Genomic DNA, 141,357 nt, shown 5'->3' on the forward strand with positions numbered 1-141,357 from the left:
TGGGGACGAGGCCATGGACGTGGAGGCTTCCAACGTTGATTCGCCCTCGTTGTAAACTATGTAGATCCTTCTTCCCATTTTTTTGTTAATTAATTCCTCGTCCATTTCGAACTAAGCGTGATCAGGGCCCGGCTTGCCTGGGTAGCGTGAGTGGAAATCAGTAACCAACTCTGAGGCATGTCCCAGCTCAGTAGCCAGTAACCAGGAAGTCTCGTCGTCTGTCCCTTCATAACCTAGCCAACATACCAGATAGAGTAGCTTACAGTTGCAGCGGCGCCAGTCGACCTTGGAGTCTAAAATCTCAGAGATCTCATACTCGGGTTCTCCATCGACCTCGATCGGCGGCGGCGGAGTTTGTATGCGGTTGGGAATGGTGTTTGGGGTAGACGATTCGAGCTGAGAGACATGGAAGACGGGGTGGACAGATTTCAGGGTATCAGGAAGTCGGAGGGTGCGGGAGTGTGTACCAGGTTGCGCGATGATCTCGAAGGGCCCAAGGTTCTTTTCCGAAAGCTTTTTCGAAGGTCGAGTAGAGCAGAAGTACTTAGCTTTGACATAAACTGAACTACCGACTTCAAATAGCGGGGCGGCCATTCGGCGAGCATCGGCGGGGCCTTGGTAACGTTCTTGAGCCTGACGCATTTCCTCACGAAGAAACTGATGCAGGGAATCAAGATCCACAGAGTATTCCTGGGCACGGGCAGAGGAGAGGTCTCGTTCGGGATGGACAGAGATGGTTGGGTGATAACCCTTGTTGGCAAAGAACGGCGAGACACCGGTAGTAGCACTCGGCGCGTTATTGTAGGCGAACTCGGTGAGAGGGAGCAACTCAGACCAGTTGTCCTGTTGATAGTTACAATAAACGCGTAAGTACTGCTCCAATGTCTGATTCATGCGTTCCGTCTGGCCATCGCCTTCGGGGTGATAGCCAGAGGTGAAATGGAGTCACATGTCAAGGGCCTTACCCAAAGAACGAAAGAAGTGAGAGACGAACTCGGACCCTCTATCGGAAGTGACGTGCGCCGGAACCCCATGTTTAGAGAAGACGTGAAGGAGGAACAACTTAGCTAGTTCGGGTGCCGTGATAGTATCGTGGGTTGGGATAAAGATGCATTGTTTAGAGAGACGATCCACGACTACTAGTATGGCGGTGAAACCAGCGGAAGACGGAAGTTGTTTGATGAAGTCCATGGAGATAGAGTTCCACGGGCGTTCGGGGATGGGGAGTTGCTTTAGCAGACCGTAGGGCTTGTGGCGCGGAGCCTTGGCACGGGCGCAGGCGGTACAGGAAGAGACGTAATCTTTGACAAACGAGCGAATACCTGGCCAAGTGTACTCTCGACGGATTAGGTCGAGGGTGCGGCTTTGCCCAAAGTGTCCGGACAGGGGGTGATCATGCTTATACCTCAGAATCCGCAGGCGGAGATTGTTAGCGTCTGGCACATAGATACGGTTGTCTAACCTAAGCAAACCATTATTGTCTAGTGACCAGCGTGAATCTGCGGGAATCGGGGAAGTGAGGTGTTGGGCGACGGCGGGGTCGGCGGGAAGGGCGGCGATGATGTCCTGATGGATGGCCTCGACGTCGACCAGTGTGCCTGCGTGGAGAACAGGGGTGGCAAGGCAAGTGGCTCGAAGGGACGACGTGAGCTGTTCCTGGGTGAAGACCGGGCGGAAGTTTTGCGGGTTGACACGGGCGTAGTCCCTATCCCCCTCTTTGGGATAGACGTCCCAGCGTCTAGTCAACGCATCAGGCTTGGCACCGAGTCTACCAGGACGAAAACAGACAATCATGTTGAATTGGGAAAGGAACTCAGACCAGCGGGCTTGCCGGCGAGTGAGGAGTTTCGTGGTGGAGAAGTATTCCAGGTTTTTGTGATCCATGACGACGTCAATGGGGTTGGCGGAACCTTCAAGATAGTGACGCCAGGAACGGAAGGCTTCATAAATGGCTAGGAGCTCCTTGTCGTGTGTGTCGTAGTTGAGTTCCGGCGCCGTCAACATCCGTGAGCAGAAAGCGACAGGACGTATCTCTTCATCAGTACAACGAATAGAAATAATACCTGATATCGCATAGTCCGAAGCGTCCATTTCAATGATTAGCAGGGCATCGGGGACCCAATGTGTCAAGATAGGAGCGGAGGTGAAAGCGTCCTTGAGGCGTTGGAAGGCGGAGCGACAGTCGTCAGAGAATACCCAGGGTACTCCCTTACGAGTGAGGCGGGTGAGAGGAATCACAATGTCGGAATACTCGTGAATGAAGCGGCGATAGAAGTTAGCGAATCCCAGAAAGGATTGGATATCCTTTACTTTACGCGGCTCAGGCCAATCCTGGATGGCCTTAATCTTCTCTGAGGACATGGACAATCCATTTGGCAAGAGAATGTACCTGAGGTACTCCGTCGTGTCAGTATGGAACTCACACTTCTGCGGATTGGCAAACAAGCCGTGAATGCGGAGCCTACGCAGGACCTCGCGAACATGTTCCTCATGTGAGGCCATGTCAGCGGAGTAGATAAGAATGTCGTCAAGGTAGACTACCACACACACATCGAGAAGATCAGCGAAGACGGAATTCACGAACCGCTGAAACGCCACAGGGGCGTTTGACAGACCAAAGGGCATTACAAGCCACTCATAGGAGCCGTAGCGCGTGCGGAATGAGGTCTTCCACTCGTCCCCAGCGGCGATGCGTACCAGGTGGTAGGCATGCCGGAGATCGAGCTTCGTGTAGACTTGGGCACGGCTTGGGGCGTCTAGGAGGTCAGAAATTTGTGGAAGTGGATAGCGGTCTTTCTTCGTGATCTTGTTGAGGCCTCTAAAGTCGACACAAAGACGGAGGGAACCATCCTTCTTGCGGACAAAGAGCACGGGGGCGGCGTGGGCGGAGGATGATGGGCGGATGAATCCCAACGCCAAGTGCTCATCGAGGAAGGTGCGTAGGGCCTCAAGTTCAGAAGGAGAGAGAGAGTACAAAGTACCCAGTGGTGGATGCGTACCTTCCTCTAGCTCGATCTTTAGGTCGAACTCACAGTGCGGTGCAAGCGTGTTGGCTTTCTTCTTGCTGAAGACGTCCGCAAACTCGTGGTACGCCGTTGGTACGGCTGAGAGGTCGATAGGCTCGGAAGGGATAGATGGATTAGTAGCTGCAGCACGCAGCTCACTGAATAGAACAGAAGTGCTCACGGCAAACGCTACCGAGCCTTCAAGTCGACAGGCCTTGGTGAAAACCTCGGCGCTGACAAGCTCGATAGGCGGCGCATGGCTAGCGGATGGTCGCGGTGTGTCTACAGACGGAATGCTTACTGACGGATCGGGATCCAGAGGTTCAGCAGAAGCGCTTATAGGTTCTAGGTGGGATTGTGTCGGCGCTTGGAAGGTTATACTACTCGATACCCAGTCAATCGACGGATTGTTGCGGGTGAGCCAGTTATGCCCAAGTACCAGAACACACGTGCCATCTAGCGGAGTGACGTAGAAAGTCGACAGGATGAGGTTGATGGCCTGCGTAATGAGGTTATTAGTAGTGCCATCAAACAGGCGGAGTTGAAGCGGGTCAACAGAGTAGGTTTTGAGACGGTTCTGATTAACAAAACTACTATCTACGAAACAATCGGATGAGCTGGAGTCCACTAAGGCAGGATAAATCCCTCCAGGTAGAGTGGCGGCGACATAGGCGGATTCCGATGACGAAGAAGAAGAAGAAACAGTGGAAGGAGGAAATATTTTTGAGCCAGGGACATTCCCCCTTGAATCAGGAAACAAATGAGAACCAGGGGCATACCCCTTTGAAGGCGAAACAAGTGGAGAGCCAGGGGCATTCCCCTTTGAAGATGGAAGTCGACCATAATCAGACACAAAAGGAATAGGAACGGAGAGAGAGTTAGAGGAAAGAGCGGACGCGTTAAGGCGAACCACTCGAAGCGCACTTTCGCGATTGTTACGACCATTCGAGAGTGCTGGACTCGAAAGATCGGCGACTAGTTTTTTGCCTCGTCAGAGGCGTCGAGTTCGGTGTTGGGCACCTCGGCGATCACCTGACGGGCCTTAGTCGCATTGGAAGACGATTTTCAACAGTCCCTTGCCATGTGGCCAGGTTTGCCACAGAAAAGGCAGAGTTTGTTGTCGACTCGGCATTGACGCTCTTCAGGAGTGAGCTTACCATCTTTACCGAGTTTTGTCGAAAGGTCGGAGGTGAAGGAAGTAGGCTTAGCGCCAGACGGCTTGTCCTTAGGCGCCTTACTACCAGAGGCGGAAGCGGAGGAAGGAAGAGACAACGAGGTCGAAGAGTTCTTGTTGCTGTCAGATTTGGTGGGCTTAGAGGATGACGGAACGGAGGGAGAGGCGGCGTTGTTGCGGGAAGGTCGTATGCTGTCTTGGCGGCGTTCCCAGTAACGGGTGTCAAGTTCCTGCGCAAGATCACGAAGATCCCACAACAAATCAGGCCTACCAGATCGATAGATCTCATCTTTAAGGCGATCAGGCATCCCATCATAAAAAAGAGATTGAAGCGCTGAAGGAGCGGAGCTGGATCACCTTATGTAACCAGTTTCCTACGTCCAATAACGATATTAGAGTTTGTGCTGATTTGCGTACTGACCGTGTTTTGGTTGCCAAATATATGATTGTTCACTGTCTAAACAACAATAAACACCCCCCAACGATCTCACCTGACGTATAGATCGTCTACGGATAAAATTCTATATTGACTTTACTATGATTTCTAGTCAATATTACACCTAGATATACCACTTTTCAGTAGGACGTGATTTTCCTGACAATTTACTGAAGGAAAACTACTAATAAAATAATTCCACAATAAAAGTTACTCAATACAGGAGTGACCAAACTGCTCTTTCTATCGCTTAGAGTGCATGCTAGTTATCTAGCAGGTTCAGGATCGCTCACTTTTCTCCTGTGGTGTGATAACCAAAAATTGCTGAGAGATTATTCAATTAAGAAGTCCCTCCACCAAATTCTCACTAATTCTCACTATGACACTTTTGTTCAGCTGTGTCTAACTGACCCTAACTCACGCTTAGAGTGACGTGTTAGTTTTATATTAGCTAACAACTAATATTTGCTTTTATCTTTTGGAGCAAATAAACCAACCACTGGTGAGGAGAATTAAACTTTTATTTCTACCTGAGGTTTGAGAGGGGGCAGAAGCGGCGGCCTTTTATGCTTTTCAGAGGCCTCTCTACTCCCACGCCTCGCACTAGTTACATGTGCTACATTTGTATTATAGATAGTTCTAGAATGATATAGGGGCTTGGGCTGTGTAAGCTTAATAATGGACTTAGGACATGACTCAGCAATAAGTAATTCATTTCTTTGTCTTTTAAGCCGATCTTAGCGGGATCTTGTAGCGCTGAAGCTATGCTCTACACCGCCCTAATTACGAACGGTTATCTTTAGAAATGACTTGGCTATAAAGGAACTTTCTAGACTGTTCTCTAATTGACCCCTTTTTGTGAAGCCGCATCATTACTAATGTTCTAGAGCCTTCCCAATTAATTAACTGATCCGCGGACTTCTGAATCACTTTATGCTTATGATCCGAGATCCAGATCATCAATCATTCCTTTGTTCCGTTTTATTTGAGCTTAAAATCAAAAAGTTTTGATGAATCATGGGAAAATATACAAGATCCGGTTTTTTAGCATTTTCTCCTCTTCTGATGCGATCAAAAACTGTCCGCCCGCGCCGGGGAATACTCTATCATATGGTATTCGGTCCGCCAGACTTCCGGGCGCCAATATATTTCCCTTGAGTCACATTACTTTTTGTAAGAATTAGCAAATAAATATATATGAATTATAAGGTGTTTCGCCGTTTGAGCGATATCTCCGTCAGTTTTGAAGCTTTTAGAATGAAACAAAACCGTGGATAAAGTTAAGAAACAGTCCTTTCAGATGGTAAAAAGATTACAGTCAAAGGTTCACTGGTTCCCGAGATATTCACATTTCTTTCCCAATGTTCCTTCTTATTCTGCCGTCTATGTGCTATTTTCTTGTTGTAGGGATATATTCTTTGAATATTACACCTATGCCAAGTTCTAGGCATGATTGTAGTAGATTAAATCTCATACTACATGGGTGTAGATATTTTATAATGATCTTCTAATGTCTGTCCAGTCTCATAAAGATCATGAGATCTGTTAAACGTCTGAACTTGTCACCTGTTTGTTGACTATTCTGATAGATCATTGTTTTATTCTTTGAATATTATTTCTCCTACAGCGCGCCTTCACCGTATCCGCGTAACTGTGAAGCGTAACGGTTGAACTCAACGATGTATTTACTAATCCTTTGGTTGTCCTTCATGACCAAGTTTTTCAATTGATGCTCCGCGTCGCGGGCGGGATTGTGTGAACCGAAGTTTTTGCGGAGTTCCTCAATGAAGCGTTCCCAGTCGTCTTCCCAGGGAGGTGCTCGACCACCAGGCGCGCGTAAGAGATCAGGTTCGAACCAGTTGAGTGCAGAGCCCGTTAGGAACGACTGAGCATAGATAACCTTCTTACGGTCGGAGCTAAACGCCTGAGGACGATCCCGGAAATTTAGTTGACACTGAACTAGGAACGTACGGAGCTTTCTTTGGTCCAACCCATCAAACTGGTCAGGCTCGCGCACCTTCGTGCGATAATTGTCAATCGAGGCAGGTGGTGGAGGTGGCGGAGGTGGCGGCTGACGAGGGACGTTGGATTGGGCGAGAGCCGCAATGGCTCGAGTTAACTGAATCAGGATGCTTGCCTCGTCTTGCACGTTAGCAGGATCATCAGGGTCAGGGTTGTTACCAACAGGACCATCAGGGGGCGGAACAACTGGGTCAACTGGTGGTGGAGGCCTTGACGAAGATGGCAGAGGACGAGGTGCGGAAGGGTCGGGAACTGTGGTGGCGTCGACATCGCCTTCCACTTCAGCCTCAGATCGGGACCTTGTAAAAATAGGCGTCGACGATCGTTGGCCTCCGCGGTCAGCTATGAAGCTAGCGAAGGGTGTGTCGATGTCGAGGTCGTAGTCGTCAGGAATCCCAAGACCAGATTGGTGCTGTTGTGTGGAGGTGGATGGCTCGCGGGTCTGCGAACGAGTCACATAGTGTCTAGAAGCCATTTGAACACGCAGTGAGTTCGAAAATACTGTCAGAAACTATGTTTGAGGGGATCACGGGAAGCGGGGTGGAGTACGGCGGCATAAGTGGTCACTTAGCTAATGAGCTACTCCGTTGCAAGGCGTCGAGGGGGTTGGGACTTCGGCTTCAACGACTTTGCCAGAGCGTTGCGCCACGCGTTCTAGGCTGTCCCGTATTTCACGTTAGTGGGAAAGACCTTGCGGCGACGTTGACTTAAGCGGGGATGAAGTTGAGGGGCGAACTTAAGATGAAAGTACTTAGGGGGGGAATTCTAGTCGATATTCGAACTGAGGTACATCGACAGTAAACTACAAGTGTCATATCCATTCCCGGCCATCGACTTCCGGGCTCTCCGACCCCTCCGTTCTAACTCCGCTCCCCCCTCACCGACCTCGGAGCCCCCGTATTCCGCAAACCTCCCGGTGCCCCTCGATGACCACCACCCCTTCATTTCAATTTATTACCTATGCCTCCCTAAGTACGGAGCCCCGAAGACTTCCGGACAGCTCCGACGTCCGCTAGCGCACTCCCGCCTCCGCTGGGCAATACACTCGCCTGCCCTGCAGAGTCCACCCTCGGGCTTATCCCTCCTTTCCGTTTCTGGGTTAACGCCTGCCTTTCCGCTAACCCCGCGAACCGACTCGTCGGTAATATTCAGTCGGTCAATGTCTTAACCCCGTTAGCTCCGCTCCGTCCGGCTCCGCCAATTGCGGAACCATCTCCGCTGTAACCATATATATACACTACTTGTACATAGGTTACGCCCCAGCAGATAAATCAACTAGAGTTACCCCCACTAGGTTCTAAGTGCCAGTCAGTAAGTTAGGGCACGGACGTGTCACTAGGCACAGCGCTCCTGGCAGAAGTCGCTGAGGCCAAAGCCCTCCGTTACGGAGACATTCCTTCGTCTTAAAATCTGGTCTCTGACAACAAGTATAAATAGGAAAGGAGAACAGAGAAGGGACCGGTCGGTCCGGCGCGGGACGGGAACGAGATGATAAGTACGACAGAACTAAAGAGCGATGAGGACCAGGGTAATGGAACAGAAGAGATGAATGGAACAGAGAACAGCGAAGTTGGGAGGCAGAATGGATAGGCCGACAATCTAGGCACGCGGATCAGAATGTCAATATACGTATAAATCAAATATCAATAAAGGAATAATCAATTGTCAATAAGGAATGTCAATAAGGAGCGGATCAACGGCGACCATAACAACTGCTAGTTAGTTAAGCGAGTGAATAGAATAAAACGATACCGGCCGAATGGTTGAGGAACCCAAGTGGTGGCGGGAAAACGAAGGAGGCGCTGCTATGGGGCCGTAGAACGGGAACCACTATCGGCGCCGCTAAGTGATGGGCAATGGCGAGATTAACGGGCGCGAGTAACGGCGTAAGAATGGGGGTGCAGAAAGTGGTAGAGGGGCGGGGACTTTGCGGGGCCATGACACATAGCCACTTAGAGTCCAATACCTTCTCGACCTCATACTCTTCCTCTCTGTCTACAAGTTCCGGACCTGGGCAGGGGTCAGTGGGTCGTTCTGGGATATCATCTGAGCAGTGTGGTCTGACGTTCATTACGGATACAACCAGGTGGATTCCCTTCTGCCATGCGGTAAGTTGGAGTTTGACAGCAGCAGGGGAAACAACTTTGATGATCTTGAAGGGGCCGAGCCATTTGTGGTCCAACTTTTTGGTCAGGTGGTCAGTCATGTAATTTTGCGTGCTGAGCCAGACTCGGTTGCCTTCTTGGTACTTTGGGGCTGTTTTGCAGTCTCAGTCGTAGTAACGGGCCATCTCATCCGCTGCATGTTCCAGTGCAGCCTTCACCTCCTCTTGCATTTTCATCATCCTTGATGAGAACGCATCAGCAGCTTCCACCTCGGATGTGCATGTGGGCTCTGTCCCCATCCTGGGGTGTTGGCTGGTGTCGAGTTCAAAAGGAGTTTGGTGGGTGGATGAGTGGATGTGGTTGTTGTAGGAGAATTCCACCAGTGGGAGCCAGTCCGCCCAGTTGTCCTGTCGATGGTTGACGAACACCTGGAGATAAGCTTCGATCTCTTGGTTGACCTGCTCAGTCTGTCTGTCCATCTGGGGGTGGTAGGGTGTTGAAGGGGTCAGTTTGATGCCTAGAAGGTCCACAAGCTCCTTTGAGAAGCGAGAGACAAAGGCGCTCCCTCTGTTGCTGAGGATCTCCTCTGGGAGCCCATGGTGCCTCCAGATGTGCTCTAGAAAGAGCTGTGCAATACCCTCCGAGTCTATGGTCATCATGGTGGGGACCACATGGATACGCTTGGACAGGCGGTCTACTACCACCAGGATATACAATCCCAACCTCTGCTCTGGGCTCCCAGAACTCCGAAACTGACTCCGGAGCCCTACTTCTCTTCCATCACCTTCTCCTTGCCGACTCCCAAGAGGTCTTCCCACCTCCAGCTCCAACACCACCTTTGGTCCAACTCCAGACCACTCCAGGTCCAACCTCAACCTCAACACCTTCCAGACAAGTATGCAACTATGCTCCTGACTCTGGACCTCCACTCTGGAATCCTGTTCGCATCTCCATCTCAGAACTCTGGTCTTAGCTCCAACCTCGGACTTTGACCCCACCTCCACTTATACCCATTGTATTGGTTAGTCAATTCCATTTATTTACCTTTGCCAATATTCCGGAGTTTAACTTCCAAGTTTGGACTTGTCAGGGCTCGGTCCTCGATCAGGGACAGCCCAACCTCAGGCCTGGGTGTGTGCAGTGTTCCAGGTGGTTGGGCGCTAGACCCTGTCCTCAGCTCCTCAAACTCACTGAAGGGACTAAGCGGGGATTGAGTTGTCATGTATTACAGAGGGTAACTACAACTTGCCAAAGTGGGGATTGAGTTGAGAAGAAGGGTAAGTTTCCCTATTCCCTGCTTGGCTACTATAAAAGGAAAGTGTACTGTACAGTTCATAACGTGACTCCGGGTAGAAGCCAAGCATGTTCCCGCAATTCAGAAAAGGTGTCACATGGGTTAAGGCGAGTTGCTCACCTTGACCCACATGATTTTTCCTGCAGGCTCACATGTGGGCTGAAGTCATGAGAGATATGTAGGGATGGGGAGGTCTGGGAAGGTGGTTCTGGGGTGTGGTTGGGTGCCCTGACAGTGGGGTCAGGGGCCAATCCCTGACAGGACTTTCCAGACTTACTTCAGACCTTTGCAACTATTGCATTGTCCCATTCAATTCTCCCTGATTCCTATTTGGGCTGCTGCTTCCTTTCTATTCAGTCAGCTAGCCATTCCCCACTCCCATCCTCCTTCCTTCCTCCTTGGGCCTTGGCCCTTCACTCCTCCTTTGGGAAACACCATTGAGTCAAACCCTTGACCCTTGGTGTTGTTCCTCCTTCCAGCTCCCTTTGTCTCCTTTCAGAGTACCCGTCACGACCCGGCGTTCCCCGGGGCCAGACGACCTCCTCCCTAACCCTCTCCCACGCCCGAACACTCCCCGCACACTCCGCTCGCCGCCCGTCGCCGTCTAACCACTTCCCGCCACCTCTCCACAACCCCTCTCTTGATTGTCGTTGAACGACCTAGCGGCGCAGAGCGCCGCGACCTGTTGTCCCATGTTTTCGCCGCACCTTGTTACCTCGCGGCGAAGGTCACGCTTGACCTTCGTTGTCTTGAACACGTGCTCTTTGTTTGTTTTCCTCCTTCTTTTCTCCGCCCGCAATCTCCGCGAGATCTGGCGACTTATTTCCTATTCAGTTTCCTAGCGCTTATATACAGCTTGTAACTAGTGCTTGTACTGTAGTTCGAAATCAACTAGAATTACCCCTAGAGCTTACCTCTGTCCCCGCGAGACCTCTGACCTTCTAAGTATCGGGACCGCGTCGAGAACGAGGCGCAACGCTCCTCCTAGAGTCGTTGAAGCCGAAATCCCGGCTCACTCGCCTAAGTAGCCTCGGCCTCGAGATCGGTGGGGTTTATTCCTCGCTAAAGCTCGGTCGGGTGTAGGACGCCTTTACCACTAGCGGGCAACGCTCGGTCGCCTACGGCTACCCTCGGCGAACCTTCGCACGGTTCTGACAGTACCCTTGCTCCTTTTATCCCAGACCCCTCCTTATATACAATGTACATAGTAACTTGTAACCTGTAGGGAATGGATGTGTCATATCCGTGCATACCCGACCCCGACCCGACTTCCGGACCTCCCCCCTCTTCACCTCCGGAGTCATAACCTACCGCTGCCGTTCCGATACTCACCTTCGGTCTTGGCAACACACCCCTCCTCTTACCTCTCCGACCCTTCTCCGTCCGTTCCGATACTCACCTTCGGACCTGACTACTCTTCCTTACCTGTCCCCTCTCTCCTTCTTCCGTCACTCCTCCGCCACCCTTCCGCCAAGTTACGACCGTCCACCGCTGCTCCGTACTTCACACTCGGACACCGTTCGTACCTTACTCCGAGCCTCCGTCATAGTCCATACCTCGGACTTTGACTCCACCTCGGTCTTAGTCCATTGCATTGGAGACCTCATACTACGTAAACACCATTGCCAATATTCCTCGGACTTCCAACCCCGCCTCCGTAAGCTCCGCAACCCCCGAGCTTCGCGGACCGCCTCTGGCACTCTCGCCGTTTGTAATGTATTTCTCGCAATTCCCCCTCATCCCTATTTGGACTACTGCTTCTTTCTATTCTAGCCAGTTAGTCATCACCCCCACTTCCCCTCATCCTCCTGCCCCTCTGGGCCTCGCCCACTCTACCTCCTTTCGGACGTATCACAGGTCTTGCCCTATGACCTTCGGTACCGCTCCGCTCCCTCTACCCTTTGTTCCCGTTCGGACATCTTCGTTCCGATTCGGTCACCCTTTGTTCTCCTTGTGCTTTTGCCCCTTCCTTATATATATCGGCGCTTGTACATACTCGTACTGAAACCAGAGTATGTACAAGCGCCGATATATATAAGGAAGGGGCAAAAGCACAAGGAGAACAAAGGGTGACCGAATCGGAACGAAGATGTCCGAACGGGAACAAAGGGTAGAGGGAGCGGAGCGGTACCGAAGGTCATAGGGCAAGACCTGTGATACGTCCGAAAGGAGGTAGAGTGGGCGAGGCCCAGAGGGGCAGGAGGATGAGGGGAAGTGGGGGTGATGACTAACTGGCTAGAATAGAAAGAAGCAGTAGTCCAAATAGGGATGAGGGGGAATTGCGAGAAATACATTACAAACGGCGAGAGTGCCAGAGGCGGTCCGCGAAGCTCGGGGGTTGCGGAGCTTACGGAGGCGGGGTTGGAAGTCCGAGGAATATTGGCAATGGTGTTTACGTAGTATGAGGTCTCCAATGCAATGGACTAAGACCGAGGTGGAGTCAAAGTCCGAGGTATGGACTATGACGGAGGCTCGGAGTAAGGTACGAACGGTGTCCGAGTGTGAAGTACGGAGCAGCGGTGGACGGTCGTAACTTGGCGGAAGGGTGGCGGAGGAGTGACGGAAGAAGGAGAGAGGGGACAGGTAAGGAAGAGTAGTCAGGTCCGAAGGTGAGTATCGGAACGGACGGAGAAGGGTCGGAGAGGTAAGAGGAGGGGTGTGTTGCCAAGACCGAAGGTGAGTATCGGAACGGCAGCGGTAGGTTATGACTCCGGAGGTGAAGAGGGGGGAGGTCCGGAAGTCGGGTCGGGGTCGGGTATGCACGGATATGACAGGATGTGTGGTAATGCGTGCTGTGCACACTTTCTTTATTCATTGTTTATTACTCTTTATTTCTCGATGTAAACAATGTATATAAATTGTGGGGAAGGGTGAAACAGGTTTTCACTCTTCTCCTCCCCTGTTGAAATAAAGAGCCTAAATTCTGACAGCTTGAGGATAGCAGGAGTCACAACTAAGGTTGGAACCTCAACCGACTGTCAGGGCACACCCACCTGACCCAGCTCCACCCAGGCCCACCCGGGCCCACCTCACCCACTCCCCCATTACCCATCCTTCTCCCTCCTCCTTCTCCCTCCTCCTTCTTCCCCTTCTCTTTCTTCCCTCTTCTCTCTTTCCTCTTTCTCCTTTGTTTCATTCTCCCTCTCTGTTTATTCTTTCTATTTACACAGACCACTTTCCTTTGTATCATTGTACTGTTAACCCATCCAGCTCAGACACCCCAGACAACTTCCCACTATGCCTAGCACACACACCTGCAGCGGACACCCTCGGGATCCCCTGTTGGAATTTGCACGTGGTCTTTTAGGGAAACCTAAAAGTTGGACATACTGGGAATCAAACTCCAGTCTTCTGGATCGCGAACTCAGTGTGCACAGCCATTACACCATATGCCCTGATAGGCTGAGGTGGTTATTTCAACATCCCCCACAGGGACACCCGGATGGCTGCGGCTCTCTGAGGGTGACATGGCACCCATCATGTGACCCAAACTGCATGTACATAAATGCACCTGAAGTGGGAACTGAAGAAGTAACCTTCTTCTCACTTTTCCACTTCAGTCAAGTGGCCAAGGACTACAGTCCCAGATCAGGCCCATCAGCATGCACACCCGCTATGCTCCCCAAGAGGGTCCCTCTGCTGGGCGTTACATCCAGGCCCCCTCCACCCCGGACACATCCCTGACACCGACCCTGCATAACCTCAGTCCGAAATTGACTTGATTACCCCTAAGAGACTTCCCCTCTGCTAGATCTGAAATTAGGGACCCCCAGGACAACCAGCAATGGCACAGCACTCCACATGAGTCACTGAGGCCAAGGTCCTTCCATGTTACGGGGATGGGGGAAATTCCCCATTCCTCGATCCGTTCTTATAGTGGGAAGGTGAGAGTCATGTCTAGTTTGTACCATAACTGGAAGTGTAATCGATGAGTGGTCCCAGTCTGACCTGGGAGTGGGCGATCGAATTCCCATCGATCGCGATGGGTGATGTAGTGAGCTATTAAGGGATTGATGATTGATAGTCGGAGATATCAGGACAGAAGGGTCAGCCACGGATACTTGGCGCTCCTCAATGGAGCATACCGTGTGCGAGGTCGCGACTGGTGAGATGGGTGAGAGCCTTGCGTAGTTGCCATCGGGTACTTGGCGTTCGCAGTGCGAACGTACCGGTAGCGGGTTGATATCGTAGGCGTGCAATGAGGACTGACTATTAAGGCCTTCGGTGACTTGGCGTTCCCAAAGGGAACGTACCGTTGGCGGGGACATGTGATGACTGGCAAAGGAAGAAACAGACGGTGGATGGGCGGCTACTTGGCGTTCGCGTAGCGAACGTGCCGGCATCGAGGGTAAGTGGGCCTCATAGTGTTCACGATCACCCTGATCGTGATGGGACGTCGTATGTTGAGTACTGGGGGAGAGCGGAGTGATGAAGACCCATAGGGTACAGGTTCAATAGGACGATACACACGTCGAGAGTCTTCGACTCTTGACTTCGAGTTCTCGCGGTGAGGGCCGTTAGAGGACTCGATATAACCCGACTTATAAGACATAGTGAGAGTTGTACAGTCACACAGGTTCAGTTGAGTCACAGGGAGGGTTGTTACAGAAGATGGTACACGAGACAGTTGTAGAGCAGTTGTTAGTTAGCGGGAACCGCCTTCGGCGGTTTCCATACATGACGCGTGACTATCTACAAATGGTAAGGTCGCGGGAAATCCCGCGAAACACAAACAACCTCGGCCAGCACCAAAACCCCAATGGGGAAAGCTTTGCACGAGGGGGGGGAAAGGGGTAGAACGGGTAAGGAGGATAGGGTAGCGGGATAGAGGACGGAAAGGAGAAAGAGGGGAGGAGCGATAGAGAGGGGAAGTCTTTGACCATGCGACGGATATGGTCGTTGGAGACTCCGTATCCATAACATTCCATGCTAAGTCTCTGATTCCATTCCGGAGTTGTCCAAATCCGCCATATCTAACAATACACACCTTTGTATCACTTACAGTTCTGGTGTGCTGAGCAACCCCTGAGACCTCACAATACCCTTGCTCAATCCTGCAAAACTAACATGTTTTTCTCCATCACTGCTCAAGCTACTTTCTTTTGAATGGGTCTCCTCTGAATTGCTTCCTCACTTGTCACATAAAAGATCTAATTTCATGCATATTAGTGCAAACTCACTGCTCTCTCTCCTTATTGATGATCACACTGCAGAATCTGGCATTCACTGTCAGGCCAGGACTCACATGAAGGGTGGACAAGGCAATTCACAATAACAAATCACAAATAGAAAGCAAGCATCTCTCGGTGAGGCACTCTGCACCCCTAATACAGGAAGTGATTGTGTTGTCCTGCTTGGACCTCACATGGATCTTCGACACCCAACCTCAACAAGTAGCCGCATATGCTTACTCCAGTGATGGACCATTTACTAATAGAACCAGTTTCGGAGACAGCATAGGTGTGTATGGCAGGTGCCTGGCCAGTCAACCCTGCTGGGGAGATGAAACAGCTTGCTTACCAGTGTTCCACAATGCTGTCCAAATCCGTACTGAACCATCATCGCCCCCGGTGGCAAGCATAATGCGGTGCTCATTTGCATTGTTCCAGGCTACACTCGCTGGAGTTGTCCCCTGTTCACGAACATGTAGAGAGTGAAGCAACTTGGTTGTCCGGCGATCCCAGAAATGGACCTTCCCACCTAGAGGGAAAATGCTTGTCATCCTTTTGATCCATTTATGTTTGTCCAGTGCCCTCACTCATATCTGTCGAGAGTACGACCATATTCTCAACATCATGTCCAGCAAATTGACCAAGATAACCTGACCGTCCAAATCGAACTTTGGACGGGAGGTTGTAGGTGTGGAGGAGATCAAGATGAACGATGCCACCGATATTTCCGAGGCGGAAGAGTTGTGGAGATGTCTGTACCAAGCATGTGTTGAGTTGCCAGTTGATCTCATCACTTTTAACTCACTTTGTCTTCAAAACTGATCAACACTAGTGGCCCAGATACTTTAATATGGCGAACGTCGTGAAGCATTGGAATGTGTCTAGTGGAGGATCAGCAGGTGTTACCAGCATCCATAAAGAAATTGAATTACATCTCAATTTCTTCCGATTGCAGATTGAGCACTGAACGAGATCAGCCTCCAGGTGTCTTGGCAGGTGCTAGGAATGCCTTTACCAATAATGCGCTTCTCCAAATGATGTGAATCTGAGGGCTTTAGTTTCTGATCATCAGGCATTTGGCTCAGAGTTGCAACCCCCAAGAGTCTTGACTGATGGATCAGACCAAATCATAGCCGTTGATTTGATATCTACCTTAATTCATCCATCGTGACAGCAACGTCGTGAAGGACCAAAGGCCCCAAGCATGTTTCATAGGTACGTTGCACTTCGCCTTTGACAGACTGGGTGCAGTGCTCAGTCTGAGGTCCAATGTCCGGTCGTGAACCACCCACCAGTACCGTGAACTTTGTCTGTTCCACTACAATGAATTTGTCAGAGCCTCCCACCCAAGCCACAGAATGTATAAACCGAGGCCAGTGGATGGTCCGCTGCCAAACACCAGTCTGCTCGCGTCATTCACTAGTACATTCGCAATGTATGGATAGATACGGACCTCGCGTAACCAGGCTTTCACCCCAAACGGTGACTTCACGATGAGATACTGGCCATCTGGAGACCATAAGACTTGTCCAGGGGACCCTCCCGCATATTCCAACTTCTGGTGGACGGTGAAAATGGAGTCAACTCTCCAGATGATAGCGGTTTGGTCCCATGCGCAAGTAGCCACTAGTAACAACCGAAACTGAGCCAGAACGAGGAAGAGCCAGAGATTCACATACGGTATTCGCCATTAGGGCTGAACTGGATGTCTCGGACCAGGGCAGTGTGCATCCTCAGGTTCCCCGTGACTCGCAGAGATTTCAAAGCAGGAATTACAGCTCCCAAGTTGGATGGACTAGTTTCTGCGGGGGGAAGATTTATAACATCCACCGAGTGGTCACTCGAATCAGAGAGAGAGCCTCTGCCACGAAAGGGGTCCTGCCTTGGTGCTGGCGAGACGGGCAATGGGGTGCGTGGCGAGGAGACAGGACCCCCTTCCTCAGACGTCCTGGGGTGAATCCCAAATCCACGTAGTGTGTCATGGAACTTTTCGAATACCGGTTTGAGGAGAGGGAACAAACCAGGTTCATCAGAAGATCGTTCATATTGAAGCGATGTCGTAGGCAGGGAATGACGTTCTGTCTTGTCATCGGATCGATGAGCTCTCAAGCTCGATGATGCACGACTGGGAGTCCTCTCAACGGCATCTTTCTCGACATCCCGTTGGTGGGCATCAGCTATCGGAGAGTGCACCTCTGTTATAATGATCTCGTTCTGTCGGCTGTCTCTTGGCAAATTATGGCGTCGGAACAGGGTGATCAAAAGTCCCCATAAGAAAACAAGCGCCTTCCGGAATGGTTGTAGACAGTGATGCATGCTCGAGAGAAGGAAGCCTAAGAATGGTTGGCACATAGCTGCCAGATTGCCTTTTGTAAAAGTATCCTTCATTAAATCGTCGAGCCACTGAAGAAAACGACACATCACCACATTACTCAACCGTTAAAAAATGGGGATCGAACCTTTCTGCCGTTAGTCTTACCATATGCATAGCGCTCCCCCAAAAACCAGAAGCCGACCGTGAGAAGAGCAAAAGACGAGACTGATGTGCAAATAGTGATTACGACGGGGATAAACGGAGATATGTGGAAGTTGGAGAAGGTAAAACATATGAGCCCAGCCGAGAACGCAATGACGGACGCAATGAGGAAGCTCAGAGGCGTATGGGTTATCCAGATGGAGACCCACCAAGGGAGGCGTGCACGAGGCGAGCGGTAGACGGCAGAGCTATTTCAGCAGGATGAAGAGTGTAACCGATGAACCAGCCCCCAGAGTACTTCAAACAGCAATTTGCTCACCGCCAATGATAAGCAAGCTGGCTATTCATCGCACTCGCGAGGGAAAATACGAGTGAGATGATCCATAACAAGTTGACCGCTTCCTGAGTCCTTGTCTGAAAATTCTGACTAGAGAAGAAGCGGCATAAGACGAGTGATTTCCCAGAAAAGTAACCAGGTATCAGTACTAGCTAAACTGAATTGTTGTAGCAGTCACACTCGAAAACAAGGTGGCGACCGTGGACAAATTATGAAGGGCTGCAGTTGTGTGATGCTGGGTAAATTTGATAGTCGGGATACCTGCTCAGCCCATTGAGTTGCATCGTTGCAGCTGGGTCAGGGGACTTACCGAACTCGATGAAAACGGTAATGGCCGCCGAGACGCTGTCCAGATGCTCCCCAATTTCTGCTGAGATATCGTTAAGGTATAATCGAACAAACGGAGCGTGGTACTGCTCTGTGAGAAGCAAGGAAGTGAGTGGTCGGATAGAACGCCTCTTGATGACAGCTAACTTTCATATACTTTGAGGCAAGATCCCCAATACCTCAAATCTCTTTGGAAGAGCTTGACGGAAGTGTTGACAGCTTGGTCGGTGAACTTGGGAATCTCGTTCAAGCACGAGAGAAATATGTCTAAATTGTCTGCTAATAAACCCAACTGGGCGTGAGCTGTTTCCTGATCATCGGACAACACACTGAACCGGCGTTGTCCTCGTCCATACGCCCGAGATCGTCTATCCTCTGCAGCGTGAGCTTGGTCCTGATCGATATCCCCAAATAACTTATAGGCATTCTTCCGAAAGAGGCGCGACAAATGAGTTAGTAGGTCACGAAAATCGTCCGCTGCTAGTTGGAGCGCGGCTGAAGAACCGATCGCACCGAGGGCGTTGGTGAAGTTTTGAAGTTTTTTATCCAGTTTCGTCATTCTTCTATGGAACCCTGGGAGTGAGGACTTGTCAGAATCACGATTCTCGAACACGCTTACAATTCCAGAGTTTCCAATACCGCCAGTCCCTCCTTTCTCATCCATTCGTCATTGTCTAATAATCGAAACACCATATGAGAACGGAATTTTGGCCATTGGAGATTTGAGCCTACATCCTGCGCCTTGCTCATCAAGGTCTTCCTGACGAACTTCCGGGGACTCTTCAATCCCTTCTTCAAGTTGCAGACTCAATTGCCTTTTGTGCATGACTACAATGGGATTGGGGCGCCGCCTAGGTGTGGTAGGTTGAGAGTGAGAGTTTCTTGTTGGTGTCGAAATGCGGGCAGTAGTCGAAACACCAGGCCTGAGCCGATGTTCAGAAGGGGATGTAGGAGACACAGGACCAGTGTGAACGATGGTATCGCTCGTTTCTGCATGAACGCAGCGCGATGATCAGCCAACGCATTTCCTGGCTTCACGGCTTTGGACTCACGGTCAATGCTTGCGTCCATGTTGGTTTGTGAAGTCGACATCGCAAGCAAATTGAGGGGTTGTGAAGGTAACTGCAAAGCGAGTCATTGCTTTTGTAGCCATTCGCCTATCTTGGGAAAGCATGCTGAGTTCCTGTGTCATCTGGACAGACACGTGTTTAGCCACGAACCAAGACTATATAATTCTTATTGAAGTTATTCGGCTTCGACAACATAGAGTAAGTACTTTGAAAAACCACGCTGTCAGAGGAAGCGGGGGAAGAAGCAAGCGCCCTTTTCCAGACACCGCCGTAAAGCGTATATAATTGATCGAGGCCTGGCATCGTAGAGTAGCTCTACATATTGCTGCGAAGTCATAGAGACTGGAGCCCTGCCTTTGAGAGCATGCAACATATTGTTCTCACATAGTTCATTTGGTATTCGAGATACCGGGCAGAACCAGAAGGCAGAGATTCATTCATAGTGCCAATTTCATAAACTCTGTCGAGCCCCCCAGGCATTGACGGCGGTGCTGCTGCTCCGACATACCTCTGACTTGTGGAGGCCGCACGGCAGGTTCTTGCAGTCCTTTCCTTTGGGTGAGGAGCGCGCGAGGCTGGACTAAATTTGATTCTCCAAATTTTATATTGCAATTCAGTACAAATCTCGGCTGTCAACGCAATGTCTTCAATCTCTGTGCTTGTTCAAAAGGATTATCTGCGGTGCTTTAAAAAGTGTAAACGCAGGGGTGGTGGACTGGCAAATCACTTGCGTCGGAGCGGTTCCTGTCAGCAAAAAAATACAGCGTGCCACTCGACAGCCTGAGGCTCAGCATGGTCAAGAACTCACCACCCTCGGTCTGACGGTAGCAACGGCAGGGCAGATAAGACATTGAGCAAACTCACTTTGGTGAAATGGATGAGTCTGACCCCCTGGACTCGGAGCCGACGCAACAGATGTTGGGTTGCCCTCAGCGAGAAACCCCGTACTAATTTAATCATGGGCATAGACCCTGGAAAAACCTTCCCAGATGAGGTCGAGATGCCAGACAAGCTGGCCAAAGATGCAGATGAAGGGCAGCCGCACGCGCCCTTTTTGAGTAGGCAGGAATGGGAAGTTTGTCATTGGCTCAGCATAGGAGGCCTGTCGCAAGATGCCATAGATAACTTTCTAAAACTGCAATGGGTACGTGAATCTGCGGATTGATTTAGACCAAAAAGTCGTTACCTTATATAATCAGGTTAACGAACATCCTCAGCAATGTACAAGTGCATGGAAGACATGGGTCCTTTTCCTTTTAAGTCAGAAGTAACCGGCCCCACAAAGCCCGCGAGGAAGTCAAGGAGAAGGAGATATACGTCGGCCACACCAAGACAGCCACGCGGAGAGATCTGAAGCGGGACCCCCCGGTCTTCGAATACATCCGTACCAAGTTCTACTTGCTTGCGATCACGGAGAATTTGTTTACATATAGAGTGCCGACTGTAAAGCAGTCGTTCAGAAGCTAGCTAATGATACATTCCGAAATTGCGTCATTTGAAATACCAGAGTCCGTGAATTATCTCCTTATATATTCCATGAATAAGTAGACGAATAAATTCGGCCAGCTCCGCTACAGGTGGAAACTCCATACGCAACAATCTAATACAGGAGACCACCAGCCTGCACCAAATCTAATCCATCAAAATTGGGAAGCCGAATATACAAGCTGGCTGCATCGTGAGTAGCGTGGGCATGATTGCGCGCGCATCAGCGATTCTGTCCAGCGAGCGCGTACATACTTAGGCAGGATCCCAACCTCTACTACTTAAAGCACAGCGCTCACATTGATTGAAAGCATGCGCAAAAAGTGCACATTGACGCAATTTGAGCGTGAGCATCCTAGACATGGGCAGCCTTCTTGAAGCCAACAATCAAGAGTGAGGTTGCTACGTAATCAATACAGTTGTCCATTCATTTTTTAGATTGAGCACCCTTCTACATATGTCGTGAATCGAAATCCGCCTCTGTCTCTGTTCATCTGCCATGACAGCAACGTCATGAAGGACCAAAGGCCTCGAGCCTCCATATTGAAAATTCAGCCTGGGTATTGGGAGAACATTCGGGTATCAAGCACCACCATAAGTATTCGCGACCGCTCTTCCTCCCAAGCTTACGCAGTTTTGGCCCCCCCAGACGCTTCGTTGGCCCGAAATTCAGCTGTCCAAACCGTCAAAGTACCTCCATGGCCACCAGTAGCAAACATAAGTCTGTCCGTGTTAACGTGACTCCAAGCTATCTTCGTCCGAGCCGCTCCTGGATCATGAATCTTAATGGAGTGCAGCAGGGTAGCGGATTTGCGGTCCCAGAAGTAAAGCAGGCCACCTATCCCATAAATGTTAGCATTCGATCGTTCAAAGTTTTCGGGAGTAAGCACCTTTATCAGCGCATAACACGACCATGTCCCCCAGCCCGGGATAATTGAAATGACAGAATTCGCCTGAACGAACAAATCTCACTGAATGAAGCGAGCTCGCAGTTGGCAAGCTGTAGGTATGCAATAGATCGAGTCTCGTTTGATGTTCGGTAATCTTCAGCCGGAAAAGCTGTGGTGATGCCTGTGCTCGGATCCACATTTGAACAACGATATGTTAAGAACAACCCGTCAAGCACATCGCACCTTGTCCTCGTAGCTGACTAACACGAGCGAGCCCTCGCTCGACAGCGTGATGTAACGGGCGTCATGAAGAACGGGTATTTGTCTGCAAGAATTTGCTTGAGAATTTCTCACCGCCGAACTTATCTCACGCTCACACTTCTGCATCCCCTGTTTCTAGATTATGCACTGAGAGAAACATTGTTACTTGAGTGTGATGGGAATGATCAGCGCTAACGTACCAAGAATTCGCTTTTCTAAATGCCCAGGGTTTGATGGTTTTAATCCGTCCGGCGATTGAGTCACTGACGCAACCGCTAGAAGCCTGGAGGACGATGATAATTCGGGAGCGTCAGGAGGTAGAATGCGCTACTCGCCTTTGCCCATCAGAAGTGACCGCCACGTCGTGTAGAAGCAGAGGATCAAGGCTCCATTCGGACTGCGGACTGTGCTGACAACCGCAATCGTGAACATGCTATATGCAATGTCAATCGCAGTAACAATCGAATTTAAGACCTTCACTTAACAATTGTACGCCAACTTGTCCGATTTGCTAAAATGAACGCACAGGATGTTGGCAACCAGCAGACTGCCCGGTAATCTCCCAGTTCCTTGCAAGTAGTGACCTCTCGCCAGCCCTCGCCCTGGGATATAGCACACAGTTGATAAAAGTTATGCAGGCTTGCTGATCACTTACATCCGCCATCCTGACTTCGACACCGTCTTGAGAAAATAAAAGAAGATATTTGCCGTCAGGGGACCACGTTACTTGGCTAACCATATCGCTGAAATGCGGGATTTTGCGATGGACGGATAACTTGTGGTCAACTTTCCAAATAATAATGGGATCTCCCCATGCACATGTCGCAACTGCGTAAAAATCACTCTTGTTGAATTCATGGCAGAACTAGGCCTCCATGACTCACGATAGTCCCCCTTGGGGCTAAATCTTAAATCTCTTATGAATCCCGTATGTTCTCGTGCTATCTGGGTGACGGACATCCCTTTGAGAGATGATGTAATGGCCATCAGTTGGGCGGAATCTCCACTCGGCACGTTAGCGGAGTGTGCTTCTGTAGTTGCATGTGGGATCTGGCCTATAACAAATTGGCCTGCCGGAGACGGTGAACCAGGAGGGGAGCCTACTGATGTCCCCAATGAACCAGACCTGGATGCATCTCCTATGGACACCAAGCGATGCGTGAAATCGAATGCCGTTGCAGCGATCTTCTCCATGCCTGATCTTAGTGGGCTTGGCTGGTGAGGGCTGGTTCCCCCAAGAGAGGGGGGGTCATCAGGCGACGGTGGAGTGTGAGGGTCTCCATTCAACGAGGAAGTGACAACCCCGTTAGAATGCAAAGGCAGGCTGCCTTCAGTTTCCCTCACACCGCGGCTTGCGCTTCTAGCACTCAAGGTAGAAATTACAGTTTCCGGTCTGGGAACGCCCATGGATTGAGTAACTCGTGAGATCTGCCGCTTGGCACAGTCAAGGGTGGGCCGCAATAGTACACCCAAGTTTCGGAAATATGTGGTAGCTGCTCGATACCCGGAATAACCCTTAACGTTTTCCACTGCGACCGGCACTACCTGAATGAGCCACTGCAGAAGGGGATTAGAGCCCCGCGATCCGCCCACAATATTTAGCCTTACCTTTTTCCCGTTGGTTCGTTTAAATGTACACCGCTCTCCAAAGAACCACAATCCAACTGAAAGAAGGGCAAACGAGGAGATAGACGTGCAAACTGTGATGACGATGGGAATCACTGGGTAATGGTGGAAATTCGAGAACGTGAAACAGACCAATCCAGCGGAGAAAGCAAGAACAGAAGCAACGAGGAACATGAGAGGCGAGTGCACGATCCATACGGAGATCAACAGTGGTAGGCATGCATGCGGGGACCGGTAAATTGCAGAGCTAAATCATCCATCCATTCACCGAGGCTGCACTCAAACAAGCTAGTAATCACTTACTGCCAGTGATATGCCAGCTGGCTATTGATGGCACTAGCTAGAGAGAAGACCAGAGACATAATCCATAACAAATTCACAGCATTTTGCGCCTTGGTGCCGAAGCTCTGATACGAGAATTGAATTGCTGTGGCATCAACCGCAGCGAACAGGGCCGCCACAGTGGAAAGATTTTGAAGGGTTTTAGTTGTTTGTGTTTGACTGAATTTTATAGTGGGTATCCCTGAAAACGGTTTGTTACACATCAGTTAAATTCTTGTTCTCGAAAGTGGATCACTTCACCAATGTCAACGAATACCTGGAGGGAATGCGACATGCTTTCGCAGTGCTCGCCTATCTCGGTAGCGAGATCATTGAGATATTGCCTTATATATGATCGTTTAAACTGGTCTATTCAATGTTGTTGAGTGAATCGCTGGGAACGGACATCAAACCTAACCTACCACCAGCCCGATGGTCCTTCAAACATGAGCTCCAGTACATCAGGTCATCGTGAAAAAGCGCCGTGGAAGCATTGACAGCTTGGTCAGTGAACTCCGGGATTTGATCCAGACATCGGACAAATGTAGTTAGGTTATGGGCCAACGAAGCCATTTGCTCCGGGATCGTAGCTGGAGAGTCCGCCTGAACCAAGGCGGAGCGTATAGTGCGTGTATAGTAGCGAGAAGCGAAACGCCTAAATTTTGGTATACTAGCCAGTTCCTTCTCTCCGCCCTCGAAGAGATGAGCCGCGTTAGAACGAAAAGATTGAAGGAGCCTCTGGAGACAATCGCGTAGTTCATCTGCCGAGGATGATATGGCGACGGACGAACCGAGTTGACCAACAGCATTTGTGAATGATTGTAGATTTGCGTCAAGCGTGTTCATTTTCCTGATGAATGGTACGTCAATTCGATAATGATCACCACCAATTGAATATCATATGAGAATATTCACCTTACGAACACCTTGAATGCAGCAGAACCCTCTCGCTGAAGGCTGTGATCTTTGTCTTGATGAAGGCAGCATCATTCGAATGAACATGAACGAAAACAAGAGTTAACTCACAGCCAGCTCCATGTTCAGAAGAGGTCCTAGCTGTAGCTTCTTCAACTTCTCTCACCTCCTGCGATGGCCGTTCATATATCCCAGGAAGGGCAGGGGGACGCCGCTTAGGTGCGGAATTTTGATGTCGTGTATCAGCTGAATGGTGACGCGCTCCTCTAAGTGTGTTGGCCGGAGAATTCGATTGCGACGCTACGAGACTCTCTTGGGACAGAGTCATACTTTGACCTTTAAAACATGAGGCTTAATATCAATGCGACTTCAAACGAGCCATCACTGACGATCAGAATGTGGTTCCATCCTGAGGGGGACGACTGATTGACAGATCACTGTTTACTTAATGATAATCGGGTTGGAGACTTTTGGGGGTACACGAGCAGGGCAGAAGACATACGTATTTAAATCCTCACACATAGCGCGCTGTCTATGAGGGAGAGATGGGACATCAATAAGCGAGGGTGCCTCGGCACCCCATGCAATGGCACGTCCATATCTAAATTGCGCTCCTCAGCTGATTCTGGCGCACAGATGTGGAAAGGAGGCATGACGAGAGACATCGCCCGAAGAAGCAGTATCTGTTCTAAGCAGTCGCGCTCAGGAAGAGTACGTAAACACGTTCCAGCCTCTATCGGGGGATCATTCTATTCCAATGGAGACTCCTGGGAGCCTGATCATCCAGGCGTTGCTTCAGGAATCGAGAGGTCGTAATCAAGCCCAACCCCGACCTCCCAGGCAATCAAACAATAGCGGACCTGAAGCTTCGGAATCGAATGAATAGCGCCCATGCATCTGAAATCGGGAGTACTTATTTACCACGTGCACGGCTACTTTCTTGCGCGCGCATCACCGCGCTGAAAATGCTATTCGCAGTGGATTATATGTTGAATTGTCCGAAGTGGAGTGTTACGGGCGCATTGACCTGGCCCCTTCGTTGCACGCGTTAATCTGCGTCTTTGCTCATGGGGATGAATCCTCTTGGAATCCTCCAGTTGTATGGTAGTTGTGTACCTACATATGTACAGTGGAGAGTGGGGATTCTCCGAAGAATTTTGAAATGAAGCGGGGAATTGCCACAGCCCAATTCCACGATTCTACTGCCCCCAGCGAGCACCCCACATCAAAGATCAGCCTACGTTCCTCCTACACATTTGCTATGTTTTTTTTTTCTTATGCCTTTTCCAGCCCCGAGAGCCAGTACATGGCAATTATTGAATAAGTATTCGATCTATGATCGTGTGATTCTATCCGAGTATTGTTTGATCACCTAACCACCGCACTCTTCATGTATATAGCTGACACTAGTTGGGGATGTTCCCTCCCCCCTGTCTCGATCATAACTAACTACATAGGTTATCGGAGTAACATTAGCGCTCACGCCCACATACCCTGACACTTTGGTATGCATACTTTCTTTGAAATGCTTTATGGTTTCCCAGTGGGACGACAAGCTTCCATTGCCAAAGCTCATTGATGAATTTGACTTCGACAGAGTGCCATGCAGAGATTCTAGACTGAAACACAACAACACCGGTAATGGCATTTCTTTCAAAAGCAAATACCGGAGAATACCTCCAGTTGATGTGTTTCCGAATGCAATTCTTTGCTGCCGTCCTCGAGTGCTCATATGTGAAAAGTATCTTTAACATTGTTGACAATATAGAGATAGACATGTCTGAGGATCTGGAAGAATTCCCTTCTTTTCCATGAGCTTGTGCTAATGACAAAGACCTACATGCATGGGATCGATTGGTTCATGACATGACCACATGCATCTTGAAGCGGGTTGATTTCTACCCGATGCAGGCAAGGTCGTCATCTAGGTCCTGTTGCGTACGATTGAGTAGATACCTTGCCAAACCTTCATACTTTATAAATGCAATACACCAAGCGTCGTCTCCGACCCTCTGCTCCGTGGCATAATGACTAGGAGAGATCAGTGCTGCTGGGCCTCCCCATCTATTCAACTGGCAACTCACCAAGATACATACACCTCCTACTAACTCCATGTGTTCATGTAGAACTTGTTCACATTGTTTTCCTCTACCCATTCATACATCTCTTGTGGATTGGGCGACGATGCTACCAAGATTCACCATTTCCTTCCGCTGCGGAGACCTCGAGATTAAGTCAAAGATGGAAGGAATTGTCCGGAATCACGTAAATGCCAGAGTCGAGAAAGGCCAAACGCATCGAACGCGACTTGGAAACCACGGTGGGCTTTCATTGTGCGAGCGGATTCACGAGAGAGTACATCAGATAGATGGCAGTCTTGCCTTTGAGGAGCGTGATTAGTCGCACTTGCGCCACAAGGATCCGGCGCGAACCCACGAACCTATCCCAAATGGTCCAAAAAGCAAAATTGGTCGGGGGAAACCGTCCCCAGCGACGGCTGATTGTCTCTGTTTCTCCACGAATATATGGAGTCCAGAGTATCCGTCCCGCACATGAAACCTCACCCCCCATGTACGTTTCGGCACGTTTGGGATCTTCGTTAGGTTGTAAAACAATGCCTCAGTGGGGTAGCATTCGTGACGTCCACTGTCTCAGATTCTTGGAATCCGACTTCGACATGCATCAAGGTCGGGTACGTGGGTTGAAGAGCGAGTAATGAGCCTCATTTCCGCAGAGATGGTTGGGGCCGCAGAGTGGTGGTTTTCAGACAGGAAAGACTGTTGGTGGGAGCACGGAACAAAGAGAAGTTCAATAAGGAGCCAGAAGCATGCCTGATTGAGAAGGACTACAGCAAAGAATTCGAGTGATTACCCTGGTATGCCAGTAGCCAAGCCGAACTAACGAAGCGACACAACTGACTGCGCTGTACTTTGGCTACCACATGAACCTGACTCCTACCCGAGGCTTTTCCAAAAACGTCGTTTACTTCTTCATCAGGATCCCTCATAGTGATGCTAACAGTCGCTCTATCACTGTAAGCGTTGAGCTTACATAAGCGACCCCGAACCGTATATAAAAGCTGAGACCTTTGTAGGTAGTAAGAGTAGAGATCTGTATTTACACCCCTATGTGTAAAATCGAATTCGACCCTTGGTTGAGCGACTTTCTGATTGCCTTAAGATTTCGTGAGTCTCCCAACCACCTGAACTCAATCGCCGGCCTCTGCCGACGTTAAGATCCACTCACGAGTCACAATCACTAAGCCTTCCATTGCCCATTTTCGTCAAATTATCGGGCTTCTTTGGACGAGCACAGCATTATGCGGACAAAAGGTTACCTTGTACGAGACAAGCCCGGTGGTATCATAATGGTCGCGCAGCAGGTTGTGCTGCGCATCAAGGAGTTCCCCCGACAATTTCAACACCTTTGAGATCTATAGAGAAAGGTCCTAAGGGGACGTTGTCGGGACAGATGACGAAGTATGTTATGTAGTGATTGCGGTTGGATGCGACGACGTTTCGGAGATCGCGACATGCATATGGTTGATCGGGAGGCAATATATTTAGAGCGCAACGTGGCCGAGCTCAGTCAATCAAACAGACAAGCGGACCTATCTAACAGCCTGCATACGAAACTTGAATAGCGCACTGGGGTAACTTGCCAAGCGCAACAACTAGTTTTTTGCGCGCGCATCAGTGCGCTGAAAATGTTATGTTGTTGGGCTTAGCCTCTGATATGATGCATACTTGTATCTACTTATATACTTATAGAAAAAAAGAGGAAATTGAATTGGTGTATTATTGGCTTTCAACGGGCGCCGATGTGGATCAACGCGTGCAACGAGGGAATCGGAGAAATCCTCTAGTATGGGGTAGTGATGCACAACAATGCATATAGGTACTTCGGAGCGGAGGGGGACGTTTTCGGGTTTCTCCGTCCAAATCTCGAAAGAAAAAAAAAACAGGATGTCCGCGCGGGGGAGCCCTTGCAAGCCGGATAGGATCGCAATGGTAGTAATAACGGTTGATGAACATCCAAGTCATGCATACATCACGCCATGGGGATGCCCAATAGGCCATCCAAGTCACTTGTACCCCCACACAGAAGATTGCGAATTCGTCGGGATCCGAGAAGATTAGACGGTAATCGTCGAGCCGCCATGAAAACAGATACTTCCCGCCTCCACGGAGATGGGGTGAGTGTTCGAAGTTAACGGTGAACGGGCAAAGAAGGGGACTCGAACACTCGTCCGCAACACACCAGTCCAGCTGTACCCAAAAGCCATCATTGATCAATGATGATTTCTCTTGTGAGTTTGTTTAAACGCGTCCAAATCGGTCGAAAGCTCCGCGAGAACTGCGGACCGTTTGATAAATGAAAATCCCGTTATCTCTGACGATGAGTAGTCCTCCTCTCCCTCCTCCTTCGAAGTGGATGGTTTAGCAGCATTACTGTACGCCGCCAAAGCACCAATGACGATGGCTGCATCACTTGGTGGTTGGATTATCATTATTGTCAATTTTATACCCGTGCGTTTTTTTTTTCACCATCATCAAGGGTTTGTAGGCGTGAGTATATATAAAAAAAAAGTTGCAACGTTGGCAGGAAGAAAGTTGGAAAAGAGCTGTCTGGGGACGCACTCTTTATGAACACGGACAAATGCCTGTATTTGATCGCATCCATACAAATACTCTGGACGTCCGAGGAAAAGGATGTCCACGGGGGTCATCGCACGAGATGTTCCGTAGACTTGGGCGAGTAGACGAACGAAGGCGTCTCGTAACGAGCGTTCATCGGGAACGATGTCGTGTTTGGTGTATACCCGCATTCGTATGTAGACATAGCCATACATAAGTATTCTCCTTTTGCGCGCGCGCAGCGGTGAGAGGGCTCCCTTGCGCAAAAATGTTAAAATGAAAAACGTTCCTCGAACAAACTGCGGGAATATAATTGGTTGGTGGTTGTGGCGATGCAGCAAATACATTTGGACCAAAAGTTCAACTCGTGTTGCCAAAACACACCCCCAAAGAGAAAAACAAAAACAGGGGCGGCTTCACGAAAATCGCCAACTGTGCTCTCCGCTCCGAGAAAGTTTGGGGGGGAATTTTCACGTAAAGAAGGTTGCTTTTCTCAAATAACATCCATCATCCCTGCCAATCCATCCATCCAGGGAAATAACGTGCTTTAACTGATGACTGATCGTTTGCACTTGGAAACTTTCAAGGTCCGTGAAACCATGCACGCGAACTTCTGATATGTAACTCACAAAGAAGAAGTCAGGTTCTTGTGCTTCTGCCAACCAAGTAATTTATCCGGGCGGTTTTGATATGATCTAAACCCTGGAACAGGTCTCTTTTCTCACTCCTCTCTTTCTTTCTTTCTTTTCTTTTCTTTTTGATCGGTGTCGTCCGCTCTATGCAAAACCCCATACACGTTACGTACGTACTCTGCGCGGAAGGCCAGGGGGAAAGCTCCGTTCTGACATTTTCTGACGCTTTTGACATTCCGATTCAGGTTCCTGAGAACAAGTCCCACGCTGATATCCGCAATCAGTTACTTGTATAATTACTTGATTTCTCTCACAGGAGGAGGTTAAGTAAGTATCTGTTTGTTGTTCAAAATCCCGTGGGGATGGCTCCGTGAAATCAATTCGCCGAACTCGGCTGATTCCATAATGGGTCTTACCTGTTTACAGTATACTCACGCGCCTACTTTCTTCTCTCTCTACTCTCTTCCCTTCTCCCCTTGACCCGTTATACATATATACCCATGACCATGACTTTTCGTGATTCCCTCCCTCTTCCCCTACCCTCTCTCCCCGCCCCAGCCTTCCGAAAATGCAACATTGCCGCTTCCATACCGCTCCTCCTCCACTGCGTCAAACGATCAAGACGTCCCCATCATGACTTTACCCTCCGAGTTACTGGCCGAGATCGCTAGCTATCTTCCATCCCGCCACTCCGTCGCTGGATACGTCGTCGACTCCACTGACCTAATAGCACTCTCCATGACCTCACGTTGGATACGTGTCGCTTGCGTTCCCATCTTATTTCGAGACGTACCCATCCTATCCGCAGGAGCATTATACGCATTACAATCCCTCCCTTCGCACTTGGTTGGGTACATCAAGTACGTATTCGACTTTAAGCAAACGCTCAGGCACCCGAAAACAATATTGTATTCTGACGAAACTCTCTTTCTTAAACAGGGAGTTGAATATCTTCCTCGACTCGCCATTTCTCGATGCTTTCAAAATTTGGTCCTCATCCCAATCGCAATACTGCACCTTCGGTTTCTCCCCATTCCTATCCCTTTCTCGCATTCTTTCCCGTACTCCCGAAATTCGAGCCCTCCGTATGCTCGTCGCCAAACCATCTGGATCAGATTCCGCATGGGCCCGGTGCCCACTTGGAAGAGCTCTAGGGATCTCGATGGATAGTGCTATGCAGTCTAGCCTCGCTCTTTCTTCTCAGACGGCATTCAAGCTCCGTTCCCTCAGAATCATTCAGTTGGATGGTTTCCAGGGTATAACGCCACTACTACAACTAGCACCCAATCTACAAGTGCTTCATTTACGCCTTACAGCTGGATTTGCCCATTCAGTCAACGATGAACTTGTCAATGCGGCTCGTTTGGTACCAGGGTTACGAGAACTGGTGTACACACCTGATTCATTGCGTACATCTTTCCCTTCAGCATTCAACGGAGCCGGGGGTGGTCACCCGGAGATGGGGATGGAGATGGATGAAACGAATATGAAATTTAATGCATCGTCGAGCGTAGGAATGTTAAAAGCGCTCGGAGAGACCCTACCGCATCTCAGAATCCTAGATTTACAAACACGATGGCACGGGAACGAGGTATTATTCTGCTCTAGCTCCGAGCCGATCGATCCCGAGGTGAGCAAACCAGCTGCATATGCAAAAAGCACTGCGTTGTTCATTTGAATTTTCAGGCTCTAATTGACGTGATCAAGTATCTTCCAAACCTTGAACATCTCTACCTACCTTCTTCCGTTCATCACCACAAAGATTACGCGATCCTTCGTACACCTTTCGTTCGGCCCACTTCACCCTCTCATACTCTAACGGCCATACAGGCCCGCGCAGAAGCTATCAATCGTGTTGGCCAGTCCGAAGCATATGTCATTCATCGAATCCAACAACAACAACAACAGCAGCAGTATACTACTGCTGCGCATGGAAGGATTCGGAGTATCGGATTTGTAAGGCATGCGTGTGCGGAGGATAGAATCGAGTATAGGGTCTCTTATGAACGTTTCTCAGTCTCAGAGCTCGGTGGTGGTGGGGATCCGACGATTCAGGTGAAGATTTCGGCGGCAGGGGAAGGTATTCATTGCGCACTTCCAACTCCAACTCCTCGAATATCGTCACTGTTGTCGCAGAGTATAGCGTCATTGTTTGCTATGCCTCCAGCACTTTGGACGACGACGACGACGCCGCCGCATTATTCGTCTGAATTTGCTTTGACGGGAATGGGCGATATGTGGGGAGGGAGACGGTCAGTTAATGGTGCGTTGGTGTCGTCACCTTCTTCCCTTGAAGATCCGATATGTGTAAGATGAGATCTGGGTGTGGGTTTAGGTTTAGGTTTAGGTTTAGGTGGGGGCCGATGAGTGTTGTATTCGGGTCTTGTTTTTCCTTTGATTTTTCTTTTTCTTTTTTTCCTTTTGGGATACCCTGGGCAATTTCGATTTCTCTTTCAGTTTTAGATGGGCACAATCGTATATATAACTTTGATTCTGTAACCACGACTTACGGCCCCCGCACACGGTAGCAATTGAAGATCCGATCGACTTGTATATTTGCTGATCAACCTTCCTCCCAGTAGGCTAAGTAACTGAGTTACCCACTGCGGAATGTGCGATGACGAACTTGACTTAAAGTAACCGAACTTCTAATTTTTAATGACGAGCCATATTATTCTTTTAGTCTGTGCATACCGTCCGGTTAACAAACCCAGTTGTCGAGCTAGCACGCACGCTCACGGTCATTATATACTGGACCGGCCGCCGGACATACGTCGTACTGCATGTACATGTACATAATATTTGGTGTACTATAATCGATCCGAACGCTCCGAAAAATTTTCACGATCATGATGTCGACGACGTCCCCTCCCCCGACGGTTGTATGAAAAGTGGCCGAAATGGATGAGAAACACCTTTCGGTCAATTTACGAGATTTTTTTTTTTCGCAAGGTGGAGGTTTGAGCGCTAAATTGAACAATATTGTTTTCGGATGTGAAATTCATGGAACCGGTACGTCATGGGAGCACCACCTCTCGAAGGCCGATGATGAACCGGCGTTGGAGGACCATACAGCACTAAGTGAGTAAATCGATAGGCAGGCGGGTGGTATACTTATACACAACTGGTGCACTTGAGCTTAGCGAAATATTGTACCACATGAGTCGACCACAACCGCAAAGAATGGACGCAAGGGTTGATCAGCTTGGCGATTTTACATGCCATCGACGGATACACGTGTATTGTAGACGCTTTTCGCAGGGAATCAGCAGCGAAAAGTTACCAGGTACGAAATGAAAAAAACCGTGGACGCGACGGCCCGAGAACCCAGTGAATTCATTCGAAAACATTCGAATTCGGCCGACAACCCGAAATGAAACGCGCCCTTCACTTGAGAGAGAGAGAAACTGAAAGCCAGGCATACATACGTTTCACGCATCGCGGTGCGGTAATTCGAAAATGAATGCTAAGAGTGTCACTTGGATCGACACCACAAGAAGGCTAATGATAATTACGATCCGTCCAGCAGTCACAAAAGGTCTACCAAATATCCGCCGTCCGTCCACTGGTACCGGGTCTCCTCCCCCTCCAGGGTCAGACGATCATCATCACCGGCACCATCCCCTCGTCCTCCGATGCTTCTATATTTATCGGAGAAGTCATGTCGAGAGTGCTTCCGCCGGACAACCGTTGTTAGAGCCAACAAGGCAGTAAGGATGCAATAAAGCAGACCAACTGGAAAGAACGCATTGGAATTCGATCAGGCGGTCAGAGTGGTAGCATCATAGCGGATCGGACACTTTTAACAAACAAACAAAACCTACTTCGGTAGAATCTTCGGTCGAAAAGTTTCAAAAAGACAATAGTATACCCAAGCGTGCCTAACGACGTTCTAGCGTATGCACCGTCAAAGGTCCTTTGTCTGGCGCGTAGCTCAACTAGGTGTGGGAGGGAGGGGGTTCCCTTGTCAGAGATAGGTGAAACTCGTTTGCGCGAAAGGGTTTTTTTTTTTACCTAGTTCTGCATTGTCGATCGGGTGATAAGACTCTCGACGATGTCCTCGGTATGTATGCCGTGATCCGCTTGGGACCGGTTTAGGCGATTCCATGGTGAGCGAGAAATTGCGGAACACGACCAGTCTAACGTGCTAGCGTCAAGGGTTGGAGAAAAACCAAAAAAGTGTGCGGAACATTGTGATCATGAGGCCATTCGGCCTGGGGCCTTATCGAGTGGCACAGCCACTTCCGAACTTTGAGAGACCAAAAAAAAACTCCCACGGACAAAAGTTGTCTGGGTGATGAACGTGCAGTTTGCATGTTACGGTGGTCTAAAGTCATGCCTTAGAGCATCCCCGAGTATGGTTAGGATAGGGAATATGTCCGTGAGATGTTTGCTTTCTCATTGTGACCTCACATTTATTCTTTGAGGAGGGTAGGGGTAGTAGAAGGTGGCATTCGACGTCAAAGGTACTTACCCTCCACAAGTGCTCGTAAATCTCAAAGCATCTGCTGAGTTAGGACAACTTCTACAGCCGGTCCGGGGTCTCCTTCTCGGCGTGTCTGCGGTTCGGACGACAGGAATGAAAGCATCTTCACCCAGTTCCTTCTCGCCCAATGTGACTGTTCGGAGTTTCAACTGGTGGGGATTGTGGGGAGCCAATACGAACCCATCATCTCCACCGATGGCCTCACATCCACCATCAACTGAGATGCCTACTACTACTATTACCCCATCGCACTCTTCCCCCGCTCCCGAAGGTGTTTCTGCTGTTGCCGAAGCAGCATCCTCTCCTTCCTCATCCTTAACGCCCGAGCCCATAATCCCGGCCACCACACAAGAAGCAGCATCAGCGGCATCTTCGAATCATGGAATGACTGAAACAATCATCCCTGCCGATCCTATCGCAACAGCTTCTCCTATTGATCAAGTCGTATTACCACCAGCTCTCTACACCGGCGACCACATTGGTGACCTAGCGAACCTTGGTCTCGTTCACTGGACTCCCGTAGGAGCAATTGAGGCATTATTAGAACAACTCCACGTTAACCTCGGACTTCCATGGTGGGCTGCTATCGTTACCCTTTCCATCCTAGGACGAGCCATCATAGCTCCCGTCCTCATTCGTTCACAAGTGAACAACGTTCGTCTCGCCAAAATCAAACCTGAATTAGAGATCATCATGAAGAAGCTTCAAGACGCAAAAGTTAAGGACGATAAACTTGCGATGCATAAACATTCTTTAGCGGCCAGGCAATTGTTTGCTGAAAATGATTGCAGTCCGTTTAGAAGTTTGGCTGCTCCGTTCGTACAGTTACCCATTGCACTTTCTTGCTTTCTGGCTATAAGAACGATGGGCGAACTTCCTCTTGAGAGTTTCAAGACTGGAGGTGCACTCTGGTTTACGAATTTAACGGTACCGGACCCGTTTTATATTTTACCTCTTGTCAGCACCGTTTCCATATATGGAATGATGGATGTGAGTTCATTGTCCTTCTTTCTCTCCATCTGAGTTCTTTATAATATTCGTGCGTGCAGGTTAATGCTCAGGATAGCGCCCAGACGGAGACGACTGGTCATATCACGAACTTGTTCAAGGCGTTGACCATCCTCTCATCCGGAATCATGGTGTTCTTCCCTTCGGTACGTTCCCTCCTAATATTATATTTTTACCCTCGCTTCATTTACCTCTTTTTCAATCATCATCATCACCATCGGATATTTTTTCTTTTACCATCACAGAGTATTCTACTCTTCATCGTCACCAATGGTGCCCTCATCGTCGGTCAATTCTTCATTTTTCGAATCCCATCAGTGAGAACTCGTTACGGTCTTCCTCCCGTCGGCCGCCGTGGCCTGATGGACCGCAAACCAACTCCATCCTTCATGGATAGCATTCATTTCATGAGGCGGAGATTTAGAGAGGAATTAGCGAAGCGAGAATTGGAGTACCAACGGCAGGTACAGTTGAAATCTCAACTGAGTGCTCAAAGCTTGAATTCGGCTCAGCCACGAGCTAAAAAGGTTGATCCTGTTCGGAAGTAGCAAAGATTTTATGTATATCTTTTTTTTCCCCCCCACAATCCTTACGACAGCTTATCACAAATGTTCATGAAAGAGATATATAAGGGGCTGGACGGACTCTTGTTCCCTGAGCCCGAGGATTCAGAAACGACCTTAGAGTGAGTGGTTGGACATGTTGAAATAACCACTCCAGCCTAACAAGGGTGTATGGTGTGGCTGTGCACAATTAAGTTCGCGATCCAGAGGGCTGGAGTTCAACTCCCAGTATGTCCAACTTTTAGGTTTCCCTAAAAGACCATGTGAACATGGTGGACAATACACTGAGTGAGGAATGTGTTTGGCCAACCAGGGGGCTCAGTTGTTCAGTCCGATAGCAGCTTGCATGCATCAGCAAAAGTCCGTTATGCTCCGGAGCATCAGGAGTGGCTGGAGCATGTGGGAGACAAAACAGCAGATTGGGCACTCCTGGAGCCAATAGTGTTCTCCTGGGAGGGGGTTCAGGAGTGGCTGGGAGTGGTGAGGAGTATGCAATGTGCCAGGAGCAGTGGGAGGAAAATTTTGGTCTCTAAAAAGTTGAAAAAAAAAATTTAGGGAAAAAAATCAAAAAAATTCAGGAACTATAGTGCCTTTAAAGTGCTTTCAGGACATATAATTATTTGCGAAATTGAGGAAGAAATGATGGAGAAAAATGGAAAATACTTTCGGAGACCCGAGAAGTAATGAGAACTGAATTGATGGGAAAGTCTGAAAATTGAATAGGAAAGTGAGGGGAAGCCTTGTAGCATTGTTATTTTCTGCTGTTGTGATTTTTCCTGATTGTTCTTGGTCTCACTCCCAGCTGCTCCTGGACCCTCCCAGGAGCTTTCAGGAGCTTCCAGGAGTATTGAGGAGTGTCACGGCCGTGCATTCCGGCCCATTCCCTGCCCATCCCAATGCCGCCTGAGCCTGTTACCACTATGCAAGCATGAGCACGAGCCCCGACCTCAGCCCTATCCTCCCTGAGGACTCCCTGCTCACTCCCCTGCTTGCCCCTAGGCTCCCCTGCACCTGGCCGACTCCCCCACAGCCACACCAACCTTCCCGCCCTGAGTCCACCTCCAGCACCGTGCCCAGCGTGACTCCTCTACCCCACCCACTTGGCCCCTACAGGGCCGCTATCATCCCCGTGCCTGACTCCGGTCCAACTCCGAGTCCGGTGCCACTACGATACCATCGCCGCTATCGCGGCCCTATGCTCCTTCCTTTATTTATCTGTTATTGTTTGTTTTGACCTTCGGTCATTGCCGGCCACTGTGCGGCCAACCCCGCTCTTTGTTCCTATTTGCTTCCGGACCCTTCGGCCTTCGGCCCGGGTCCGCTTCTATTCATTCTATCTTCATATATATATCCTGTATACTACATTATAGTACCTTAGCTCTAATATTGATTTGACCACGACCTCTAAGTCCTGACCCCAACAAGGCAACCCCAGTGAGTCTGAAATGAGGGCCAAGAGACAGCTAGGGGGCACAGCACTCCCTTTAGAGTTGCTGAGGCCAAATGCCCTACCCCCGGGCCTTGTTCGCGGCATCATGGCCATCGCGGCCTATAGCGGCCTGCAATGGCAACCCTCGGTGCCGACCCTGGACCAGTGTCTAACAAGGAGCGGCTGGGAATGAGACCAAGAAGAATCGGGAAAAATCACAACAGCAGAAAATAACAATGCTACAAGGCTTCCCCTCACTTTCCTATTCAATTTTCAGACTTTCCCATCAATTCAGTTCTCATTATTTCTTGGGTCCCCAAAAGTATTTTCCATTAGCTGCTCCTGGACCCTCCCAGGAGCTTCCAGGAGTATCCAGGAGTATCCAGGAGCAGCTGGGAGTGAGACCAAGAACAATCAGGAAAAATTAGAACAGCAGAAAATAACAATGCTACAAGGCTTCCCCTCACTTTCCCATTCAATTTTCAGACTTTCCCATCAATTCAGTTCTCATTATTTCTTGGGTCTCCGAAAGTATTTTCCATTTTTCTCCATCATTTCTTCCTCAATTTCGCAAATAATTATATATCCTGAAAGCACTTCAAAGGCACTACAGTTCCTATTTTTTTTTTGATTTTTTCCCTAATTATTTTTTCAACTTTTTAGAAGTCCCTATTTTTCAAATTTTCCTCATTTCCCTCTATATTCCCCCCTCATTCTCCCCCTCATTTCCCCCCTCATTTCCCCCCTCATTCTCCCCCATTTCCCCCTCCTCCATATTCTGCAAGTCCAAAAGTGATTAAGTTGCCAGATTAATCATATATCAGGCCATAAATTTTGACTGTGTATTGGTGAGTCTCAGTGTCCTTGATGTATAGTATAGTGTTTGATCTAAATGTTAAGTAGTGTCTTGTTGTGTTAGTCTTGTGGTAGGAGGTATTCATGGGGAGTCTTCCCTCTTTTTTTCATTTTTCAAATGCTCCAGGAGCTCCCAGAAGCTTCTCACCCCTATACATTTTGAAGCATTAAATTGTATTTACTGGATATGTTTGTGCACAAAGCAATGCTCCATGCCCTCCTGGGAGTGCCCTGGAGTACCTGACCAACTCTGGAGGAAATGAGCTGTTCCTGGACCGGCCAATCTCCTCCTGATTCTCCCAGTGCTCCCCATACTCCGGAGCACTCAGGAGCATAACAATTTTTTGCTGATGTGTGGTTTCAAAACCAGCTGGCTTCAGTATAGCCACATCAGCAAACTCGGAGCGTTCTCCTGGAGCTAAGGGAGCACAGGGAGGCATGAGAGTTCAGGAGGTCCTTGCCCCCTCTCGGAGCGGCAGGAGCAAGAGCTCCCCTAGCTCTGAGAGCCCTGGTCTCTCACGGCTCCTGTGAGATCTCGGTATAGTGCTCCCCAGGCTCCCATTCTCTTGTGGTAACTGGGTATAGCGCTCAACCCACTCCCATTCCGTCCCAGTTTCTGTCCATTTCCGAGTTGTTATACAAGCAAATCCAATTATATATTGCGAACTTTCAAAACATGTTCTACTAGTCAGAATCGCTCCATCTGCCAATGTTCCCACATGGCTTATCCGCAGCAGCAATAATGATACCATTTTTCTCCTCATACAGGTGCTCTTTGTCCAACACATGCCTATTGGAATAATTTTCATGAGTTCTCCAATATTGTCATATCCATCCCTGGCCATCGACTCCCGGTCCCTCCGATCCCTCCAGTCTAACTCTGCTCCTTCCTCACTAACCTCGGAGCTCCCGTATTCCGTAATCCTCTCGGTACCCCTCGATGGTCACCACCCCCTCTTTTCAATTTATTACCTATGCCTCCCTAAGTACGGAGCCCTGAAGACTTCCGGACAGCTCCGACGTCCGCTAGCGCACTCCCGCCTCCACTGGGCAATACACTTGCCTGCCCTGCAGAGCCCACCTGTCATATCTGTGCATACCCGACCCCGACCCGACTTCCGGACCTCCACCCTCTTCACCTCCGGAGTCATAACCTACCGCTGCCGTTCCGATACTCACCCTCGGTCCTGGCAACACACCTCCTCCTTACCTCCCCGACCCTATCTCCGTCCGCTCCGATACTCATCTCGGACCGAACACTGCCCCTCTCGCCACCCTCCTACTACTCCGCTCCCCCTTCACAACACCTCCACCCTCCCGTCATCCTCCTACGCTTCCCCCGTCTGCTCCGATACTCACCTTCGGACCTGACTACTCTTCTTTCCACCACTCCTTCCCCCTTACCTTTCCCCTCTCTCCTCCCTCTGCTACTCCTCCGCCACCCTTCTGCCAAGTTACGACCTTCCACCGCTGTTCCGTACTTCGCACTCGGACACCGCTCGTACCTTACTCCGAGCCTCCGTCATAGTCCCTACCTCGGACTTTGACTCCACCTTGGTCTTAGTCCATTGCATTGGTGACCTCATACTACGTAAACACCATTGCCAATATCCCTCGGACTTTCAACCCCGCCTCCGTAACCTCCGTAAGCTCCGCAACCCCCGAGCTTCACGGATCACCTTCGGCCCTCTCGCTGCTTGTAATGTATTTCTCGCGTTTTCCCCTCATCCCTATTTGGACTACTGCTTCTTTCTATTCTAGCCAGTTAGTCATCATCCCCACTTCCCCTCATCCTCCTGCCCCTCTGGGCCTTGCCCTCCCTACCTCCTTTCGGATGTATCACAGGTCCTGCCTTATGACCTTTGGTACCTCTCCGCTTCTTCTACCCTTTGTTCCCGTTCGGATGTCTTCGTTCCGATTCGGTTACCCTTTGTTCTCCTTGTGCTTTTGCCCCTTCCATTATATATATCGGCGCTTGTACATACTCGTTTTGGTTTAGTCCAAAATCGACCTGAAATGCCCCCAAGAGACTTCCTGCTCACCTACTGTGAAATTAAGGACCAAATGGACAAACAGCAATGGCACAGCGCTCCGCTTGAGTCGCTGAGGCCAAGGTCCCTCCATGCTAAGTCTCCGATTCCACTCCGGAGTCGTCCGTTTCTGCCCGGTTCTAACAGCACCTTCGGGCCTATCCCTCCTTTCCGTTTCTGGGTTATCGCCTGCCTTCCTGCTAACCCCACAACCCGACTCGTCGGTAATATTCAGTCGGCTAATGTTTAACCCCGTTAGCTCCGCTCCGTTCAGCTCCGCCAATTGCGGACCCGTCTCCGCTGTAACCATATATATATCCAACTTGTACATAGGTTACACTCCAGTAATAAAATCAACTAGAGTTACCCCCCTTCGGTTCTGATTGCCAGTCAGTAAGTTAGGGCACGGACGTGTCACTAGGCACAGCGCTCTTGGCATAAGTCGCTGAGGCCAAAGCCCTCCGCTATGGAGACTCTCCCTCGTCTCGAATCCGGTCTCTGACAGTATTTTATTACTCCCTGACTAGTACATGTCTTGTATGGCACCAAAAGTCCTTTGCACTCGTTCCCAACTACGCACATTAGTTCCCAACTCCGCTTCACCTTCCCCGGAACCCTTTCAGCCTGGCCCTAGTCGATTGGCGAGAAACCCAGTTGAGTTTCGAAGCTTTTCTAACCTTGAAACCCCCCTCCCATCGACTCCGATCATGTGCCCCATCAGGAATCGATCACCAGTTGCAGACTCCGACTTCGGAGACACCACGGAACAACCCATAGATCCCGTCCACTTCTTTGGACTCGGTTCCGAGGTCCCTGACTTCGTCGATCCTCCCCCTGCTGATCCTCCCATCCCCACTGTCCCAACCACCGACGATGCCGAACCCACCTCCAACGTGGCTATTGCACAATTGGCCCAAGCCATTGCCAGTCTGGCTCGTCACACCGGACGACGACGACGACGACGACGATCTTCTGCTCTCCGGACCAAGGTCCGCGAACCCGAACAGTTCGACGGAAAGGATCCCCGAGAACTCCGAGTATTCTTGGTCCGATGCGAGCTCAATTTCCAGGACCGTCCCCTCGCTTTTGCTAGCGACTGTGCTAAAGTCATATTCGTGCAGTCCTACCTCAAGGGAATGGCCCTCGATTGGTTTGAGCCGGACCTGTTATTCGACCAGAATTCCACGCTTCGTCCGCGATGGATGAACGACTATCAAGAGTTCGTTAATGAACTTCAAACTAACTTTGGCCCTCACGATCCTGTGGGCGACACCGAGGTTCAACTGATGACTCTGGACATGAAGGACGGGCACCACATCAATAAATACGTCGTCGAGTTCAATCGACACGCCTCTCAACTTCATGGTTACGGAGAAGCCATGCTTCATCGTTTCTTCTACAACAGATTGCCGGAACGTATCAAGGACGATATTGCCAGAGTAGGTAAACCCTCTACTCTCTCTGAACTTCGCACCCTGTCCCAAACTCTCGATGTGCGCTATTGGGAGCGTAAATCGGAAGTTACACGTCACGTGAAACCCTCTTCCTCTAACGTTTTTGACAAGTCCACCGCTGCTTCTCATTCCGACCCTGTCCCTTCCTCCTCCTCTTTCAACTCCGCTTCCGGTAGTAGGCCTCCGAAGGACAATAAGAAGTCCGAGGCCAGCTCCGTTAAACCGGACCTCTCATCTAAACTCGGAGACAACGGCAAGCTCATGCCACAAGAGTGTAAGCGTTGTCTCGACGAGAAACTTTGTATGTTCTGCAGTCAGTCTGGCCACATGGTCAAGGACTGTCCCAAGTCTTCTTCTCACGCGTCTAAGGCCCGTTCGGCCCAGACTGAGGAGCAAGGATCCGCTTCCGCAGAAGCAAAAAATTAGTCCACACCCCCGTGGACTCCACACGGACCGGGGGTTGCGATCCTTCCTTCCGTGCGCTCAAAGAAGTGCGTTTAAATGTGTCTTCCATTTCCGACTTATCCTCCCTCCACATTCCCGTTTCCTTTTCTCTTTCAAATGGTCTATTTTCTCCCCTCAATGTTGACCCTTCGGTTAATGTTCTACCCGTTGTAGATAGTGTTGCTGATGTACCACTCTCTCTTCCGCCCCCTCCGACTACTTCCGTAGATCGATCTACCTCTCTCCGCTTCTCTTCTTCCTCTCCTTCTGTTTCTCCTCCGTCCAATATTAGGACACAAAATAAACTTTTCCGCTCCTATGAGAACGTACCCGCACTCGTAGATTCTGGGTCTTCGGACTGCTTCATCGATGACACATTCGTAAAAAAGCTGGCCTTGAAGACATACCAGATTAAACCCCTACAACTACGCCTATTCGATGGTAGCACCAACTCAATCATAACCCGTGCCGTTGATATTCCCCTCCGCTTCGCTTCCGGAAACATCACCCCCACGACTTTCTTTGTCACATTGCTGGATGGATCATGTTCCCTAGTCCTAGGACACAACTGGCTTACCCGCTACAATCCGTTGATTGACTGGGTCTCAAGCAGTATTACGTTCCGAACTTCCGAACCTACCAAGACAGTTACTCCGAGCTCTCCCCCGTCGTCTCCAGCACCACCGCCGTCGTCCGACATCCAACCATCTGATGTTTCGCCAGCACCTCAGTCACAGGCTGTTACTCCTCCGTTACCATCTATCGAGTTCGTCAGCCATTCCGCATTTGCGAAGGCTTGCTGACTTGAAGGATCGGTATCCTTCAGCCTAACCATCCCTTCCGAGGAAAGCTGCTTGAGGGCTGCCTCATCCCACACCGATTCCGTCGACCTCTCGGCCGTTCCGAAGGAGTATCACGAGTTCGCAGATGTGTTCAGTAAGAGCAAAGCCTCGACGCTGGCACCGCACCGTGAGCACGACCTAAAGATCGACCTTGAGGGAGGCACCTCCCCACCCTTGGGTACCATGTACTCTCTCTCTACTTCGGAACTCGAGGCCCTCCGGGCATTCTTAGATGAACACCTGGCCTCCGGGTTCATTTGCCCCGCTACTTCCGCTCACGCGGCACCGGTCCTCTTCATCCGCAAGAAGGACGGATCCCTCCATCTTTGCGTCGACTTCCGAGGGCTGAACAAGATCACCAAAAAGGATCGCTACCCACTTCCCCGCATCTCTGACCTCCTTGACGCACCTAGCCATGCCACGGTCTACACCAGACTCGACCTCCGGCATGCTTACCACCTGGTTCGCATTGCAGCAGGCGACGAATGGAAGACCTCTTTCCGCACGCGCTATGGTTCCTATGAGTGGCTTGTCATGCCATTCGGTCTCACGAACGCACCTGCGACTTTCCAGCGATTCGTCAACACGATCTTTGCCGACCTCTTGGACATTTCTGTGGTAGTCTACCTAGATGACATCCTTACCTACTCGGAAGACATGGCTTCGCATCAGGAGCATGTCTGAGAAGTTCTTAGGAGACTCCGCAAACACGGCCTATACGCCAATCTGAAGAAATGCGAGTTTCATACAGACACTACGGAATATCTCGGTTACTGCCTCTCTCCTTCCGGACTCACCATGTCCATCGAGAAGGTCAAAGCCGTCCAAGATTGGCCCGAGCCCTGTAAAGTCAAGGATGTCCAATCCTTCCTTGGCTTCGCTAACTTCTATCGGCGTTTCATTCACCAATACTCCGACATTGTGGTCCCCTTGATGCGCCTCACGCGTAAAGGAGCCCCCTGGCTATTCTCTGACGATTGTTGCTCTGCTTTCAACACCTTGAAAGAAGCCTTCACTTCTGCTCCTATCCTCACACATTGGCTACCCGATGCCCCCCTCATCGTAGAAACCGACGCCTCCGATTACGCGATCTCCAGAATCCTTTCCATTCACTGTGATGACGGAGAGATTCACCCCGTCGCTTTCCGCTCTAGAACACTCTCGGCGCCGGAGCTCAATTACGACACCCATGACAAGGAACTGCTCGCCATTCATGATGCGTTCCGATCATGGCGTCATTACCTCGAAGGTTCGGGAACCCCAATCAATGTTGTCACCGACCACAAAAACCTCGAGTATTTCTCCACCACCAAACTCTTGACCTGGCGGCAAGCCCGCTGGTCAGAGTTCCTCTCCCAATTCCACATGACAGTCCGATTCCGTCCCGGAAGACTCGGAGTTAAACCAGATGCGTTGACTAGACGCTGGGATGTCTATCCCAAAGAAGGGGATATGGACTACGCTCGCGTCAATCTGCAGAACTTCCGACTGGTCTTCACTTCGGAGCAGCTCACTGCATCCTTACGAGCTATGTTCCTAGCTGCCACAGTAATCTGAGCAGCCATACTCGTTGACACAGAGGCTCTTCATCGAGACATCCTAACCTCCCTCTCCTCCGACACCACAATCTCTTCTCATCTCGCTTCCCCCAACCCCCCCAATTCCCGCTGGTCCATTGATGCCGAAGGCCTCTTAAGGCTGGACAATCGCATTTACGTTCCGGACTCTAACGACCTCCATCTCCACGTTTTGCGAGACAAACACGACCACCAACTTTCCGGACACTTCAGGCAAAACCGGACTCTGGATCTAGTACGTCGTGAGTATACCTGGCTGGGCATCCGTAACTTCGTCAAGAGTTACGTATCCTCCTGCACTTCTTGTGCCTGTGCCAAGGTCCCCCGTCATAAGCCTTACGGCTTACTCAAACAACTCCCCATCCCCGAACGTCCTTGGAACTCCATCTCCATGGATTTCATCGAACAGCTACCCTCCTCTTCCGGATTCACTTCCATCTTGGTCATCATGGACCGCCTGTCCAAACAGTGCATTTTCATCCCTACCCACGATACCATCACCTCTCTGAAACTGGCCAAGCTCTTCCTCCTCCATGTGTTCTCCAAGCACGGAGTTCCATCCCACGTCACCTCCGACAGGGGTCCGGAGTTTGTCTCTCATTTTTTCCGTTCACTTGGTAAGGCCCTCGACATCCACCTCCACTTCACCTCCGGTTATCACCTGGAAGGAGACGGTCAGACCGAACGGATGAACCAGACGCTCGAGCAGTACCTGCGCATCTACAGTAACTACCAGCAGGACAATTGGTCCGAACTCCTGCCTCTCGCAGAGTTCGCATACAACAACGCTCCGAATGCCACCACGGGCGTCTCCCCATTCTTCGCCAACAAAGGCTACCATCTGAACATCACCGTCCACCCGGAGCGAGACCTGACATCAGTACGCGCCCAAGAGTACTCCGTCGATCTCGACTCCCTCCACCACTTCCTTCGCGAGGAAATGCATCTCGCTCAGATCCGCTATCAGGGCCCGGCAGACTCCCGTTGGAGCCCTGCCCCAGCTTTCGAAGTAGGAACCTCGGTCTATGTAAAGGCCAAGTACTTCCGCTCCACCCGACCTTCCAAAAAGCTCTCCAAGAAAAACCTCGGCCCATTCGAGATCATCGCCCGCGTTGGAACTCACTCCCTCACTCTCCGCCTGCCGGAAAACATGCGAGCCATTCACCCGGTATTCCACGTCTCGCAGATTGAACCCTCCGTCCCGAACACCATTCCGAACCGCCACCAGCCACCTCCGCCTCCCATAGAAATCGAAGGCGAGATCGAGTTCGAGATCGAGGAGATACTCGACTCCAAGATCGACCGACGTAGACGCAACAAGTTGCTCTACCTGGTCAAGTGGCTAGGCTATGAAGGGACCGATGAGGAGACACAATGGCTCCTTGCTGGCGAACTCGATCATGCCTCCGACCTCATCGAAGCGTTCCACTCTCGGTACCCAGCGAAGCCTGGACCCGAAGCTCCTTAGGAACCCCGACTCCTCTCCCATTTCTCCTTTCCCCTCCACTCCTCACTTCCGTTTTTTCATTTTCATTTCCTCATTTGCTTTTCTTTCTGTAAGTGCAGCTCCCCTCATCTTACTAATTCTGGGCCTTCAAGGGTTCAGGCCTAAGAAGGGGATACTGTCATATCCATCCCCGGCCATTGACTCCCGGTCCCTCCGATCCCTCCGGTCTAACTCCGCTCCTTCCTCACTAACCTCGGAGCTCCTGTATTCCGTAATCCTCTCGGTACCCCTCGATGGTCACCACCCCCTCTTTTCAATTTATTACCTACGCCTCCCTAAGTACGGAGCCCCGAAGACTTCCGGACAGCTCCAACGTCCGCTAGCGCACTCCCGCCTCCGCTGGGCAATACACTCGCCTGCCCTGCAGAGCCCACCTTTGGGCCTATCCTCCTTTCCGTTTCTGGGTTATCGCCTGCCTTCCTGCTAACCCTGCAACCCAACTCGTCGGTAATATTCAGTTGGCTAATGTTTAACCCCGTTAGCTCCGCTCCGTTCAGCTCCGCCAATTGCGGACCCATCTCCGCTGTAACCATATATATATCCAACTTGTACATAGGTTACACTCCAGTAATAAAACCAACTAGAGTTACCCCCCTTCGGTTCTGATTGCCAGTCAGTAAGTTAGGGCACGGATGTGTCACTAGGCACAGCGCTCTTGGCATAAGTCGCTGAGGCCAAAGCCCTCCGCTATGGAGACTCTCCCTCGTCTCGAATCCGGTCTCTGACAAATATAGCAAATAAGTCCTAACTCATGCCATCTTCCAAAACAGCTCGGTACAGATACGTGCCCACCTCTTTGACTTCTTAACCGAGAACTCCTCAATGTCAATCAAGTGGTTCTCGTGAATGAAGCTGAACTGTGAAGCCGAAAACTCGGTTTTATCATTGGCAATAGTCTCAAGTGCACAATGAATCTAGTAGGTGATCATTAGAGTGCACGGCATGTTGGGTTGCAAACAACTTACTGCTGAGAGGGCAAGAGCAATCAGCTCATGGTGGTCATTGAAGTTCTTGAATTCATCCAGATATGATTCACCTAAGGTCCGCGAGATGTACTGAAATTTGAATTGGAAGAAAACTGTGATGACATCGGAAATCACAGGGTTTTCATACGGTCCCTCCTTCTAGACACAGGGACAATGTCAGTATCCAAATGATGACAGAGCACGTAATATCATACTGAAGCATGGTTGTGCCAAACATACTTGAACCCATCCATAAGTTGTGTTGCCATCTCAACCTGCTCTGTCCCATCTAAGCTAGCAAAATGGTAGTGGCACTTGACAGCCTGGATTGCTCGGGTCCGGAATCTGTTGCGGAAGTTGGACACAATCCTAACCAGCTATGGGGGTGATGATACAATCTCACTCAATCGAGAAATGTGAATATTACACACCGTTGTTATCATAAGCAGTTTCACTGTAAATTGGTTGTTGTCAGGGACAGCTCCGAAAGCGTGAAGTCCCGGCACAAGGGATCCGATGGGACAGATGTCAGCTGTGCATAGCGGCAATCCCATCACAGGGGAGCGTCCCCAACCACTTAGTCTGAAGTGGGAAGTTGAGAAGAAGGCTGCTTCTTCTGTTCCCACCCCAGGTGCTATTATATCCATGCAGTCAGGGTCATGTGGGGGGAGCCATGTCATCTCCGCACACAGCCAGACCTCTCTGGGTGCCTCCACGGGAGATCCCAAAGGTGTGCTGCTCTGTAGGTGGGAATGCGTGTGGTGGGTGCGGCGATCAGGGGAGCGGCATTAGGTGTGTAATGATACATAGAGAAAAGGGAAGTTGACCATGGAATAGAAATAGAGACAAAGAAGAAAAAGGGAGAGGAGGAACGAGTAGTGGTAGCGGGGGGAGCGGAGTAGGGCAGGGCGGCGCAGGGTGCGGTGCTGGGTCAGGCGGGGTGTGCCCTGACAGTTGTGTGGTAATCCAAGCCTTTGAGCAGTTGCCACCAGAGCATCATGGGCAAAACGAGTGTGGATGGATGTGTCTTCATATCGTATCCCATTGGGCTTGTGCATACCTAGGGACCAAGGGTTCCCTGCAATGAGCCAGGAATTCAATGCGGGACTGAGTGATGACAGAAAAGGTTTCATCATCTCCCTGGTGCCAAAACTCCAGTGTGGCATCTTTTGATGTTGGCTCACCCTCTGCCTGCTGCTTCCTCTTCCTGACAGGCAGCTTTGGCCCAAGATTGGCAACGCCATGCACTACCACAGATTCCACATGGGATGGAATGGGGGAACTGGGGTGTTCATCAGAAGCCAGATTGGAATCCTGGTTTGTTGCTGGGTTGCAGCTGAGTGGGTCATGGCTGAGTGGACTGGAAGAGAAGTTATATGAAGCCCAGGAGTACAATAAATTATAGGTAATATTGTGATAACAATAAGTACTCACCTGTCATGGGATGTTTCGACTTGAGTCTGAGTTGTAGACTAGAACACACCCCCTTGACGACCCTGCATTTTGCTCAAGTTGTTTCCATGATCCTGCCATTGCTGCCCCTTGAGTGTGTGCGAGGGACAAAGGCACACCTGCTAATGGGGAAATAAGACCCTGTGACAGTACACAATGGGAGTGTGGCAGATTGGTACATACCTTCATCATCAGATCCATCATGGCCACTGGCGTCAGATGCCGGTTCGGTGTGGCAGCAGGGGAGTCGGTCTAGCATTGGGGAACCACGGGCAAGTGGGGGGTGAGTGGGGAGTCCTCAAGGAGGATTGTTATGGAAATGGGAATTTCCCATTTTAGACTCTTATGGGCTCTGTGCACTGCCATATCACATGATTTGTAAAATAATTAAGTTTAACGAATCAACAATTACCAAAAAACCCGCTGTGCTAACATCTGTTAAACCTCATGTTACAACATCTGTGAAACTACCTGTAAAGCCTAATGAATCACCCCACCTCCACTTTCCACTTTCCTGCGCCAAGAACGGACGAAAATGGGCGCCCCCGGCCCCATTTTTGTAACAAGGATAGGGATGAGGGTTGGGGCTTGTGCTCACGCTCGCACAGCGGGAACGGGCTTGGGCAGCATCAGGATGGGCAGGGAACAGGCCAGAATGCACAGCCATGACAGTCTGAGAGCCATGCTGGCCTGGCTTGAGCATGGCTTTGAGACTTTGTGGCACGACGGCGACCAGCAGTGGGGGTAACTAACAGGAGGATCAGTAAGGGTTGGGATTGAGGGAGGCAGCCACTGACGATGTCTTGAGTGATTTCCACCTGGCTGTAATGTTTCCTTCTGCACTCTTGCAAGATGACGTTTTTTTGACTTTGCCACATCCGCTTCATGGGTGGCAATTGCAAGAGTGGGGTGTCGACGTCGCTTGCCAGCAGCAGCAGCAGCAACTGTGGTGTTACTGAATTGGAATGGGGGGTCGCTGTTGGAACCGTTGTCAAGGGAAGCTGTTTGTAGATGTCTCTGTCGCTGAGCCTGGTTGGCCCTTGGTGGCATTGCCAATACCAGGTGCTAGTAGAAAGGAGTCAGGACAAAGTAAAGGGGAGGAACTGATGTAAAAAAAAAAGCTTATATACATGTGATGAAAAAAAAGTTCCGCCACATGCTGAAAAAAAATTAAAATTTGGGCCACATACCACCTCTGCTCCCAGGACCCATTCCAATGCACTCAGCTAAGCGCCACTGCGGCAAGGCATCTTCCAGCCTGAAACCAGTCACTGACTCTATCAAGTATTCTTGTGACTACTGCATCGAAAGGCAGACATTCGCCACAAACCATGCACTGCAAAGTCACATATCAGCTTTGGCAGGATGTCTTCAAAGGAAATTGGCTGGAATGGCCCACTATGCTGGCTCCAATCAAGCAATGAACTCGACAGCTGAACACGACGATACAGTGCTCAGCATCTATGAACCTATGGACCATCAATTATACAAAGTCTCAGATGTTGGACCAACACTGGTATATGATCCTTCAAGTTGTATGCTTGATGATTCGGAAGATGAAGCCGGAATCACTGCCTCCAATGCTTCAAGTTCTCCAAGCCTAAATGATATTGGGGATGACTCAGATAAGGGTGAGGATGGAGTGCCTGTCGACTCACCAAACCCCGGCTTCCATCGGCTAAGTGGCATGCAGAGTGCAGTGAATTCTTTTGTTGTATTTAGACAGGAAAGCCAAACAAGGGTTAAGCCTGCAACGGTGTCAGGGCAACCACACCTGACCATACAACCCCAGAACCACCTTCCCTGACCCCCCCCCACTTCCCTCATCCTCCCATCTTTACACACCTCTCCCAACTACAGCCCACACGCGAACCTGTGGGAAAAATCACGTGGGTCAAGGCGAGCAACTCGCCTTAACCCATGTGACACCTTTTCCGCATCGTGGGAACATGCTCAGCTTCTACCCATAGTCACGTTACGAACTGTACAGTACATTTCCCTTTTATAGCAGCCAAGCAGGGAATAGGGAAACTTACCCTTCTTCTCAACTCAATCCCCGCTTAGGCAAGTTGTAGCTACCTTCCATAATACATGACAACTCAATCCCTGCTTAGTGAGTTTGAGGAGCTTGGGATAGGATCCAGCACCTGGCTGCCTGGGACACCGCAAGTGTCCAGCTCTGAGGTAGGGTTGCCCCCGGACAGAGGCCGGGCCCTGACAAATGGGGGCTCAAAAGGCAGCATCTCCATGGGGTTCAAGGTCCCAGTTTGGCAACTTGGGTGCAGCCTATTCCCCATGGAAGTCAAAGGAGGAGTGGGAGCTGGTGGAATGGTTGTGTAAGAGTGAGTTGTCCCAATTGGAAATAAACAAATTTCTACAACTCTATTATGTGAGCATGCCTATCACCTGAAAATATCATAGTAGCACTCAGAACTACTCACCAACTAGACACGCCACCTTGGTCTGTCCTTCTCTTCAGTGAAAGAGATGTACGCTGAAGGAGAGAACAAAGGAAGGTCAGTTGGGAGGTTCAAACGAGACCACCACCAAGCTGTTCCCTGGTTTTTTAGTTAGGATGGGGAAGTGTACTAGTAATATTTGTTGTAATTATAGTACCAATCCGAGTGTTTTGGCTAATTCTATTTTTATGGGTTAGTCTAAAAGTTTCTGGGAATTGACTTACAGATAAACCGAGCCCTGCAGAGCTGTTCCTTTATTGAAATTTCTTAATTTGTCTAGGTGTAATTCTGTGTAGCATTGTTCAATTTGGAATTTAATTTGAATTAAATTTTTTATTTGGTGAAGTTTTAAAGATTCTACTCAGTTAATGGATTTAGATTGTGTCTGGAGTGTCCCTTGAGTTTGTTTTATTTTTGTTTTATTTTATTGCTTGTTTTAACAGTAGCAAAATAACTGTTTTGTGTTTACACTTTGAAATCTGGAGTGTTAACCAGCTCTCCTGTTGAAATATCTACTTAATATTTCTCTCGTGAATTGCTGCCTTTTACTACAGTGGCAATCTTAACTGCATATCACTTTTTGACAACCAGAAATGCTTGAGAAAAATAATACTCTATTTTCTTACTTCTCTGAGGGGGGGTGAAAAGTCGCAGAAAGGGTCTCCCTTTTATACTCCTTGGGTCGCCTTCCTTTTTCATGCTCTACTGCATATTTACAGGATTTATTTACAGTGTATTTTCCTCAAACTGAATAAAAAATGAAAATTTCATGCTATAGTTCTACTGCGCTTTGCTGCAGTGAACTGCGGCTCTACTGTGGTCAGACTGCACCTAGAATCCTTATTGTCCTTCCTCGCCTAAGCTATTTTAATGGTTAATTAGAACTTGACTGCACTGCATTTGTTGCAGTTTCCTATTTCAAATTCCTCATATTTACCATTAAATTAGCTATGACTCGGTGATTCTGAATTCAAACTTCGCATTACTATGTGTATGGCTGCGCTGAGACCTTCAGGTGATTTATTCCATTTTTATTCAGTGACATTTAGTTAAAATGAGACTTGAAATGGTAAATGTTAGAACGGGCGGAAACGGACGACTCCGGAGTGGAATCAGAGACTTAGCGTGGAGGGACCTTGGCCTCAGCGACTCAAGCAGAGCGCTGTGCCATTGCTGTTTGTCCATTTGGTCCTTAATTTCACAGTAGGTGAGCAGGAAGTCTCTTGGGGCATTTCAGGTCGATTTCGGACTAAACCAAAACGAGTATGTACAAGCGCCGATATATATAATGGAAGGGGCAAAAGCACAAGGAGGACAAAGGGTAACCGAATCGGAACGAAGACGTCCGAACAGGAACAAAGGGTAGAAGAAGCGGAGAGGTACCAAAGGTCATAAGGCAGGACCTGTGATACATCCGAAAGGAGGTAGGGAGGGCGAGGCCCAGAGGGGCAGGAGGATGAGGGGAAGTGGGGATGATGACTAACTGGCTAGAATAGAAAGAAGCAGTAGTCCAAATAGGGATGAGGGGAAAACGCGAGAAATACATTACAAGCGGCGAGAGGGCCGAAGGTGATCCGTGAAGCTCGGGGGTTGCGGAGCTTACGGAGGTTACGGAGGCGGGGTTGAAAGTCCGAGGGATATTGGCAATGGTGTTTACGTAGTATGAGGTCACCAATGCAATGGACTAAGACCGAGGTGGAGTCAAAGTCCGAGGTAGGGACTATGACGGAGGCTCGGAGTAAGGTACGAGTGGTGTCCGAGTGCGAAGTACGGAACAACGGTGGAAGGTCGTAACTTGGCGGAAGGGTGGCGGAGGAGTAGCAGAGGGAGGAGAGAGGGGAAAGGTAAGGAAGAAGGAGTGGCGGAAAGAAGAGTAGTCAGGTCCGAAGGTGAGTATCGGAGCGGACGGAGATAGGGTCGGAGATGTAAGGAGGAGGTGTGTTGCCAGGACCGAGGGTGAGTATCGGAATGGCAGCGGTAGGTTATGACTCCGGAGGTGAAGAGGGTGGAGGTCTGGAAGTCGGGTCGGGGTCGGGGTCGGGTATGTACGGATATGACAGTAAATGAGTGAATCATTCAGGTTTAAGACCGAAAGAAAAAGTTGCTAGTAGTCAAGAATTACTCAAATGAATGTATTATAGCTCTCCACTTCATTAGAATATTGTTCCCTGAAATTCCTGCCATGGTCCGTCATAGTTTAGTGGTTTTCGTGGATTTCATTCATCTTCCCTGGTTCCCCTTTGTATTATCACATCCTAATCCTCCATATGTATTGTTCGTTGTCATAGTAGGTCGTCCTCGAAGATATCATATTTTTATGTATTTTATTTAGGGCTCTGGACCTCTTGAAGCTGTCTTCCCATGCGTTTTCAGGTTTCTAACTTCATGTCCTTGTATCTCATTCATTTCTGGATGGTTTCTCACGTTCTTGGTATCATAAATTTTCATTTATTCCCACCTTTCCAATGGTACTAAGGTTGTGTTCTATTTCCTGGTATTCGTCGAGTTAGCAAAAGTTCGCACACACATTCGGTAATCATGTGCGTCGTTCCCATAGTCGTTCGTATGCAGGCGCTGTTTCTGTTTAATTGTTCGGGATTTATGGTATGCGCGGGTGTTTATATCTTTAATATGGGCTTCTGTAATTTATTTCAGATTTTTCCCTCATGATCTAAGGTTGTTTTGCACTTTCTGTGCTTTGTTTTGACCGGGCTCTTCCTTATTTGGACAGAAATTGGTCTTCACGATCTGCCGAAGTGTGGATCTCGGTTCCGATGGCCGGTTCCCTTCGCATTGCCACCCTCATGTGTCATTAAACATGATGCGGATTTCTATATTCCCATCATGGGTATAACTTCACAACGGCTGGACCGTTTGGGCTGTAAATTTGCATAACTATAGTTCCCTATTTTTCATAATTTCCGTGTAAATTTCGTTGTATGTTTTAATTATGGATCCTACGTAAACATCGTCTTTTCCCTGAGCTCGGACTTTTGATGTCGCTATTCCCGTTATTGGATATCTCATTATTGCATGATCCTTTTATTATGAAAATTTGGGTGGATTAAGATTAGATCCCTTCCTTTCTAATGGGCTATCAAGCTCGTCTCGGTCGTTACTGGTTAGTCTTCATGCTTGCTTTTTAAACGTTGTCCTCGTTTTGCAGGAGTTTTAGTCATATCTCTGTCGTTTATGGGTAGTTTTCCCTGTAATTACTTTCATTGGGTCCGTTTGGGGGACATCTACATTTCCTATCATAATTACGACTTTGAATTTTGCATTAGTTCCTGAGGAATCCTTGTTCCGTGGTACTTCCATCCTTGGCTACATGTGCGGACATGGGAAAGTAGTTTCTGTGGGGATTGTTTTTATAGTCAAATCTTGGCCGATTGTCCTAATTCTTTGTTTAATATTTGCTATAAATTCCCCCGAGAATTCCGTCTTGTTGATGCTAAGCTTGAAGTATTTTTGCTAATTCTCTTTCTTTCAATTTATCACGTATAGTCATAATAATTCGTAAAAATTCGTAAAAATTCATTAAAATTCAGGTCCTTATATTTTCTCATATCTACTTGTCGTATGGGATTTTGTGATTTATTTGGCATATTTCCATAATGGGTTTCCATAGTGTGACCGTCTCCTACAACGCAGTCATTTGTGACTTGCTTCCCAAAGGACCCCCCTTCCAACATGCAACAATCACGTTGAAAGATGCTCCTGATGAGCTTCATGAACTCTACTTCAGGGATATAGTCGCATGTGCAGCCCTCCTCTTCAGCAATCCAGACTACTGGGAGGAAATGGATTATGAACCAGAAGAACTATTTGTGACAAATGAGGATGGATCACCGTCAACAAATTGTGTGTATGCAGAGCTGAGTTCTGGTTGGATTTGGAATGAGGAACAGGTATGACGCTTACACAAAACTTAACTTTGTGACATACCATAATGAATCTAAATCACAGTGCAAACTAGAAGAAAAGGGGTTATGTCATATCCATCCCCAGCCATCGACTTCCACTCACTCTGATCCCTCCGGTCTACCTCCGCTCCTTCTTCACTAACCTCGGAGCTCCTGTATTCTGCAATCACCTCGGTACCCCTCGATGGTCACCACCCCCTCCTTTCAATTTATTACCTACGCCTCCCTAAGTATGGAGCCCTGAAGGCTTCTGGACAGCTCCGACGTCCGCTAGTGCACTCCCACCTCTGCTGGGCAATACACTCGCTTGCCCTGCAAAGCCCACCTTTGGGCCTATCCCTCCTTTCCGTTTCTGGGTTATCGCCTACCTGTTATGGAAATGGGAATTTCCCATTTTAGACTCTTATGGGTTCTGTATCACATGATCTGTATAGTAATTGAGTTTATCCAATCAATAATTAACCAAAAACCCGCTGTGCTAACATCTGTTACACCACATGTCAAACCATCTGTGAAACCACCTGTAAACCATTATGTCCAACCCCCTTCCCTATTCCTGCGCCAGAACGGACGAAAATGGGCGCTTCCGGCCCCATTTTTGTAACACTACCTTTCCGTTAACCCCATAACCCGACTTGTCGGTAATATTCAATCGGCTAATGTCTAATCCTGTTAGCTCCGCTCTGCTCGGCTCCACCATTTGTGGACCTGCCCTCGTTGTAACTATATATATACTCAACTTGTACATAGGTTACACCTCAGTAATAAAATCGACTAGAGTTTACCCCCTTCAGTTCTGGTTGCCAGTTTAGTAAGTTAGGGCATGGATGTGTTACTTGGCACAGTGCTCCTGGCATAAGTCACTGAGGCTGAAGCCCTCCACCATGGAGACACTCCCTCATCTCAACCTGGTCTCTGACAGGTTAGGTGACTCTGTCATATCCCGGAATCCTGACCCCGCGCACTCCCACCACACCACACCTTCCTAACAACTTCACCATCCCCTACACCATGCCTCCCCACTCCCCAGGTCACCTTCCTTCCTGACTGTCTCAGCTCCGGTCTGGTTGTGGCACACCGAACCTTGGCCACTCCCACCCCGGAACCTCGGTCCCGAGTCGGAACATTCAGAGACTCCGGATTTGCTCCGATATCCCGATGGACCTCTGACATCCCGTGACATACCCCTAAACCATTTCTCCACCCATTTCATTTATTGGAGTCACCCAACATCCTTTGGATATGCAACTCCGCTTTCAGAGCTACCTGCATCCTTTGGTGACCCCTCTCTCGTCATCTCTTATTAGTCACCTTCCATTCTTAGCACGACTATCTTCTTCTTACCATTCAGTCAGCTAACCCCCTCTTACCCATTTCTTGTTCCCATTCATTTTCCGGCCTCTTACTCCGGCCTCCTCGACCCAACACCTCGGTTCCCTGTTAAAGATATCGTTCAGGACCTTTCGGTGTTCTTCTATTATCATTCGGACTTTGACTAAGTCCTTCCCATTCCTCCTTATAAATACCTGTAGATTAGAACCTGTAGTTTTCCTCAGTTCTAATCTTGACTAAAATGCTACCCAAAGTCCCTCTGAGTGAATCCTGTTCCCTTTCTACAAGATGCCTCAGACATAAGAAATACAAGGACTAACTGAGATGTAACGGAGGCACAGCGCTCCCTCCAAGTCGCTGAGGCCACGTCCTCCTTAGAGCCTCTTGTACCATCCAGCAGAACCAGGCTTCCTGGAGAAGCTTCGGTCCACTACCGGAGCTCTCGGACCCCCTCTGGTTGAGCCCCACCTGCATTCAGACTCACGCATTTTCCCCCCCTATGATTCAGGTTTTTGACAGACTTGACCATACTGGCAATTGTGCTTGGCTCTGACAAAACTCACCTGACAAACTTTTCTGGCAACAAAAAAATGCACCCAATTTATCTCTCTTTGGGGAACATCCATAAGTCGGTGCAAAATAAGCCCAGCAAACGGGCCTGGATCCAATTAGCAAACTTGCCAATCAGCAAGTTCTCATCACAGGAGTTTCATGGAAGTCACTTGGCTGACGAGGCCAAGGGAATGCCTGGTCTCCTGCAGAAAATACTTTACCATGAATGTCTCTGCATAATCCTTAAGCCACTCCACAACTTTGCAGGATCCAAGCAGCCAATTGTTCCAATCCCCTTGCTTGATGCACAGGGAATGGTACGAATGTGTGTCTTGACCCTCATGGCCTGGATCACTGACTTGGAGGAAGTCCTAGACCTCCTTGGGCTTTGACGAAATGAGTGCCCGAAGTGTGTTGCCAAGTACAAGGACCTCGGGGGCAGCTGGACATGCAAGATGCGAACAGGCGAGGATATTCTGAGGGCACAGCATGAACTTCGGAAGAAGTACCCCAAGGCAACAACTTGGCAATTTTCAGTAAAAGCGAGGGAGCTAGGATTACTTGGAGTGGAGAACTGTCAGAGTCTGGAATGCTGTCAGAGACTGGAATATTGTCAGAGTCGGACAAACTGTCAGAAGATGGATGGTAGACGGATTGGGTTTCTGTCTGAGTTGGGGTCGGAGGTGATGCAGAGGTCTGTTGGAGCGCACATGTGCGGAAATGCGGGTGGAAATATGCGGCACGTCCGGAAGTGCTGTTCAAGGTTAGCAGAGTGGGATCATGGCCTCAGCAACCCAGGTGGAGCGCTGTGCCCTGAGCTTGACATTTGGGGGAGATCCCGTATTTACGGATTGACACTCACAGCGGACTTCAAACAAGACTTGCGGGCGGAGCGGACCTGTAGTAGGAGCATGGACTCCGCAAGCACAGACTCAGAGGGGGGGAAGCCCCCTTTGCAGAAGGAGAGACTCAGACCAGACAGGGGGGGTACTCTAGTTGATTCAGACTGAGGTCCCCGAAAGTATTTACAAGGTATAAGTAGGTAAGAGAAATCAAAAGAGGGACCGGTCGGTCCGGTGCGGAAATAAGCGGAAATGAGCGGGGACTTGTCAAACTAAACCAAGGACAAGAACCTGGGAAATGGGAGGCAAGGAATGAATAAGGTCAAAGCGGATCAAGTACCAATATTGACAGATTAAATGAATGAATAGGAAAGTGCAATAGCACATGGATCAAATGCCAATATTGGGGTGAACATAATAGGCACTCGGCAGGGAATGAATGTTATGTTGCCGAGTGACAAAAATGGCCAGAGGACAAAAGTGGAGGTCAGCGTGCGGTGCCGATACAAGTCCGCAAATAAGCGGGGTCGGTGCAGTGCCGACACAAGTCCGCAAACAGAGGTTGATCTGCCAGCACTGTCACACAAGGACAGCATGAAGGCCAACAGAGGTACAGAGGGGAGTGGGAGTGTTGACCTGACCAGAGGTGTCAAGGGCAACCAGAAGTGGCCAGAGGGTGCAGAGATGGGCAGAGGGTGCGGAGTGGGCAGAGGGTGCGGAATGCACGGAAGCGGGGCATGGCTGTGACCACATAGCGGGAAGCGATGAGTGTGGTTCAGATGGAGACAAGGCAGGCATGACTGAATGCCGGGAGCGCCAAGGGCTCAGGAACTGGAGGTAAGGTCGGAATACCGGCAGGGTCTAGGTTCTGATTATTGGCCAAGTCTCACACAGTAAGGCAGGGGGCCAGACATGGGGTTGGGGGCTGGTTAGGATGGGTTTTGGGTCAGCGGAATCGCCTATTGGCATTGATTCGCTGCTGACGGAGCCCCAGGATTTGTGGTCACGACAAGAACCTATGGTGGGAAGGGCTTTCCATAGACATTTGCCGGGTTCTGTGTCTCGATTTACTCCATGGGCTGCACAAATATATCAGTGACCACATGAAGACATGGATCAAGAATACAATCGGAGAGGATGCACTTGATGCCCGATTCATCACCCAGCCTTACTGAAAGGGCCAATGCACATTCCATAATGGAATATCAAAGATATCACAATGGTCTGGCTGTGAAAACCGTGACCTCCAGTGCCATCTGGCTGTTGTGGTTGCAGGTGCTTATCAGAAAGGGACAGTGAATGAAAGCTCACATATGATGCAGGCAACACACTCTCTGCTTGACTTATACAAAGCGCAGTTGCTGGCACACTCAGATGTCAGTTTGCAATCGATGATCGATGATTTGACACTTTACTATTCAAGTGTTAGAGTTTTCATTGACAACAGTGCATGCTGTAATGGAAGGGCACACCAATTCACCATTTCCGAATCCCCAAGCACCACAACCTCCATCATTTTGCCGATGACATACGTGATCATGGAACTATGGACAATGGTTCATCAGAGATAATTGAGGTGTTGCATATTCCCACTTGCAAAGTCACTTACCATGTGACAAATTGGAGAGCATACACCACCCAGATTCTTGATCAGCTTCAACGTGTTGATTCCCTCTCCATTTACTCATCAATTCTGGAAGCTAAAGGGATTAATCAGTCTCAGATTGATCAAGCTACTAAAGGGCTCTCACCTCCATGTGTGGATGCCAATGTGGGACTGATCACTGTCTCAAAACATCCACAATCTGTTGGGATGGCGGTTAATGCAGCATCATCCAAGTTCTCCACCCCAGACCTTGCATCAGCGATGCTATGTATGATTGTGACATGGGCCTCAGATATGGTCCAAATCGATACTATTATGCCAGTACCATGCCACTCCCACCACAAATTAGTTCAATTGATATCTGGCATGCCTTTAAACTTCAGCGCTGCAAGAGGGCTAGTGGCTCTCTATGCCGACTAAGCTCGTGGGGCCAAACTCTCCAAAACTCCTACTTCTTGACTAGACTTCGCTACGCTCTCGATCCTTAACTCCGTGGTGAGTTCTCCGGGATTTCCGCAAGGTCCGGGCTCAACAAATCCACTACCCACTCGTTGCAGGCTAGATTGTTGCCCTTATTCCTACTGTTGGAATTCCACACACTCACACCCTCTCTAGCGCATCCTAGCACCTTAGAGAATTTTTGGGGGAGGGGAGAACTTCTTTTCAAAAATCCGGTATGTACAGGATTATAAGAAATAATTATTTTTAGAAATAATAGATGGTGAATATTGGTACCATATGGCACCTGGGTACCTTATTAGGCGAAATAATAAAAAAGGGTAACAGTAACAATAAAAGAATATCAATCAATAACTGAAATGATGGCAAAATATGAAAATATAAGAAAATAAGCGATATCTCAACGGATTTATGGAATTATGAGCCGAAATTGGAAATGTAGCCGGAGGTAACTCTCACACAGCCGATAAACATTTTTACCAATTTATTAGACGCCGTGGGAACGAGTGAGGCTGGAATTCTGGGTTGCCGCTTGAGATTCCCACGCCCGCACATACTCGTGACCTTCCGTGCCTAACCTGTCCAATGCAGAACTCCATCAAATCTCGACCGATTGGGGCGTTCTTGGTATCGTCAGAATCGTACGAATTAGGACTATTTTTAGGTACCAAATTCCGTACCGAGTTGTCGCATGAATGGAAGTGGTTTTATAGTTGTGAAAACAGGTATCCGAGCCGGCTGTTTGTCCATTTGGTCCTTGATTTCAGTAGCAGTGAGCAGGAAGTCTCTAGGGGGCATTTCTGGTCGATTTTAGACTGAAGGTCCAAAACGAGTATGTACAAGTGCCTGTATATAGTGGAGAGGTGAAAGCACAAGGAAATTAAAGGGGTCCGAATTGGAACAAAGGTGTCTGAACGGAGACAAAGGGATGATGGAAGCAGAGCGGTACCAAAGGTCATGGGTTAGACTCTGTGGTACAACTGAAAGGAGGTAGGGAGGGCAGAGCCCAGAGGGGCAGGAGGATGAGGTGAAGTGGGGTTGGTGACTAACTGGCTAAAATGGAAGGAAGCAGTAGTCCAAATAGGGATGAGGGGAAAGTGCAAAAGATACATTACAAGCAGTGAAAGTGCTGGGTATGGTCCGTGGAGCTCAGAGGTTGTGGAGCTTATGGAGGTTGTGGAGGTGGGGTTGGAAGTCCAAGAAATGTTGGCAATGGTGTTTATGTAGAATGAGGTCACCAATGCAATGGACTTAAGCCAAGGTGGAGTCAAAGTCCGAGGTTGGGGACATGATGGGATCTCAGAGTGGAGGTATGAGCAGTGTCCAACTACAGGGTATGGGACTGTGTGTCAGGGCCTGGCCTGGGACCCGGAAGTGGATGGCACCCATAAAAGGAAAGACTGTACAGTTCCCCAGTTGAGCGGTGTGACTATAGGGAGGATCCGGGTGGCAGTACTCAGAAGGCATGGGAACATTCTGGGTGAGCAGCTTGCCCAGAACTGTGGCAGTGTCTGGAGGTCTTCTCACACTTCCCTGCTCACACAAGTGTACAGGGCAGTGAAACAACAACTGGTAGAGAAGGGGAGGTGGTGGTGTGGGGTCAGGGCTTGGGTGCTGGGCCCTGACACTGTGGCAGAAGGTCGTTTTGGCAGAGGTTGCAGAAGAGGGTCGGAGGGAGGAGAGTGATGAGAGGAGTGGAGAGGAGTGGAGTGGAGAGGAGTGGAGTGGAGAGAGGAACGGGGTCACATCCAAAGGTGGGTATCAGAGCAGATGGAGGTAAGGTAGGACTCCAGAGGCGGTTGAGAGGAGGGTCTGGAGGTCGGTTCGGGATTGGGTATGTATGGATATGACATCCTCCCTCTATATATACCTGTAGATTGGAACCCATGTACCCCCATTCTAATCTCAACTAAAACTTACCCCTCCCCTATGAGTGATTTGTGACCCTGTCCTACAAGATACCTCAGACATCTGAAATTAAGGACTAACTAAGATGTAATGGAGGCACAGCACTCCCTCCGAGTTGCTGAGTGTTATAGAAATGGATCTAGAATCTTATGGTCTGTGACTATAGGCAATCAGACTTTGGGATTCCATCACCTTATTTTGCTGTCAAACCCCATGCCAAGCTTTCCCACTGGGTTTTGGTGCTGGCTGGGGGATTTGTTGAGTTTCAAGGGATTTCCCTTGACCATTGTAATATTTATATTAGATAGTTATGAGTCATATGACATGTAAGGCAGTTGCCGGAATTGTTCCTTCCTTATCAAAAATACATAACCCCAAAACCTTGTACCACGATTGTAACTGCCACCATTGTGCCACCACTGTGAACCTTCCCTGTAACATCTGACTTGACCCATATTGATGTCTACATCAATCTTCTTACAATCTGTGAGAAAACCTCAACAGCCCGGTGAGTGCTCAGACACTGGACCTCACTCTTCCTGCTCCCACCCTCCCACTGGGTGGTTGAGCTCCTGTTCCTACCCTTCCTGTAGTACCCTACTGGGTCCTACAACCCTTCCTCCCTTCTTGGGAGGGAGAAGTGACTCAGGCAGCCCCAGGATGCCTGGCCACGTACCTGCAGGCCCATATTCCCACAGTCACTCACTACCATGCACTGGTCAACCAACCTGCCTGTCCCAACAAATCCCGCTACCAGTATGCTCCCCTGAGCACCAAGTAACCGATAGTCAACCACTGGGCTACTGTCAGGGCACATACCCTGACTTAGCCCGGACCCGGACCCATGTCCGGACCCACTCCACTTCCCGCACACACTTCCCACACCGCATGCTCCGGTCCCCGGATCCTACCTTCATGTGACTTCCGGGTATCCCCGGAGGTTTTCCTCATATTGTGGCCACTGTGGGAAAGTGAGAAGTAACCTTCAATCTTCTCACTTTCTTACCCACAGCAGGCAAGTTGTACTTACCTGCCTTTCCTTTTATACACTTTCTTACCCACAGCAGTTGTCAGAGACCAGATTCGAGACGAAGGAATGTCTCCGTAACGGAGGGCTTTGGCCTCAGCAACTTCTGCCAAGAGCGCTGTGCCTAGTGACATGTCCGTGCCCTAACTTACTGACTGGCAATTAGAACCTAGGGGGGTAACTCTAGTTGATTTTTCTACTGGGCGTAACCTATGTACAAGTGGGATATATATATGGTTACAGCGGAGACGGTTCCGCAATTGGCGGAGCCGAACGGAGCGGAGCTAACGGGGTTTAACATTAGCCGACTGAATATTACCGACGAGTCGGTTCGTGGGGTTAGCGGAAAGGCAGGCAATAACCCAGAAACGGAAAGGAGGGATAGGCCCGAAGGTGGGCTCTGCAGGGCAGGCGAGTGTATTGCCCAGCGGAGGCAGGGGTGCGCTAGCGGACGTCGGAGCTGTCCGGAAGTCTTCGGGGCTCCGTACTTAGGGAGGCGTAGGTAATAAATTGAAATGAGGGGGTGGTGACCATCGAGGGGTGCCGAGAGGATTGCGGAATACGGGGGCTCCGAGGTTAGTGAGGGAGGAGCGGAGTTGGAACGGAGGGATCGGAGGGACCGGAAGTCGATGGCCGGGGATGGATATGACAGCAGTCCTGCCCTGAGATGGGCTGTGTTTACAGGGTGGACTGTGGACTGTAGAGAGGGGTCATGGGGTCCCAGGGTCCGTCCCCTGACAGCTACTCCCTCAAGGAGTGCCAACTACCCACGCTACCGGTACGCTCACATGAGCGCCAAGTCACTGCTAGCTGACTGTTAGGTGGCTCCCTCAAGGAGCCCCCACTATACTCACTGCTGGTACACTCCTTGGAGTGCCAAGTTACCGTTAGTACACCTGGCCTTAGATCTCCTCCTGCTCTCCCTTCAACAGCTATGCAGCCACCTCCATCCATGAGCAGAACAGCTCAGGTTGGGTTCCCTGGAACCCATTCCTGTAACACTGCAGCTGCATCCTTCTTAGAGCCTCTTGTATCAGCCTGCAGACCCGGGCTTCCTGGAGAAGCTCCAGTTCACTACTGGAGCTCTCAGAACCCCTCTAGTTGAGCCCGTCTGCACTCAGACTCATTTCTTTGGGTTTTGACACAAAGTATGCTGGCTATTTCCATCTACTCTGCTTACCTAAGCCCCAGTGGCCTGGATGATCTCTGGTATTGTTCTGGAACATTCTATGTGATTCTATCTGTCAGAGACCAGGTTCGAGATGAAGGAAAGTCTCCATGGCAGAGGGCTTCAGCCTCAGCGACTTATGCCAAGAGCGCTGTGCCTAGTAACACGTTGTAACGGGTCTATCACCACTAGACTCGAGACAGAAGAGAGGGGAGGGTTGGAGTGGTCGCTTGCACAGGTTTTGTTAACTGGGTGTGGATTCCGCTACTCCTCACTGTCTAGCTAACTATACAGCTGGTCACGGTATCACGGAAGAATCCGGAAATGACAAATAAGGAAAGAACAATAAGAAAGAGAAACATTGGGCTCTAGTGACTAGAAATGGAATCAGAAAAATCAGGAAAAATAAGAAATATGCAGGAGAGAACATTGGCTAAGGGCAGTAGAATCGCGGGATTTGGCTTGTTTATGGTACACCAGCAAATCCCCGTTACAACGTCCGTGCCCTAACTTACTAACTGACAACCAGAACTGAAGGGGGGTAACTCTAGTCATTACTGAAGTGTAACCTATGTACAAGTTGGATATATATATGGTTACAGCGAAGACAGGTCCGCACATGGCAGAGCCAAACGGAGCGGAGCTAACAGGGTTAAACATTAGCCAACTGAATATTACCGACGAGTTGGGTTGCAGGGTTAACGGAAAGGCGGGCGATAACCCAGAAACGGAAAGGAGGGATAGGCCCGAAGGTGGGCTCTGCAGGGCAGGCAAGTGTATTGCCCAGCGGAGGCGGGGGTGCGCTAGCGGACGTCGGAGCTGTCCAGAAGTCTTTGGGGCTCCGTACTTAGGGAGGCGTAGGTAATAAATTGAAAGGAGGGGGTGGTGACCATCGAGGGGTACCGAGAGGATTGCGGAATATGGGAGCTCCGAGGTTAGTAAAGAAGGAGCGGAGGTAGACCAGAGGGGTTGGGGGGCCGGAAGTCGATGGCCAGGAATGGATATGACACTATCAGCAATCTGTTTGATTTCCTTATTGCCAGACTCTATATGTATATAGCTGACTCTAAGATGGGGACATTACTTTCCCCCAGCTTTAATCACAACTAGGTTATCAGAGCAACTTAGATGATGTAGGTGGGCACAGCTGGTACCACCCAAACAAGCCAAATATCATGGTTTCCCCATCCCAGCACATCCCCACTTCACAAAACACATTGCACACGTCCTCATATACCCTTCCTACCCTTCCATGATTTTTTCCTATTTTTCCAGACATATTCCCAGTCACCGCAGACCAAATTCCCATGCCCACTATTATAAAAACTCCAATGCACTGGTGAGACTCTATACTTTAAACAGTTCCAGGGCATGTAGTGTGTGTGCCATCACAATCATTGTGAAAGTGTGTCGACTGAGTCCTGTGGTATAACCTGGCACTTAGGTTACGTGTCAAACAATTAGGCATTAAGAAAACACAGTGAAAGTGCTAATGGATGCCAAATGAGCACTGAGATCGATGTCAGGGATGTCAATCCCACTTCTGGACATGAGTGCGAAATGGGAGCCAATGAGAGGACTGCATCAGAACCGACCCAACTTGGGGTTAAAACCTTAAGAGTGAGGTCTAATCAGGAGCCTTGTTAGATATGGTGGATTCGGACAACTCCGGAATGGAATCGGAGACTTAGCATGGAAGGACCTTGGCCTCAGCGACTCATGTGGAGTGCTGTGCCATTGCTGGTTGTCCTGGGGTCCCTAACTTCAGATCCAGCAGAGGGGAAGTCTCTTAGGGGGGAATCAAGTCGATTTCAGACTGAGGTTACAAGTTACTAGGTACATTGTATATAAGGAGGGGTCCGGAATCAAAAGGAGCAAGGGTGCTCTGAAAGGAGACAAAGGGAGCTGGAAGGAGGAACAACACCGAGGGTCAAGGGTTTGACTCAATGGTGTTTCCCAAAGGAGGAGTGAAGGGCCAAGGCCCAAGGAGGAAGGAGGGAGGATGGGAGTGGGAATGGCTAGCTGACTGAATAGAAAGGAAGCAGCAGCCCAAATAGGAATGAGGGAGTATAGCGGAATTGAATGGGACAATGCAATAGTTGCAAGGTCCGAAATAAGTCCGGGAAGTCCGAACTCAGAAGTTAAACTCCGGAATATTGGCAAAGGTAATTAAATGGAATGAGCTAACCAATACACAATGTGTTAGAGACCGGAAGCGAGACGAAGGAGTTGTCTCCATGGTGGAGGGCTTCGGCCTCAGCGACTCAGTGTCACAACCCAACATATCCATCACTTCCGTCAACGCATCCTAGTGCCACTTGGCCCGTCCCGCCTGCTATCATCATCATCCGTCCACCCATCACCCTCATCCGCACTTCCTCCCCCATGCGCTGTAGGAGAAATAATATTCAAAGAATAAAACAATGATCTATCAGAATAGTCAACGAACAGGTGACAAGTTCAGACGTTTAACAGATCTCATGATCTTTATGAGACTGGACAGACATTAGAAGATCATTATAAAATATCTACACCCATGTAGTATGAGATTTAATCTACTACAATCATGCCTAGAACTTGACATAGGTGTAATATTCAAAGAATATATCCCTACAACAGGAAAATAGCACATAGACGGCAGAATAAGAAGGAACATTGGGAAAGAAATGTAAATATCTCGGGAACCAGTAAACTTTTGACTGTAATCTTTTTACCATCTGGAAGGACTGTTTCTTAACTTTATCCACGGTTTTGTTTCATTCTAAAAGCTTCAAAACTGACGGAGATATCGCTCAAACGGCGAAACACCTTATAATTCATATATATTTATTTGCTAATTCTTACAAAAGGTAATGTGACTCAAGGGAAATATATTGGCGCCCGGGAGTCTGGCGGACCGAATACCATATGATAGAGTATTCCCCGGCGCGGGCGGACAGTTTTTGATCGCATCAGAAGAGGAGAAAATGCTAAAAAACCGGATCTTGTATATTTTCCCATGATTCATCAAAACTTTTTGATTTTAAGCCCAAATAAATCGGAACAAAGGAATGATTGATGATCTGGATCTCGGATCATAAGCATGAAGTGATTCAGAAGTCCGCGGATCAGTTAATTAATTGGGAAGGCTCTAGAACATTAGTAATGATGTGGCTTCACAAAAAGGGGTCAATTAGAGAACAGTCTAGAAAGTTCCTTTATAGCCGAGTCATTTCTAAAGATAACCGTTCGTAATTAAGGCGGTGTAGAGCATAGCTTCAGCGCTACAAGATCCCGCTGAGATCGGCCCAAAAGACAAAGAAATGAATTACTTATTGCTGAGTCATGTCCTAAGTCCATTATTAAGCTTACACAGCCCAACCCCCTATATCATTCTAGAACTATCTATAATACAAATGTAGCACATGTAACTAGTGCGAGGCGTGGGAGTAGAGAGGCCTCTGAAAAGCATAAAAGGCCACCGCTTCTGCCCCCTCTCAAACCTGAGGTAGAAATAAAAGTTTAATTCTCCTCACCAGTGGTTGGTTCGTTTGCTCCAAAAGATAAAAGCAAATATTAGTTGTTAGCTAATATAAAACTAACACGTCACTCTAAGCGTGAGTTAGGGTCAGTTAGACACAGCTGAACAAAAGTGTCATAGTGAGAATTAGTGAGAATTTGGTGGAGGGACTTCTTAATTGAATAATCTCTCAGCAATACTTGGTTATCACACCACAGGAGAAAAGTGAGCGATCCTGAACCTGCTAGATAACTAGCACGCACTCTAAGCGATAGAAAGAGCAGTTTGGTCACTCCTGTATTGAGTAACATTTATTGCGGAATTATTTTATTAGCAGTTTTCCTTCAGTAAATTATCAGGAAAATCACATCCTACTGAAAAGTGGTAAATATAGGTGTAATATTGACTAGAAATCATAGTAAAGTCAATATAGAATTTTATCCGTAGACGATCTATACATCAGGTGAGATCGTTGGGGGTGTTTATTGTTGTTTAGACAGTGAACAATCATATATTTGGCAACCAAAACACGGTCAGTACGCAAATCAGCACAAACTCTAATATCGTTATTGGACGTAGGAAACTGGTTACATAAGGTGATCCAGCTCCGCTCCTTCAGCGCATACCTTCCAACCTAGGTTGCCTGCTTCATTGTTGTCCGCTTGCCAGCCAGACGGCTTGCTAGATGGCCAGATGGCCTTTTCTCTTTTGTCCACTTGTGGACTATTGTTCCTCCTTTGTCACTCATTGTTCTTGCTTGCCTTTTGTTGACCAAGTTTTCCGATATTAACTATTTGTCTCTTTCTTCATTCATTAATATTGTGCTTGATCCGCCACTCCTTCCGGGCCAGTCCTATTTAGTTACTTGTGTTTATAATGCATGTAGGTTACACCAGATGTACCTCAGTTCGTATATCGACTTGGATTCCCTCTCCAGACTCTTCTCCTCATCGTAAGGTTTCTGTCTGAAATTGGGACACCAACGTAAGAACGAAGTGCAGCGCTCCACCTGAGTCGCTGAAGCTAAAGTCCTGCCCCTCTGACCTTATGAGCCCGGATGACCTCGCGTGCCTTGCAGGTCACCCAGATACGCGTCTGACACGTTCCTGACAGTATATACAAACTCAAATCACTCTTACATTCTTTCCTTGCTCTATCATTGTTTCACTGAACTATGTCTAGAGTTTATCAGACCCATTCACAGATGCGCACTGAACCTGGTTCTTCTAGGTTTCCAGGTCTCGGTACACTTGAAGAACTTCTGTGCAGACATGATCTAGACCCTTCTGAACGTCCACCATTCCAAAGCTTTATGGCCGACCATGATGACCCTACCTCCTCCACTCCTGCACCCTCCTGTCGATTTTGTCGTTCCATATTCCAAGACCATGACGAGGCAGCTGCTGTTGAGAGAGATGTCGATCCGGACAGCCAAGCTGATGACTATGACCCCGAAGCTTCTCGTAACCCTACTACACGTCCTGATCCCACTAATCCTCTGGACCCACCAGACGCCCCACCCAACTGTGGTAACGGTGGTGGTGACGGTGATGGTGGTGGTTATTAGAACGTGCGGATTCGGACGACTCCAGAATGGAATCGGAGACTTAGCATGGAAGGACCTTGGCCTCAGCGACTCAGGCGGAGCGCTGTGCCATTGCTGGTTGTCCTAGGGGTCCCTAATTTCAGATCTAGCAGAGGGAAAGTCTCTTGGGGGAATTCAAGTCGATTTCGGACTGAGGTTACAAGTTACTAGGTACATTGTATATAAGGAGGGGTCCGGAATCAAAAGGAACAAGGGTAGGACAAAAGGAGACAAAGGGAGATGGAAAGAGGAACAACACCGAGGGTCAAGTGTTTGACTCAATGGTGTTTCCCAAGGGAGGAATGAAGGGCCAAGGCCCAAGAAGGAAGGAAGGAGGATGGGAGTCGGGAATGGCTAGCTGACTGAATAGAAAGGAAGCAGCAGCCCAAATAGGAATGAGGGAGAATAGCGGAATTGAAATGGACAATGCAATAGTTGCAAGGTCCGGAGTAAGTCCGGAAAGTCCGAACTCGGAGGTTAAACTCCGGAATATTGGCAAAGGTAATTAAATTACCCGGATACAGTGAGGTTGCCTTGAGGCACCATTTCTACAATGGATTGCCGGATAGGATCAAGGATGAGATCACTCGTCATGGTAAGCCACGCTTGTTGCATGACATGCGCTCTCTTGCCCAAGATATCGATGGATGATACTGGGAGCACAAGGGCGAGTTGTCACACCGTCCGAGAGATCGAGCTACCTCACCCGACTCCTCCAAGCAGAATGCGAAATCAGGCAAGAACCCGAAGTACTCTAAGTCCTCCAACCCTCCTGACTCCACGTCCGACCCCTCCACCTCCGCTGATTGCTCTACCAAGGACCCTAAAAAGTCTAAGGGAAAGCAACCCGACTCTGATCTGTCCTCGAAGCTTGACAAGAGTGGCAAGCTCACCAAAAAAGAATGCCAGCGTCGCTTCAAGAACAACCTCTGCCTCTTCTGTGGGCGCTCTGGGCATGTGGCCAAAGAGTGTCCTAAGTCCTCCTCCTGTGCAGCCAAAGCTAGGGCAGCCCAGGCTGAGGATGTCGCGGATTCTGTGGTGGATTTGGATGAGGAAAAAAACTAGATAGTGACCCCCCGGGCCCTGTATGACCAGTTGGTCACGCTGACCCTCCTTGTAGGTCTAGAGTCCTGCACTTGAACGCGTCCGGACTATCCGCTCTTCATTCTCTTTCTGTTCTGATCTCTTTTTCTCCTTGTTCTGATGATGGTCGATTTCCAACTTCAAGGGACTGTGCTCCCGGCTCTGATCTGCTTTCTGCTTCAAGGGAGAATGCTCCAGGCTCTGCTCTGTTTCCTTCTTCCGGGGGGTCTGAACCCCGTAAAAATATGTGTTTTCCTTCTTCACTTCCTTCTGGACACATTTCCGCTCTTATTGACTCAGGATCTTCTGACACCTTTGTAGATACATCCTTCGTCAATAAACACTACATCTCCATGTACCCTGTCGCACCTCTGCAACTCCATTTGTTTGACGGTACCATGAACTCCATGATTACTCAAGCTGTCAATCTGCCCATCCGATTCACCACTGGTGAGGTTACTCCGACGACATGCTATGTCACATCGTTGGATGGCTCTTGCGCTATCGTCCTAGGACATGACTGGCTCACCCGACACAATCCATTGATTGACTGGGTCTCGAGCAGTATAACTTTCCAGATGTCTGAGCAATCTAGTCCAACCACCCTGAGCTCTCCTCCCATAGTTGTGGACCCAGTCCCAACGCAAGGGAATCCGACCTCCGACCCACAGTGTGCATCCGTCTGTCAGGCAATTACCATCGAGATCGTCAGTCCGGCTGTGTTCGCCTGGACCGCCCAACTCGATGGGTCCATCACTTTCTGCCTGGAAAATCTGTCCACTATAGCAGAGTTGCACTCGACTTCTATTCCATCTGATCCTGTCGACCTCTCAACTGTTCCTAAGGCTTATCATGAGTTTGTGGATGTCTTCAGTAAGAGTAAAGCCAATACTTGTCAGGGACAGCTCCGAAAGCGGCGAGGTCCCGGTGCGAGGGACTCGATGGGACAGGTGTTGGCTATGCGTAGCGACGGTCCCATTGCAGGGTGAGCATCCCCGACCACTTAGTCTGAAGTGGGAAGTTGATTATCATTAAAAAGGGGGAAGCTACAGTACTTACCTGAAGTGGGAAGTTGAGAAGAAGGCTGCTTCTTCTGTTCCCACCCCAGGTGCTATTATATACATGCGGTCAGGGTCACGTGGGAGGAGCCACGTCATCCCCGCACACAGCCGCACTCCCCTGGGTATCTCCGTGGGAGATCCCGGAGGTGTGCTGCTCTGTGAGCGGGAATGCGTGTGGTGGGCAGGGCGATCGGGGGAGTGGGGTTAGGTGTGTTAGTAATACATAGAGAAGGGGAGGTCGACCATAGAAGGAAATAGAAAGAAAGAAGGAAAAGGGGAAAGAAGAGACAAAGGGTGATAGCGGGGAAGCGGAGTAGGGCGGCGCGGCGCAGGGTCAGGTGGGGTGTGCCCTGACAATATTCTCGTGCCACACCATTGTCAGGGAGCGACCCGGGGTCGAGAGCGCCTGGATGTGTCACCCGGCATTGAGGACCCGATAGGGTGTAGCACAGGCGTGTGTACTAACGGACCCGGCACAAAAGGGCATCCCTGGCCACTTAGGCTAAAGTGGGAAGTGTGAGAAGAAGGTTACTTCTCAGTTCCCACTTAGGCTGTGTTTATGTACATGTGGTTGAAGGTCACGTGGGGAGTGCCATGTCATCTACATGCACAGCCATATCTGCCCAGGTATCTCTGTAAGAGATCTCAGCAGTGTCCGGTGTGCCTGGGTCCGGGCGTGTTGTGCAGCCTGGTTAATGGTACATCGAGCAAGGAAGTTGTCTGTGTAGTAGAAAAGGAAAGAAGGAGGAAGAAAGGAAAGGAAGAAGGAGAGAGGAGGGAGGAGAGAAGGGAGGACGGAGGACGGGGGCACCGAGTGGGAACAGGTGGGGTCGGACCAGGTGGAGTGGGGTCAGGCGGGTGTGCCCTGACAACTGTGAATATGACCTGAAGATTGAGTTGGAGGAAGGCTCCCATCCTCCCCTTGGCACCCTATATTCCCTGTCCCAGTCTGAGCTTGAGGCTCTCTGTACATTCCTTGACGAGCACCTGGCATCCAGTTTCATCCGTCCTTCGTCTTCAACCCACACCATGCCAGTGCTCTTCGTCCACAAGAAAGACGGTTCTCTACGTCTTTGTGTGGACTTCAGGGGCCTCAACAAGATCACAAAGAAAGATAGGTATCCGCTGCCGCATATCTCTGATCTCCTAGACGTTCCTAGCCGTGCAAAGATCTACACCAAGCTCGACCTCTGCCATGCATACCATTTGGTGTGGATAGCAGTGGGCGATGAGTGGAAGACTTCGTTCCACATGCGCTACAGATCCTACGAGTGGCTCGTCATGCCATTCGGTCTGACCAACGCACCCGCAGCCTTTCAGTGCTTTGTCAATACCATCTTTGCTGATCTTCTTGACACTCATGTGGTAGTCTACTTGGATGACATCCTGGTCTATTTGGAAGATGAGACTCAGCATGAGGATCACATCTGGGAGGTCCTGAGTAGGCTACACAAGCATGGGTTATTTGCCAATCTGCAGAAGTGCGAATTCTCACCTGCACTACGGAGTATTTGGGCTACATCCTTTCGCTGACTGGTTTGTCCATGTCACCCAAAAGGATTCAATCCATTCAGGATTGGCCTGAGCCCCATAAGGTCAAGGACATCCAGTCCTTTTTGGGATTTGCAAACTTCTATCGCTGTTTCATCCATGATTATTCCAGTATAGTTCTTCTGCTGACCAGACTCACCCATAAAAACGTGGCTTGGTCTTTCTCTGATGAGTGTCATTCCGCCTTCCTTCGTCTCAAAGAAGCCTTCACGTCTGCCCCCATCCTTACTCACTGGGTACCCGATCGTCTGCTAATAGTTGAAACTGATGCATCCGACTATGCAATCTCAGGTATTCTCTCCATCCGTTATGAAGATGACAAGATTTGCCCGGTTGCTTTTCGCTCGAGAACACTGACAGCGCCCGAACTCAACTATGACACCCATGATAAGGAGCTCCTGGCTATCTTTGAAGCTTTCCGCTCTTGGAGACACTATCTTGAAGGCTCTGGCACTCCAATTGACATTGTCACGGATCATAAGAACTTAAAATATTTCACCACTACCAAACTCTTGACCCGCAGGCAGGCGTGCTGGTCAGGGTTTCTCTCGCAGTTTAACATGGTTGTCCATTTCCGTCCGGGAAGACTTGGCGCGAAACCTGATGCATTGACTAGACGCTGGGATGTCTACCCCAAAGAAAGGGATAGGGACTACGCCCACGTCAATCCGCAGAATTTTTGCCCTGTCTTCACCACAGAACAGCTCTCAGCCTCCCTACGAGCCACTTGTCCAGCCACTCCAGTCCTCCGGGCTGGCTCTATGGTTGGCGTCGAAGCTATCCACAAGGACATCATTACCACCCTGCCATCCGACTCCTCTGTTGCTGAATATCTCTCTGGTCCTATCCCTGCAGAATCTCGTTGGTCCCTAGATGCAGATGGCCTATTAAGGCTTGACAAGCGTATCTATGTACTGGACACAAATGATCTTTGTCTCAGGATCTTGAGATACAAGCATGACCATCCACTCTCCGGACACTTTGGTCAGAACCGCACATTGGATCTGGTCTGTTGAGAGTATACTTGGCCAGGTATCCATTCATTCGTCAAGGACTATGTCTCGTCCTGTACTGCCTGCGCCCGTGCCAAGGTTCCTCGTCACAAGCCCTATGGTTTGCTGAAACAACTCCCTGTCCCTGGTCACCGGTGGAACTCGATATCCATGGACTTCATTGAACAGCTTCCTCCATCCTCTGGCTTCACGGCCATCTTGGTAGTCGTTGATCGTCTTTCAAAGCAATGCGTCTTTATTCCTACGCACGATACCATTGATGCGCCTGGTCTCGCCAAGCTGTTCCTCCTCCATGTATTCTCGAAACATGGCGTGCCATCCCACATCACTTCGGAACGTGGATCCGAGTTTGTATCCCATTTCTTCCGCTCCCTAGGTAAGGCTCTTGACATCTGCCTTCACTTCACCACCCAGAAGGGGATGGTCAGACTGAGCAGATGAACCAGACGTTAGAACAGTATCTTCAGGTGTATTGCAACTACCAGCAGGATAATTGGGCTGAGTTATTGCCCCTGGCTGAGTTCGCGTACAACAATGCCCCCAATGCTACTACTGGCATCTCCCCATTCTTTGCCAACAAGGGATACCATCCAACCCTCTCCGTCCATCTGGAACAAGATTTGACTTCAGTACGTGCCCAAGAGTACTCGGTTGACCTTGATTCCTTACATCAGTTCCTACGTGAGGAAATGTCCTCAGCACAACAGCGTTATCAGGGCCCTGCGGACGCTAGATGTTCACCCACACCCGACTTTGAGGTTGGTACTATGGTCTTTGTTAAGGCTAAGTATTTTAGATCCACCCGACCCTTGAAGAAACTCTCAGAGAAGAATCTTGGGCCCTTTGAGATCATCGCTGCACCAGGAACCCACTCCCGCACCATCCACCTTCCTGAGACTATGAGAGCCGTGCACCCAGTCTTTCATGTGTCTCAACTCAAACCAGCCATCCCCAACACCATTCCCAACCGCGTACAACCTCTGCCTCCACCTGTTGAGATCGATGGTGAACCTGAGTATGAGATTGCTGAAATACTAGATTCAAAGTTGGATCGTAGGCGTCGTAACTGTAAGTTACTGTACCTGGTACGTTGGCTCAGGTATGATGGGACAGACGAGGAGACTTCTTGGTTGCTGGCCACAAAGCTTGGCCATGCCTCTGACTTGGTTTCTGACTTCCATGCACTGTATCCTGACAAGCCGGGTCCTCACTTTTCTTAGAGTGCTCGCACATCAACTGGCCATGTTGATTAGGGTATGGCACATTGGAGGTATATACAAAAAATGAAAAAAGAAAGATTTCAGGGCGACGCGCCCACACCACGGGGAGTATACGTGGGCAGGTCACTGTCAGGGACAGCTCCGAAAGCGGCGAGGTCCCGGCGCGAGGGACTTGATGGGACAAGTGTCGGCTATGCGTAGCGGCGGTCCCGTCGCGGGGTGAGCGTCCCCGACCACTTAGGCTGAAGTGGGAAGTTGAGAAGAAGGCTGCTTCTTCTGTTCCCACCCCAGGTGCTATTATATACATGTGGTCAGGGTCACGTGGGAGGAGCCACGTCATCCCCGCACACAGCCGCACTCCCCTGGGTATCTCCGTGGGAGATCCCGGAGGTGTGCCGCTCTGTGAGCGGGAATGCGCGCGGCGGGCACGGCGATCGGGGGAGCGGGGTTAGGTGTGTTAGTGATACATAGAGAAAGGGAAGTCGACCATAGAAGGAAATAGAAAGAAAGAAGGAAGGGGGAGAGAGGAGACAAAGGGTGACAGCGGGGAAGCGGAGTAGGGCGGTACGGCGCGGGGTGCGGCGTAGGGTCAGGCGGGTGTGCCCTGACAGTCACCTGCTCTCCCACCGTCCGATTTCTCCTTCTTCCTCGACCTCTCCTCCTGCGTAATCTTGGTGACCTCACTGGGCAACTGCTTCACAGCGTCGGTCAGCTCCCTGAGGGCATTGACGATTGCCTCACCCCACTTCCCCATGTCACCCTCATCCTCGTCCCAATCATCCTCCTCATCCTCCATATCCTCTCCCTCATCCTCAGATGCTTGTACTGGCACCTTGGGTGAGATCACCCATGGTTTCTTCTGCTGCGAGGGCATCGCAGTCCCCACCCGAATCGTAACCAGGTTGCATTTGGCCATGGTGCACGTGCAGTTCGTGCACACCTGGTACCTGCCCTGCTTGCAGACCAGCTGGGACTTGATGCAACGACCACAGGGGGGTTCCCTTGTGGCCTGTGGAGGGTCAACTGAGGCCTTGCGCTAAAAAACAAAAACAAAAAAAATACTTGTGTTAGCCTCAGAGATCGCATGGCAGTAAGTGTTTAAAGTTGCTGGCTACTCACCTTGCCTTTGGACGACCCAGCCGCCCGCGCCTGCTGGCGCATCGCCTCTGCCTCCCGCTCCCTGGCCTCCTCTTCCTCATGCCTTTTCTTTTCTTCAGCCACCTGCCTAGCTGCCTCGGCCGCTTTCTTGATCGCCTTGCACCTCACCCGCTCATTCAGCTTTGCCTGCATCATGGCAGGCTCGTCGTCCGTCACCTCCTGGATGTCCTCCTCCTCCCAGGACACGATGTTGTGTAGTTCGAGAGTTTTGGACATGAAGGTGGGGTATTGAGTAAGTCTGCTGGGTAATGACTGGACTTGATCAAAGGATGTTTTGTTTTCACACGCAGATTCAAAATTCGGAATTGGCCAAATGATTCCCACGTGCACCAATTGGGCCTCCAGGGGCATCGGCCCTAAGAAGGGGATACTGTCACAACCTGCATCAGCAAACCTGGTACGGACCTCTCAGAGCTCTCAGAGCTCTGTGAGCAAATTGAGTCTTTTGCTGTGCACCCTCTACACATAGAGTCAAGAAAATATCTGGTTTTGTTCTCATAAGGATGCAGAAGTGCAAAGATAATATGGATATCCATTTTTGGAAATGCATGTAAAATAGCCATCATCATCACTCAAAAAGCTTTATGAGCTCTATGAGCTCTATGAGCTCTAAGAGCTCAGTGGGCTCATAGAGCTCATAGAGCTTTGTGTTTTTTTTTACTAATGAATGGTCTTCATGTCTCCATGGAATCTGCTGAGTTATCTTGGCACAAGTAGTACAATGGTAATATGGATATATGTTTCTGTAAATGTGTGGAAAATAGCGATCCTCATCACTCCAAAGGCTCCAAAGGCTCTATGAGCTCTATGATCTCAGCAGGCTCATAGACGTCATAGACCTTTTGTGTTTACTGATGTATCCATGGAATATGCTGAGATACAGCACCTTGTTTATTGCTATTTGCAAAATTTGAGGAAAACTCCAAAATTCAAAACTTTTCACTTTATCTTTCATCTCATTTCTTGCTCAAAACTCATCCAATTTTGATGATTCTATCTATGTGCATTGGAAAGCACTTAAGTGTGGCAATGTAATCATGCATGTTATGTAGGGTATAATCAGTTTTGAAAAGTGTCCCAATGTAAGGAAGGGATCCCAGTTACATTATTCCTTTATTATTTCTTGTTGTACCTCCTGTATTTACTTATGTATTGCCCGGAGTTGAGTGAAGGGTCTTCACTCTTCTCCTCATCACGTCGAAATACTAAGTTCTATACACCCTAGCTTTCAACTGTCTTGAGAACTGAAGAGGCACCAAGGTCGGCACCTACACCAGCCTTACACCCAAAAAGAGTAAATTTAAAATACAGCCCAATAAAGCAAACAGAAAGTTGATGTATCCTTCAGATATCATCCATACATCCATACCAAGCCTTTTGAATTGTCAAAATTGGGTGAGTTTTGGGTGAGAAAGGAGATGAAATATATAGTGTAAATTTTTGGATTTTGGAGTTTGCCTTGAAATTTTCAGAGAGCAAAAATTTTATGATAGAAAGGTGATTTCAATTTTTTTTAATTATTTCTAAATGTCCTGAAATTTCTGTTATAGAGGTGGACTAGATTCTTATGGTCCGTGACTGCAAGTAGGTAGGTTGTCTCTGCCCTCCTTCATTATATTTCTCTGTCAAACTCCATGCCAAGCTTTCCCACTGGGTTTTGGTGCTGGCTGGGGGAATTGTTAAGTTTCAAGGGACTTCCCTTGACCATTGAGACTTTGATATTAGATAGAAACCAGTCATATGACATGTAAAGGCAAATGCCGAGGATGTTGATCATTATCGAATACATAACCCACAAACCTTGTACCGCAATTGTAACATCCTCACCATTGTGCCACCACTGTAAACTCAACCTGTAACCCTGGAACCATGTCCACCTCCCTATTCATCCTCTCCATGACAAAACCGCAACGAGGAGGGCATTCCCATGCCCAACCTCCTGCAGCCCGCTCCCACCAGTCCACCAGGTGGTTGAGCGGTCACTCCCATCCAACCAGAAGTTCCCTTTCAGGAACTGTAGCCTATCCCACCTCCTTAGGAGAGGGATATGGTCCAGGCAGCTCCAGGATGCCTGGCCACGCACCCGCAGGTCCCACTTCCCACGGTCACCCACTACCGTGCACTGGTCCACCAGCCCGCTTTCCCCAACAACTCCCGCTACCGGTACGCTCCTGTGAGCGCCAAGTCACCAATAGCCACCAACTGGGTGACTCCCTTTGGGAGTCCCAGTATCCCACACTACCGGTACACTCCATTGAGCGCCAAGTCACTGCTAGCCAACCACTCCCAGCACACCCACTACCGGCACGCTCCCAGGAGTGCCAAGTCCCTGTTAGCAGACAGCCAGGAGGCTCCCTCAAGGAGCCCACATCATACTCGCTACCAGTACGCTCCCAGGAGTGCCAAGTTACTGTTGGCCAACCCGCAGGTTGTACTTCCAGACACTCATCCCATTCCGCTCTCCCTCTGATGGCTATACAGCCACCTCCATTAGTGAGCCAAACGGTTCAGGTTGGGTTCCCCGGAACCCATTCCTGTAACAATTTCTCTCCCTAACATTTCCCAAGATTTCTGAATTTTCCCTAATTTTCCCTGATTTTTTAGAAATTTTCATTTTCTCAATTTTTTTTGAAAGTCCCCCATTTCTCCCTGAATTTTCTGAATTTTCCTTAATTTTCCCTGACTTTTTTTCAAGTTTTTAGAAACCCCCCAGTTCCCCCTCATTTTCCTCCCATTTCCCCCTTCATCAATTCCCCCCCCAATTCCCTCTGCAATTCTCCCCCCATCCCCCCCTTCAAATTTCCCCTCATTCCCCCCCCCTAATTCCTCCTTAATTTTCTCCTCATTTCCCCCTCCAAATTTCACCCATTCCCCCCCTCATTTTCCCCCTCATTCCCCCCCCCCCAATTCCTCCTTAATTTTCTCCTCATTTCCCCCTCATCCCCCCCTCCAAATTTCCCCATTTTCCCCCTCATTCTCCCCCCCATTTCCACCCCCATTTTCCCCTCATTCTTCCCCCCCCCCCCCCCCCCATTTTCCCCCCATTTTCCCCTAAGTAATTTAGGATTAACCCTATTTATACCCTAAATTCAGTATATATATCAATTGGGTTGTGTGCCCTTGGTGTGCAGTGCGACATGAGGGGTTGCAAGTTAAGTAGACTGTTGTCCAGTTGACCCTAGGGTAGGGACTTGACTGTGGCCAGTCACATGATACTGTAGTCAAGCTTTTTATTTTTTTGAATTTTTGCAAATTAAACATGGGCTCAGGGTGCTCATAGAGCTAATAGTCCTCTGTGGGCAAATATATCTCTATGAGCTCTCAGAGAGGGGGACCTGCAATTTTCAAAGTTCTTAGCTCTGTGAGCTCTCATACCTCCTGGTTGGGTTTGCTGATGTGACATATCCGTCACTTCCGTCAACGCATCCTAGTGCCACTTGGCCCATCCCATCCACTATCATCATCATCCATCCATCCATCCATCCACCCATCACCCTCATCCGCACTTCCTCCCCTGCACACATACCTTCCAACCTAGGTTGCCCACTTCATTGTTGTCCACTCACCAGCCGGACGGCTTGCTAGACGGCCAGATGGCCTTTTCTCTTTTGTCCGCTTGTTCCTCCTTTGTCACTCATTGTTCTTGCTTGCCTTTTGTTGACCAAGTTTTCCGATATTAACTATTTGTCTCTTTCTTCATTCATTAATATCACGCTTGATTCGCCACACCTTCCGGGCTGGTCCTATTTAGTTACTTGTGTTTATAATGCATGTAGGTTACACCGGATGTACCTCAGTTCATATATCAACTTGGATTCCCTCTCTAGACTCTTCTCATCATAAGGTTTCTGTCTGAAATTGGGACACCAATGTAAGAACGAAGCGCAGCACTCCACCCGAGTCACTGAAGCTAAAGTTCCACCCCTCTGACCTTACAAGCCTGGACGACCTTGCGTGCCTTGCGGGTCACCTGGATACGCATCTGACACGTTCCTGACACTCAGACCAGGAGCACTGTGCCTAGTTACATGTCCATGCCCTAATTTACTTACTGGCAGCGAGAACTAAAAGGGGGATCAACTCTAGTCGATTTTATCACTAGGGTGTAACCTATCTACAAGTTAAGTATATATAGTTACAGCGAGGGTGGGCCTGTGAATGGTGGGACCAAGCAGAGCAGAGCTAACGGAGTTAAACATTAGCCGACTGAATATTACCGACAAGTTGGGTTATGGGGTTAGCGGAATGGCAGGCTATAACCCAGAAATGGAAAGGAGGGATAGGCCCGAAAGTAGACTTGTAGGGCAAGCAAGTGAATTGCCCAGCAGGGGTGGGAGTGTGCTAGCGGACGTTGGGGCTGTCTGGAGGCCTTTGGGGCTCTGTACTTAGGGAGGCATAGGTAATATATTGAATTGAAGGGGTGGTGACCATTGAGGGAGTCAGAGGTGATTGCGGAATACAGTAGCTCCAAGGTTAGTGATGAAGGAGTGGAGGTAGTCTGGAGGATCAGAGGTAGTGGGGGAGGATGGCCATAGATGGATATGACACAATGGGTATAAGTGTCAGGGCGTGGGAAACGTTACTGTGACTTGCTGTCGGCAACCATTAAGGTCCGCTGCTCTGGTGTAACAGCCCGTTAAGGGTGGGGATGACAATTGCGGCAAAGCAGGGTTTCGGCTTCAACGACTTGTCCGTGAGCATTGCGCCTTGTACTTGACACAGCCCCGATATTTCAGAGGACAGAGGGTGTGACTGGGTCAGACAGGGAGCACAGGGGGTAACCCTAGTTGTTTTTTGAACTAAAGTATGAGGTAGTGTACAACCGGTATTTAAGTATAATGGAATGAATAGGAATAAGTCGCCAAATCTCACAGAGATTGTGGGCAGCTTTAAGAAGGAACAAAAACAAACAAGGAGTGTGGGAGAAGGATGGCCATGCATGGCCATCAAGAAAACAAGAGTGATAAGGAATGACTTGTGGGCCCGTGATGGGCCATGGAAAAGGTAGTAATGACAGGGAGGGATGACAGGCTTGTCCAGGCAGTGTTGGGTGGGCAGCAGAGTTGACAGGGTCGAAGTGGAGGAGGGAGAAGGAGTGGGGAGTGGTCACCTGACCGTGGGAATTGCTGGGTCGTGACAATAAGCGGAGATGGGGTCAAAGTCTGAGGTCGGAGCTAAGACTGGAGTTCTGGAGACAGAGATGTGAATGGGATTCTGGAGCAGAGGTCCGGAGTCAGGAGCATAGATGTTGCGTGCTCATCTAGAAGGTGTCAAGGCTGAGGTCGGACCCGGAATGTTCCAGAGTCGGACCAAAGGTGGTGTCGGAGCCGGAGGTGGGATAACCTCTTGGGAGTCAGCAAGGAGAAGGTGATGGAAGGGAAGTGGGGCTCTGGAGTCAGTTTTGGAGTTCCAGGAGCCCGGAGCAGAGGTCGGGATTGTATGGATATGACAAGCCTTGCCTATGGTCGGATGGCCAATCACCCTTTAATCACGTTTGGTACTCTATTTCAGATGTCTAATCCTGTCTCACTTGTGCAGCCTGGAGATGGCTCTGTGCTCTGTGCTTTTGTGGCACGGAGGGAGCATGAGAGATGAAAACCTATCTGGGTCCTAACTTAACTCTGAGTTTCCAAATGATGGCTAAGTCGCTCCAGTGGATGGGATCTTGCACTACCCCATCTGCAGGACCCACTCATGCTTTGGTCTGGAGTTGCCCCATGGTGCGATGGGACCTGTAACTTACCCATGCTGACCAGATAGTACTGGTCTCTGCGAAATTACATTGCATTTTTGATCAACTCACTGTGTGCTCTTGTGAGTCTATCGCTGCTGCAAAACACTCATTGCTCACTAAGGCGCTCGGCCTGACTTCTTGTAAGGAGTGGTAACCCCACCCTTCATTCATTATCTTATTGTATATTTGTCTCCATTTAAACATGTATAAACAATGTATATACAATAACGTGGGAATTTGGGAAAAGGAAGAGAACTCCTTTTCCTCCCCATCGTTGATAAAAGCTCCATACAGCTCAACTTTATTGATGACCTGAGGATTGAGGAGAACTGGGGTTGGAACCTACACCAACCCCTTACACTTCTTCCTTAGTTCTGATTCTTAGTTCTTTCTCATGCATAACCTTGATCTCGATCATCTTATGGTCAGAGTGCTGAGTTACTCAACATATGTCACATGATGAAGTCACAGGGACCAGACCCACTGAATGCCCCGAGTCATTGACAAGTGTAGTCACCCTCCAACAGCTCAATGATGTGGTCCACAGGTTTGGAGCAAACTGAATCTCTCTTTGTGAAGCCTATGGGCCCTTTCAGATGCCCCTTTACATGGTACATGGTGGAACTGGAGCAAACTGCTGAAGCCAGAGTATGTGCAAGGGCTCGAGGGCAGTGTGAACTTGACATTTGTGGTGGGCCAGAGCAAGTCACTGTGTCATGAACCCACCTGGGGAATGTCCGATCGCACCCAGGTGGGTGTGTCTGGTGTAGCTCGGTGTTCTGGGTTGTCCGATGGTGGGTCGGAGACTGACCGGAGGTGGGGTGGAGCTCTGAGGGTGATGGGGTGTTGAAGGGACTTGGCTTCAGCGACTTGGAACGGAGTGCTGTGCCCGTTATGTTCTCATTGTTCCCCAATTTGTCAGGGGAGCTGGTGACAGAGGAAACGAGGCCACCAGCAGGCTAAAAGCCCCCCTTGACTACTTAATGATGGAGGTGTTAGCAGGGGTCCATTGTTTGTCACACAATTTGTTTGGGTTTTATACCAAGGTGCCTTTAGACGTGCCTGTTACTCAGTTCTTGGTTCAGGGTGGAGCAGCAGGCGAGTGGAACGTGATAGACATCCTGGAGAGGGTTTTGATTTGAGGACTTAAGACTTAATATTATAACTGGGGGAACTATTTACTAGAGGGGAATGCATGTACATATAGCAGAGACGATTGGATCTGAAGGTAAACAAAGGTTACCAAGGGGAAGAGGAAGTAAATAGAAAGGAATACACAGGACAAATATAGACTAGGCGAAAAGCCTGAATTACATCTGAGGTTTGTGGAGTGGGAGGTACTGGAGATACACAACCAGAGGTGATGGAGGTGCAGAGACCAGAAGTACAAAGGTGGGCGGATGGAACAAGTTGAGGGTTACCAACAACAAGTAGATCTGTGGGGTCTGAGGAGGTGGAGGTCTGGTAGGGGAGGTCTGGAGGTGATGCAGACGTGAATGGGAGGAAGGAGGTACTCTCCAAAAGTGTAATCCTGCATCATGAACTCATGAGGTGTCATGACATGTCATGACAAATGAATTGAGTAAGACATTTTTTACATTGAAAATTTTGGATTTCATGAACCATCATGAACCATCATGTGCTGACAAGGTTCATGACTGCTGGTGACACAATATGACATGATGCCTCATGGAGGTTCATGAGTGGTCATGATGTCCGTTCATGGAGTGTCATATGTTTATTTTGACCTTTCCTGTCACGGCCGTGCATTCCGGCCTGTTCCCTGCCCGTCCCGATGCCGCCCGAGCCCGTTACTGCTATGCGAGCGTGAGCACGAGCCCCGACCTCAGCCCTATCCTCCCTGAGGACTCCCTGCTCACTTCCCCGTAGGCTCCCCTACACTCGGCCGACTCCCCCGCTGCTACACCAACCTCCCCACCCTGAGTCCACCTCCGGCACCGTGCCCAGTGCGACTCCCCTACCCTGCCCACTTGGCCCCTACAGGGCCGCTATCATCCCCGTGCCCAACTCCAGCCCAACTCCGAGTCCAGCGCCACTACGATACCATCGCCGCTATCGCGGCCCTACGCTCTTTCCTTTATTTATCTGTTATTGTTTGTTTTGACCCTCGGTCATTGCCGGCCGCTATGCGGCCAACTCCGCTCCTTATTCTTGTTTGCTTCCGGACCCTTCGGCCTTCGGCCCGGGTCCGCTTCCATTCATTCTCTCTCCCTATATATATCCTGTATGTTACTTTATTGTACCTTAGCTCTAATATCGATGTGACCACGACCCCTAAGTCCTGACCCCAACAAGGCAATCCCAGTGAGTCCGAAATGAGGGCCAAGAGACAGCTAGGGGGCACAGCACTCCCTTTAGAGTTGCTGAGGCCAAATGCCCTACCCTCGGGCCTTGTCACGGCATCATGGCCATCGTGGCCTATAGCGGCCCGCTAACAGTGACCTTCGGTGCCGACCCTGGACCAGTGTCTAACATTTCCCCATCATGTAAAATGCTATAATGTCCCATGATGCATCATTGACATTCATAATGCTCCATGAACATGTATGTATGATGAGTCAATGCATGAGATGTCACAAGCACTTATGAACTGTCATGTGACAGACCTTATTTGTGACAGTACTGACTGATCAACCTCCAACTCATGGACTTGTGTCCACACTGCACTGAACTCCACTTTTCCTCCAGCCACCTTTGCTGCTTGGTGTCAGAAACGGTGCTTGAGGGTATTCACGGGAAGTGGAGCAGAGTATGGCAGTGTGAGTGATCACTTAGCTGATAGGCTACTCCATTGAAAGGTGTCAGGGGGTTGGGATGTTGGTTTCAACAACTCAGGGGAGCATTGTGCCACACCCTACCGGTAGCGAGTATGACGTGGGCTCCTTGAGGGAGCCACCTGGCTGTCTGCTAACGGGGACTTGGCGCTCCTGTGAGCGTGCTGGTAGTGGATGTGCTGGGAGTGGTTGGCTAGCGGTGACTTGGCGCTCAATGGACCGTACCGGTAGCATGGGATACTGGGACTCCCAAAGGGAGTCACCCAGTTGGTGGCTATCAGTGACTTGGCGCTCACGGGAGCATACCGGTAGCGGGAGTTGTTGGGGAAAGTGGGCTGGTGGACCAGTACACGGTAGTGGGTGACCGTGGGAAGTGGGACCCGCAGGTGCGTGGCCAGGTATCCTGGAGCTGCCTGGACCATATCCCTCTCCTAAGGAGGTGGGATAGGCTACAGTTCCTGATAGGGAACTTCTGGTTGGATGGGAGTGACTGCTCAATCACCCGGTGGACTGGTGGGAGCAGGCAGCAGGAGGTTGGGCATGGGAATGCCCTCCTCATTGCGGTTTTGTCATGGAGAGGATGAATAGGGAGGTGGACATGGTTCCAGGGTTACAGGTTGAGTTTACAGTGGTGGCACAATGGTGAGGATGTTACAATCACGGTACAAGGTTTGTGGGTTATGTATTCGATAATGAAAGACATTTTTCGGCATCTGCCTTACACATCATATGACTTCTAACTATCTAATATAAAAGTCACAATGGTCAAGGGAAGTCCCTTGAAACTCAACAAATTCCCCAGCCAGCACCAAAACCCAGTGGGAAAGCTTGGCATGGGGTTTGACAATGAAATAAAGGTGCAGTGTTACGGGGATGGGGGGAAATCCCCAATCCTCGATCTGTTCTTATAGCAGGATGACAAACGTCGTATCTAGTCTGTACCATAACGGGATATGTAATCGATGAATGATCCCAGTCTTGCAAGGGAGTGGACGATCGAATTCCCATCGATCGTGATTGGTGATGTAGTGAGCTATTAAGGAATTGATGGTAGGTAGTCGGAGACGTCATGACGGACATGTCAGCCACGGGTACTTGGCGCTCCTCAATGGAGCATACTGTGAGTGAGGTCGCGACTCGTGAGGTGGGTGAGGACTTCATATAACTGCCATCGGGTACTTGGCGTTCGCAGTGCAAACGTACCAGTAGTGGGTTGATATCATGAGCGTGCAATGAGGATTGACTAACGGGGCCTTCGGTGACTTGGCGTTCCCAAAGGCAATGTACCGTTGGCAGGGGAATATGATGACTGACGAAGGAGGGAACAGACGGTGGACGGGTGGCTACTTGGCGTTCGCATAGCGAACATGCTGGCATCACGGGAAAGTGGACCTCAGAGTATTCACGATCTCCAAGATCATGATGTGACGTCGTCTGTCGAGCACTGGGGGGAGAGTGGAGTGATGAAGTCCTGTAGGGTACAGGTTCCATAGGATGATACACAGGTCGAGAGTCTTCGACTCGTGACCTCGAGTTCTCACGGCGAGGACCGTTAGAGGACTCGACATAACCAAGCTTATAAGACATGTTGTGAGTTGTACAGTCACACGGTTCAGTTGAGTCACAGGATGGGTTGTACAGAAGACGACACACAAGACAGTTGTAGAGAGTAGTTGTTAGTTAGTGGGAACCGCCTTCGGTGGTTTCCGTACAAGACGCATGACTATCTACAAATGGTAAGGTCGCGGGAAATCCTGCGAAACACAAGTAACCTCGGCCAGCACCAAAACCCCAATGGGGAAAGCTTTGCATGAGGGGGGGAAAGGGGTAGAACGGGTAAGGAGGATAGGGTATCGGGATAGAGGACGGAAGGGAGAAAGAGGGGGGGAATGATAGAGAGGAGAAGTCTTTGACCATGCAACGGATATGGTCGTTGGAGACTCCATATCCGTAACATGCAGGGACCAAAGGTTTGATTGTTCATAGTCACGGACCATAAGATTCAGGTCCATTCCTATAACAGGAAAGGTGTTTTCACAGGCACCTCAATGGCGTATTACCATGTCAATTTCCCTTTCCTCAAGGGTAGAGTTATTGCCCCGGAGGAGGGTTTTCCTCTGGGTTGTTCATCTGGACATCCGATTGCTGTGTCGGATGCGATGACGTAGCCTGAGCTACATTGTTGAGCTGTGGGCTTGACGAAGTGGGTACTCCCTGGGTGGGAGCAAGTTGTTGTGTTCCTGAGCTACTTGGCTCAGGTGTAGAGTACAGTAAGTTTACCGTTCTTCCTGTGGGGAAGGGTGGTTGCTGGCCTGTTTGTCCAGTGTGGAGACTTGCATCTCTTTCCCAGTATTTGGAAGCTTTCGCTTCCCGCCCCACAGTTCTTGTGGCGCATTCCTCAGGAGTCCTGAGTGGTTTGAACTAGGACTTTATATAGGCAGCTTTGCTTAGACTTTCCCAGGAGATTTTTCGCTTGTTCTCTGGGGAATTGTACTCCTCCATGAGTCTTGCAATACTTGGGAGTCCCAAGAAGTATTTCTCGGTTTCCTTGGCTTTTTCGTGAAGGACTCTGTGTACCTTGCCACTTTTAAAGGCGGCTTCGGCCTGTTCATACCAGTGTACAAATGCTTTCCCACTCACGCTTGTCCAGACCCCACTATTCTCCTCATGGGGAAGTTGGGGTCGATTGTTATGTCGACTGGGGCTTCAAATTTACTGAACTCGTTGAGTTCAGCGGTCTCATATAGCATGTGGACACTTCCCTGCAGGGTAGCTTGCCCATAGGGTGCTGAGGTACTCAGCAGCCCACCACCTCTGGCAGTGGTCCCTGTTTTGGGGTCTGCTGTCAGTTGCCCACTGCTCTCCCTCTTCCCCTCGACATGGGTTTGCCCTTCTGAGGGCAGGCCCTTATGCAACCCAGACAGGGTCGCCTGCCCACGGGGTGGCAGGATAGTCGATGCCCTGGCACTGTATCCCTTCCCCCTGACCTGGGAGGCCCCCATCATGATGGGTTTGTGTCAGGGCAATAGCCCCAAACCCCGAGCCACATGTAATTAGATACATATAGTCACATGGGTAAGTGGGAACCTCTGGGTAACTGCTTACACACTACCATAAAATACACACACTTGTACAGTTCTCCAAAAACCGTTTCAATGTTTGGCACTTTTCACTTGATGGGCTTATAGCATTATGAAAACACATTTTAAAATTTCCATATAATCATGGAATATTGCTTACTATCTCATTTACGGATCTGCAAATTATCTAAGCAATATATCTATTTTTGGTAAAGTTATTCAATTTACAAGGCACCCATGTCATCAAAACGGTTTTTTGGAGTGCACCTGGCACAACCTAAAAAACAAAATATCACATGTTAAGTCATGTGACATTGTTTACTGTACACACTAGTAAACAGACTGACATCGCTGGAGCATAAATACCAAAGGCTTTTGCATTATAATGCCCCCAAATCTAAAATGCAACCCTTATCTGCTTCACAAACTGCACAAGTCCTTTCCCTCATTGATTCTGGTCACAGTGCTCACCAGATTGCATCTACTACTGGCCATGGAGCTTCCACTATCACTCAGCTCTGGTCTCAACACTGTCCTGATGTCCCTAAGCCCAGTGGTGGGCATCCACACAAGCTGTCAGGGACTGACACTCGCCATGCCCAATGCCTCATTAACTCTGGCAAGGCTGACAACTCTTCCCAAGTCTCCCAAATGCTCCCAAAAATCACCAACAAGAGCCTCTCACCTGAGAATGTCCACCTCAGATCTCAATCCAATCAAACACTTATGGAATCATTTGAAAAGGAAGCTTGGGGAGTATGAAGAACCTCCAAATAGTGTTCATGAGCTGTGGGATTGGTTTCAGGAGGAATGGGACAAGATAGAACCAAGGATTTGTCAGAATTTGATTGAAAGTATGCGTAGGAGAATTGAGGCAGTGATTAAGGCAAAGGGTGGCTATACCAAATATTAATAAATACTCATTTCTTCTCCCAAAAATCAACTCCAAAAAACCGTTTCGATGACATGGGTGCCTTTTAAATTGAATAACTTTACCAAAAATGGATATATTGCTTAAATAATTTACAGATTTGTAAACGAGATAGTCAGTAATATTCCATGATTTTATGGGAATTTTAAAATGTGTTTTCGTAATGTTATAAGCCCATCAAGTGAAAAATGCCAAACATTGAAACGGTTTTTTGGAGAACTGTATCACTTATGGCTCTGTGTGCTGAGCTACCCCCAGACCTCACAGTTTGGCAGCAAGGTCTGCCAGTGCATGTGTGTCAGGGACAGCTCGAGGAAGGCAGAGGTAGTGGTGTAACGCTCGGCACTGGCGGCCCGGACGGCGGCGGGGCGGTGAGACTGTATAGTGGATAGCCCTTACTCGGGCTTACGTCCCTGTGTGGCTTCTTAGGCTGAAGCGGGAAATGAGAAGAAGGTTACTTCTTCGGTCCTGCTTCGGCTTAGTTTATATACATGTGTGAATGGGTCACATGGGGTTGCCATGTCACCCTCGGACGAAGCCGGGTTACCGTGGGTGGTTCCACGGTCGATCCCGAGTGCTGGAGGGGAAGTACAAGTAGAAGTGCGCAGCGCATCCGGCGTTGCGGTGCCCCTACAGGGTGCTCAGCATCGGACACATCCATGCTACAAGGGTAGGAAAGAAAGAGAGGTCATCTGTATAAAGATAGAAAAAGAGAAGAAGGAAAGAAGAGAGAATGAGGGGATGAGACAAAAGGAAAAGGAGGTGGCGGCGGCGGCGGCAGCGTGCCCTGACAATGTGCCTCTTTGAGCTCGCGTTTTAGTAATTCGATCTCCCTCTTTTGGAGATCGACTTCTCTCTCTGTGTCTTTCAGAGAGGCAAAGATGCCCTCAGCATATCTTCGTGCTCTATTGTACTCACGCCTCCAATGGGCGCAATTATCGCAGGTATCATCTGACACCCTCGAGTTATCAGACCATGCCCGTTTGGATGGCCTGGATGAGGAGCTGCTGTCACTCCCTCGTCTCCCTCCTACAAGGGACTTCATCTCTTTCAGCTCCTGACAGAGTTGACCTGTCTGAGCAGCTACCGCTGATGCGATGGCTGATTCCCAGCCTGCATTTGGCTGAGGTGTTGTTGGCCCTGGGCCAAATTGGCCAATCCAGGGGGTGATTTGGCCAGGGAAGTTCCCTGGGGAGTATGCCTGGGGCTGCAGCAGCAAATGCTGCCCCTGGAATGGTGCTTGTTGCGCCATCGGTGCAATTTGCACCATGTATGGTTGGAAGCCCCTTTGAGGAGGCTGGGGGTATGTGGTGCCTGTTGGCATCATGGATGGTTGTTGGTTTGCGGCACTCATTTGCTCATTTGTGCCATGTGCATCATATATAGTCCATGGCGCTTATCTGTGCCTGGTGTTGTTGTTGTTCCAGGGAGCCTTGCTCCCTGGGTTGTCATATCTTGATGTCCAGCAGCTTGTTCGGATCAAATCAAGGGTTGCCTCCCCCAGAGAACAACATTTTCATCGTTTTGTTTCTTGTGGTGGTGGGAGGGGTTTAGGTTCTTGTGTGCATGGGATTTGCCGCAAGTGTGTGTGGTTTTACATGTGAGCCTGTGGTTCACATGATCTAGGTAGGTTACTCCTAGCCCATGTGATGTCTAGCACATGGTATGGCTGTCCGGGCGAGTTGCTTGCCCAGAATCTTCCCATGCTCTTGGCTGTGGGTAATCTCCCTTCAGCTTCACTTCTTCTGCCTCTGTTTTTTAGGGCGTAGTGATGCTGAGAGTTCCCTATCTTCTTTGATAGGGAGATTTTCTGGTTCCCTTACATTTTGTAATGTCAGGTACTCATCTAAGTGGACAAGGTCATTGCAATTTAGGGGTTCCCATGTGGTGTCCCCTAGTTCCCATTTGACCTTGAACCAGAGTTCATCATGAACCCACACATGGTTTAAGATTTCGCAAACTACTGCTTCATGATCAGGGTCTTCCTTGAAATCGTAAAATATGTTTACTTCCCTATTTGGGAAGATTTCTTGGTTGTTCGGCTTGTGAGGCGCAAGCTAGGATACATGGAATCTTGGGTGGACTCCACATTGTTCAAGTTGTGGTACTGAGTGGAGCAGAGCTAATGGAGTTAAACGTTAGCCAACTGAATATTACCGACACTAAAGAACCTTAGTTTGATTCCCTGACAACTGTCCAGGAAGGACCAGGGGTGAGTGCTAAGTTTAAGAGAATTCATTAGTATCATATTCTTGCACTGGGACTGTGTGCAGCCTTACCAGTAGTAAGATCTTCTTTGCCCCCCTTTCTTTTTCCATTTGCTGCTGGGTTATATCCCTAGCACACTTACAATGTTCCCTTTGGGAACACCAAGTCACTGAAAGCCCTGTTTGATATTCCTTCCCTGATACATGTCACAATGTCCTGCTATCAGTATGTTTGTACTACAAATGTCAAGTAACCACTAGCAATGATACAGAAACCTCTCATGTTGAACAAGTTGCATGGGTGCACATGGTATGCTCCACTAAGGAGTGCCAAGTACCCATGGCTAACCTATCAACCCTGATGTCTCTGACCACAAATCATCAAACCCTTTTCATACCTGACTTGGACCACCCATCGATTACACATTCCATTAATGTACAAACCAGATCTCATGACAATCTGTCAGCTATAAGAATGAGTTGGGATGGGAGAATTTCTCCCCATCCTCATAACACTCTCCTTGCCCCTCATGTCCATTCTCTTGCTCTCCAACACTTTGATGTCCTGTTCTCAGGATTCATCTATAAAATCAACCTCATTCTCATGACTACTGGACTAATTTCCAAGTTTTAAGATCTCTCTGAACATATGGGCATTGTTTCCAGGAGGTGTGTCAAATATTTCAAAGGACCCATCATTAATTTATTATGTCAAAACTTTTACAACTTATTGGCAAAGGGCAAAGGATTGCCTGAGTCATCACAATGTTTGCAATGACCAGTATGCCCTTTTAATATTAGGTCATTGTAGTTTTTGCAATGACTAGGATGACTCCATATTGTTCTCTTTAAATCTGTTCCACTCTGTCAAACCAAGATCACTCACCAATTGATTCAAACAGATTCATGCATGGGTGGACCTGATCTCAGCATACATGCCAATGAATATCCTTGTGATGGTCCCATGTTCTTTTTGACTCATTTCAGTGGGATAAATATTTTACACTATCTCAGGAGGTCCTTTGTTCCTGGAACACTGCTGTCAAACCTCAACCGAGAAGCATGGAGCCACAAACCTTGTTATAAAAATGGGGCCTAATTGGCCCATTTCTATAGCGTCCGGGTGCAGGGAGTGGCCATGACATGGAAATAGTGTTACAGTTAATGTAACAGAGGTTTAACAATTGTCTTTACAATGACATTAACAAAGGGTGGCTTTTGGTGATTGTTTATGGTTCAGTTGTTATTATATACATGTCACGTGATAATATACTGTACAGAGGCCATAAGAGGCTAAAAATGGGAATTTCCCATTTCCATAACAAACCTTCTCAACCAAGCCATGTCTGTATTCCTTCAGATCCACATTGCCAAGGGGAAAAGCAAAATACTCTTCAAAATACCAAATTGCCATGGTACTCCTCTTGGTCCATGATACCCAATCTGTCATATCTGTACAATCCTGACCTCCACTCCAGGCTCCTGGAACTCTGAAACTGACTCCAGAGCCCCCATCACCTTCTCTCTGCCAATTCCCAAAAGGTTATCCCACCTCTGGCTCCAACACCACCTTTGGTCCAACTCCAGACCATTCCAGGCCTGACCTCAACCACGACACTTTCCAGACAAGCATGCAACATCTATGCTCCCAACTCTGGACCTCCACTCCAGAATCCCATTTGCATCTCCATCTCTGGAACTCTGGTCTTAGCTCTGACCTCAGACTTTGAACCCACCTCCACATATACCCATTGTATTGGTTAGCCAATTCCATTTATTTACCTTTGCCAATATTCTGGAGTTTAACTTCCAAGTTCAGACTTTCCAGACTTACTTCGGACCTTGCAACTATTGCATTGTGTCAGGGTTCAGCACCCTGCCCTAGGGTGCCCCAGACTCCCCAACCACTCCCTTCCTTCCATTCCTTCATTGTTGCCTTGTTGTTGCCTTTCTGTGTTGTGTATCCACACGCACAGGATAGCATGGGAACTTTCTGAGTGAGCAGCTCACCCAGAATGTTCCCACACTTACTGGGCACTGCCACCTGGATGTTCCCTCCAGGTCACACTACACAACTCTAGGAGCTGTATAGTTGTGGGCATGTGACCCATTCGTTTATATAGCAACCATATGGGGAGATGAGACCTTTACCCTTCTTCTCATCTCATGCCCTGCATAGGCAAGTGTACATATTCTATTTCTTTTACTATACATCTCATGCCCCACATGGTGTGAGGACAGGTTGGATGGGGGTTTGTTAGAACTGGGTGAGGGCAGACGATTCTGGAGGGGAACCGGAGACTTAGCAAGGAGGGACCTTGGCCTCAGCGACTCATGCGGAGCGCTGTGCCATTGCTGTTTGTCCATTTGGTCCTTAATTTCAGAGGCGGCGAGCAGGAAGTCTCTAGGGGGCATTTCAGGTCAATTTTAGACTGAAGGTCCAAAACGTGTATGTACAAGCGCCTGTATATAATAGGGAGACAATAGCACAAGGAAATCAAAGGGGGTCTGAAACGGAACAAAGGCGTCCAAACAGGAACAAAGGGATGAAGCGGAGTGGCACCAAAAGGTCATAGGTTAGAACCTGTGGTACCTCCGAAAGGAGATAGGGAGGGCGAAGCCCAGTTGTCAGGGCATACACCCTGACCTAGCCCATACCTGCATCCACACCCGCACTTGCACCCGCACCCAGCTGTTGCACTTCCTTGTGTGCCCTGTGCCGGACACTGTAGGCGGGCACAGCTGGTACTGCATAAACAAACCGAATATCACGATTTCCCCATCCCTGCACATCCCCACTTCACGAAACACATCATACACGTCCTCATATACTATTCCTATCCTTCCATGATTTTTTCCTATTTTTCCAGACACATTCCCAGTCCTCACAGACCAAATTCCCACGCCCACCCCGCAGCGCGGCCACACTCAGACTGGATTTCACTTATCTCAGCAACCACTGTACCGATTTGGACGATATTGGTACGGTTGGAAACGCGCCATTTAGGAGTATTAGGATCCATGATTAGCGGGAGTTCATTGGCGATGGATAGGGTTGGGTATTTTTTGGCTGGAAATCATTTATTGCTTTATTGTTTTCTTGATTATTGTTTTCCCTTCTTTTTTCCGATATTGTTTGTTGCCCGTATGATCCACCTAAGCACATGGGGCACATCGGATATTTTTTATCATTTTTATTTGATCATTTCTCATATATACCTGTACATGAGGATGTATCTACTTTTCCCCTGGGATTAGAAACCACCGAGTTTGCCCCTCCCAAGCTAGTAGGGAGTATTAACGACGAAGAACATCAGTAAGAAGACCTCTATATCAGTCCTCGCCTTAGTGTCACCCAGAGAGGTGGGGTGAGAGATTGACTGGAGTACACCATGCACCGTACCACACCGGACCATACCATATCACCATTACCCCTTTTCCCTGACCTGTTGGATACCAATCCGGTCCCCGTCCTTTCCTGTTTTCCTAGTGGGTTAGATCCCTAGCCCGCTTACAACGCTCAGTGCGGCTGGATGGCCCGGACCTTGGGTCTCGGGTCTCATGTGACTTCCAGATATCTCCAGAAGTTTTTGATCTATTGTGGCCACTGTGGGAAGATGAGAAGTTAACTTCCTTCTCATCTCTGACCCACAGTAGGCAAGTTGTATATACTTGCCTCTCTTCTATATATCATCTCTGACCCACAGTAGGATTGTGCCCTGGATAGGGCTGGCCAGACCAGAGAATGTGGACCATAGGGGAGGGTCATGGGGACCCGGGAGTTGTCCCCTGACACCAGAGGGGCAGGAGGACAAGGTGAAGTGGGGATGATGACTAACTGGCTAGAATGGAGAGAAGCAGCAGTCCAAATGGGGGTGGGGGGAAAGTGCGAGAGATACATTACAAGCAGCAAAAGTGCTGAGTATGATCTGTGGAGCTTGGAGGTTGCAGAGCTTATGGAGGTTATGGAGGCGGGGTTGAAAGTCTGAGGAATGTTGGCAATGGTGTTTACGTAGTATGAGGTCACCAATGCAATGGACTTAAGCTGAGGTGGAGTCAAAGTCCAAGGTTGGAACTATGATGGAATCTCGGAGCGAAGGTACAAGCAGTGTCCGAGTACAGGGTATGGGACAGTGGCGGAAGGTCATAGCTTGCCGGAGGTTTGGTGGAAGAGGGTCAGAGGGAGGAGAGAGAAGAGAGGAGCGGGGAGAGGAGTGAGGAGAGGAAAGGTGTCAGGTCTGAAGGTGAGTATCGGAGCGGACAGGAGTAGGGTAGGAGAGTGATGGAAGGGTGGAGGTGTCATGAGGAGTAAGAGAAGTAAGGGGATGAGTAAGAGGAGGAGGGTGGTGAGAGGAGTGATGTTCAGTCCGAGGTGAGTATCAGAGCAGACAGAGATAGGGTAGGAGAGTGACAGAAGTAGGGTAGGAGAAGGACGGAAGGGCCGAGGTGACGTGAGGAGTAAGAGGAGGTGTGGTGTTGGGTCCAAAGGTGAATATCGGAACGGATGGTGGTAGGGTGGGACTCTGGAGGTGGTGAAGATGGGGGTCTGGGAGTTGGATCAGGATCGGGTATGTACGGATATGACAGGGTTGAGGTCAGGGAGCCTCCGAGTCCGAGGCTGGGCCCTGACACATTGGCCCATTCATTCCCGCTATTTCCCTCATTTCTATTTGGGCTGCTGCTTCTTCCTATTCAGTCAGCTAGCCATTCCCCACTCCCATCCTCCTTCCTTCCTCCTTGGGCCTTGGCCCTTCACTCCTCCTTTGGGAAACACCATTGAGTCAAACCCTTGACCCTTGGTGTTGTTCCTCCTTCCAGCTCCCTTTGTCTCCTTTTGGACTACCCTTGCTCCTTTTGATTCTGGACCCCTCCTGTATATACAATGTACCTAGTAACTTGTAACCTCAGTCTGAAATTGACTTGATTTCCCCCTAAGAGACTTCCCCCTCACTAGATCTGAAATTAGGGACCTCTAGGAAAACCAGCAATGGCACAGCACTCCACCTGAGTCACTGAGGCCATAAGTCTCCAATTCCATTCTGGAATCATCTGAACCCACTGTATCTAACACAATCCCATTGTCCCCTGATGAAAACCAAGGGGACCTCAGGGTTGGGTTGTTGAAGGCAAATCATGTATTTTAGTAATCAAGTGTTTTTAGAACATGAAGGGGGGGGGGGGGCACAAAGCAAAAAGGAGGACCTAATCCCACAGGAGATTACTTTTGTCTGAGACTCATCAGCTTTTTGCCCTTAAGGTATTTATATTCTCTGGGAAAGGTCTCTGCACAGGAACAGTGGGATGTTTCATTTAGAACATCTCAACATGCTTAGAAAGCAATATAAAAGCTTAATAAGCATGCACCAATGACTAATCCAAAAATAGAAGTAATATAAACTTATATAATGTATATATGAAGTATATATCCTGTTAATCTTGGGTGGAAATCAGATTTATCATGCTTGTAGTCATCCTAAAAATATGATAAAATATGCAACAGAAAGCTACAATGCTGTAGAATTACTCCTTATATGATATTTTCCCTGTACCCAATATTCCAGACTACAACTTCCAAGTTCTGGACCTTTCTGGACATTTTCCTTGTAGTACCCCTGCTCACTTATGAACAGACTTAACCTTTGTTATTCAGTTGGTTGGCCATTCTCCCACTCCACACTTCTCAGATATAATTTGGGCTTTTTTCCTAAAAACCATTTGTCCTGTGGAGTCATTCTACTATTCACTTCTCCTTCCCCTTGTTAACATTTGGCATGAGTGCTGAGATAGTGGAAAAGATGTAGGCAGGCCTCCAGCCACTATGTAATAATACTACAAAAGTGGATTGAATGAACAAATAAATTCTGTCAACTCCACTACAACATTGCTGGATGAAGGGACAAAGTCATGTGTGGGCGACACAATGATCACACCAACACTACTGACAATACAACCTCTGCCTAACACAAGCATGCCTGCTCTTTTTTTACTGTATTGTTTGTATTGTTTGTGTTATTCACGCATTCTACAGTTTATATTGTTAGTATTGGTTGTATTGTTTGTATCATTTGGTATTGTTGGTTTCATATTGTCAGTATTGCTTGTATTGTTTGGGTTCTTCATCATTTGTATTGTTGATATTGTGTTGTCAGTGTTGTTTGGATGATGTTACTTAAAGTAAGGAGTGGAAGCTGATTCCACCACTTATCCACTTTCTAAAGCTCTGAATTCCACAACAGATCTTGCTCATCTCATTTGCAAACCTTGTATGTGCCCTTCCTCATCTCCAGCCATCACTGATTCTGTTGGGTAGAGTAGCTTAAACATGCCTCTGCTTGTTGGCAAGAAAGGTGAGTGCAATGCCAACATCATTGCCCCTCATTTGTTGTGCTCATTGTATCTCTCCAGGGTGGTTTCTGAAGATGGGAGGCTCAAGTGTACCAAATGTGCAGAAGATTTCAAGAACCAGAGTGCCTGCAAGCTCCATATGCCCAAGGTCCACCAAGAACATATTGCTGCTGGAAAGGAAATCATCATCTTGCATAATACAGAAACTGATGAATTCCATTGTCCCCAATTGGACAACTTTCCCACTCCATGCACCCAAGTGGCATGTAAACACCCCCATATATGAGCCAAGGCAACAAAGGTGATGGAACTCAGATCCTCTTCAAGGGCATCTCCCCCTCCATCCTTCCCAAGCACATATATCCCAAGTGAGCTGCCCTCCCTGAGTGCAGCTGTCAATCCCCATGACAGCACTGGTGTTGTTCTGCATTCAGCCAGCCTCTCCCCCAGAGATTTGCCAAGGGTGTCATATCTGTGCATACCCGATCCCGACCTGACTCCTGGACCTCCTTCTTCACCACCTCTGGAGTCCTACCCTACCACTGTCCATTCTGATATTCACCTTCAGTCCTGACACCACACCTCCTCTCACCTCCCATGCCACCTCCACACCTCCATCCTTCTGCTGTCCTATCTCCATCTGCTCCGATACTCACCTTGGACCAAACACCACTCCTCTTGCCACCCTCCTCCTACTCCTCCCCCCACTCCTCCGCTTCCTCCTCACAACACCTCCACCCTTCCATCATTCTCCTACCCTTTGCCCGTCCGCTCCGATACTCACCTTCGGACCTGACTCCTTTCCTCTCCTCTACTCCTTTCCTCTTTCCTCTTTCCTCTCTCTTCCCTCTGGCCCTCTTCTGCTGACCTTCCGCCAAGTTACAACCTTCCGCCGCTGTCCTGTACCTCATACTCAGACACCACTCATACCTTCACTCTGTCATATCCATCCCCGGCCATCGACTTCCAACCCCTCCGATTCCTCCAGTCTACTTCCGCTCCTTCTTCACTAACCTCGGAGCTCCCATATTCCGCTATCCCCTTGGTACCCCTCGATGGTCACCACCTCCTTTCAATTTATTACCTATGCCTCCCTAAGTACAGAGCCCCGAAGGCTTCCGGACAGCTCTGACGTCCGCTAGCGCACTCCCGCCTCTGCTGGACAATACACTCGCTTGCCCTGCAAAGCCCACCTTCGGGCCTATCCCTCCTTTCCATTAACCCTGTAACCCGACTCGTCGGTAATATTCAACCGGCTAATGTCTAAACCCTGTTAGCTCCGGCTCCGCCATTTGCGGACCCGCCCTCACTGTAACTATATATACTTAACTTGTACATAGGTTACACTCCAGTAATAAAATCGACTAGAGTTTACCCTCTTCAGTTCTGGTGGCCAGTTAGTAAGTTAGGGCATGGACGTGTTTACTTGGCACAGTGCTCCTGGCATAAGTCGCTGAGGCTGAAGCCCTCCATCACGGAGACACTCCCTCGTCTCAACCAGGTCTCTGACACGCTCCAAGACTCCATCATAGTTCCTACCTTGGACTTTGACTCCACTTTGGCTTTAGTCCATTGCATTGGTGACCTCATACTACGTAAACACCATTGCCAATATTCCTCGGACTTTCAACCCCACCTCCGTAACCTCCATAAGCTCCGTAACCCCCAAGCTCCATGGATCACCTTTGGCACTTTCGCCACTTGTAATGTATCTTTCGCGTTTTCCCCTCATCCCTCTTTGGACTGCTGCTTCTTCCCATTCTAGCCAGTTAGTCATCATCCCCACTTCCCCTCATCCTCCTGCCCCTCTGGGCTTCACCCTCCTTACCTCCTTTCGGATGTACCACAGGTTCTGCCCTATGACCTTCGGTACTGCTCCGCTTCTGTCATCCCTTTGTTCCTGTTTGGACACCTTCGTTCCCATTCGGACCCCCTTTGTTTCCCTGTGCTTTCGCCCTCTCCATTATATATATCAGTGCTTGTACATACTCGTTTTAGGCCTTAGTCTAAAATCGACCTGAAATGCCCCCTAGAGACTTCCTGCTTGCCTCCTATGAAATTAAGGACCAAATGGACAAACAGCAATGGCACAGCGCTCTGCTTGAGTCGCTGAGGCCAAGGTCCCCCCTTGCTAAGTCTCCAGTTCCCCTCTGGAATCGTCCACCCTTGCCCAGTTCTAACAAAGGGTGTCAAATTGGCATTCATCGCAAGTATGTGGAAGAACATGTACAAACCATCCATGGGGGCTTTAGTAAGATTAAGCTGCCTCCCAACCATGATGACATCCTGGAAGCCTTAGGGGTTGGCTGCTGGGTTGTCCATTCACAGTTGTCAGGGCAACCACACCTGACCAGAACCACCTTCCCTGACCTCCCCCCACTTCCCTCATCCTCCCATCTTTACATATGTACCTCTCACAACTACAGCCCACATGCGAACCTGTGGGAAAAATCATGTGTGTTACAGGAATGGGTTCCGGGGGACCCAACCTGAGCCGTTTGGCTCACTAATGAAGGTGGCTGCGTAGCCATCGGAGGGAGAGCAGAATAGGATGAGTGTATGGAAGTACAACCTGTGTGTCGGCCAACCGTAACTTAGCGCTCCTGGGAGCGTACCGGTAGCGAGTATGATGTGGGCTCCTTGAGGGAGCCACCTGGCTGTCTGCTAACGGGGACTTGGCGCTCCTGGGAGCGTGCCGGTAGTGGGTATGCTGGGAGTGTTTGGCTGGCGGTGACTTGGCGCTCAATAGAGCGTACCGGTAGTGAGGGATACTGGGACTCCCAAAGGGAGTCACCCAGTTGGTGGCTATCGGTGACTTGGCACTCATGGGAGCGTACCGGTAGCGGGAGTTGTTGGGGAAAGTGGGCCGGTGGACCAGTGCACGGTAGTGGGTGACCGTGGGAGTGGGACCCATGGGTGCATGGCCAGGCATCCTGGAGCTGCCTGGACCGTATCCTTCTCCTGAGGAGGTGGGATAGGCTACAGTTCCTGATAGGGAACTTCTGGTTGGATGGGAGTAACCACTCGACCACCCAGTGGACTGGTGGGAGCGGGCAGCAGGAGGTTGGGCATGGGAATGCCCTCCTCATTGCGGTTTTGTCATGGAGAGGAGGAATAGGGAGGTGGACATGGTTCCAGGGTTACAGGTTGAGTTTACAGTGGTGACACAAAGGTGAGGATGTTACAATCGCGGTACAAGGTTTGTGGGTTATGTATTTGATAATGAGAAAACATCTCGGCAATTACCATACATGTCATATGACTTGTATCTATCTAATACAAATGTTATAATGGCCAAAGGAAGTCCTTTGGAAATCAACAAATCCCCCAGCCAGCACCAAAACCCAGTGGGAAAGCTTGGCATGGGGTTTGGCAGAGAATGAAGTGAGAAGAAGTAAGAAATATCTTACCTGTGTGCCTGGTCTATAGGAGTCTAGGCCCATTTCCATAGCAAAGGGCCTCAAGGTCTGGTTGCCTGTCACGGACCATAAGATTCTCCATTTCCATAACAATGTGGGTCAAGGCGAGCAACTCACCTTAACCCATGTGACACCTTTTCTGCATTGTGGGAACATGCTCAGCTTCTACCCATAGTCACATTATGAACTGTACAGTACATTTCCCTTTTATAGCAGCCAAGTGGGGAATAGGGAAACTTACCCTTCTTCTCAACTCAATCCCCACTTAGTGAGTTTGAGGAGCTTGGGATAGGATCCAGCACCGGGCTGCCTGGGACACTGCAAGTGTCCAGCTCTGAGGTAGGGCTGCCCCTAAACAGAGGCCGGGCCTGTCATATCCTGGAATCCTGACCCCATACTCTCCCATCTCACTACACCTAACAACCTCATCATCCCCTACACCATACCTCCCCACTTCCCAATGTCACCTTCCATCCCAACTGTCTCAGCTCCGGCCTGGACTTTGGCACACCTGCCCTTGGCCATCTCCATCCTGAAAGCTCGGTCCTGAGTCAGAACATTCGGAACCTCCAGATTTGCTCAGACCTCCCAATGGATCTCTGACATCTTGTCACATACCTCTAAACTATTCCCCCTCCCATTTCATTTAGTGGAGTCACCTGACATCCTTCAGATATGTAACTCTGGCTTCAGAGCTACCTGCATCCTCTGGTGATCCCGCTCTCGTCATCATAAATTAGTCACCTTCCATTTGTAGTACAACTGTTGTCTTCTTTCCATTCAGTCGGCTAACTTCCCCTTACCCATTCTCATTCCCATTTATCCTCCGGCCTTAGTGGTGAGGCCACAGCCAGTAGCAGATGAGATCTGGCAAGCACTATGACCAGAATCAATGAGGGAAAGGACTTTGGCAATTTTTGAAGCAGACAAGGGATGCATTTGGATTTTGGGGGCATTATGCTGCAAGAATGTTGGGTATTTATGCTCCAGCAACATTATTTTGTTCATTAGTGTGTACAGTAAACAATATCACATGACATGACATGTGATATTTTTATTTTTAGGATGTGCCAAAGGCACTCCAAAAAACCATTCCAATGACATGGGTCCCTTATAAATTAAATAAGTTTACCAAAAATAAATATATTGCTTACATAATTTGTAGATCTGTGAAGGGGATACTAATGCATCCTAAATGATTTTTAGAATGCACTGCCATGATACTATAAGCTCAAGAAGTGAAAACATTGGAACGGTTTTTTGGAGCACTGTATATCAGAAACAATTGGATCCGAAGGTAAACAGAGGTTACCAAGGGGAAGGAGAAGTAAATAGAAAAGAATCCACAGGACAAATAAGGAATAGGTGAAAAGCCCAAATCACATCTGAGGTTTGTGGAGTGGGAGAATTAAAAGCCAACTGAATGGAAAGGCCTGGACCCATCTAAGAATAAGCAGGAGACTACAGAGGAAGATGTCTGGAATGGCCCAGAGCCCAGAAGTTGTAGTCCAGAAGATTGGGGTTGTAGAAAATATCAAATGATAAAACAATAAAGATTATCGATAAGGTAGGAATGGGGAGGTACCGGAGGTGTGGAGACTGGAAATAAGGAGGGTGGATAGGCAAGTTGAGGTTTACCAACAATGAGCAGGTCCATTTCCTTAGAACAAGAGGCCCAAGGAGGTGGAGGTCTGGTAGGGGAGGTCTGGAGGTGATGTGGACGTAGATGGGAGGCAGAGCAGGAGAGAGTCAAAGGAGGAGGTAGTCCTAGGGTCATTGGCATCGACCGGAGGCAGCAGAGAGAGATTGGGGGGGCTGGTGGAGGTCATTGTCAAGAACACATGAGGAGGGCAGTGTCCCTGGACCTTTCCTGTCATATCCGTGCATACCCGACCCTGACCCGACTTCCGGACCTCCACCCTCTTCACCTCCGGAGTCATAACCTACCGCTGCCGTTCCGATACTCACCCTCGGTCCTGGCAACACACCTCCGCCTTACCTCCCCGACCCTATCTCCGTCCGCTCCAATACTCATCTCGGACCGAACACTGCCCCTCTCGCCACCCTCCTACTACTCCGCTCCCCCTTCACAACACCTCCACCCTCCCGTCATCCTCCTACGCTTCCCCCGTCTGCTCCGATACTCACCTTCGGACCTGACTACTCTTCTTTCCGCCACTCCTTCTCCCTTACCTTTCCCCTCTCTCCTCCCTCTGCTACTCCTCCGCCACCCTTCCGCCAAGTTACGACCTTCCACCGCTGTTCCGTACTTCGCACTCGGACACCGCTCGTACCTTACTCCGAGCCTCCGTCATAGTCCCTACCTCGGACTTTGACTCCACCTCGGTCTTAGTCCATTGCATTGGTGACCTCATACTACGTAAACACCATTGCCAATATCCCTCGGACTTTCAACCCCGCCTCCATAACCTCCGTAAGCTCCGCAACCCCCGAGCTTCACGGATCACCTTTGGCCCTCTCGCCGCTTGTAATGTATTTCTCGCGTTTTCCCCTCATCCCTATTTGGACTACTGCTTCTTTCTATTCTAGCCAGTTAGTCATCATCCCCACTTCCCCTCATCCTCCTGCCCCTCTGGGCCTTGCCCTCCCTACCTCCTTTCGGATGTATCACAGGTCCTGCCTTATGACCTTCGGTACCTCTCCGCTTCTTCTACCCTTTGTTCCCGTTCGGACATCTTCATTCCGATTCGGTTACCCTTTGTTCTCCTTGTGCTTTTGCCCCTTCCATTATATATATCGGCGCTTGTACATACTCGTTTTGGTTTAGTCCGAAATCGACCTGAAATGCCCCCAAGAGACTTCCTGCTCACCTACTGTGAAATTAAGGACCAAATGGACAAACAGCAATGGCACAGCGCTCCGCTTGAGTCGCTGAGGCCAAGGTCCCTCCACGCTAAGTCTCCGATTCCACTCCGGAGTCGTCCGTTTCCGCCCATTCTAACATTTCCCCAGAAGGAGGCTGGAGGTAGAGAACAAGTGGAGGGACCATGGCCTCAGCGACTCGGAGAGGAGTGCTGTGCCTACATTCAGTAAACACTTAGGAGTCTGGTCCTTAACTTCAGAACAAGAGGGTGCGAACTCTGGGGGGTAGTCTAGTCGTCGATTTTGCACTGATGTGCCATCAACTACAGTACAGGACTTATATACATAATAGAAGACAAATGGGAACAAAGGGGAAAACCCAAGGGGGACTTACCCACTTGCTGGGTCAGCAAGCTCATGAGAGAATCACCTTATCAGGCATTGTGGAGTGGGTAGATGAAGGGTGGAATTAGCAACAGCTACTCGAAGTGGGAAAACCTTTGCAGAGTGGGCGGAGGTCCTAGGAGGTCCGTAGTAATATTGGGTAGATAGAAATATTAATAATCATATAGGATGAGGATAAGAGGTAGCAAAGAAGGTACCAGAGATTGGTGGTGGAGGTGAACCGGAGGTGGACTGGAGGGTATAGTGGAGGTGTGGGGGGAGGACGGACCAGAGGTGGACTGGAGCAGTGGTGGAGTGGAGCGGAGGTGAGGCAGAGTTGTTGTGGATATGACAGTCATAGGAGTCATGTAGGAATAGGGCAGAGGGAGGTGGAAGATCTGGGATATGACAGATCCAGTTCAATATGCACTATTCAATGATGCTCCACAATGCCTGGGAATTGCCCCCTTATTTGGGAGGTGCTGCAAATGGCCCCATTTGCTGAGTCTGGACTCTCCATGTCTCCAGGAGATGCAGAGGGGATGTTTTTGGATCATTGGATGCACAATGGTGCTCCTATGGCAACCATGCACTCATTGAACTCACTGATGTCTGCTGTAGAACAAGTGGATTCCATGTCTGTTTTTTTAGGAATGTTCAAGATCTCCTGGTCAGCTTGAGGATATGTATTACAACCCCAATGTTAGCAGGGGGCACTTGGATGTGTTCTGTGCTTGCTGGGGTCCTTGCACTGGAGCTGAAATCCCTGTATGTTGCCATTACATATATATCACTCCTGGCTGACTCAATCCATGATTTCTCTAGGTATGCTATAAACCTCTTAGTTCAATTGACAGTCTCAGGAATACACATGAGAACACCAGGAAAGTCATAAAGGTGATGCCTTATTTATCTCTTTGGGAGTCATGATCCATTATCCTTATTGGCATCATTGTTTTCCAGCACCTAATCAGAGAAGTGAGGATCTTAAACAGCCCTGTTGTTCATATATTTGGCCCAGAAACCTGCTGCTGATTGTGGGATGCTGGTGAGTGTTTTGGTAGAATCAATCTCATGCTTTGGTTGATCCTCCAGCATAAATACAGATATCAGTTGGAGCTCAGGGACTGCTGTACCTCCACAGACACAATCCTACTACCATCCATGTGGATCTTAATCCAGTATGTGTCAGACTGAGAAATTGCTTGCACAGACACTGCTGACCAGAGTTGGTTAGTCCAACATCCTAATCAATGGTGCAGGTCAAGCACAGTTGTGCAGCTTTGGAGTATCTGGTATCCTTGATGGTCTTCTGACAGGGAAAACAACCTCCATTTTAGGAGGTTGTGTCCAGTTCACTGCACTGGAATTATTTTGGGAAAAACAGCACCCTACCATCAATAGTGATGTTTATGCTTTTGGGTGTACATGTGTACAAGTGAGTGGGAGTGCCCAAATGATTAGTAAGAATGGATGTTTAGCTCAGATGTTTGGCCCACTGTAAGGCATGTACATGCAAATGAATGGATGTTGCTTCCAATGCACTTGTCCCCTTGTCCTGATATTAGCTCTGGAGGTGTGAACCTGAGTGTACCACACATGGCTGATGTCATATTCATCTCCTGCCACCACCTTTCATCACCTCCAGCCATCCTGGATTGCCTCCACTCTGAAATAAATATATTGCTTACATAATTTGCAGATCTGTGAAGGGGATACTAATGCATGTTTAAAGATTTTTGGGGAATTTTAGAATGTGCTGCCATGATACTATAAGCTCATGAAGTGAAAAGTGAAAAACATTGGAACGGTTTTTTGGAGCACTGTAGTCTGGAGGGATCGGAAGCAGTGGAAGTTGATGGCCGTGGATGGATATGACATTACCCACTTGCTGGGTCGGTGAGCTTGTGAGAGAATCGCCTTATCAAGCATTGTGGAGTGGGTAGGTGAAGGGTGGAATTAGTGACAGCTACTGGAGAGTGGGAAAACCTTTGCAGGGGTGGTGGAGGTCCTAGGAGGTCCGTAGTAATATTGGGTAGGTAGAAATATTAATAAACATTTAGAGCTGGTGGTGAAGGGGCAAGTGGCAGCACTGCCATGGAAGGCAAATGCTCAGCAGCGTTGTCCACAGTGGAATGGATGGGTTCAATTCACAAGACTGGAATGGCAGGATGTCAAGGGGGATGAGCATGGAAGAGATGGATGCAGTGGCAGCAAATGTGGTGGCTCAAGAGGATGATGAGAATGAGAACATGGGTGATGAAAGACTTTGAGCTCAGTGAGCTGCCATGTGTTGAAGAGAGGATGGTTGCCAAGTGATTTTGGATTTGGTCCAAAGGATGTGGAACCAACATCAAACAAAATGGTAGCATGGATGAAAGAGTCATATGATGGAAAGTCAGCTGCACACAGGATGGCACTGTTTGGGGCAATCATCCTGTCATGAATGGCATCATGTTGTTGTGGGGACAAGTCCATGCAGGCCAAAGCAACACTTATTGCACACTTCACCCCTTACTGCATCAGAGGCTAGGATTGCTGAGTCATGGTAATAGTAAGAGTTGTAGGGACTGGGTAGGTGGTTCTTACGAGTCCAAGATCGTTGGATTTCGTTGCGTGGTTGAGAAAATATGACATTTTCTTTATTTTCTTAACTATTCACACATTTGCCTTTCACTTTCCTTTTATATTTGTATTGGCTCTTGCCAGACAACTGTACAGACAGTAGAGACAGAGGTACACAGAGTAATAGCACCATACTCCCAAGGACCCACTACTATCTGACATAGAGAGAGACCTACCCCCCCAAACCTGAGTCACAAGTGATAGACCCATTACATCTTGTGGGAGGGAGGGTGTTACAAAAATGGGGCCGGAGACGCCCATTTTCGTCCGTTCAAGGCGCAGGAAAGGGGAAAGGTTGGGGAATGGGGTTCATATGGTTATACAGATGTTATCACAGGCAGTTTAACATTTGTAACAGATGTTAGCACAGCGGGTTTTTGGTTGTTTATTGATTGGTTAAACTTAATTACTATACAAATCATGTGACACAGAACCCATAAGAGTCTAAAATGGGAAATTCCCATTTCCATAACAGAGGGAGTGACTTAAAACAATGGGGATCTCAGCTGGGGTGGAATGATAACTCTGGGACTGCTCAGGGGAACAATGGGTGACTGGACAAAACAACCATGTTCACATGTTGGCTCTTGTTCAGTGCCATGCACCTGGACAAGAGCAGTCCATGGTACATGGTGCACATGTTGAAGTTGTGCATTTGTTTCCTTGTCTTTCTATTTAATCTTCACTCCATATGAGTCACATGACTACTGAGTCAGACTTTACTGTTTCTACTACTAAGTCATCCTCAGAGGTGTGTCAGGGCACACCCACCTGACCCGCCTCCACCTGGCCCCACCTGACCCGGTACCCCACTGTCCACTCCTCACCTCCTCCCCCTTCTTCCTCTCCCCCTCCTCATCTTTGTTTCCTCACTCTTCCTACTTTCACTTTCTCTTTATTTTCTCTTTATTCTACATGGACGATCTTCCTTTGTATCAATGTACCATTGACCCATCTGCAGCGTGCCCACAACACACCTGGCCTGGGCACCTTGGGCGACTCCCTGCTGTGCCCAGCACATGTGCTCGCACCGGATGCCCTTGGGATCTCCCACAGAGACACCTGGGTGGTTACAGCTGTGTGCGAGGGTGACGTGGCACCTGTCATGAGACCTGAGCTGCATGTATATAAACGAAGCTGAAGTGGGAACCAAAGAAGTAGCCTTCTTCTCAACTTTCCACTTCAGTCTAAGTGGCCAGGGATCATTGTCCTGCATCGGGCCTGTCAGTACGCATGCCCGATCTGCCCCTGCCAGGCCCTCAGCACCAGACACTACACCCAGGGTCCCTCGACCCCAGACGAGTCCCTGACACAGTGCCATAACCTGAGACAACAGCACAATGGGAGAATGTCATATCCATCATCTTTTGTCACCTCCGGTGAAGGAGAGAATGAAGGAAGGACAGTTGGGAGGTTCTAACAAGACCACCACCAATCTGTTCCCTGGTTCTTTGGTTTGGATGGGGAGGTGTACTAATGAATTTGTTGTAAATATAGTACTAATCCAAGTGTTTGGCTAATTCTGTTTTATGGGTTAGTCTAAAAGTCTCTGAGCAATGACTTACAGATGAACAAAACCCTGTGGAGCTGTTCCCTTAATGTAATTTCTCAATTTATCTAGGTATAATTCTGTGTGGGATCGTTAAATTTGGAATCTTAACCTGAAATCAATCTCTGCTTAGTGAATTTTCAAAGATTTTATTCCGTGAATGGTTTTAGATTGTATCTGAAGTGTCCCATGGCCTTTTCCTATTTTTCTCTTATTTTTATTGCTTGTTTTAACAGTAGCAATATAACTGTTTTGTTTACACTTTTGAAATCTGGAGTGTTAACCAGCTCTCCTGTTGAAAAGTAAATATTTCTCTCCCTAATTGCTGCCTTTTACTACAGTGGCAATCTTAACTGTTTTACACTTTTTTGCACTGGAGTGATAACCAGAATTGCTTGAGAAAAATAATACTCTATTTTCTTACTTCTCTAAGGGGGGGTGTAAAGTCACAGAAAGGGTCTCCTTTTATACTCCTTAGGTTGCCTTCCTTTTTCATGCTCTACCTCGTATTTACAGGATGTATCTACAGTGTATTTTCCTTAAACTGAATAAAAAATGAATTTTTCATGCTATAGTTCTACTGCACTCAGCTGTGCTGAACTGCAGCTTTGCTATGGTCAGACTGCACCTAGAATTCTCATTGTCCCTCCTTGCCTAAGCTATTTATGTTTAATTAGAACTTGACTGTGCCACATTTGTCACAGTTTTTATTTCAAATTCTACTTGTTTACCATTAAGTTTGCTATGACTCAGTCATTCTGAATTCAGACTGCATGTTACTGCACATATGGCTATGCTATGACTTTCAGCTGATTATCCCATTTTTATCCTGTGACATTTAGTAGAAATGTGATTTGAAATGTTTAAACAAATGTAATGGTTCAAATTTAGAACAAAAGAGTCTCATGTAATTAAGAATTGAACAAACAGAGTTCTCTGCTTCATTGCTGTATTTTTCCCTATTTTTCCCACCATGGTACAACTGTCATGGACCCACCAGGAAGGCTATCCATATGCTTCCCAGTTGAGTGGTTGTGTGGAGTGAGGTTCCAGGTCATCTGCCAGTGGGTCAGGGATGTACTGGAGGTGGAGCAGAGCTCTGGGGGTGATGAGTGTTAGAGACCAGAAGCAAGACGAAGGAGTTGTCTCCGTGGTGGAGGGCTTCGGCCTCAGCGACTCAGACCAGGAGCGCTGTGCCTGGTTACACATCCATGCCCTAATTTACTTACTGGCAATGAGAACTAAAAAGGGGGATCAACTCTAGTCAATTTTATCACTGGGGTGTAACCTATCTACAAGTTAAGTATAGTTACAGCGAGGCGGGCTTGTGAATGGCAGGACCAAGCAGAGCGGAGCTAACAGAGTTAAACATTAGCTGACTGAATATTACTGACAAGTTGGGTCATGGGGTTAGTGGAATGGCAGGCGATAACCCACAAACAGAAAGGAGGGATAGGCCCAAAGGTACACTTGCAGGGCAAGCAAGTGAATTGCCCAGTGGGGGCAGGAGTGTGCTAGCGGACATCGGGGCTGTCCAGAGACCTTCGGCCATACTTAGGAAGGCATAGGTAATATATTGAAAAGAGGGGGTGGTGACCATCGAGGGAATCGGAGGTGATTGTGGAATACGGGGGCTCCGAGGTTAGTGAAGAAGGAGCAGAGGTAGTCTGGAAGGATTGGAGGTAGTGGAGGATGATGGCCATAGATGGATATGACAGTGGGGCCCACACCCACTATTCAACTTTTATGCAGCCAAAATGCCAGCAAAAGCACGGCAAACTGCCCGTCTTGAAGATTTCAACCATGTTGATCGAGAGGGAGATGATTTTTGAGTTAACTTACATGGATGATCGCATGGAGTCATTGCATCTCTGGCATCCATACCTGTACCACGTTAACCACTTGTCTCAGAAGCAAAAGCATGAAGAGAGATGGGGCACAGTAGGTGATCATGGAATCAGGGTAGCTCAGTCTCTGAGCGACATGAACACTAGGGCATAACTGGGGTGAAAATCCAAATCCATCAGACACACTGAGTGATCGGAATGAGACTGAGCCTCGGAACCTGTGTGGATGTCCATAGTCACAAAGGAGAGCACACCTATCATGAACATTGTGGACAGCTCTCCATTGAGAGCACGGATGGCCATGGATTGGGAATGGCCCAGTCAGGTTTGCATCCCTGCGGACATCAGAATGATGTCAAGCTGTCAAAGTCCATGCTAAAGCCAGCGAATGAGGAGGGCCAAATGGGTGGGAAAAAGCGAGGGGAGCCAATGAGAGAGCGAGAAAGGCAAGGTGACCAATTGGAGCGCTTCGATTGTAACTCTCCCCAGCTTTTAGTATATGTAGATGTTAGGGGATGGACTTGGTTTGCACTTCTAACTCGTCAGATATAAGTGTGCACTTCTCTACACTTACCTGCACCAACTTAGCACCTACTATGAGCATATCCTTGACAAGTTCAGCACCTACACTAACGAACTCTCTGTCATTAGTTACGACTCAGCTGTTGTCCAAGAGCATCAAAAGTTCTCACAGCTGTGGCTATGACAGTTCTGGGCGAGTCGCTTGCTCAGAATGTTCCCATGGGTCATGCGCACCCTTATTTGCCTTCCACATGTAGCCCTTATGCGCATCTTATACTTGTGAGCTCAACCATTTTATTGGTATTAAAGTTATTAGAATATCAGCGATTTACACTAGCATGTTATGCTCAGTCAATCAATCGTTGTTGAACTAATAAGTAAATAGAAACTAGTTACCTAGCGTGTTATGGTAGGACTGGGCACTGTGTTCATGACTGTTACGGATACGGAGTAACGACCATATCCGTCGCATGGTCAAAGACTTCTCCTCTCTATCGTTCCCCCCCTCTTTCTCCCTTCCATCCTATATCCCGATACCCTATCCTCCTTACCTGTTCTACCCCTTTCCCCCCTCGTGCAAAGCTTTCCCCATTGGGGTTTTGGTGCTGGCCGAGGTTACTTGTGTTTTGCGGGATTTCCCACGACCTTACCATTTGTAGATAGTCATGTGTCTTGTACGGAAACCGCCGAAGGCGGTTCCCGCTAACTAACAACTACTCTCTACAACTGTCTTGTGTGTCGTCTTCTGTACAACCCATCCTGTGACTCAACTGAACCGTGTGACTGTACAATTCACAACATGTCTTATAAGCCTGGTTATGTCAAGTCCTCTAACGGTCCTTGCTGTGAGAACTCGAGGTCGCAAGTCGAAGACTCTCGACCTGTGTATCATCCTATGGAACCTGTACCCTACGGGACTTCATCACTCCACTCTCCCCCCAGTGCTCGACAGACGACGTCACATCATGATCTTGGAGATCGTGAATACTCTGAGGTCCACTTTCCCGTGATGCCAGCATGTTCGCTATGCGAACGCCAAGTAGCTGCCCGTCCACCGTCTGTTCCCTCCTTCATCAGTCATCATATTCCCCCACCAACGGTACATTGTAGGCAGGCACAGCCGGTACCACGCAAACGAGCCGATTATCGCGATTCTACCACCCATGTCAAGCACCCCACCCCGAAACACATTTACCATTGTTCCATATATCCCTTCCACGTTTTTCATATTTCTTCCGATTTTTTCAAGCCATTCCCGACCACGGACAACCATCAGTTTCCAAATTGGGTAACTGTCACCCGCAAATTCCGCCGCTTCCTCTGTATCTCCATCAATTCTCCACCGATCTGGACGAATTTGGTATCGTTGGAAAGCCCTTGTCAACACGAGTCGAACGATGTTACGAGTGACGCATTTGGTTCAGCGGTTGAGGCGATCGCCATGGTTCTTTATTTCCTTAACAACATCAATATTTCTTTGATATTACTTTTTTCTTAAGTGTTCCTTGTGGATCTGTTTCCGTCCTAAACCCGTCGGATCATTCGGATTTCCACGTATTTCTTTCATATTTATAGTTACCCTCTTTCCTGTATTTACAAAAAGGACTCCCCAAACAGAGAGAGGTGCTCCCCAAACGAACATGAAGTTCTAGCAGACGTTACCAGCACCCAGAGCGGCGAATACGAAGCCAAAGAGGCTCAAGACATAGTGCAGGGACAGAGTTCCCATTAGTTTGATTATCAGTGAGATTTACGAGATTTATCATTTTTATCACATCGCACCCGGACCATTTCTCCCCCCCCCTTCCTCATCATCCGAACCTCCCCTGAGCATTCCCAACACTTGGCCCCCTCTCTTTCTCGTTAGGGTGGTAGATCCCTTGCCCCCTTACAACGTTCCCTTTGGGAACGCCAAGTCACTGAAGGCCACATTAGTCAATCCTCATTGCACGCTCATGATATCAACCCGCTACTGGTACATTCGCGCTGCGAACACCAAGTACCCGATGGCAGTTATATGAAGTCCTCACCCACCTCACGAGTTGCAACCTCGCTCACGGTACGCTCCATTGAGGAGCGCCAAGTACCCGTGGCTGACATGTCCATCATGACGTCTCCGACTACCTACCATCAATTCCTTAATAGCTCACTACATCACCAATCACGATCGATGGGAATTCGATCGTCCACTCCCTTGCAAGACTGGGATCACTCATCGATTACATATCCCATTATGGTACAGACTAGATACGATGTTCGTCATCCTGCTATAAGAACGGATCGAGGATTGGGGATTTCCCCCCATCCCCGTAACAATGATGTCTGGAGGACTGATTGCATGGACTTCGAAGAAGCAGGGCACTATTGCCCTCACTACTCTGGAGGCCAAATATGCTGCCATCAGCCATGCTGTTCAGCACACCTGCCATTCATGGGCCTGCCCTCGCTGTAACCATATATACATAACTTGTAGATAGGTTACACCCTAGTGATATAATCGACTAGAGTTATCCCCCTTTTTAGTTCTTGCTGCCAGTAAGTAAATTAGGGCATGGACATGTAACTTGGTACAGCGCTCCTGGTTGGGAACAAAGAAACAATAAAGAAAAATGAATGAATGGGGAATATGTGATAACGGGTCCGAAATGGAAATTGTGAAGGTTAACTCCGCAACACTTCGCCACAGCGCCCGCCTATCCTCCCGTCAGCAACCTCCTCGTCTCCAGCTTTCCAACGAGCCCCTATTCGTCCCATTTGGTGCAGTAGTTCTTGAGATGTGGCCATTGACAGGTGCTGTCAAGACCATGTGAGACTCTACTCCGTGCTGAACCATCCAGGCATGGGATTGCCATTCTGGGAAATGCTCCGGGGGTGAAGAAGGAAGGTAGAGCATCACTATCGGGTGGAAAAACGGCTGGGTTGTGTGTGTGGGTATGGAGATCTGGAGAGGGGGTGAAATTGGCGGCGTGGTTGGGTGTGGGAATTTTGCTTGGGGTTGTTGGGAATGATGGGGAAAATAGGGAAAAATAAGGAATGAGTTTATGGAGTGTTGGATAGTGATAGAATGAGCATCGGGAGCGTCAGAGGGTATGTGCTGTATGTTGGTGGCCAAATTCCGCAGAATCCGACTTTTTGCGGCACACGGAGTTGTCCCCACAACACTGTCATTCATGGGCCTGCCCTCGCTGTAACTATATATACATAACTTGTAGATAGGTTACACCCTAGTGATAAAATCGACTAGAGTTAATCCCCCTTTAGTTCTCGCTGCCAGTAAGTAAATTAGGGCATGGACATGTAACTAGGCACAGTGCTCCTGGTCTGAGTTGCTGAGGCCAAAGCCCTCCGCCATGGAGACATCTCCTTTGTCTCGCATCCGGTCTCTAACAGATCCCAACCTTGTTGTCAGGGACGTGTCCGGGGTCGAGGCAGTATGGGTGTAGCGTCCAGTGCTGAGGACCTCACAGGGGGTAGATCAGGTGTGCATACTGGCAGGCCCAATGCGGGACAGCGATCCCTGGCCACTCAGACTGAAGTGGGAATGTTGAGAAGAAGGTTACTTCTTCGGTTCCCACCCCAGGTGTGTTTATATACATGTGGCTTGGGTCACATGAGGTCCACCACGTCACCCCACATACAGCCGCAGTCACCCAGGTGTCCCCGTGGGGGATCCTGAGGGTGTATGCTGCATGCGTGCACACTAGGATGCACCCTAGAGCCGTCTGGGGCATCCGGGGCTAGGCATGTCATGTGCGCATCGCGGGTGGGTCAATAATACATAGATATAAGGGAAAGGTCATCCATGTGAGATAGAAGTAGAAATAGAAATAGAAATAGAAATAGAGACAGAAGTGGGAGAGGGATAGAGAGGGGAAAGAACATGAGGGGAGGGTGCCAGATGAGAGAAGAGGTACCAGGTGAGGTGGGCCCAGGTGGAGGCAGGTTGGGCAGGTGTGCCCTGACATCACCCCCTCCTTAAGCCACTTTGCCTCGAAGTGGCCAGGGGGTTTTCCCTCTCTCTCCCTGGGGCTTGGGGGTGTGCCAGGTGGAACTCTTCGATTTGGTCAGGAGCGTGTGTCAGATGGTCTTGGGGGGGCCACTTGTTTTTGGAGTTCGGCCAGCCAGAGAACTTTACCAAATACCAGCATTTCCGGCGTAACCACTTAGAGTTTAATGTTTTCTCCACCTCATATTCCTCCTCTCCGTCTATGAGTTCTGGGCCTGGGCAGGGGTCAGGGGGTCATTCTGAAATTTCGTCCGGGCAGTGGGGCCTTATGTTCGTCATGGACACGACTGGGTGTATCCCCTTCTGTCAAGCGGTGAGCTGGAACTTGACAGCAGCTGGGGAGACAACTTTGACAATCTTGAAGGGGCCTAACCATTTATGGTCCAGCTTCTTAGTCGGGTGGTCTGTCATGTAGTTCTGGGCGCTGAGCCAGACCCGGTCACCCTCTTGGTACTTAGGGGCTGCCTCATGGCCTTGGTCGTAGTAGCGGGCCATTTTGGCCACTGCATGTTCCAGTGCTGCTTTCGCCTCCTCTTGCATCTTCATCATCCTAGATGAGAAGGCGTCAGTGGCTTCCACCTCGGACGTACGTGTGGGCTCTGTCCCCATCCTGGGGTGCTGTCCAGTGTTGAGTTTGAAGGGAGTCTGGTGGGTGGAGGAGTGGACTTGGTTGTTGTAAGTGAACTCTGCTAGCAGGAGCCAATCCGCCCAGTCGTCTTGGCAGTGGTTGACGAATACCTGGAGATAGGCTTTGATCTCCTGCTTGACCCACTCTGTCTGTCCGTCTGTCTGGGGGTGGTAGGGTGTGGAAGGGGTTAGCTTGACTCCCAGGAGATCTGCGAGTTCTTTCGAGAAGCACAAGATGAAGGCGCTTCCCCTGTCACTGAGGATCTCCTCAGGGAGCCTGTGGTGTCTCCAGACGTGCTCCAGGAAGAGCCGGGCGATCCCAGCTGAATCTATGGATGTCACAGTGGGGACCGCGTGGATATGTTTTGACAGACGGTCCACTACAACCAGGATGGCATTGTAGCCTTTCGAGTCTGGGAGCTCTCCCACCATGTCCACTGAGATCACCTGCCAGCGATGGGTGGGGACTTTGTTTGGGGTGAGTTTTCCAACTTTCCGTGTGGGGAAGGATTTGATGCGGTTACAGGTGTCGCAGCCACACATGTACCACCCAACATACTCTGCCATCCGAGGCCACCAGTAGTCACGGGAGACAAGTTCCAGGGTTTTCCATTGTCCCAGGTGCCCCGTCACCTGCGTGTCGTGGTGGAGCCGTACCAGATCATGGCAGAGTTGCAGGTCTTTCGGAATGTACACCCTTCCCCGGTAGAGGACCAGTTCTCCTTGTCTCTCCCACTTGTCCGACCTCAGCGTCCCCTCCCCTAGTTCCCTCATGGCCTTCACCACCCGCTCATCATGATCCTTTGCTTCTCGTATCCTTTCAGAATATCCACCTCCTTGCCCTCTACTGAGACTGCCTCTGTTGCATGGGCCTCGAACCAGGCTGGTTGGAGGAGTGTCAGCCCCTCATTGTCATCTCTTCCCTTCAGGTGGTCAGGATGGCAAGAGAGCACGTCCGGTTTCCCCATGAGCTTCCCTGGGCGATGGACAAGGATGAAGTAGAAGCGGGAGAGGAAGAGGGACCAGCGTGCTTGACGTCGGTTAAGTCTCTGGGCTGTGCGGAAGTACCCCAGGTTGTGGTGGTCAGTGTAGACTTCGACCTTCTCCTTGGCACCCTCTAGGAAGTGCTGCCATTCTTCGAGGGCCCGGACGATCGCAAGCATTTCCTTGTTGTACACCTCATAGTTCCGCTCTATGTCCGTAAAGCTCTTGGACATAAAGGCTACCGGGTGGAACTCTCCATCTGGCTGGAGCTGGGAGAGGACCATGCCAGTCACGAAGTTGGAGGCATCACATTCGAGCCTGAGATGGCCAAAATCTGTGGGAAAGGAGAGGACGGGGGCAGAGGTGATGGCTTCTTTAAGGGCATGGAAGGTGCTGTCTTTGTCCGGCCCCCAACTCCAGGCCTTGGTCTTCTGGGTCAGCGCATGGAGGGGTCGTGCTTTTTCAGAGAAATCTCTGATGAATCGACAGTAGAAGTTCACGAACCCTAGAAAGGATTGTACCTCCTTCACCTTGGTTGGGGTTGGCCAGTTGAGAACTCCATGGACCTTCACAGGGTCCATTGCAATGCTGCCCTCAGAAATGACGAGACCAAGGTACTCGATCCGGGTCCGCTTGAACTTGCACTTCTCCAGCTTCAGGAAGAGCTTCTGCATCCGCAACATCTCTAGGACCTCTCAGATGACCTTCTGGTGTTCCTCTGGGGTGGAAGTGAAGATGAGTATGTCATCCATATAACAGATGACAACCTCCCAGTCAATGAAGTCCCGGAGGATGTTGTTCATCATCGTCTGGAAGGTTATGGGGGAGTTGCACAGGCCAAAGAACATCACCATGGGTTCGAATAGCCCCCAGTTGGTCACGAATGCTGCCTTCCACTCGTCACCATCCTTAATCCGGACGTTGTTGAACCCCCAGCATAGGCCTAGGGCCGAGAAGTACTTGGCCTTGCAGAGGCAGGCAAGAACGTCCGAGATGAGTGGGAGGGGGTATGAGTTCTTTACCGTGATTTCATTCAGTTTTCGGTAGTCTTGGACCAGCTGTAGTGACCCATCCTTCTTTTTGACAAAGAAGACCGGGGCTCCCATTGGAGACTTGGATGGCTGTATGTGCCCGTTCTGTAGGTTTTCATGTAAGAACTCGTCTAGTTCTTTCTGCTCTGGGTGCAAGAGGGGGAAAGTTTTTCCTCTGGGCAGTTTGGCGTCTGGCACCAGGTCTATGGCATGGTCCCAAGGCTTCTGGGGGGTTAGTCGGTCGAAAGCCTCTTTCGAAAACACGTCCCGGAAGTCTTGGTAGTGACCCGGCACTAACTCTTCGAATGATGCAGGCTCTGCATCCGGCTCACAAGCCCCCTGGGCCATTCGCTGGGAGGGCGTCGTGGTCGCCCTTAAGTCATGGCCCCACCCTGAGGGGATGATCACAGCATAGATCCCGTCCCCAGGTTCTATCACAGGGTCCTGGTCGTCTGGCACCCATGGTGATTGGCAGGACAATGGGCAGCGGGACATGACAACCCTCTGTCACACCCAGTCCACTTCCGGGTTGTGGTGGAGTAGCCACGAGTGCCCTATGATGAGGGATTGTCGTCTCAGGTTTGCAACAGCGAAATGGGCCCACTCTGTGTGCCTCTCAAATGTTAGGAGGGCTTCTAGCTCCTCAGTTATGGCTCCATTCTCATTCAGGGTCCCATTGACGTTATGGACGGGGATGGGCTGTGGGAGCGGGGTCGTCTCAAGCTTGTGCTTCCGAATGAACTTGGGGCTCACGAAGTTCCCAGTGGCCCTGGAGTCTAGGAGGGTGGACATGGACACAGAGGTGAGGGAGGTCAAGGTGGTCAGCTTCACGGTAAGGTTGAGCGACCTGGGGGACTGCTTCGAGAGGACGTAGATAGCGGGTGGGGATACCGCTACTTTGGGTGCTACCCTTGAGTCTCTCTTGCTTTCACGGGCTGAGGATGCGTTTTTCCTCTTTTTCTTTGCGATAACTTGGTGGAACTTTTGCATTGGTGTTGGCTTACATGTGCTGCGGTATTTACACGAGTTGTCCACTAGGGGTGGCCGGGATGCATCCCTCACTGGTCACCCTCCTGAAAATCCTCCTGGGGATCCTCCTCTGGCCCTCTCTGCTCTGTCTCTGGCTCTCCAGTCAACTGGCTCTTCAGTCCTTCCATCAGCGCCCAGAGGTCTTCAGGGTGGAGGCATTGTACTCGACGGACCTTGGGGTGCTGGCACTCCCAGGCAATGTGCCCTGGGGTGTCACAGTTGTAACACAGCCCGTTCCTCCTCTGGTCGATCCTTGAGCGATCAAGGTCCATTGGCTGTGGGCCCACTCCACTCGTGGGGCAGACTGTAGGAGTCAGGGGTAAAGGTACAGGTGTGGGCTGCGGGGGTGCGGGTGTGGGGCGTGCATGAGAGGGGGTGGTAGTTGGTAGGGGTCGTCCCAGCGGGAATGGGGGTCTGGATGGGGGCATGCAGGGCTGCGTTGCCTGGAAACATCACCATTGGTTATCAAGGAGAGTGGCCTCGCATTTCCAATCAGCCCAGGTGGTGGGCATGGGACAGAGGCGGTAAATGCTCTCGTGGAGCCAGGCGTTGATTGCTTGCTCGAAGCAGTTGACCAGCCCAACATCACCCAGCCACAAGGCGGGTCCCAGTATTTCAAACTCTTGGATGACCTTATCCATGGAGTCACTCCCTTGTCAGATATTTGCCAGTTTCTGCCGGGCTGTGGCTTCCCGGTTTGGATCCTGGAACATGGCATCGAGTTCTGTGTTGATGTCAGGAACATGCCAGATGCGTATCCGGGTGACCTGCGAGGCATGTGAAGTCGTCCGGACTTGTAAGGTTGGAGGGGCGGGACTTTAGCTTCAGCGACTCGGGTGGAGCGCTGCACTTCGTTCTTACGTTGGTGTCCCAATTTCAGACAGAAGCCTTATGATGAGGAGAGAAGTCTAGAGGGGGGATCCAAGTTGATATATGAACTAAGGTACACCCGGTGTAACCTACACGCGTTATAACACAAGTAACTAAATAGGACCGGCCTGGAAGGAGTGGCAGATCAAGCGCGATATTAATGAATGAAGAAAGAAACAAATAGTTAATATCGGCAAACTTGGTCAACAAAAGGAAAGCAAGAAACAAAAGGAGGAACAATAGTCCGCAAGCAGACAAAAGAGAAAAGGCCACCTGGCCGTCTAGCAAGCTGTCCGGCTGGGGGTGGACAACAATGAAGCAGGCAACCTAGGTTGGAAGGTACACGCACGGGGGAGGAAGTGCAGATGAGGGTGATGGGTGGACGGATGGATGGATGGATGATGATGATAGCGGGCGGGATGGGCCAAGTGGCACTAGGACACATTGACGGAAGTGACGGATATGTCGGGTCGTGACAGTTGAACTCGTCCATGGTGAGTGCGGGCGAGCCAGCCATCAGCAATGTGATGGTGCATTGCGTGGCCCACGCTCCTGTGGTCCCTCCCTTCATATAGGAGAGTACGAAGAGAATCTGTGAGAGTGCGCTGGGGAACTCGACCGTGTGGATGTGGAAGTAGTTACCACATTCAGCTTTGAAGCAGTCGAGATCCTCGCTGGCTCCCGAGAAGGGGGTAGGGGGGGTGACCTTGGGGCCTTTGGGTCTGGGCATGGGTGCTGGTGCAGGCAGGGGGGCAGGAGCGGGTATGGGGGTGGGTGTGGGTGTGGCCCGGTTCAGGGCATGACTTTTGACAATGGCCTGTAGTTCTTTGAACCAGGCCAACAGGTCATCATATTGCTCTTCTGACACCATGGCAGGGGAGGAGGTAGAGGAAGTGTAGTTGAAACCTTCTTCTGCTGTCAGGGACACATCCGGGGTTGAGGCGGTCCGGGCATAGTGTCCGGTGCTAAGGACCTCACAGGGGGTAGATCGGGCATGCATACTGGCAGGCCCGATGTGGGACAGCGATCCCTGGCCACTCAGACTGAAGTGGGAATGTTGAGAAGAAGGTTACTTCTTCGGTTCCCACCCCAGGTGTGTTTATATACATGCAGCTTGGGTCACATGAGGTCCGCCACATCACCCCGCATACAGCTGCTGTTACGGGGATGGGGGGAAATCCCCATTCCTCGATCCATTCTTATAGCGGGATGACGAACATCGTACAGTGCCCCAAAAAACCGTTGCAATGTTTTGCACTTTTCACTTCACAAGCTTATTGCACCCTGGGAAGGGATCCTAAAATTGCATAAAAATATAAAAATAATGCACTAGTAGCTCATTAATAGCTCCACGAGTTCTCTAATAAATGTGTCCATTTTCGGTAAAGTTATTCACTTTACAAAGGACCCATGTCATTGCAACAGTTTTTTGGTGTGCATTTTGGAGAAAGGAAAATCACATTAACTAGTATTTAGTATAACTACCTTTTGCCCTAAGTAGTGCCTCAATCCTCCTAGGCATACTCTCGATTAAATCCTGGCAGACACTTGGTCCTATCCTCTCCCACTCCTCCTGAAACTGATCCCACAGCTCATGAACACTACTTGAGGGTTCTTCATACTCCCCAAGCTTCCTCTTTACATGGTTCCATGAATGTTTAATTGGATTAAGGTCTGGGGACTGAGAGGGCCACTCCATGACCCTGATACCATGGTTATTGAACCAGTTCTGGGCCCTTTTGCTGGTGTGTTTTGGGTCATTGTCCTGTTGGAAGAGGATGTGGGCTGGGTTTTTGTCATAATATGAGGGGGTTTGCTGGAAGTCCTCTTCCAGGATTTGGCATTAGAGCTCTGCATCCATCTTCCCATCAATCTTGCATGCCATTCCAACTCCATCTGATGTCATACATCCTCAAACCATGACAAAACCACCACCGAACTTTTTTGTGCCTTGCACCAGCCTGTCTGTAAGAGGTTCATCCCCCCATTTCCACACCCATTTCCTCCCATCTGAGCCCCAGCAATTCACCTTAGTCTCACCAGACCACACCACTCTCTTCCAATCCTCCAGAGTCCACTCTTTGTGGCTGATTGCAAAGTCCATTCTCTCCATCTTATGATATCTGCTGAGCATGGGCTGCTTCTTCACCACTGCTTTCCAACCAGCCTCCTTTAGTTGCAGACAAACAGCCTCAGTTGAGAGGCTGGGGCTGGTGACTTTTTGAAGAATTTGGGTGACTGATGCAGCATTGTTGGCTTTACCAGAGTTGATAAGATGCATTGCATGATGGATATTGGTGTCTGACAGTTTAGATGGGCAACCACCACTGGGCTTAGGAGTGTCAGGACAATGTTTAGACCAAATATGGGTAACAGTGGAATGGTGGACAGCAGTAATTGATGAGATCTGGTGAGCACTGTGGCCAGAAACAATGAGAGAAAGCACTTGTTCAATTTTCAAAGCAGCCAATTGACACATTCTAGAATTGGGGATTACAGCTTAAAATCCATGTGTATTTATGCTCCAAAAATGTTTATTTGTTTACTAGTGTGTATTCTAAACAATATCACATGACATATCAGATGATATTTCCAGTTTTAGTCCATTCTGGCAGCACACCAAAAAACCGTTGCAATGACATGGGTCCCTTGTGAATTGGATAACTTTACCAAAAATGAACATATTGCTTATGTAATTGGTAGAGTTATGGACAAGATACTAACACATGTTTCACATATTTATTTGAAATTTTAGAACCCTTTCCCATTGCTTAATAAGCTCTTGAAGTCAAAGGTGCAAAACATTGCAACGGTTTTTTGGGGCACTGTATCTAGTCTGTACCATAACGGGATATGTAATCGATGAGTGATCCCAGTCTTGTAAGGGAGTGGACGATCGAATTCCCATCGATCGTGATTGGTGATGTAGTGAGCTATTAAGGAATTGATGGTAGGTAGTCGGAGACGTCATTACGGACGGGTCAGCCACGGGTACTTGGCGCTCCTCAATGGAGTGTACCGTGTGCGGGGTCGCGTGTTATAGGAATGGACCTAGAATCTTATGGTCCATGACTGAACATTCAAACATTTGGTCCCTCCACCTTTATTTCATTGTCAAACCCCATGCCAAGCTGTCCCACTGGGTTTTGGTGCTGGCTGGGGGATTTGTTGATTTCCAAGGGACTTCCCTTGGCCATTACAACCTTTGTATTAGATAGATACAAGTCATATGACATGTATGGCAATTGCCGAGATGTTTTTCTCATTATCGAATACATAACCCACAAACCTTGTACCGCAATTGTAACATCCTCACCATTGTGCCACCACTGTAAACTCAACCTGTAACCTCGGAACCATGTCCACCTCCCTATTCATCCTCTCCATGACAAAACCGCAATGAGGAGGGCATTCCCATGCCCAACCTCCTGCTGCCTGCTCCCACCAGTCCACCGGGTGATTGAGCAGTCACTCCCATCCAACCAGAAGTTCCCTATCAGGAACTGTAGCCTATCCCACCTCCTTAGGAGAGGGATATGGTCCAGGCAGCTCCAGGATACCTGGCCACGCACCTGCGGGTCCCACTTCCCACGGTCACCCACTACCGTGTACTGGTCCACCAGCCCACTTTCCCCAACAACTCCCGCTACCGGTATGCTCCCGTGAGCGCCAAGTCACTGATAGCCACCAACTGGGTGACTCCCTTTGGGAGTCCCAGTATCCCATGCTACCGGTACGGTCCATTGAGCGCCAAGTCACCACTAGCCAACCACTCCCAGCACATCCACTACCAGCATGCTCACAGGAGTGCCAAGTCCCCGTTAGCAGACAGCCAGGTGGCTCCCTCAAGGAGCCCACGTCATACTCACTACCGGTACGCTCCCAGGAGCACCAAGTTACCGTTGGCCAACCCACAGGTTGTACTTCCAGACACTCATCCCATTCCGCTCTCCCTCCGATGGCTATGCAGCCACCTCCATTAGTGAGCCGAACGGTTCAGGTTGGGTTCCCCGGAACCCATTCCTGTAACATCGCAACTCGTGAGGTGGGTGAGAACTTCGTATAACTGCCATCAGGTACTTGGCGTTCGCAGCGCGATGTACCGGTAGCAGGTTGATATCATGAGCATGCAATGAGGATTGACTAATGGGGCCTTCGGTGACTTGGTGTTCCCAAAGGGAACGTACCGTTGGCAGGGGAATATGATGACTGATGAAGGAGGGAACAGACAGTGGACAGGTGGCTACTTGGCGTTCACATAGCGAACGTGCCGGCATCACGGGAAAGTGGACCTCAGAGTATTCATGATCTCCAAGATCGTGATGTGATGTCGTCTGTCGAGCACTGGGGGGAGAGCGGAGTGATGAAGTCCTGTAGGGTACAGATTCCATAGGATGATACACAGGTCGAGAGTCTTCGACTTGCGACCTCGAGTTCTCACGGCAAGGACCGTTAGAGGACTCGACATAACCAGACTTATAAGACATGTTGTGAGTTGTACAGTCACATGGTTCAGTTGAGTCACAGGATGGGTTGTTACAGAAGACGACACACAAGACAGTTGTAGAGAGTAGTTGTTAGTTAGCGGGAACCACCTTCGGCGGTTTCTGTACAAGACGTGTGACTATCTACAAATGGTAAGGTCGCGGGAAATCCCGCGAAACACAAGTAACCTTGGCCAGCACCAAAACCCCAATGGGGAAAGCTTTGCATGAGGGGGGGGAAAGGGGTAGAACGCGTAAGGAGGGTAGGGTATCGGGATAGAGGACGAAAGGGAGAAAGAGGGGGGAGCGATAGAGAGGAGAAGTCTTTGACTATGCGACGGATATGGTCATTGGAGACTCTGTATCCATAACATCTGGGGTACTGTGACCTGAAAACCCAGAAGACCCACTGTGCCACAACTCCTTCAGAGTTCACCATCACATGTCGCTCCAGCATCATCTCCAGATGCATCGTTGTCAACAACACTAACAACATTTCCTCCTCTTTCTGTTGGAAATTTGACAACTACTCAAGGGTGCTTAGAGTGGGATCAGGCACTTTGGGCTTGAGGTGGAGTGACTGGGAATTTATTGTCATTTGTTCTCCTTCACTTGACTGTAGTGCTTTGTGCACTTTGACCAGCTATAAACATCTTTTCATTCACCCAATGCTTCCCTTGGCTCACTATGAGCCATGTATTATGAATCTTACTGACAAACTATGTAATGTTGTGTCATAGTCCACATCAGCCCCCCAGCATTGCAAAGCAACCACCCAAGCCTCCTGCAACCCTTCTAGATACTACAAGTAGGTTCAAGGGGAATCTGAGGAGGAGCACTTCCTGGTTTGGTGTCAATGTGACTGTCATATCCATCCACAGCCATCACCTTCCATCACCACCAGCCTCCTGGATTGCCTCCACTCCTTCGCCACAAACCTTGGAGCCTCCAGTTTCCACAATCCCCTCTGGTTACCCCAATGGTCACCACCCCCTCATTTCAATATATTACCTACACCTCCCTAAGTACAGAACTCCGAAGGTCTCCATACAGCTCCAACATCCACAAGTGCACCCCCACTTCCACTAAGCAACTTACATAGTTGCCTTCCCTGCAAATCTACCTTTGGGCCGATCCCTCCTTTCCACTTCTGGGTTATAGTGTCAGGGAGCGACCTGGGGTTGAGAGCACCCGGATGTGTCACCCGGTACTGAGGACCTGATAGGGTGTAGCATGGGCACGTGTACTAACAGACCCGGCACAAAAGGGCATCCCTGGCCACTTAGGCTAAAGTGGGAAGTGTGAGAAGAAGGTTACTTCTCAGTTCCCACTTAGGCTGTGTTTATGTACATGTGGTTGAAGGTCACATGGGGAGCACCACATCATCTACGTGCACAGCTGTATCCGCCTGGGTATCTCTGTAAGAGATCTCAGGAGCGTCCAGTGTGTAGGGCATCACCCAGTGTGTCCGGGTCCAGGCGTGTTGTGCAGCCTGGTTAATGGTACATTGATGCAAGGAAAGTTGTCTGTGTAGTAGAAAAGGAAAGAAGAAAAAAGAAAGGAAAGAAGAAAGAAGAAAGAAGGAGAGAGGAGGGAGGAGAGGAGGGAGGAGGGAGGATGGGGGCACCAGGTGAGGGTAGTGGGGTCGGACCGGGTGGAGTGGGGTCAGGCAGGTGTGCCCCGACATATAGCCCATCACCCTGTTAAACCCCATAACCTGACTCATCAGTAATATTCAGTCAGCTAACCTTTAACTCTGTTAGCTCCGCTCCACTGGCCCCTGCCATTTACAGGCCTGCCTTCTAGACTCCCCTTGTAACTATATAATACATAACTTGTAGATATGTTACACCTCAGTGATACAATCAACTAGAGTTTTCCCCCTCTTCTAGAGTTCCCTCACAGTCAGTAAATTAGGGCACCAACATGTTACTAGGCACAGTGCTCCTGGTATAAGTTGCTGAGGCCAAAGCCCTCTGTTAAACAGGGACATCATCGTTCATCCTAAACCTGGTCTCTGACATGTCTTGAGAGCATGAGGCATGAGCGTGTCCTTATTTTCACAATATTTCTCTCTACAACCTCTCACCTGAATGAGCTTGCCCCCCCCCCCCCCCCTGGGTTTGCAACATCCCACATGACAAGCCCAACAGCATACCTTCAGCCACCATTGTTGAGCTCCCTTTTGATTGCTGCCACTAGGCTTCTGCAATTGGGAGTTTCAGCAGTCTATCATCAGTAGAGGTTCTTGCCATCTATGGGTGCCCATTGTACGGGCTCTGCTTCACAAGGTCATTTGTAGATACTAATAAATATTTAGATGGTGGTCCATGATTGAGGCTTTTAAGGCAAAGGACAAGCTTCATAATGGATTGGATCTCATGGACCTGGCCCATGCAAAACTTGTTGGCTTGCCAGATCCCTATCACAATATCCAGTACTACACAGATGAAGCAAAACTAGCTATCATTGATGTGCAACTGCAACTGGAGTATGAGAAGGCATGCACAACAATGACTACATTGTATGGTGGCATCACACATGCGCACTGTAGTTTCCTGTCAGAACCGTGCGAAGGTTCGCCGAGGGTAGCCGTAGGCGACCAAGCGTTGCCTGCTAGTGGTAAAGGCGTCCTACACCCGACCGAGCTTTAGCGAGGGATAAACCCCACCGATCTCGAGGCCGAGGCTACTTAGGTGAGTGAGCCGGGATTTCGGCTTCAACGACTCTAGGAGGAGCGTTGCGCCTCGTTCTCGACGCGGTCCCGATACTTAGAAGGTCAGAGGTCTCGCGGGGACAGAGGTAAGCTCTAGGGGGTAATTCTAGTTGATTTCGAACTACAGTACAAGCATTAGTTACAAGCTGTATATAAGCGCTAGGAAACTGAATAGGGAATAAGTCGCCAGATCTCGCGGAGATTGCGGGCGGAGAAAAGAAGGAGGAAAACAAACAAAGAGCACGTGTTCAAGACAACGAAGGTCAAGCGTGACCTTCGCCGCGAGGTAACAAGGTGCGGCGAAACATGGGACAACAGGTCGCGGCGCTCTGCGCCACTAGGTCGTTCAACGACAATCAAGAGAGGGGTTGTGGAGAGGTGGTGGGAAGTGGTTAGATGGCGACGGGCGGTGAGCGGAGTGTGCGGGGAGTGTTCGGGCGTGGGAGAGGGTCAGGGAGGAGGTCGTCTGGCCCCGGGGAACGCCGGGTCATGACATTTCCATTCCACAACTGTTGTAGTTTGAGTTGTCTCTTTTCATTTCAATCTTCACTTTATAGATAGTCATGTGACTTTGGAGTCAGCTTTATCCTTTCTACTTATTGTATCTAGGCTAAAGTCTACTCCAGACTGCCCCAGGGCTGCTCACCTGAGTTACTACAACAACATCATAAAAAGAATACATTTGCTCTGGGTATTCTTCTGAACCCTGGCTTACAGAAGCTGCAGCACAAGAGATGAAAAAGTTGTGGAACAGTCAACCTACCTTCATCTTTGACACTCTAGACAGTGTGCTGAGGCATGGCATAATTGACCTTGGAGAATTGGTGGCACATTCTATCATGATGCAAGCATATGACTGTGCTGTTGAGGCATCAAATTTTGCACCTCACATGAGTGATGATGAGTTCATAATGTTCAGCCATGGCTGCCTTTTAATCAACTTCATCAAGCACCGCTTCTCAGAGAAAGTGGCTCAAGATGTTCTTCAATGCCTACCTACTGATTCCAGTGATTTTAAATCCAACAGGCTCAGGGAGCGATTTAAGGATGCCTGGGTTTGTTTTACCCACTTTGAACGGCTGCATGATGAGCACCTTGTATCCACTGCAGGCTGTGTGGCTGGGATGTTACGATGCAATGCCCTTATAACCAAACATGGATATCCCAGCATTGACATGCTGATTCCAGTCTTATTGGACCCTACAAGGACCCAGCCAGACCTACTTCATGAGAACAATATCATGGCAATGCTCATACAGGTCAAGAAATGTAGCACAGCTGGCAGTCCTGCTGCTTACAACATAGAAGCCCAGGATCTGGTCTTCTCTCCAGTGGTAATCAGCCTTACATAACTCTTGTGATGGAGTTAGGTGCAAAGACTCGGGTGGCTGTCCAGCAAGAAAGGAGGATGCAAAGAGGTATCCTTGGCCCAACACCAAGCAACCCCCCCCCCAGAGCCCTTTGCAGTTGATTGTAATCAAGGAGCCACTAAGAAGGGGTCCTCATACAAGGTCCACTTGTCAGGGATGTGTCCGGGGTCGAGGTGGCCTGGGTGTAGCACCCAGCACTGAGGACCTCACAGGGGGTGGATCAGGCATACGTACTGGCAGGCCTGATATGGGACAGCTGTCCCTGGCCACTTAGACTGAAGTGGGAAAAGGTGTATTTTAAAAGAGAAACTAAACTAAGGTAGGGTACTTGCCTGAAGTGGGAAAAGGTGAGAAGAAGGTTGCTTCTCCAGTTCCCACTTTGGCTGTGTTTATATACATGTACCCAGGGTCATGTGTGGAGTGCCACATCACTCTTGCACACAGCCGCAGCCATCCAGGTGCCTCTGTGGGAGGTCCTGAAGGCATCTGCTGTGGGTGTGTGATGAGTGTGCACCTGGGTCGACTGGCACACCTGGGACTGGGTGCATCATGTACACAGGTTAGTAGTACATCGATACAGAGAAAGTTGTCCATGTGATAAAGAGAAAGAACAAGAGTGAGGTAAAGTAAAGAAAGGGGAAGGGAATGGAAGAATAGTAGAGAAAGAGGAGAAGTCCATCAATCCCTCCATCTGTTCAGCTTGCCTAAGTCACTCCAATCAATCCCAAACTAATCCTCAGTGATGCATGCACCTAGGGTGCTTGGGATGATAACCAAAATGAATCATGGACAAGTGATTGACCCTTGCTAATGCCTTTGCTGTTAAGTAGTAAGGGGCAGCCATCTGGCCCCTCCTCCCTGGTCACCTGGTTCCTTTGTCACCAGCTGTTGAAGTTATCCTTTTCTTTCTATTCAATCTCACTCCATATGAGTCACATGACTACTGAGTCGGACTTTACTGTTTCTACTACTTGTATAAACACTAAAGTCATCCTCAGGCAAGTCTCCCTGTATATACTGTTTCTACTACTTGTATAAACACTAAAGTCATCCTCAGAGGTGCCATAACCTGAGTTACAACAGGTTATGAGCCCAGACTACTGAGGGCTTTCAGAATTTTCGCGCTTAGGCTGACTTTTCACCTATCTGCTTACTTCTCCATCCACCTGGTTGAAAACACACCTCCCTGCTGCTCAAATCAACCTCTGAAAGTCTCTCTACGCTAGTTTCTGCCATAGCACCCTGAGATTTGTTTCAATCGACGCGAAATCGCTACCACGTTATCACCGTTCGACGAACTCGACACCCTCCGATTTTCGCGCCGATCGAACCACACACTCTGCTGATAATTGACAAACAATTCCATCATCTTGGCACTGCTCTAGCTGCTCTATCCTTTGACGAATCGCGCTAAAATTTATACTCGACCTACTTCGTATATCGTTCTCGCAGCGCTGTCATTCCCGCATCGATCGCATCACTCATTCATCCAAAAAATCGAGTGTTAAAATATAGCAATTCTTAAAACAGCTACAGCACCTCAGCAATTGTGCAGATCGTTTTCAAATCGATAGACAACATACATCGTTTAGGTCTCTATCATCACGAAAATTTTCGCGACGATCACATCACTCGCTTGCCTGTTATAAGGCAAACATTTCTGCGATTTGAAACTGCTCTAGCGGCTCTACTTTCTTATCGATCGCTTTGAAACTCGGACCAACAATTTGAACATTGACGACCTTTCGTCCCTCCAATTTTCGCACCGATCGCATTAGTCGTTTGCACAATATCACCACATCCAACCTCCTGCATCCCATGTCCTATCAACACATTCCCAGCTGCACTCCCACTGCTTCCCCATCCAAATCCCTCCTTCACTGCACCTTTTGCAACACCAGGGGTTCACACAAGACCATTAATTGTCGGAAAATGAAGCAGTCTAGAAAACACTGTGAAAATAAGGGAAAAAGGACTCAGCCTCAGGAACTTGCTGGCAATGCCAGTGCCCTCTCTTCTGTTTCCAGCTCAGCACCAGATTATTGGATTGCAGACACAGGTGCAACTTCCCACATGACTCCACATCGTCAGTGGTTCAAGGAATATACTCCTTGCAAAGTCCCTGTTCGTCTCGCAGACAACAATATCATCTATGCTGCTGGTGTAGGGACCATTGTCTTTACTCCAATCAAGAATAAAGTCCCCTTACGCCAAATCGAGTTCTCCAATGTCCTCCATGTTCCCTTACTTGCCAACAACCTCCTATCTGTTCTCTCCCTCACTAGAAAGCACAACTTTGAGGTGACCATCAAGGAGTCAACAATGAAGTTCACTCGTAGTTCTCAACTTCTGTTTGAAGCTTCTGTCTCTGATGAGAACAGTGCCTTGTTGGATGGTTCTACAGTGGTTCAGTCTGCTCTGAGGGCCACTCCCTCATCTCCTGATCTCTGGCATCGTCGTTTCTGCCATATTGGTAGAAATCGACTCAAACAACTTATCTCTGGGACATATGTGAAGGACTTGAACATTGGGACCTCTTCTCTCTCTTCCCCACTCCCTGACATTTGTGAACACTGCATAGCTGGCAAACACCATCGCTCCCCTTTCCCTCATGCTGCTTCAAATAGACGTACTCAGCCTCTAGAACTTATACACTCAGATGTCCATGGTCCAGTGTCAGTTCAAACCCCTGAGCAGCATAGGTATTGGGTTAGCTTTGTGGATGACTGCACTCGCTATCGCACTATCTACCTCCTTCACAAGAAGTCAGATGTCTTTGCTGCCTTCAAGATCTTCAAGGCTTTTGCTGAGAACCAAACTGGCTATCGCATCAAGGCACTTAGGGATGATAAAGGGGGGGAGTACATGAGTAGGGAAATGGATGATTTTATGAAGGAACATGGCATTCTTAGGGAGCACACTACCACCTCAACTCCTCAGCAGAATGGAGTTGCTGAACGCTCTAATCGAATTCTCGATGAGGGCATCACCTCCATCCTGAATGAAGCTAAGTTACCTGGCTCATTCTGGGGACATGCTTTGGGTGCTCTACTCCATGTCCTGAATCGCTCTCCCTCTTCTGCTGTGGAGGGGATCACACCTTATGAGGGCTGGTTTGGACACAAGCCTTCTGTCTCTCATTTCAGAGTTTTTGGGTGCCAGGCATATGTGCATATTCAAAAGGACAAGAGAACAAGTTTCCAACCAAAGTCTGAACGTTGTATCTTCATTGGCTACCCAGCTGACTTCAAAGGTTGGAGATTCTACAACCCATCCACTAAGAAGATTATCATTTCTAGGGATGCAGTGTTTGATGAACAAACTATGCCTGGGATTTCTAGCCACCCCATTATTTCTTATCTCCCTCTACACTCTAACTCTAACTCTAACTCAGTGCCAGAGTCAGGGGGAGGTACTTCATCTCAAAATCGCTTTACTCCATTGCCTAACAATGAGTTCTTGCCCTCTGACACTGATTCCCATCCACTTCCTAAACTACCTCCTTCACCTTCTCTTTCACCTTCTCCCATTCCCTCACCTTCTTCAACTCCTGCTCCTCCTGAACCTCCCACTCTTCGTAGGACCACTAGATCCAATGCTGGTAAACCCCCTGGTGAGTGGTGGAAAATAAAGCCTGCCCCTTCACCCCCAGTCAGCAAGTGGGAAGCTAGAGAGTCCACCCCTGGTGTTGAATCCTCTGAGTCTGATGCAGATGCTGAAGAACTCCATGAGGAAGATTCATCAGAGGATGAACTGGCTATGGCTTCTGCTGCTGCCCTACTTGCCAAATCCCAGTCTAAGGCATTGTCCCTTGAGGAGATGGTTGAGTTTTCCTTAGCTACTTCTACAGTTGAGCCCAAGTCAATGAAAGAAGCAAAAACACGAGATGATTGGGCTCTCTGGCATGAAGCTGCTTTAAAGGAATACACCCAAATGCTCTCTCATAACACTTGGGACTTAGTGCCTCTTCCAAAGGGGAGGAAACCAGTTGGATCAAAGTGGGTTTTCAAGATCAAGCAGAACTCTGATGGATCCATTGAAAGGTACAAGGCTAGAATTGTGGCACAAGGCTTCTCCCAGAAACCCCACTTGGATTACACAGAAACCTTTGCCCCTGTCACCAAATTTTCCTCCCTCAGAACCATTCTAGCAATCTCTGCCATTGAGGACTTGGAGATTCATCATATGGATGTGTCATCTGCTTTCTTAAATGGTGATCTCTCTGAGGATATCTATATGGTGCAACCAGAAGGATTTGTGGAGCCTGGGAAGGAGCATCTAGTTTGCCACTTGAAGAAGTCTCTTTATGGTCTGAAACAAAGCCCTCGCCAGTGGTATCAGAAGTTGCATGAGACCTTCACAGATCTGGGCTTCAAGAGGTGTCCTAGTGACAATTCCATTTGGGTTTGGGCCAAGGACAAGGTCAAAGTCATTATTCCAGTCTATGTGGATGACCTCACTCTAGCCTGCAATGATTTGGCTGCTCTAACTTCACTCAAAGCAGAGCTTAAGTCCAAATTTGAGATGAGGGACTTGGGGGAGCTCAGTTACATCCTTGGACTAGAAGTGCACAGAAATCGACCAAATCGCAAGATCTGGCTTTCCCAACGAAAACATACACAGGACATCTTACAACGCTTCAACCACCAACATTCCAGGCCTGTTGTCACACCCCTTGACCCCCAAATCACTCTTTCTAAAGTCGACCATCTGTCTGGAGAGGAAAAGGAGTTTATGAAGGGTGTGCCATACTTGAGTGCAATTGGGAGCCTCATGTATTTGGCCATTGGTACCAGACCTGACATTGCATATGCTGTTGGGTTGCTCAGTCGTTTCAACTCATGTCCAGCCAAAATTCACTGGCATGCAGTTCAGAGAGTATTCAGGTATTTGGTGGGGACTTTGGATTTCTGTTTAGAGTTTGGGCCTTCTATTTCTGGGGGAGTTACTGCCTCTGTCTTTTCTGACTCTGACTATGCTGGTGACACAGAGAAGGCTTGCTCTACTTCTGGCTATGCCTCATTCATTGGAGCATCTTGTGTCAACTGGTCTAGCAGACGTCAAGATGTTGTGGCCAAGTCCACCACAGAGGCAGAACTGATTGCAGCCAATGCAGGAGCATCAGATGGGATATGGATGGTGCATTTACTTCAAGAACTTGGTTATCCTCAAGCCTGCTTCCCACTGAAAATGGACAACCAATCTACCATCAAGGTCAGCAAAAATCCAGAACATCATGGGAGGATGAAACACTTGGATACCAAGTATTATTGGATCAGAGACCAGGTGGACTTGGGAAATTTGAGGGTTGAATGGGTGCCATCTAGGGGTAATTGTGCAGATATTCTAACCAAGGCACTGCCTAGAGATCTTCACCAAGAGCAATGCTCATTATTGGGACTTAGAAGATGGAGCTAGATTGAGGGGGAGTGTTGAAGTTATCCTTTTCTTTCTATTCAATCTCACTCCATATGAGTCACATGACTACTGAGTCGGACTTTACTGTTTCTACTACTTGTATAAACACTAAAGTCATCCTCAGGCAAGTCTCCCTGTATATACTGTTTCTACTACTTGTATAAACACTAAAGTCATCCTCAGAGGTGCCATAACCTGAGTTACAACACCAGCTCCCCTGACAAATTGGGGACACAGTCACATAAGGGTGCAGCACTCCACTCTGAGTTGCTGAAGCCAAGTCCCTTCAACACCCTCATCACCCCTGGAGCTCTGCCTGTCAGGGCATGCCATGCCGTACTGCACCGCACCGCTCTCCGCCCTCTCTTTCTCCCTCTCTCTCCTTCCTCCTTTCCTTCTTTCTCTTCTCTCTCTCTCTTCTTTCTATCCTTGTACGGACGACCTCTCCCTTTTCCATATTTGTAGCATGGACGCTGTAGGAGTGCATAATGGGTGTGCTCAAATTCATGGAACCTTACGCAGCAAATACGTAAAAATTGGGCTCCTGCCCTTGTACATTATTAGGAAGAAAGAGTGATAGAGGAGAGTAATAAGAAAGAAGAAAGAGGGTTTTCGTACAAACCGAAAGAGCCTTTCCGCGAAGGAATTGGTTGAGATTTGGTGGAGAAATTCAACCTGAGATGTCCTTATGTGCAAAGTCTGTGCACTTGACCGCTGTAGGAGAAATAACGGCCACACTATGGAAACCCATTATGGAAATATGCCAGATAAATCACAAAAACCTCATACGACAAGTAGATATGAGAAAATAGAAGGACCTGAATTTTAACGAATTTTACGAATTTTTACGAATTATTATGACTATACACGATAAATCGAAAGAAAGAAAAATAGCAAAAATACTTCAAGCTTACTATCAACGAGACGGAATTCTCGGGGGAATTTATAGCAAATATTAAACCAAGAATTAGGACAATCGACCAAGATTTGACTATAAAAAATAATCAGAGAACCTCCATGGAAACTACTTTCCCACGTCCGAACACGTAGCCAAGGATGGAAGTACCACGGAACGAAGATTCCTCAGGAACTAATGCAAAAGTCAGAGTCGTGTTTACAATAGGAAATGTAGATGTCCTCCAAACGGAACCAATGAGAGTAATTACAGGGGAAACTACCTATAAACGATGGAGATATGACTAAACCTCCTGCAAAACGAGGACAATGCCTAAAAGGGAAGCGCGAAGATTAACCAGTAACGACCGAGACAAGCTTGATAGCCCATTAGAAAGGAAGGGATCCAATCTTAATCCTCCCAAATTTTCATAATAAAAGGATCATGCGTTAATGAGATATCCAATAACGGGAATAGTGACATCGAAAGTCCGAGCTTAGGGAAAAGACGATGTTTGCGTAGGATCCATAGTTACAACATACAACGAAATTTACACGGAAATTATTAAAAATGGGGAACTATAGTTATGCAAATTTTCAGCCCAAACAGTCCAGCCGTTGTGAAGTTATACCCATGACGGGAATATAGAAATCTGCATCATGTGTAATGACACGTGAGGGTGGCGATGCACAGGGAACCGGCCGTCGGAACCGAGATCCACACTTTGGCAGATCGCGAAGACCAATTTCCGTCCAAATAAGGAAGAGCCCGGTCAAAACAAAGCACGGAAAGTGCAAAACAACCTTAAATCATGAGGGAAAAATCTGAAATAAATCACAGAAGCCCATATGAAAGAAATAAACACCCACGCATATCATAAATCCCGAACAATTAAACGGAAACGGCGCCCGCATACGAACGACTATGGGAATGATGCACGTGATTACCAAATGTGCGCGCGAACTTTTGCTAACTCAACGAATACCAGGAAATAGGACACAACCTTGGTGTCATATCCATTCCCGGCCATCGACTTCCGGTCCCTCCGATTCCTCCGTTCCAACTCCGCTCCTCCCTCACTAACCTCGGAGCCCCCATTATTCCGCAATCCTCTTGGTACCCCTCGATGGTCACCACCCCCCCATTCCAATTTATTACCTACGCCTCCCTAAGTACGGAGCCCCGAAGACTTCTGGACAGCTCCGACGTCTGCTAGCGCACCCCCACCTCCGCTGAGCAATACACTCGCCTGCCCTGCAGAGTCCACCTTCGGGCTTATCCCTCCTTTCCGTTTCTGGGTTATCGCCTGCCTTTCCGCTAACCCCGTGAACCGACTCGTCGGTAATATTCAGTCGGCTAATGGTTAAACCCCGTTAGCTCCGCTCCGTTCGGCTCCGCCAATTGCGGAACCGTCTCCGCTGTAACCATATATATATCCCACTTGTACATAGGTTACGCCCCAGTAGAAAAATCAACTAGAGTTCCCCCCTAGGTTCTAATTGCCAGTCAGTAAGTTAGGGCACGGACGTGTCACTAGGCACAGTGCTCCTGGCAGAAGTCGCTGAGGCCGAAGCCCTCCATTACGGAGACATTCTTTCGTCTCAAGTCTGGTCTCTGACACTTGGTACCATTGGAAAGGTGGGAATAAATGAAAATTTATGATACCAAGAACGTGAGAAAACATCCAGAAATGAATGAGATATAGGGACATGAAGTTAGAAACCTGAAAACGCGCGGGAAAACAGCTTCAAGAGGTCCAGAGTCCTAAATAAAATACATAAAAATATGAAATCTTCAAGGACGACCTACTATAACAACGAACAATACATCTGGAGGATTAGGATGTGATAATACAAAAGGGAATCAGGGAATATGAACGAAATTCACGAAAACCACTAAACTACGACGGACCATGGCGGGAATTTTAGGGAACGATATTCTAATGAGGAGGAGAGCTATAACACATTCGTTTGAGTAATTCTTGATTACTAGCAACTTTTTCATTCAGTTTTAAACCTGAATAATTCACTCATTTACCATTTCAGTCTCATTTTAACTAAATGTCACTAAATAAAAATGGAATAAATCAGCTGAAGGTCTCAGCATAGCCATACACATAGTAATGCGAAGTTTGAATTCAGAATCATCGAGTCATAGCAAATTTAACGGTATATATAGGGAATTTGAAATAGGTAACTGCGGCAAATGCAGCGCAGCCAAGTTCCAATTAACCATTAAAATAGCTTAGGCGAGGGAGGACAATAAGAATTCTAGGCGCAGTCTGACCGCAGTAGAACCGCGGTTCAGCGCAGCAAAAGCGCAGTAGAACTATAGCATGAAAATTTCATTTTTATTCAGTTTGAGAAAAATACACTGTAAATAAATCCTGTAAATAGAAGGTAGAGCGTGAAAAAGGAAGGCGACCCAAGGAGTATAAAAGGGAGACCCTTTCTGCGACTTTTCGCCCCCCTTAGAGAAGTAAGAAAATAGAGTATTATTTTTCTCAAGCATTTCTGGTTGTTGTCATATCCATTCCCGGCCATCGACTTCCGGGCTCTCCGACCCCTCCGTTCTAACTCCGCTCCCCCCTCACCAACCTCGGAGCCCCCGTATTCCGCAAACCTCCCGGTACCCCTCGATGGTCACCACCCCCTCATTTCAATTTATTACCTACGCCTCCCTAAGTATGGAGCCCCGAAGACTTCCGGACAGCTCCGACGTCCGCTAGCGCACTCCCGCCTCCGCTGGGCAATACACTCGCCTGCCCTGCAGAGTCCACCTTCGGGCTTATCCCTCCTTTCCGTTTCTGGGTTAACGCCTGCCTTTCCGCTAACCCCGCGAACCGACTCGTCGGTAATATTCAGTCGGCTAATGTCTTAACCCCGTTAGCTCCGCTCTGTCCGGCTCCGCCAATTGCGGAGCCGTCTCCGCTGTAACCATATATATACACTACTTGTACATAGGTTACGCCCCAGCAGATAAATCAACTAGAGTTACCCCCACTAGGTTCTAAGTGCCAGTCAGTAAGTTAGGGCACGGACGTGTCACTAGGCACAGCGCTCCTGGCAGAAGTCGCTGAGGCCAAAGCCCCCCGTTACGGAGACATTCCTTCGTCTTAAATCTGGTCTCTGACAGTTGTCACTCCAGTGCGAAAAAGTGATATACAGTTAAGATTGCCACTGTAGTAAAAGGCAGCAATGAAGGAGAGAAATATTAAGTAGATATTTCAACAGGAGAGCTGGTTAACACTCCAGATTTCAAAGTGTAAACACAAAACAGTTATTTTGCTACTGTTAAAACAAGCAATAAAATAAGACAAAAATAGAACAAACTCAAGGGACACTCCAGACACAATCCAAATTCATTAACTGAATAAAATCTTTGAAACTTCACTAAGTAGAAGATTAAATTCAAGTTTAAATCCAAATTAAACAACGCTACACAGAATTACACCTAGACAAATTAATAAATTTCAATAAAGAAACAGCTCCGCAGGGCTCGGTTTATCTGTAAGTCAATTCCCAGGAACTTTAAAACTAACCCATAAAAATAGAATTAGCCAAAACACTCGGATTGGTACTTTATTTACAATAAATAACACTAGTACACTTCCCCATCCTAACTAAAGAACCAGGGAACAGCTTGGTGGTGGTCTCGTTTGAACCTCCCAACTGACCTTCCTCCGTTCTCTCCTTCACCGCGGCCATGAGAACAAGGTCAAAAGCTGACAGAAGAGGACAATCTTGGGGTCATTAAATGCCCAAATACTCAGCGTTGAATTTCACCCTAATCGGTTCAGGATATTCTGATTATCAGGCATGACAGGAGTCATGGGACAATATGAACTATGTGGATGCTCACGTGCAAGCTAGTCTCAGTGAAATTCCAGGAGAATATGGGCTAGTTAAATGATACAAATGCTAAAGAAGACATTGGAGGAGTCTTGGAATTGTGGCATTTTATTTGGCCCAAGTTTCCCTGTGCACAGATAATCAAGATATATATTCCATTTCTGAGAATTCCTGTTCTCAGTCAAATCTCCACCAGATTTCACAAAATCGGTATCGATAGAAAGCTATGGATGAGGAGAGTCGAGTGAGATAAAGGGACGGAGGTTTGACGCAGTGTTTGAGGAAGTTTGTGTTTTTCTTTTCAATTTCCTTTGTTGTTTGGAATTTTATTCTAAGCCAACAGCAGCTGAACCTTACCGCTGTTGTTGGTGGAGGCTTAGCTCAGCCAAACCCATATATTTTGGACTCTTTTCACAGATTGTATGTTTGCTGTATGGGTATATGTACATAGTGATTGAAATGGACCAGAGATTTTCCCCCCTCCCACTACTTTTGAAGTCCGTGTACTTGGGTGCTGTGAGTGGCCACGCAATTGGTAAAGGGCTATCGTGACCTTTAGGAAAATCCACCACGGAAAGAAGATAAGCAAGAGTTACCAGAGTTATATATTTCCCCAAAATCCCCCCCCCCCTCCCATTGATTATACGGACCTGTTCCTACCGCAACACCCCATTCAGCCCCCTTTCTCTTTCTTCCCTAGCTTTTTGGGGAGTGAGTTGGAGTGCTACCTTCCATTTTCTGGAGACTGTAGCAGATTCCTGCTTGCAACGCGTCCAACACCAAGCACCCTGCACAGGTGCTGCAATGCCAAGCGCACCACGCGTCCCTACTTGTATTTCTCCTCTCTTACACCCAGGATAGACTGCGGAGTTGCCTGCGACAACCTGGCTTTTTCCAAGGTCGACATGGCACCTCCACATGACCCATTTTCACATGTATATAAACCTAGCTGAAGCAGGACTGAAGAAGCAGCCTTCTCCTCATTCCCGCTTCAGCCTAAGAAGCCACATAGGGACACCAGCCTGAGTGAGGGCTACCCGCCATATGGTCTCACCACCCTGCCACTGTCTGGGCCGCTAATGCTGAGCATTACGCCACTACCCCTGCCTCTGTCAGGGCACACCCACCTGACCCGGTTCCACCCGGGCCCACCTGGGCCCACCTCACCTGCTCCCCCGCTACCCATCCTTCTCCTTCCTCCTTCCCCCTCTTCCCCTCCTTCTCTTTCTTCCCTTTTCTCTCCTTCCTCTCTCTCCTCTATTTCATTCTCCCTTTCTGTTTATTCTTTCTATTTACATGGACCACCTTCCCTTGTATAATTGTACTGTTAACCCGTCCAGCTCAGACACCCCGGACGACTCCCCGCTATGCCTAGCACACGTGCCTGCAGCGGACACCCTCGGGATCCCCCATGGGGACACCCGGATGGCTGCAGCTCTCTCCGCAGATGACATGGCACCCATCATGTGACCCAAGCTGCATGTACATAAATGTACCTGAAGTGGGAACTGAAGAAGTAACCTTCTTCTCACGTTTTCCACTTCAGTCCAAGTGGCCAGGGACTACAGTCCCAGATCAGGCCTGTCAGCATGCACACCCACTTCGCTCCCTGAGAGGGCCCCTCTGCCGGGCGATACATCCGGGCCCCCTCCACCCTGGATGCGTCCCTGACACTGCCCCACCTCTGACTTGTCCTGGAGCTACTGTCAGATGACCCAGAATCTCAAGCTTCACATGACACTCACTTGGAAGCCTTTGGACAGTTTCCAGGAAAGGTCCATGACACCCCCCCCATGATTGGGGCTGGGAGTCCCACACAGTGATGAAACATCCAGGGCATAATGCATCTCCTCATGGTGGCAGATCTGGTCTGATCCTGCCAGGAACTCACATTTCCCAAACAAATTCTAAATACATATATTCCACCAAAATGAAACAAACAAACAAAAAACAAAAAAAAAAGAAACAGCTCTTATTCATTTGAAGTAAAGCTAAACCTTGCAGTCCTAGCATCCAACATCTCTGCTGTATCCTCCAACTCCTGGACCAATCCTCCACAGTCATCAACAACAGAGGATAAGATCGATGATTCCCTAACGATCCGCGACTTTATTTCATCTTTCACCTTGAGTATTTTGGCTCTTTATACCTTAGAAAACATGTGATTAGAACACAGCATACTGAGGGGGGAAAACATACTCAATTTGCTGCTTCACCAGTGCAGCACTGGCCACTTGACTCAGCTCATCTTCAAGATCTTGAACCATCTTCTCAAGCTGGCTATTGGCCTCTCAAGCCTTTTCCACTTCATCTGCCATTCTCTGCCAGACACTCCTTCAGCTTCCCAAAGTGGTAATAATATGTAAAAAAAACCCACCTTCTTCATACTCTCGATCTGTGCAAGTATTAGTCCCATTTCCTCCTCATGGCTGTCACGACCCGACATATCCGTCACTTCCCTCTATGCGCCCTAGTGCCACTTGGTCCGTCCCTCCCGCTATCATCATCATCCGTCCACCCATCCGTCCACCCGTCACCCTCATCCGCACTTCCTCCCTCGCGCGCGTACCCTCCAACCTAGGTTGCCCGCTTCATTGTTGTCCGCCCCCAGCCGGACGGCTTGTTAGACGGCCGGATGGCCTTTTCTCTTTTGTCCGCTTACGGACTATTGTTCTTTCCTTTTGTTCCTTGCTTGCCTTTTGTTGATCAAGTTTGCCGATATTAACTATTTGTTCCTTTCTTCATTCATTAATATCGTGCTTGATCCGCCACTCCTTCCGGGCCGCTCTCATTTAGTTACTTGTGTTTATAACGCGTGTAGGTTACACCGGATGTACCTCAGTTTGTATATCGACTTGGATTCCCCCTCTAAACTCTTATCCTCATCGTAAGGCTTCTGTCTGAAATTGGGACACCAACGTAAGAACGAAGCGCAGCGCTCCACCCGAGTCGCTGAAGCTAAAGTCCCGCCCCTCCGACCTTACGAGCCCGGATGACTTCGCGCGCCTCGCGGGTCACCCGGATACGCTTCTGGCACGTTCCTGACAATGGCTCTTGATTTGGTCCCTAACATCCTCAATATTCTCCTCAACCTTCTGTCAGGGCACACCTGCACACCCAGCTCCACCCAGCTCCACCTGGCCCCCCTCCCCTTTTCCCTCCTTCTCTTCTTTCCTTTCCTTCTTCTCTCTCCTTATTTCATTCCTCCCATCACTCTCTTCCAGTTTATTCCTTCTATTTACATGGACCACTTTCCCTTGTATCACTGTACTGCTAACCTGTCCAGCCCAGACACCCTGGATGGCTTCCCGCTGTGCCCAGCACGCATGCCTGCACCAGATGCTCTCAGGATCCCCTGCAGGGACACCTGGGTGGCTGTGGCTGCCTCCAAGGATGATGTGGCATCTGTCATGTGACCTAAGCCACATGTACATAAATGTACCTGAAGTGGGAACTGAAGAAGTAACCTTCTTCTCACCTTTTCCACTTCAGTCTGAGTGGCCAGGGCCAGCTGTCCCATATCAGGCCTGCCAGTATGCATGCCCGATCTACCCCCTGTGAGGTCCTCAGTAC

The 141,357-nt window shown here is 49.0% G+C and overlaps 14 protein-coding genes and 1 non-coding gene across 15 annotated transcripts; 9 read left to right on the forward strand and 6 right to left on the reverse strand.

Moving 5' to 3' along the window:
• Positions 1-13,357: 13,357 nt before the first annotated feature.
• On the reverse strand, positions 13,358-13,431 carry EI90DRAFT_t136. Its single transcript has one exon. It is a non-coding gene; the product is annotated as a tRNA-Ala (tRNA).
• Positions 13,432-15,521: 2,090 nt separating this feature from the next.
• On the reverse strand, positions 15,522-19,439 carry EI90DRAFT_3124580 (uncharacterized protein; the record flags this gene model as incomplete). The annotated part of the gene is made up of 16 exons (XM_039063731.1): positions 15,522-15,736; positions 15,795-15,960; positions 16,013-16,088; positions 16,140-16,170; positions 16,223-16,311; positions 16,360-16,525; positions 16,576-16,833; positions 16,887-17,610; positions 17,667-17,931; positions 18,003-18,110; positions 18,170-18,281; positions 18,331-18,438; positions 18,495-18,910; positions 18,967-19,021; positions 19,080-19,337; positions 19,400-19,439. The coding sequence occupies 16 exons, from the start codon at positions 19,437-19,439 to the stop codon at positions 15,522-15,524; spliced, it is 3,087 nt and encodes a 1,028-aa protein (XP_038915326.1).
• Positions 19,440-20,058: 619 nt separating this feature from the next.
• EI90DRAFT_3060857 (uncharacterized protein) lies at positions 20,059-20,709 on the forward strand. Its single transcript, XM_039060523.1, has 2 exons — positions 20,059-20,552; positions 20,604-20,709. Exons 1-2 carry the CDS (start codon positions 20,295-20,297, stop codon positions 20,610-20,612), a joined length of 267 nt encoding a protein of 88 aa, XP_038915327.1. The 5' UTR covers positions 20,059-20,294; the 3' UTR covers positions 20,613-20,709.
• Positions 20,710-21,528: 819 nt separating this feature from the next.
• Positions 21,529-24,846, reverse strand: EI90DRAFT_3124581 (uncharacterized protein; the record flags this gene model as incomplete). The annotated part of the gene is made up of 13 exons (XM_039063732.1): positions 21,529-21,740; positions 21,793-21,973; positions 22,036-22,117; positions 22,170-22,200; positions 22,254-22,380; positions 22,580-22,655; positions 22,709-22,734; positions 22,790-22,881; positions 22,938-23,610; positions 23,662-23,926; positions 23,983-24,202; positions 24,262-24,369; positions 24,423-24,846. The coding sequence occupies 13 exons, from the start codon at positions 24,844-24,846 to the stop codon at positions 21,529-21,531; spliced, it is 2,517 nt and encodes an 838-aa protein (XP_038915328.1).
• A 4,244-nt stretch (positions 24,847-29,090) lies between these two features.
• Positions 29,091-30,354, reverse strand: EI90DRAFT_1227219 (uncharacterized protein). Its single transcript, XM_039051579.1, has 4 exons — positions 30,182-30,354; positions 29,556-30,123; positions 29,176-29,405; positions 29,091-29,095 (listed from the first exon to the last, which is right to left on the reverse strand). Exons 2-3 carry the CDS (start codon positions 29,897-29,899, stop codon positions 29,207-29,209), a joined length of 543 nt encoding a protein of 180 aa, XP_038915329.1. The 5' UTR covers positions 29,900-30,123; positions 30,182-30,354; the 3' UTR covers positions 29,091-29,095; positions 29,176-29,206.
• A 262-nt stretch (positions 30,355-30,616) lies between these two features.
• Positions 30,617-32,660, forward strand: EI90DRAFT_3060881 (uncharacterized protein). The gene is made up of 3 exons (XM_039060524.1): positions 30,617-31,044; positions 31,124-31,814; positions 31,871-32,660. Exons 1-3 carry the CDS (start codon positions 30,818-30,820, stop codon positions 32,498-32,500), a joined length of 1,548 nt encoding a protein of 515 aa, XP_038915330.1. The 5' UTR covers positions 30,617-30,817; the 3' UTR covers positions 32,501-32,660.
• Positions 32,661-33,381: 721 nt separating this feature from the next.
• Positions 33,382-34,383, reverse strand: EI90DRAFT_3060882 (uncharacterized protein). The gene is made up of 4 exons (XM_039060525.1): positions 34,199-34,383; positions 34,009-34,122; positions 33,797-33,919; positions 33,382-33,770 (listed from the first exon to the last, which is right to left on the reverse strand). Exons 1-4 carry the CDS (start codon positions 34,290-34,292, stop codon positions 33,616-33,618), a joined length of 486 nt encoding a protein of 161 aa, XP_038915331.1. The 5' UTR covers positions 34,293-34,383; the 3' UTR covers positions 33,382-33,615.
• Positions 34,384-35,054: 671 nt separating this feature from the next.
• On the forward strand, positions 35,055-36,226 carry EI90DRAFT_2922873 (60Kd inner membrane protein-domain-containing protein; the record flags this gene model as incomplete). Its single annotated transcript, XM_039054807.1, has 3 exons — positions 35,055-35,660; positions 35,720-35,824; positions 35,924-36,226. 3 exons carry the CDS (start codon positions 35,055-35,057, stop codon positions 36,224-36,226), a joined length of 1,014 nt encoding a protein of 337 aa, XP_038915332.1.
• A 10,902-nt stretch (positions 36,227-47,128) lies between these two features.
• On the reverse strand, positions 47,129-49,846 carry EI90DRAFT_3124587 (uncharacterized protein; the record flags this gene model as incomplete). Its single annotated transcript, XM_039063733.1, has 9 exons — positions 47,129-47,293; positions 47,345-47,503; positions 47,560-47,638; positions 48,405-48,704; positions 48,779-48,804; positions 48,980-49,048; positions 49,395-49,544; positions 49,594-49,614; positions 49,673-49,846. The coding sequence occupies 9 exons, from the start codon at positions 49,844-49,846 to the stop codon at positions 47,129-47,131; spliced, it is 1,143 nt and encodes a 380-aa protein (XP_038915333.1).
• A 340-nt stretch (positions 49,847-50,186) lies between these two features.
• Positions 50,187-51,136, forward strand: EI90DRAFT_3016886 (uncharacterized protein; the record flags this gene model as incomplete). Its single annotated transcript, XM_039057040.1, has 3 exons — positions 50,187-50,495; positions 50,657-50,685; positions 50,911-51,136. The coding sequence occupies 3 exons, from the start codon at positions 50,187-50,189 to the stop codon at positions 51,134-51,136; spliced, it is 564 nt and encodes a 187-aa protein (XP_038915334.1).
• Positions 51,137-54,869: 3,733 nt separating this feature from the next.
• Positions 54,870-55,408, forward strand: EI90DRAFT_3124588 (uncharacterized protein; the record flags this gene model as incomplete). The annotated part of the gene is made up of 2 exons (XM_039063734.1): positions 54,870-55,163; positions 55,232-55,408. 2 exons carry the CDS (start codon positions 54,870-54,872, stop codon positions 55,406-55,408), a joined length of 471 nt encoding a protein of 156 aa, XP_038915335.1.
• Positions 55,409-57,028: 1,620 nt separating this feature from the next.
• EI90DRAFT_2872579 (uncharacterized protein) lies at positions 57,029-57,316 on the forward strand (the record flags this gene model as incomplete). The annotated part of the gene is made up of 1 exon (XM_039053861.1): positions 57,029-57,316. A coding segment is annotated over one exon (288 nt), but the record flags the coding sequence as incomplete, so codon positions are not given.
• Positions 57,317-59,450: 2,134 nt separating this feature from the next.
• Positions 59,451-59,930, forward strand: EI90DRAFT_3124589 (uncharacterized protein; the record flags this gene model as incomplete). The annotated part of the gene is made up of 1 exon (XM_039063735.1): positions 59,451-59,930. The coding sequence occupies one exon, from the start codon at positions 59,451-59,453 to the stop codon at positions 59,928-59,930; it is 480 nt and encodes a 159-aa protein (XP_038915337.1).
• Positions 59,931-97,311: 37,381 nt separating this feature from the next.
• On the forward strand, positions 97,312-98,201 carry EI90DRAFT_3124597 (uncharacterized protein; the record flags this gene model as incomplete). The annotated part of the gene is made up of 2 exons (XM_039063736.1): positions 97,312-97,336; positions 97,903-98,201. The coding sequence occupies 2 exons, from the start codon at positions 97,312-97,314 to the stop codon at positions 98,199-98,201; spliced, it is 324 nt and encodes a 107-aa protein (XP_038915338.1).
• Positions 98,202-104,409: 6,208 nt separating this feature from the next.
• Positions 104,410-105,464, forward strand: EI90DRAFT_3016887 (uncharacterized protein; the record flags this gene model as incomplete). The annotated part of the gene is made up of 7 exons (XM_039057041.1): positions 104,410-104,586; positions 104,612-104,728; positions 104,786-104,857; positions 104,982-105,008; positions 105,067-105,141; positions 105,174-105,192; positions 105,223-105,464. The coding sequence occupies 7 exons, from the start codon at positions 104,410-104,412 to the stop codon at positions 105,462-105,464; spliced, it is 729 nt and encodes a 242-aa protein (XP_038915339.1).
• Positions 105,465-141,357: the final 35,893 nt, after the last annotated feature.

The sequence above is a fragment of the Cantharellus anzutake genome (genome assembly GCF_015039405.1).
Source record: "Cantharellus anzutake strain C23 chromosome Unknown EI90scaffold_28, whole genome shotgun sequence".
NCBI lineage: Eukaryota > Fungi > Basidiomycota > Agaricomycetes > Cantharellales > Hydnaceae > Cantharellus > Cantharellus anzutake.

Coding starts and splice junctions, on each gene's coding strand:
- EI90DRAFT_3060857 (XM_039060523.1), top strand. CDS start 20,295: ATGAGTCTGACCCCCTGGACTCGGAGCCGACGCAACAGATGTTGGGTT.
- EI90DRAFT_3060881 (XM_039060524.1), top strand. CDS start 30,818: ATGACTTTACCCTCCGAGTTACTGGCCGAGATCGCTAGCTATCTTCCA. Junction 31,045..31,123: donor CACTTGGTTGGGTACATCAA/GTACGTATTCGA, acceptor TTTCTTAAACAG/GGAGTTGAATATCTTCCTCG. Junction 31,815..31,870: donor CCGAGCCGATCGATCCCGAG/GTGAGCAAACCA, acceptor TTGAATTTTCAG/GCTCTAATTGACGTGATCAA.
- EI90DRAFT_1227219 (XM_039051579.1), bottom strand. CDS start 29,899: ATGTATTTGCTGCATCGCCACAACCACCAACCAATTATATTCCCGCAG. Junction 29,406..29,555: donor TTTGTCCGTGTTCATAAAGA/GTGCGTCCCCAG, acceptor CCAACCACCAAG/TGATGCAGCCATCGTCATTG.
- EI90DRAFT_3060882 (XM_039060525.1), bottom strand. CDS start 34,292: ATGGAATCGCCTAAACCGGTCCCAAGCGGATCACGGCATACATACCGA. Junction 34,123..34,198: donor GATCGACAATGCAGAACTAG/GTAAAAAAAAAA, acceptor TCCCACACCTAG/TTGAGCTACGCGCCAGACAA. Junction 33,771..33,796: donor AGGACGAGGGGATGGTGCCG/GTGATGATGATC, acceptor CTGACCCTGGAG/GGGGAGGAGACCCGGTACCA.